Below are 144,179 nucleotides of genomic sequence, written 5' to 3'. Positions count from 1 at the left end.
TTGAGACTCTAAAGACTCTAGCCCACCAGGATCCTCTCGGATTCTCCAGGCAAGAATACTGGAGTGAGTTGCCATGCCCTCCTTCAGGGGATCTTTCCCACTTAGAATGAATATCTGAGCCTTAATCTGAGCCTTAGTTCTGGTAATATCCTTTAGCAGAATGTCAACACTGGAAGGTTTCATTGTCAGCTGACCGTGGCAAGAGAAAAGGAATCTTCAAAAAGCAAGAGGAACCTCCCCCACACCTGCCAAAAAAACAAAACACTGAAGCCCAAAGCCCTGTCTCCCAGCATGAGCAGCTGCTCGGGGCCCAGCACATGGCCTGGCAGATACTTAACCTTCCAGCAGAGCTCGTGATGGGTCCCTTCCCACCCCTGGTCTCCGAACTTATCAGGAGCAGACATCTGCAGCCTGGTCTTCGGGGACCACCCAGAGGGCAGACAGAGAGCCCTGGGGCTCCCCGAGAATTTGCAGAAAGGTCAAGAGTCACTTGCTCTGACCAGTTCATTGAAAGCATCTCAGGGAGACCCAGAGGAAAGGTCACCTTACGATAGTGACAGGGCACAGCTTGAGGGGGAAAAAGAGGAGAAGACAGAAGAATTTCTCTCTTAAGTAGCAAAAAGTCCATCTGTTTCTAGCTCAGCTTGGACTTTCGAGTCTGATTTTTATTTCAATGGCATTTCCTTGGCTTTTCCAATTCATGTCTAAATCACAAAATGTGTCCATTGTGCACTTCTGGGCTTGAGTATATGTGCCACGGAGCATAACGCTGGAAATACATTTTCTCACTTCATTAAACATTGCTTTAAAACGGCATCCAAATGTCCGCTCCCCTCCGCAAGTTGAGAGGGGATTGTGTTACTCCCCACACCCCAGTGGGAACAGAAGGAATGCCTAAGTCACAAGCTGTGATGTTTAATATTTTTCAATTTTGCACGTTAGACTTTTCAACCTAATCATGGAAACAGGCTGGCCAACCCAGCCTCTAGGTAGAAGTGCCCACATCGTGTTGGGGACATGCCATTCACTTTGCAATGCTTCCAGCCTCACTTGTAGCAGCTGAAACTGGCCTGACCCACCCCCCACCCCTCCACCCCACCCCCAGATCCCCCCCACGCCCCCACCCCACCCCCGGACCCCCCAGGAACCCTCTCTACTTCACTGAGTGAGGTGCTGACTCCATCTCCCACAGGCAGGCCAGGACGCATTCTGCTGACTTAAGAAGATGCCACGTAAATTAGAACTCATGTAACCATATGGTTCAAACCTGCAGGTCATATTTTATACATGAATGACTATGACAGGCTGTATTTTTGTGCTGACAAGTTGTATTTCATCCATGTTTACTTAGAATTCCATGCTATCATTAAAAGCTGAGCAAGAGAACTTTATCATATTTGTATGCAAAAGTTTGATTGAATTTCCTTCTTACTAAAAAGAAGAAGAAGAAATCGCCCAGGCAGCTTTTGCTTCCTCCTTAACTTACTATCCATGTGTTGGGTGGTGGGTTCAGATGTCCTGACAACAGGAATTTAAAAGGAGTCCTAGAGTCCTGCCTTACAGATTGACCAGTCTTGAAAGTGCTAAACAGTCATCTTATTTAGGTTCTTAAAATAGAAATTGCATTAGTGTACCAACCACCCAATGCTGGACAATCTCTGGATGTTTGCAGACACGGAACCTGTTGACTCAGCCTTCTTGCTTCTACTTCCTCTAAAGTGGTAAATAAGAGAATCTTCAATGCAGTGATTAGTAAACTCCAAAGCCCTTTCATTGAGAAAGGAAACAATAAAATACCAGTTGGATCATCCTACAGCCTCCGGTTCTTAGAAGACAAGCCCTAGAAAAATACCTCTCAAGTTTACTAGAATTCTGATTCAGTAATTTTCTTTCAATGGACAAATGTCCTTCCATTTGAAAGATAATATATAATTACTATCCAAAAAAGAAAGATGCAAAAAATACAAAGCAGAATTTCCTGTCATCCCCTACTCAAGGACAAGCACCATTAACATTGGGTTGTATATTCTTATAGTCTTTTCTGCATGCCTGTTTATTGTAACCTGTGTGTATGTGTGTGTGTGTGTGTGTTAAAAGGGATGATTAATAGCTGTGTTCAGTTCTAACTTAGAACAGATTCAAATACAACTTTACATATACAAATTCTCATTTAACATTTTAACCCAGGAAGCATTTTCTACATAATTATAAACTTCTCATAAAGACTCATTTTTAATGGCTGCAAAATAAGGAATGCATTTTAAAAGTACAATTTCTAACTCTATTAGATGCTGTGGGCCATAAATGTAGGAAACAAAAACTAAATGTACATTCTTTTGAGGGCAGTGATTTTTGTCTATTTTTATTTGGGGCAGTAACCCTGGTACTTAGACTAATGCCTGTTCCATGATAGGGGCCCTTTACTGAATAAGAGTAAGCATGGGTGACTTTGTGGAGTCCTGGAGCCCACACGTGGGGTCCTAGAAGTCTCTAGGACCCTCTCTCCCAGCACTGTGCCCTGCTTTGCCATTAACTCACTCTTTATGGTGATTGACAAGTAGCTACTCTGTTTGTACTTTGATTACTTCTATGATATGTTGCTAAGACACAAGTAAGAGTAAATACATGATTCATAAAAATAGCAATAGTTTTTTTTAAGCACCTTTTTCTCATTTAACTCCCTTTCAAGCATGTTTTGAAAACTACAAGGAAATCTAAGAATGCTTCAAATTATTTCTCAAGTTCTTTTAGAAATTAGGAAAAATGCAAGTTATAGTAAAGCCATCTCTGTGAGTCTCTGATCCCCAAATATCGAAATATGTTGGACACTGGGCAAACAAATAGAAATGGATTTAGTTTAACACAAAAATAAATTATAAAAGATATATTACTTTGTTTAGCTAAGTTTTGATGCCCAAGAAAGCAAGTCAAGGCCTGCCCTGGAAGTAGTTGTGTAATGTTCTGGTAAAAGTGGTGTCCAGCTAGGATCTAGGGTCTCATCCCCAATAATGAAGGCAAGATCAGTGATTCAACCCAAGGGCCAGAATGGGATTCATGGAAAATTTCAAATATCAGTTGGGCAGAGTTGAAAGGATATTTTCTGAAATGCTTATATTTAGTGGAAGGACCCCATGAGCAAAAATAGGGGTCCTTTCGCTTATCTGGGCTTCCCTGGTGGCTCAGATGGTAAAGAATCCATCTGCAAAGCAGGAGACTTGGGATTGATCCCTGGGTCTGATTCCTGGGTCAGGAAGATCCCCCGGAGAAGGGAATGGCTATCCATTCCAGTATTCTTGCCTGGAGAATTCCATGGACAGAGGAGCCTGGCTCTAGGAGCCACCATTGAACTTAGCCTTGTATTATACAGAGTAATTCTTAGTATATTGTATGAATGTACTGTCCTATGTTTTTTCTTTTTTGCTCTTCCAAAATCTAAAGATATATACCCTTATTAATGTCCACAGACCTACCTTATGAGCACAATTCGACTTTGAAACAAATACAATATGGGCAAGGAAATATAATATGTAATTTAAACACAAAAAATATAATGTGGACAAGAAAAATATTAAAATTTTAAAACATTGTCATTACCATTTAACCTCTTCCATCAGCTCTGTTCCAGGGAAAGATGCGAGGACATACATTGCCAGTCTCTCTTCTCTCCCAGCCCAGAGCTAGACTTCAGACAGCAGAGGGAGTTTCTGAGGCTACAGCAAAGGTGAACAAGAGGTTGAAAGATGGAACCCCTCCAGGAAAGCTGAAGGAAGTGGGGAGACATGATATGAAAAAGAAAAGGAGATAGAGAAATTTTTGAGTTTAAAAATTTATCTTCAATTATGTGGAAGGATGTTGATGCAAGAGAGTGACCTCTTTCTCCCATCTCTTCTGGGGCAGGTCAAAAGAAAATGGACTTAAGCTGTAGCAGAGCGGGTTTAGGTAAGACAGAAGAAGGAATTTCCTGAATGTGGAGATCGTTAAAAACTGGAATGAGTTACTAAGGGAGTCTGTGGACACTCTTCCTCTGGGGAACATTTAAAAATAAGATAAATTTTCATCTGTCAGGGAGGGTTTAGAAGTAATCCAACCAGAAGGCCTCTCAAAGCATTTTCCAGCCCTATAACCTGAAGGCCAAATTCCCTCCAATTTTATTTCTACAGTTAACTAGACGTGAGATGGATGCCTGAAGCAGAATTCAGAGTTTCAGATACAGCAACTAAAACCTATTACCTTTTGTTCTATAATAAGACACCACTTTGCAAAAAAGACTAAAGTCATAATCCTTCCTGGAAACCATATCAAGAAAAACATTCACAATTCAAAACTTGGCAAATCAGCTACTGCTTAGACACCTTCACTCTCATTCTCAAGAATACAAAATACTGTGCCCTCCTCTATGCCCTTTTGTTCCCTTTGGTCTTCTGAGCACACCTCTCCAGCTTTTAAGTTTATCTTTCCCAGACAGTCATTCCAAATATTCCATTTTACAACTAGTCAGTTTCTCCAAACAGTCTTTCGAAACCTAACCAAATATTTTCCCAGCAATTATTTGGCTAAGGTTCAATCTGAGATATACCAAGCTAAAAAACAAGCTTGTATTGTGAAAAATTCTACTCAGGCACATTCCTTTCTTTTCATTTTTCCTGAGTTTTTAATCAAGCCAGTCAGTGGATTTACACACACCCTCTGAGGATGGAATATCCTGACACTGTGGAGTGCTCATATAACACTCTCTCCTGTAATTTTCCAACTTTGATTGAGTTCCATGGTTTGCTTTTCTTTTAAATGCTTCAAGTCTCCTTTGTTTCAGGAATTTAAAGGGAATTGATCACCAAGCCTTCCTCCCGTGATCACTGGTACTCCTTCCTCTTCATTCTTAGCTTCACTTTTTTCTTCCATTCAGTTTCTCCCACCTCTTTCTTACCCCCTTATGCCAAAGCACTTATCAAAAGTTCCCTCTGAGTTCTGCAGTCCCTTTGTGCAGCATGATCTCTCTGAAATCAAGTGTAAAGAAATGGAATTCAGTTTAGGTAAGAAAAGGAGAGACTGGACAGAGAGAGGGTTTCAGCCACTCTGAACATCTAGACCAGATGCTTTCTCATAGTCGTCTCTTAAGTAGAGAGAGAAAGGTCCTCAAAGAACACATTCGGTATGTGTCATGGCAGGATTTGGTCCAAAAGAGATATATGACCTTCTAAAAAGACAACATGAATTTATTCATAGGTTGTGAATTAAAGTAGATATCATATAACTCACAATATTCATGACACCATCAAATGTCTGCTTGGCTTCTGGTTCTAAATTAAGATGACCAAATTACAATAATCAAAATAAAATCATCATTATTTTCACTTCTACAGAAGCTTGCCAGAGAACTTGGAGTCTTGGTGGTGAGTGGCATCACTTTAGTCTTTACACACCATGAGGAAAGTAAAAGAGGTGTGTTCTCTTCTTGTATATGTGGGGGGAACCAGTAACAGCCTGATGACATAATCCACCAAGGGTGGCCAAAGTCATTGCAAGGTATATAAGTATCCGTGCATAATATATTCTTCACCAGGGTCCCTGTTAGGATAAAATTTATTTGTATAGCTAAATAGGTGGTAAGTTTTTTTTTTAATGTGTTCATAAAAACATACTAAATTGAGCTGATGAATAACATCCTTCAAATAATGAAATGCATCATTAAATATTTAACACACTGAGAGAAGCTTGATCAATAGCAGCCTGTTTTCTTGGCAATAGTTGCTTTCATCAGCCTCTCCAAGTCTACAAGCCCAAGGCTCTATCCAAGTTTACCTGGAGAGCTAACCACACACCTCCTCCCCACCACCCCCACTCTCTCCCCATCACCCCACCCCCCATCCTCTTCAAACTACTCAGAGGTCAACCCTCCCTTCTCAGATGGAGATGCCAATGGGGTTAGGGATAAGAGTAGAAATGAGAAAGTCATAAAGGATCCTTGGTATTCATTCCACCTCCAGGGACCTACATGTTTCTGGACACTCTTTACTGGACACTCGGGGGGCAAATAAACTGTACTAGAATATTGCACGTTGGATGGCGAACCCAGCTCAGTTAACTGGCAGTCCAGTCCTTCATGGAACAACCCATGGACTAACTATAGCTTTGCCCCCTGAATCACTGAGAAATTAACATGAGCACAGTTCCTCCTTCTGGCACACCACTTCCTTCCTTGCCCCCATTCGTCCAACCACCACACTCACTATTTTAGACAAGAATCTTTCTTTTCACACGTGATTTGAATCTTTGCCTTAAACCTTTGCCTTATGACAGCCACCTGGTTCTGTCTTGGTCCTGCTACTCCCTGAGATGGGAAGAGTCCAGCATCCCTGCCCACAGAAGCATGTAGATAGATAGGTCAGGGAGATTCTCCCAAAGCTTGGGTACCACAGAGCATCAGGTTCTCTGCTAAAACTTCCAGCAACAGAGTGAAACAAATCACCCCTTTGAACAAAAAGCTCCAAAACTAGAGGGAAGAGAAAATGAGAGCTGCAGATCTCTAAATTATACATTATCTGTGCCTGGAATGCCCACAGGGGTCATGAATTCAGAGACCCCAACAGCAACAACAAACCAATATTTGACACCTTACGCTCCTAACTCATTACAGCTCTGAGAGTGAAAGGATAGAGAGAAAACCAGCAAACCAACCGCAAATAAATTATTCAAAAGAGGAAAAGCTTTCATTATTTTCTTGAGTTTTTCTTGAGCTTTTCCCAATAGTTTCAAAACTAGAAGAAAGAGAAGTCCTGTCTCCTAAATTATCCATTGAATTCAAATTATCTCTGGTCTGGGATTGAAAGGGTTCTTTGTGCTTTTATGAACTGGACTGAAAAGCACAGACTCTCTCAATCTTAACCTTTCTTTTCTTTCTGAAATGTTATAAAGAAAAGCAATACGAAGATTTAAATCACATAACAACTAAGAAAGGGATTAGCTGTTTTATTTTAAATAAGCCTTTCAAATTAATGAAAACTCTGTTCTTTACGTTGAATTGGGAAAATGTTTTGGGAAAAAGTGTTGGCCCTTCTCTCATACCTAAAATCTGACTATATTCTCTCACACTTTATTCAAAGACGGTTGCCATTGTGCTACATTGAACTGTATTGTGCTGTGCTTAGTCGCTCAGTAATGTCCGACTCTTTGCGACCCCATGGACTGGGGCCCGCCAGGCTCCTCTGTCCATGGGGATTCTCCAGGCAAGAATACTGGAGTGGGTTGCCATGTCCTCCTCCAAGGGATCTTCTCCACCCAGGGATCAAACCCAGGTCATTGCGGGCAGATTCTTTACTGTCTGAGCCATCAGAGAATCCTATATTGAACTGAGCTTATGCTGAACCAATTCTAGGTGTATAATGAATGTGTGATCTACCACATTAGCTATAAACTCAGTAAGATGCCATGCTCATCCTCATACCCACACCTTCTCATTCCTAGTGAGTGTTCAATAAAACCTGGTGGTCTCCGTGAGCAAATGAATGGACAATCATGTCTTAATCACTAAGGTTTTCTCCCTCCTAACCCCCTCCCCCCACTCCATATCAGTGTTCACTGAGAATTACTCCTCGTCCATTTTCTTCCCCTAAGACATGTTAGTAATCAAAGGAATGCACCGTACTTTGAGAGTCCTACACATTCTGTTTCTTATTTTATCTGATAAAGAATGTACTGAAGAGTCCTCCCCACCACATGTGGATTGAATTTCCATTCCCTTCTCCTCGTTTCCACCTTTCTTTTATTTCTGTCTCCATCAGAGCACAGCACTCAATATGCTACAGAAATAATTTTCTGCTGAATGAGGTTCGGCCATAAGTTAAGGGCAGATTTATTAAGGCCCCTGCACAGCCTGTTCCCCAGCTTACCGTCGACATGACAGTTTAAACCTTTGATCACTCTTACACGTAACCCCTTCAGTGCTGAGCAGTCCTGACCTACATAAGCAACAGCTGCTCCTGGCATGTGAGTGGTGTTGAAAATGGTTTTGAGCCCTACAGACAGGTGTCATCACCAGGACCCAGGGAGTCGGGACCTTCCACAGATGGTCAAGGTATCTCCCCTCCAATGCTCTCTAGCACCTGTCTCTGCTTCCAGAAGGTTGCTTCATTGCCACCACAGCCAGGCCCTATCATCTACTGTTTCCTAGGGAACAAGGAACACTCCACTGAGGTTCGTGTCCCCTGGATAGCAGTTATATTTATTGAGTTAGTTGGGTGTCCTACGAGAGACTCTGTTTGGCTTTGGTTTCTGCTTTTTAATCATTTTACTTTTCTGTGACTTATCAAACATCTGTCACCATATCAACAAGTTTTTTAAAAAAAGACTTTTGGATCAGTCAGGTGGTGAGGTTATATGGTGCTCCAATGGTTACTTTTGCATGTACTTGGATGTCTTCACATATTACATTTTGAGCACTTTGGTTACCAACACACACACATGCTTTCCCTTCACAAAACAGCACTGGAAGGGACCACTAAGAAACTAAGCTACTTGAACAAGTTCAAAGGCTCCTGGGAAGGGCTCCTCCATTCATGCTAACCTGAGAGTCAGGTCACCAGGTATACATACTCTTGTTTCAGATCTTTGATCTACATTTGCCCCATGGATTCCTTCCAAACAGAGGAGAGATATGGTTATTCCTCTCATGTGGGTAGCCCTTTACACATACCAACATTTTCTTCATGATTATCTCAGTAGAGTCTCCCCTTAATTTCTACAAGTGGAGGTTACTGTCCTCATTTTACACATGAGAAAATCTGAGTTATTCTGAGTGACATACAAATGTAGGTGGCAGACTAAGACCTTACACAAAGATCCTCATTGGAGGCATAATCACCTCATAAGTAACACACTAAGAAATCACCACAATGCTAAATAGCTTTGGGGGTTAGGAATAAAATGGCTTCCCTGGTAGCTCAGCTGGTAAAGAATCCACCCGCAATGGAGGAGACCCCAGTTCAATCCCTGGGTTGGGACTATCCATTGGAGAAGGGATAGGCTGCCCACTCCTGTATTCTTGGGCTGTCCTTGTAGCTCAGATGGTAAAGAATTCTGCCTGCAATGTGGGAGACATGGGTTCGATCCCTGGACTGGGAAGATTCCCCTGGCGAAGGGAATGACTACCCACTCCTGTATTCCTGCCTGGAGAATTCTGTCCCCAAAAGTTGGACACGACTGAGTGACTTTTGCTTTTATGAATAAAATACCCTATTTTAAAATATATACACAAATTCACACTATGCCAAAAGATATGAAAAGGATAGGAAAAAATGATGCAAATATCCCAAAGCTAATCATGCTGTCATTTGGGTGTATGTATCCTTTCAGCCTCTTATCTACAAAAAGATGTTGTTTTTTTTTAAGATCAGATGCTGATCCATTTTATTGAAATCATCTCACAAAGGCTCCTTGAGCATATACCAACAGGAAGGATGGATTCAACACTAAGTAAAGGGGGGTTGTTTTGGTGAATGAGTAAACTCAACCATTACGTTTCTTTCTTAAAAAGCAGTTTTATTGATGTAGTCTTGAGTTAACATTCAAGATTTCTCTTCCCTCTTTTAACTGTTAATACAGAGGGCAGAGGCTGGCAAACTCCTTTCGAATGATGCAGGAAATGTTTGCAGGCAAAACGTAAGATGTGGACTAAAGACATAAGTTAAATGTAGAAAATGTACATTATAGGTGATGGAAAGATTCAGTCAGGGCACAATGGTCTGTCAATGTTTTCACAGGGAGGGGTAGGCCCTCCAAGTCTCTTTTAAAAGGTTCCCTAACTTCCCTTGGTGGGAAATAAAGAGTGGCAGGAATTGGGGTGGGGAACAGGCAGGGAGGAAGAGATAATATCTAAAGGAAGCTTCCAGGAACGGAGAGACTCTTTCATGAAGAGAAGCAGAAAACCATGTTCAAACAGAACAAACACAATCATCATGCGCTCATCGACCACAGTTTCAGGGTCAGTTCAGTTCAGTCTCTCAGTCGTGTCCGACTCTTTGCCACCCCATGAATCGCAGCACACCAAGCCTCCCTGTCCATCACCAACTCCCAGAGCCCGCCCAAACCCACGTCCATCAAGTCAGTGATGCCACCCAGCCATCTCGTCCTCTGCCGTCCCCTTCTCCTCCTCCCTTCAATCTTTCCCAGCATCAGAGTCTTTTCCAATGAGTCAACTCTTCATATCAGGTGGCCAAAGTATTGGAGTTTCAGCTTCAACATCAGTCCTTCCAATGAACACCCAGGACTGATCTCCTTTAGGATGGACTGGTTGGATCTCCTTGCAGTCCAAGGGACTCTCAAGAGTCTTCTCCAACACCACAGTTCAAAAGCATCAATTCTTTGGCACTCAGCTTTCTTCACTGTCCAACTCTCACACCCATACATGACTACTGGAAAAACCATAGCCTTGACTAGACAGACCTTTGTTGGCAAAGTAATGTCTCTGCTTTTAAATATGCTATCTAAATTGGTCGTAATTCTCCTTCCAAGGAGTAAGCATCTTTTAATTTCATGGCTGCAATCACCATCTGCAGTGATTTTGGAGCCCCCCAAAATAAAGTCTGACACTGTTTCCACTGTTTCCCCATCTATTTCCCATGAGGTGATGGGACCAGATGCCATGATCTTAGTTTTCTGAATGTTGAGCTTTAAGCCAACTTTTTCACTCTCCTCTTTCACTTTCATCAAGAGGCTTTTTAGTTCTTCTTCACTTTCTGCCATAAGGGTGGTGTCATCTGCATATCTGAGGTTATTGATATTTCTCCTGGCAATCTTGATTCCAGCTTGTGTTTCTTCCAGCCCAGCATTTCTCATGATGTATTCTGCATATAAGTTAAATAAGCAGGGTGACAATATACAGACTTGATGTACTCCTTTTCCTATTTGGAACCAGTCTGTTGTTCCATGTCCAGTTCTAACTGTTGCTTCCTGACCTGCATACAGGTTTCTCAAGAGGCAGGTCAGGTGGTCTGGCATTCGCATCTCTTTCAGAATTTTCCAGAGTTTGTTGTGGTCCACACAGTCAAAGACTTTGGCATAGTCAATAAAGCAGAAATAGATGTTTTTCTGGACTCTCTTGCTTGTTCGATGATCCAACGGATGTTGGCAATTTGATCCCTGGTTCCTCTGCCTTTTCTAAAACCAGCTTGAACATCTGGAAGTTCATGGTTCACGTATTGTTGAAGCCTGGCTTGGAGAATTTTGAGCATTACTTTACTAGCATGTGAGATGAGTACAATTGTGTGGTAGCTTGAGCATTCTTTGGCATTGCCTTTCTTTGGGATTGGAATGAAAACTGACCTCTTCCAGTCCTGTGGCCACTGCTGAGTTTCCCAAATTTGCTGGCATATTGAGTGCAACACTTTCACAGCCTCATCTTTTAGGATTTGAAATAGCTCAACTGGAATTCCATCACCTCCACTAGCTTTGTTTGTAGTGATGCTTTCTAAGGCCCACTTGACTTCACATTCCAGGATGTCTGGCTCTAGGTGAGTGATCACACCATCGTAATTATCTGGGTCGTGAAGATCTTTTTTGTACAGTTCTTCTGTGTATTCTTGCCACCTCTTCTTATTATCTTCTGATTCTGTTGGGTCCATTCCATTTCTGTCCTTTATTGAGCCCATCTTTGCATGAAATGTTCCCTTGGTATCTCTAATTTTCTTGAAGAGATCTCTAGTCTTTCCCATTCTGTGGTTTTCCTCTGTTTCTTTGCATTGATTGCTGAGGAAGGCTTTCTTATCTCTCCTTGCTATTCTTTGGAACTCTGCATTCAGATGAGAATATCTTTCCTTTTCTCCTTTGCTTTTCGCTTCTCTTCTTTTCACAGCTATTTGTAAGGCCTCCTCGGACAGCCATTTTGCTTTTTTGCATTTTTTTTCCATGGGGATGGTCTTGATCCCTGTCTCCTGTACAATGTCATGAACCTCTGTCCATTGTTCATCAGGCACTCTGTCTATCAGATCTAGTCCCTTAAATCTATTTCTCACTTCCACTGTATAATCATAAGGGATTTGATTTCGGTCATACCTGAATGGTCTAGTGGTTTTCCCTACTTTCTTCAATTTAAGTCTGAATTTGGCAATAAGGAGTTCATGATCTGAGCCACAGTCGGCTCCCGGTCTTGTTTTTGCTGACTGTATAGAGCTTCTCCATCTTTGGCTGCAAAGAATATAATCCATCTGATTTCGGTGTTGACCATCTGGTGATGTCCATGTGTAGAGTCTTCTCTTGTGTTGTTGGAAGAGGGTGTTTGCTATGACCAGTGCGTTCTCTTGGCAAAACTCTATTAGCCTTTGCCCTGCTTCATTCTGTACTCCAAGGCCAAATTTGCCTGTTACGCCAAGTGTTTCCTGACTTCCTACTTTTTTCCTATAAAGTTGCAGTGACTTCTAGATAAATAAAAGATTCTCAGAAACCTGCCATGGAGTGGCATGATCAGAAAAGAGCTGGCCAGCAAAGCTTAATAGGTGATACATCTTCTGTTTTTGTTTAGATAAACAGAGTTCCTGCCCACACCCAGTTGTTGCCAGAGACAAGAGAAATAAGAATCCATATTTCTTTCAGCAGAAGATTAACTATGCATTCACTGACTTGAGGGTTAGTATGGTCCTTGGGGCCTCACAAACTGTGCTCCAAAGAAGAAAAAGAAAGCAATACAGAAAGTACACAAAGAGCTGAGCAGAGTGAAATCTGCAGGAACCAGCTCGGTGTGGTCAGGAGATGTAATGAAACATTTGTCAAATATCCAGAAAGTTGAGTGTTCTTGAAAGATCTTAAGTGTTTCCTCCCCAGGGTGACTCCCATAAGACAATGTGCTCCTGTTGGGATCTCATACTGACCCTGAGGAAACAGCCCCAGGCCCTGCACTCTCTCCTCACACTAACACTTAGGTGTGTCAAGGGCTGCCTTTTTCTCCTGGCAAATCCTCAGTTGTTACTAACAAGTGCAGTACAAGGCCATCCACCCAGCTCACTTATGGGAATATGGGATGTTTTCATTTTCCACTAAGTAAGCTGGGGAATCTTCCTAGCAGAGATATGTACATGCCCCCTTATTGATAACATCTATCATCTCCTTCTTGGATCATTTTACTTAGATGTAGCAATGATTTCAGTCAGGCATTTCTCTTGGAATTATGGGATATTTGGCCATATCTACTAACATAGCAAACATTTTTTAATCTACATGCTTTAATGTGTCATTATAATAGTATTGGCCTGCTGCTGCTGCTGCTGCTAAGTTGCTTCAGTCATGTCCAACTCTGTGCAACCCCATAGACGGCAGCCCACCAGGCTCCTCTGTCCCTGGGATCCTCCAGGCAAGAATACTGGAGTGGGTTGCCATTTCCTTCTCCAATGCATGCATGCATGCTAAGTCACTTCAGTCGTGTCCGACTCTGTGCGACCCTATGGACAACAGCCCACCAGGCTCCTCTGTCCACAGGATTCTCTGGGCAAGAATACTGGAGTGGGTTGCCATTTCCTTCTCCAAGTATTGGTCTACTATTCCTTAAAGTTAAGAATTTCAAAAAAATATTTGTGATTGAATTTGGTCCCATGAACTCTTATTTATGAAAAGAAATTGGCTATAAACGATATACTTGAAAAGCCACATTCTCAACATTTCCTCCAAAACACCTTAAGTGTCACAGTCAAAGTATGAGAGCCACATTGAAACAATGAGGATAACTGACAGGTTTTTGTGCACGTGTATTTTTTTCCCCAAGTCTCCAAAGACTCTGAGCCTTTGGGAGCCTCCAGGGACAATGACTCTGGTTTAATAAGTGTGAAAAGCTATTGAACTAGCAATAAAAAATATTCTCCACAATGGAACAATATGATACTTAACAACAGCCAGCATTCCTGCCAATCACAGGACATTCATGAAAAAGTGACTAGAGTTCCTTTAGCAACGGGACTGCCCCCTTGTAAAATCTGAGTGCACAAGCAAGAGGGTTTGGCAAAGCCGAAGGGCTCCACAGCCGCATACCATGATTTAGACTGCATTCAACTGCTGTATTTATGTAAGCCCAGAAGAAAAACATCTCTCCTGTTTGAAGAAGATAAGTTAAAACATTAGGGTTGCATGCTAGTAACCATGGCCTCTACCACGTGTATTTTTACTTTTAAGTCCATCAGACATAAATTAGAGCACATATTCTATAGGTCCACTAAGACATCCCCAAAGTTCTTTATGTTGATGGACAGGTTTGGCAAAATAGTCACTCTGAAAGAAGGTGATTTTTTTCTTTTAAGTAAAAGGAGGGAGCAGGACAAAAACGATGCCTCACCTTAAATAAATAAGAAAAGAAGGTAAATGCTGTTTGCTCAGAACTGGGAAGTGCTCCCTTTCCGGGAAGTCATTAGGCTCCAGTGAGTAGCCAAAGGCAGGTGAACCTAATGACAGCTCCAAGAAGGTGAAGAACCATGCTCTGTCAACAAGGAATCCTTTTTCTACATGAGATCAGCTGACAGCCTGATTTTAGCAAACTGCCAGACTCTGGTTCTGTTTTTTAAGTGCATATTACATGGAGGAGAACTGGTGAGCAAATACCCCAAAGTTGAGATATTTAGGAAAAATCACCACACCAGACTGCTGCACCACATCTAGAAACCTAAATCAAGACAAATGGACAGAAGAAGCATGTACGGTCACTTCAAATGCCACCTAATGGGAGAACCCAGTTACACGGAGGTAGAAGTCATAGCAAAACTTTGGTTATTCTTTGGCTGTGTCCCATTACTTATTCTTCAGCCTCTGCTTAATATGAGTTGGGATTTGATGAAACACAGATAAAATTTTAAGTTGGTTGTTTTCCAAACAAAGGGGATGAAAAGAGAAAATTCTCCTGGGGACAGGGTGAATTGGCATAAGATATTGAAAAGTCATACTGTATTCAATATTTTCCTTGACCTTTGACTCTTTGGGCTGAAGTGTGACAGTTCCACAAGGGTTCTGAGAAAGTTTGCCAAAGGAGGGATTCTAGGAACTGTAGTGACCGAGCTCTTCTCTGAATGTGACACTATCCAGGTTGTTCATAGGTTGTACATGGTGCGCTTCATTGATGAAGATGAAATCTTCCCCGCAAATGACTAATCTCTTCACTAATGTGTGGAGTGAGGCCCACACTCTAGCAATGGTTTCTTCGTAAGCTGTAAGTCCCTCATGAGTCTCTAGTCTCCCCAAGAAGCCTCCTGTTTCCTCCATCTTAACTTCCTCACAGCACCCTCATGCCTGCATAGAGCAGGGTCTCAATAAACAGTAACTGACAGCGCAGCTCTCCTTCTCAGTAGCTGAAGATGCTATTAGCTTAATCACATGAAATCACTTTTTTCGTAGGTTAAAATGATCAAACATTGGCAATTTAATAGCTAAACCCAATACTTTCTATCCCTATAGTATTAGCTACTTCATTTATTCCACGAACATTTCCTAAGAGGCACTGTGTACCCACCATGTAGCTAAACTTTACTTAAAAATGAGGGAAGAGCTGTGTGCATTAAAGAGATTGCCAAAGCCAACTAGTTAGTTGAAGAATAGATAAACCTAGTCGGTTAGTCAGTCACCACTTCACTGTAAGAGAAAGAAACCCAGCATAAACAACCAGAAGCATAATGTAGCTCACAAGCTGGGAAGTTAAAGAGGGAATTATTTTTAGGCATCGGGACTCAGGTAATAGCAACATTCTGTCTTTTTGTCTGTATCTCTCTTTCCACCCCCACCCCATCCTCCTCCACTTCTTCCCCCTTCCCTCCTTCTCCTTCTTCTTCTTCCTCTTCCTCCTTCTCTCCCCTTCCCATCTCTCTACCTGTCTCTCTCTTTTTATATGTTGCCCTCATTCTTTCTTATCATAGGATACCTTTATACACAAAAGCAAGAGGCCCTAAATCTGTCCCAAGGCCCACAAACTGACTATCTTGGAAGGACATGATTGACATTAGTTAGGTCACCTGCTCAAGCCTTGGCCCAATCCCAGTGGAAAGGAAGACTGGATTCAACCAGGTTTAGGTCATGGGCTTATCTCTCAGGTCCTATGTTATAGGCTGAATATTCATGTCCTTTCAAAATACATGTGTTGAAACCCTACCCCAATCTGGCACTGTTAGCAGGTGGGCCTTGGGGAGGTAATTAGGATTAGATGAGGTCATGGGGGTGGAGCCCTCATGATTGGGATTAGTGCTCTAAAAGAGTCACCAGAGAGCTTCCTCTTTCTGTTCTCCACTGTGTGAGGACACAAGGAGAAGTAAGTCAGCAGCCAGCAGCCCGCAATCTCACTGTGCTGGCACCCTCATCTCAGACTCCCTGCTTTAGAACAGTGAGAAAAAAATTTCTCCTGTTTATGAGCCACCCAGTTCTGTGCTCTTTTATTACAGTAGCCTGAATAGACTGAGATAGCCAAGGATGAGGTTCAATGATTAACAATCCACCAGAGGCATCTAGGATAAAGAAGCAATTTCCCAATGGAAAGAGAAAGGGGGCAGACAAGACCACTGACACCCAATATTACCTTTCCAGTCCATCCCCATGTGCCCACCATCCTATCTGAGAACACTAGAACAATTACTTGCTGATTCACAACTATGGCCTCACTACAAAGTTGATATTCATGAGACTGAAAGACCAAACCACTACTTACTCTAATTTGAACCCTCCCCTCCCCCACCCCCAGCAACAGGTTGTTTGGGCAGAGTGCTTCCTCTCAGGGGTGGAAGCTAGTGCTATGGGAGTTAGTGCATCCTTTGGCTGTACCAAATGGCTTTGGTCTCCACATAAGCCAGTTAGTTCTGACCTGCATCATGCCTGTGGACTATCCTGCGGCTAGGTCAAAAACAGTCAAGGTTCAAAATCAGGCATTCCTTATTTCACATTTGCCAAACAAAGGTGGGGAGGGGAGTATCCACGCAAACCCAGCACACCCAGGCAAACCTGCAAGATGTGAGAGCCAGACAGCAGGCTAGACTGATTTCTAAAACAAGACAAAAATGATAGATGCTTCAAAATCGATTTGTGGAGGACCGAAGTTATCAGAAATTGAAGTTAAAATAGTTTGATTCTGCTGGTTTTCTTGTTTCACATTAATAGGTACACAGGAGATTCTTTATAGGAAAGAAGACCAATGATTAAAGCCATATATAGATGATTAATGAATACTAACTCGATTAAACTGAATTAAATTAGGGGTTATCTGACCTATCAATAAATTGGCTAGTATGCAGAGCTGGTGGACCTTGCCAAAAGGAAAATGGCAGATCTGGCAGCAATTAGAAAGCAGTGGGCACAGCCTCCCAGCAGAATCTGACTCTGGTTGATACCCTGAGGCTATGACTGCATTCACCATATGAGATGGCCTGAGAACACCCCAGGCTGGGCCGCACGAGGGGCTCTGGGTTTTAAGAATGCCCTCACTGAGCAGTCATACTCTTCTGAGTGCCCTGCTAAGAGGCCTTCTCCAGTTTCAAGACTGTTTTCCTAACAGATGAGGCCACTTTAATATCCTGCCATGGCACTTAGCAGTGAAGATCAAGAGCAGCCTGGGGGAGACCCAAGACAGGTTTAATGAGACCAGCGTCAAACATCTTGAAAGAATACAACCCTCAAGGTTCAGGCCCAGCACTTTGGAAGCTGCAGAGCAAGCAGAATCCACAAGGGGCCTTCCCTGGCGGTCCAGTGGTTAAGAATACTCTAGTTCAATCCCTGGTCGGGGAACTAAGAACCCACATGCCTCGGAACAACTAAGCCCACAAGCCACAACTAGAGAGTCTGTGCACTTCAATGAAAGACCCTGCATGACACAATGAAGACCTGATGCAGCCAAATAAATAATAAATAAAATTTTTAAAAAAGAGAAGAAGAATGTACGGGGATTCAGCGGGTAAGGTGCCATCCTGGAATCCTCAGGAATCCTTCCCTTCCAGTTGAGTTCTCACCAGAGAGCTTTTTCTGGAAGGTTTTAAAAACCCACTCACTTACCAGAAATTCACTGCTGCCGGCCTTGTTGTTGCTGATCAGTCACTAAGTCATGTCCAACTCTTGTGACCCCATGGACTACAGCATGCCAGGCTTCCCTGTCTTTCACTATCCCCTGGAGTTTACTCAAACTCATGTCTATTGAGTCAGTGATGCCATCCAACTATCTTATGCTCTGTTGTCCCCTTCTCCTCCTGCCCCCAATCTTTCCCAGCATCGGGGTCTTTTCCAATGAGTTGGTTCTTTGCATCAGATGGCCAAAGTATTGGAGCTTCAGCTTCAGCACCAGTCCTTCCAGTGAATATTAAGGGTTGATTTCCTTTAGGATTTACTGGTTTGATCACCTTGATCTCCAAGGCACTCTCAAAACTCTTCTCCAGCACCACAATTCAAAAGCATCAATTCTTTGACACTCAGTCTTCTTTATCTCACATCCATACATGACTACTGGAAAAACCATAGCCTTGGGCCACTTTATGTACCAACAGAATAGCGAATTCGAAGATGAATGGTGCTGGGAGGAAATGTAGGATGCTACTGTTATTGATGAAGAACGCTCTTCCTAACTGACTGAAACTACTCCTTGAATTACTAACATAGGCTGCCCAGAGTAGAACAAAATAATAATAAGTCATAACCTTACATGGGACTTATGATGTGCCAGATGCACCTCTGAGGGCTTTCTGTACATGAACTTCACCCTATGAAGTGTGTACTATTATCACCCCTATTTTACAGACAAGGATCACACCTAGTAAGCGGCAGGACCAACTTTTGAAAACAGGCAGTTCATCACCAGAGGCCATACTCTTAATTGCTATAACCACTACCCCAGACAGGGGACTTTTGTGTTTTTAAACAAGCATAGGCATAGAGAGGGCTTCTCAGATGGCTCAGTGGTAAAGAATCCACCCGCTGATGCAGGAGACGTGGGTTTGATCCCTGTGTCGGGAAGATCCCCTGGAGAAGGAACTGGTAATCCAATCCAGTATTCTCACCTGGTAAATCCCATGAATAGAGGAGCCTGGTTGGCTATAGTCCATGGGGTCAGAAAGAGTTGGACATGACTTAGCAACTAAACAACAACAATGTATATAGAAGGTATGTGAAATGCACCTAGCATATACCATTCTTATTATACCAATAATATAATGTCTAGTCAGCATATTATAATTAATAATTATCATTACTGGGATTATAATTTCAAATAACTAATGGGAAAGGTGATCTGATTTGACTAAAAATCATGTAAGAACTAATGACAAAGGAATTGGACCTGCAGGTTGCCAAGGTTCTGAGCCTTGAGTGATTCACAAACTCATGCCTTGTTTCCCCCAGCCCTGCCTGTACAGACAACTCCTCTGGCTTTTTGGTAATCTTGTTTTGAGATCTTCAAATGAAACTCCAAGAGTGCTTTATTGCAGAATTGGCACTAAAGTTGCCAAATGTTAAAACACTAAAACTTTTTCAAAGGAATTTCAAATCTAAATCAGTCCAAAAAAAAAAAAAAAATAGAATGAATTTAGCATTGTTAACCAGACTTTCAAATGTGTCTTTTGGTTGTTTCCATATACAACTCTAGGAAGGAAATTGTGTCCCTTATAGCATCCATCGAAGATAAAAAGTTTAGCAGTTGTCTGAATGAAAACCCAGCTGGATATATGTTTAACAAGAAGCATTTAAGTATGAAGGCTGAGAGATGTATTACGACCAATATGTGAATGTCGTATCCACCCACCATCAAACCATAAGACTGACTGCAATTGGAACTGAGTGGACATGAGGTTTTGGTTAGATGTGGGCACAAGCAAACCAACTCTGAGGTGTCGGCACTGGGTGACGGGAGCAGGACTTATCAACAAGCTGCTATCTCCCTTTCATCACCCACCAACTAGAAAATGTGCAGGAAAGATAAAAACTGTTTGCTCCTAATTGTGCTTTAATAGACTAAATTTGGGGACTACTGGAGCAACAAATAGGATTTGATTCATTTTTGGTTTGAGTTTTGTGTATGTGTTATTTTCTTTTTTTGGCGTGCAGGATCCTAGCTCCCCAACCAGGAATTGAACCCGAACCCCCTTCACTGGAAGTGCATAGCCTTAATCACTTGACCAGTAGGGAAGAGCAACTTACTGAGTGCCACCTATGGAGAATTTGGAGAAATGGGGTCTTCCCTAAAAAATTTTCAAAAACAGTAAGCCTTTGCTTGCAAGTTTTCATGTAGCCATTAATTTAAAAAACAGAAACCATGGCCTCTTTTTTCAGTCTCAGGCATAAAGAAAAAACTGTTTCCCTTGTGTAGACGCCTCCTGTGTTCCCAGTGGTGCCCCAGACGCGATGTTTGTCTTAGGCTGAGGGAAGGGAAGCCAGGCAGAAAGTGAGCTAAGAAGTGGCTTTTTTTCTAAGTGTGGCAGATCATTAATAATCAGTGAAGGATGGACTCAGGAAGCCTCCAAGCACATATTTCTAAGATTGAAGTTGAAGACTTCATTAATATTCTAGTGGAATATTGTTCCCATGAAGTTTTCTAAGGGCCGAAAATCTCACCCAGAGTCCCCTGTCAGCAACGAGAGGAGCAGTGAGCTCTCAGGCAGCTCAGGGACCTTGATCAGTGAAGATAAGAAAACTGTGTGTTCTCTGCCCTAAAGTAGAAATGAGCTGTTTTGCTTGGTCGCTGCTAACTGGTTCTGGTTGAGTTTCCTTGACTCTCTAATCTCCCATATTGTGGCAAAATGCTGAAAATCTATTTCTTTGGAAAATGTTTAGTTTTGTGAACACAGAATGTGCCAATTTATCTTAACCATATCTGAACTTCTTCAGCTTGACAGAGTATATCAGTCTGTGCCAAAGGCCTTCCAAATTTCAGTTTAGTTTGTCTGTGTGCTTGCATGCTAAGTTGCCTCAGTTGTGTCCAACTCTTGGTAACCCTATGGACTGTAGCCCACCAGGCTCCTCTGTCCATGGGATTCTCCAGGCAAGAATGCTGGAGTGGATTGCCATTTCTTCCTTCAGGGTTCCCAACCCAGGGATCCAACATCTCCTGCATTGGCAGGCAGGTTCTTTACCACTAGCGCCACATGGGAAGCCCTTAGTTTGTCTAAAACCAGCTTATCCCTAAAGGCCCAACACACAGATAAGAGAAAACAGTGTCTGAAAGTGAAAGTAAAGGTGTTAGTTGCTCAGTCATGTTCAACTCTGCGACCCTATGGACTGTAGCCTGCCCGTCTCCTCTGTCTAAGGGATTCTTCAGGCAAGAGTACTGGAGTGGGTAGCCATTTTCTCCTTCAAGAGATCTTCCCAACCCAGGACATAGATAGGAGAAAACAAGTGTCTACATTTTGGCTAAAGAGAGAAGGAAGGAGAGAAGAGGGGGGACTTTCTTATTAACTAAAGTACCAATGTACAGACACCAAGTGTCATGAGTGGTCCCAGGAACAGTTAGGAAATGGACACCTCAATATCTAAATCTAACCTTGGGGTAAAAAGGGGGAAAAGAGGAAGACAGAATCAGTGCTAATCTCTGCCTGTCTTGGGAATAATGTGTTAGGAGGTGGAAGATAGCCCATCAAAGAAAAACAAACAAACAACAACAAAAAATATTGGGGAGGAGGCAGAAATCCCTTTATTTTATGCAAAATCTCCCAAAGAGAGGAAAGAAAGCAAGCAAGTAATAAATAACATGCCCAAGTTTAACCTGGAGCCAGAACAACCCTCAGAGTTGAGACCCCACAGAATTCCTCTCCTGCCAGCCCCGGGGCCACTAGCAGGCCACTCATTCAAGTCAGTGGGTGACTTTCCCACCTGGACCCCTAGAAGTTCAGCCCCAGGTAAAACTATCTGTTTTGTAGTGCTCTGATGAGAACAAGCCCTGCTTGTTTAAATCAATGTCTCTATGCCCTCCATCTCATTTCATCCCATTCTCATCCTTCTTGTTTTTTTTTTAAGCCCTTACAGGAAACGTCACCAAAACATAAAAGATCAATAGATCATTAGGGTGTCTAATGGTGGGCATTTTCCATGGGAAGCTCTGAATTAACAGTGAACAAAAGCAACTGTTCAGAACCCTCCAAAAAAGAAAAAAATTGCCCAGTAATTTTAAGTTAATGGGCAAGATTAATGGATTGTCATATAATATGAAGAGAAAGTATTAGGAAAAAAAAAAAACCCAAGTGGCTCTACAAAATTGGTTTGAAATTGGAGTCTACCTGAAGACCTTTCAGCCAGAGGATTACTGTCGGTGGTGCTCACAGCTAAGCCGTGTATTAATTTGAAAGCCATGCCTTGTATGGATACCCAGCACTTAGTGGTTGGTTTTATGTTAAAAATGCTTAGTATGAAACCTGTGCTGAAAGTTTGCCCAAACATATCATAGTTGATTGCAAACCCAAGTGCCTGGGGGCTGTGAGCCCACACCTCAAGAATGCTGGTGATTGGGTGACATTTTGGCTCCACACCTGGGTTTGTCAAGGCCTCTTAGCGGCTGCTGGGAATTCGCCCTGCCTGGGGCCCACCGGTCTCCCCGTCACCCCACTGACAGATGAAAACACAACGGGGTCTGTTGCCTGACTGACACATTCCTCTCCTGTCTGCCTCTGAAAGGACTTTATTTAACCGTCCTGGAGTCAGGCTTTTGAGTGACAGATTGTGAAGGGTAAAAGTCATTCAGTTCCATTAAGCTCTGTAACTGCTCTGGAACAAAACACCTTTAAAAAGTGTCGGGGGAGAGGGGGGAAATAGAGCTGTGGAGAGTAGGGGCATGAGCTTTAGGGAGAGAAAAAGGGGATTCTTTTCAGGTTCAAAAACAATTCTTCTCTTTGCCTCTGTCTATCAATTAGGGCTGCATTCCCAGAGGGAATATGGGCCTGGCCTCATTGGTGTCATTCAGCTGCCAATCTCCTGACAGGGACACCAAAGGGCCTCATGTAGCGCTGCGGAAACTGTCTGTCAGGCCATCAGCAGCTGCTATGACGACATCACCTCCGTTTTTCTGTGTCTATTATAGAGAAAGGGGGGTCGGGGTGGGGTCTCACCCAACAGAGCCTGAGAGTCTTGGCTCCAAACCTCATATTTTCCTTTTCCAACCCCCACATTGCCTCCATCCCAGGGTGAATTTCTTCACAAAAACAACGCCAGATTTCCTTGCCTGGTTGGGCAACGGGGGTAAATAATAACTCACCAGCTGAGGACATGGGCTTGGGTGTGAGAACGGGGTTCTGTTTCTGGGAAAACTGAAGTCCTGACTGAATACATTCAATGACTCTGGTTCAAATGAGTCCAAAGAAACTGGTGAAAGGTGGCTCAAGCCCCTGAAAGACCTCGGGCCGAGCTGTGCGAAAAGCCATGTGGCCACCCCAGTGGTTTCCTGCCAAGCTTTAACCTTGTTTGGGTTCCTGTGGGTTTCGCTCCCCTGTGAGTTCTGCTTGAAGCCTGAAAGCTTCACTGGAGCTCTAAACTGTAAGCCAAACTCAGCACCAAGCAACCACTTCCCACTTGTCTGTTTTTCTGCCTCATTCATTGCTTTCCCCTGAGGCCAGACTCATAGGCTGACTTGGACTGGCCCCAAAGACTCCTGGCCACAGTTGATCACTCTGAAGACCCAAGACTATAAAAGAGAGGTCCCCAAGCTTTGTGGCTTGACTGGGAAAAAATCTCCCTTTTCCCTCTGACTCTCTCCCCGCTCTCCCCTCTCCTGATTCTGCATGAGAGCAGGAAATGAATCAGAGCCTCAGTGGCGATGCCTGATGGCCTTTCTGTGGCTTGGGATGGCTGCTGTTTCCCTGGGAGCCTTTTCACATCACAGGGAGCTACTTCCAAACAGTAACAACAGAACAGCACTTCGTACCAAGCACGGCTGCCAAGCGTCACAGCCGGGCCATTGTGTTGCAATACTTCAGGAAGGAGACGACAGTATTTCACGGGTTCCACATGAACTGTACAAAATGTTTAGCCAAACCCTGTAAGAACATGTACATAAAGCTGTCTCCATGCTCCCGGGGCTGTGATGTCTCTTTTCTGTCGCTTCTTCTGTCATTCTGAAAGCTCCACTGGGGTCCTGCACTTCCTGATCATAAACTCCACTAGGGTGGCTAAAACCTGTTCACACAGCAATACACTGGTCTCTGGCATCTAGATGCTAGATCTCAGATATCGGCCACCTTCATGAGGACCATGCTTGGGGAAATTCAGAATTAGCCAGACTTTTGGCACCAAGCATATTTGCAGAGGAGCAAATGGACAGGATAATGAGAGAGAGAAGGAGACTAACTTGATCATATTCTTCCTGCTCAACAGCCTCAAGAAGACACGTTCAGGAGCCAGCCCTTTGCCATCTGCAGCAATAGAACAGCAGCAGCCAAGGGAAGCACTAACAGTTCACTAATGAGTGAATATTTCCAAATTGCTTTGCATGCCCTTCATTGTGACCGCTGCACATTTTCATTACTGAAGAAGAGAGGAAACCAAGCTAAGGGATTGGACAGGTAGGTAGAGATACACACATCCTGCAGGCATCCCCTAAAAGAAACTTCAGCTATTGGATCCAAAGATGTTGGAGCATTTTGCTCAGGATGAATTATCTTGAAAATACCACTTGGAGTAGCCTCCAGTGAGCAGATGCCTGGAGCTCCTGGGTGCTGGATGGTAGTGTGGATTCCCATCCAGCGGCTCCACCTCACAATCCAATGTCCTGAAAACCCATTCCTTCTCTTCATGATTTTTCACAAGGACCTCAGATCCAGTATTGTAAGATGCTCACATTTCTGGCTTTACCAGAGACAGTGGTTTCCAAACATTTCTCAATCAAACACCCGATTGCATAAGATCTGAATATGGAATTGTCTGTGCTGGAAAGACAGCTGTCTTTGTTCACCACCTTCTCAAGGAATTCCTGACTGTTTGCACCCACCCTGGAATCTACATAATACTCTGGGCCTCATGCTCCAACATCTATTATATTAGCCACTGTGCACTTCTTGATTTTCTGTACGTTGTGCTGCAAAAACTAAACAATCCTTTGGACCCTCAACAGCAGTGAGGCTGCCTTCTTTGCATACGATTCCTTGCATATCCATTGACTAGTACCATCTTTGAATTGTTTATTCTTATATTTTCCCATGACTAGTTATACTGGGGATAACCTTAAACTAAATCTGGTACAATTCAATTTCAATGGAATAAATATTTGGAATTCAAAGCCTATTTAGCCTTTATCTATAAGTTCAGACAATTCACTCTCACCAGTAGGAGGGGACTGCCCCAACTATGAATTAGTCTACTCCTTTTATGTCTCCTTTTATAGACATAAAAGAACAATCAAATCCATCACAAATGCCACTCTTCCACCCTTCATTTTCACTTTCACACAAACCATGAGGCTTTATATGTAGGAGGCACTTGACATATCTTTATGTAAGAAGCACTTGATATAAAAAATACCTAACTCCTTTCCCACACCCCAACTTGGGAAAATTCTAAAACAAGAAATATAAATGCATAGTATGTCACCTTGTGCTGATGGTTACTTCTTTTAGTCTCTCTCCAGAAGTGGATAGGAAGTAGGGATTTGAATGACCACCCATAATCCTCACTGATGCCAAGCTGGTGAGCATGACTTCAACACATTGCCTGGGATGTCACAAAGTTCTAAAAGATCACATAGACCCATATTCAAAGGTATATAAAACTCCATTATTGTGAAAATTATCTACCACTTTCTCAGCTACACATCCAGCTCTCCTGATACAATAGAAAACTTTGAAGGAATTAGGATACAAAAGTGTCAGAATAACCAAAAATAATTGACTGAAAAAATCCAATATATCAGCTTTAAGTAACAAACTTACATATGAGAAGTGTATTCTTAGCACTTCAAAGAAGCATTTTGGAAAAGCTCATTTGAAAAAATGAATAGAACTTCTCTATTAAAAGTACAGAGACAGCTGTCAGATCTCAAAATAGTAATAAGGCTAAATTTTTCCAAGTTGAGAACTTGCTCCTGAAAGGTTGTTGCTGGGCTGTGAAAGATGCCGGGATTCTTGGCATCCGGAGGAGAGGAATTCAATCCGGGGCCAGTGATGAGGCTCGATCGCTCAAAGCTTTTGTGTAATAAAGTTTTATTAAAGTACAAAAGAGATAGAGAGAGCTTCTGACATAGACATCAGAAAGGGGCAGAAAGAGTGTCCCCCTGCTAGCTTTTAGCAGTATGTTATATACCTATCAGCAAGCTGTTAATTAGAGAAAGGAGGTGTCTAAAAACTCAGAGTGGCACCAGGCCCCTCACCCACAACATGCATTTCAAGATAACATTGGCACAAGGTGAGTCATCCCAGGCCATAAAAAGATTTACATGAATCTTGAAGTAAGGCAGGTTTCCAAGTAAAGATCTAGTTTTGTTAACATAGATTTGGAGAACAATGTATGAGTAAAACACTGGTTTGTTAAGCCTTAACCGGCTCTGAGTCTTTTTTTTTTTTTTTTTTTTTTTGTTTTTGTTTTTGTTTTTGTTTTTAAAACTTTTTATTTTTATTTACTTATTCATTTATTTTGAGATTTATTGATGTGATTGACATATAACATTATATACATTTAAGGTGTACAACACAATTATTTGAGAGATTTATTTATTACATAATGATTACTATGATAATGTTGGTCAACACACCCAAAATCTCACATAGTTACAATGTATTTGTTTTGGTGAGAACTTTTTAATCTACTCCGTTAGCATGTCTTTAAAAATTTTTGTAATTGAGCTAATATAGTTGATATACAATATTATACAAGTTATAGGTGTACAACATAGTGATTCATAAATTTTAAAGGTTTTACTACATTTATTGTTCAGTTCAGTCGCTCAGTCGTGTCCAACTCTTTGCAACCCCATGAATTGCAGCACTCCAGGCCTCTCTGTCCATCACCAACTCCTGGAGTCTACCCAAACCCATGTCCATCAAGTCAGTGATGCCATCCAACCATCTCATCCTCTGTCCTCCCCTTCTCCTCCTGCCCCCAATCCTACCCAGCATTAGGGTCTTTTCCAATGAGTCACCTCTTCGCATGAGGTGGCCAAAGTATTGGAGTTTCAGCTTCAACATCAGTCCTTCCAATGAACACCCAGGACTGATCTCCCTTAGGATGGACTGGTTGGCTCTCCTTGCAGTCCAGGGACTCTCAAGAGTCTTCTCCAACACCACAGTTCAAAAGCATCAATTCTGCCGCACTCAGCTTTCTTGTTACTATAAAATATTGTATATATTACCTTCACTGAACACTGACTTGAAGAAAGATAGGGTCTAGAGTAAATACAGTTCATTAACATAGCTTAAGAAAAGCATTTCCATAAGAAAAACTCATGGTTAGCTCAAGGTTTGAGAAAAGTTAAGTTCTGGTGGAACCAGGTGTCATCATGGCAATACAGAATTTTAAGAGAAACCTTTTCAATTTGTATAGAGAAGGGAAAATATCTGACATTTGTAGTTTGTTTCCTCCTGCCACTTAAAGATAAAAAAAAACATCTGACACTTGCAGCCTATTTCCTCCATTTGGAGACCCCCTAGCCTTCCTGCCTGTTACCCTCTCACTCTCCAGCAGTCATCTTAGACTAAGGATTAAAGATACACAGACACACTAATTGTTTTTTTCTTTTTTTTTTTACTCTCCTAGACCCTCTGGACTATAATATAAAATGACTTAACTAGAATAACCATTATCTAGGAGAAAACTATTTTTTTAAAAAAGGAACTTAGCTAAGGAAAGTCAATCTAAAGGTAAAATTAACCCAAGTTGAGAGAACTGAGTATTGCATGGACTATAAATTTAATCAAAATATTTAGGGTTTGTCTTGTTTCTTTTATATGATAGACTACTTTAAAAAAAAGTATGCCCTTTAACTTTCAACACCTGTTTTTTCTTAGAGACAGAAGGAGAAGTAATAGAAGAAAATAGGATAGAACAAAGGAAGAAGAAAGACGGTTAAACGTGTTACTAAGTTTAATAATGACTCACCCCTGAAATGTCCACTCATCAGCTGCATTAAGAAAGCCACAGAGCCCAAAAGATGAATGGGAGCTGTAAGCAAAGCAAGCTAGTCACAGATGACTTTCTTCAATCTGTTGACATTTGATTAACATTTGAACTAAGTAACTAAGAAAAGGTTGATCTTGTTCCAAAGTGAAGTTGGGCATCATGGTGCTCCATTGCCTGAAGGAACTTGTCGCCAAACAACTCCTGTCCCATCATCTTTTTCCCTAACTTTTACCCTTTATTGCTTTTTATGTGTTTAGAAACTGAGGCACTTTGTACTAAAATGCTGTTTAATCATTTGCAAAAAGAAAGCAAATTCTCACAAAGCAAAACGCCTTTTGCTGTCCTGGGAAAGGCCTTTAATTGGAACCAAAAGTCTAGCATTATATGTATGTTGAAAATGAATGTATTTCATTCAATTTCATGCTTTTTTATTATAATTTTATAGGGAGTAATATTAAAGAATCTTTGGCAGAAGATTTTTGTTTTAAAATGTGGTTCCAAGAGCCAAAACTCAGTTTTCTTGCCCTTCACCATTTGTTTCTCTCTGATGGTGTTGACAAATTCACAGTGTGAAGCAGCCAATTCTTATTCCTTGCTGGAACCTACCTTTTTATCTTTCCAGGGAAAGGAGAACTTTTTCTTCTAAGACTGTGAAGATGAAAGAATCAAAAGAATCTGATTCATCTTGGTTTTCATTTGTTCAATATACTTGTTCAGAATATTTTAAATGCCCACTTTTCCATAAGAATTGGATCTATTTCATAGTCATATTACAGGTGAAGAGAGAACATGAAACTCAACCAAAAGGTTAAGTGAGACTGGTATAAGCCACAGACAAAATCATGATACTAAAAGATGTCATTCCTTTCTTTTTAAGGGTCTCTCTCACCAAGGGCAACATGGTTAAGCCACTGTCTCTGATTCTTAACTACACAACATAAGTAATATTTCATATCAGTCATACCATGACAGAATATACTTGTGGCCATTCTGTAAATTCCTGGTAAAGATCTTCCATCTTTGGTTTTATCTTTTGGTTTCTTCCATGACCCAGGCCACCGGGAAAATCAAAATCCAAGCTGAGAGCCAACCAAGAATCTAAAACCAATTTCTCCAACTGGAAGAGTTTGTGAACATCAAGCAAATTAAAACTTTTCTTCAATTCTTTTAGATGTACATTTCATTAAAACTGAGTTTCTTCTACTTTACATTGTTGAAATGCTTATATAATTGGCCATTTTTCAACAACAGTCACACTCATGTACTTTTGAATAGGTGTCAGAAAACACTACTGTGCTTTTAATATTGGTTTGACATTTACAATTCAGGCTTCTAATGTGCAGAAATGGCTTTCATGCTAGACTGATGCACTGCCTTTTCTAGATGAATGTACATTGTGGTATCTGAAAACAGTAACATGGTTAATCAACTGCATTCTGAGCATCAGTACTTAGGTGGTGCTTTAACAATATCTGAAATAGAGTAGGATCCCTGGTATAACAGAGTTGATCTCTTTGGTTACTGAGCCAATGTGCTCAGTCATTTCAGTCGTGCCCAACTCTTCGTGACCCTATGGACTGTAGCCCTGCCAGGCTCCTCTGTCCATGAGATTCTCCAGGCAAGAATACTGGAGTGGGTTACTATGCCCTCCTCCAGGGGGATCTTCCCCACCCAGGGATAAAATCCACATCTCTTATGTAGTACATTGGCAGGCAGGTTCTTTACCACTAGCACCACCTGGGAATCCCAGGTGGGATTTACTGAGCCAATAAAGTCTGTTTTGCTTAAAGTAGTTTGAGTTTCCTATCTGAACTGATAAAGGGAGACAGACAAATAATGTAGTAATCACAATACAATGTGATAAATCTTAAGGTGAAGAGAAAAACGAAGTGCTCAGGAAGCACTGGACAGACAGTATTGCTTCTTTTGGGGACTCTATGGGTAAAATGACTAGATCTGCATGTAATCTTTAAAGAGCCCCCACCTGGACTCCACCCCCATATTCTATGATTCAGGGACAAGTCGGTTCCTTAGGGCATCTCTCCCATTGTCCACGATGGCTCTGTCAGGCGAGTGTATGCTCCTCAGTTATGTCTCGTCACAACAAAGGTTTGGAGCGACGGACATTAAAGCCCTTGGCGCGTCACAGCTCTTGGGTCTTGCACAGACAGTCTAATAGCTCTTAGACAAATCAGTGTTACAGCTCTATTTTATTTAGAAAATAGCAGGAGAATCCATCCTCAAAGCGTGAGGACATGCCGACCCAAAGATGGGAAGAGTAGAGAGTGGGAGAGTGCGCCTGCGCGCGGGAGGGAGGGAGAGAAAGAGCCCTTTGGCTCCTCTTTTTATATGTTTTTTCCTCCCCCTAGGCCTGCCCTATGTAAATTGGGCTAGCCAGGAGTGCTGTTTGTTCTACCTGAGGTGCTCACTCAGGTCCTCGGGGACCTTCCTTTGTTCTATTTTCGTGAGCTTTTCCCTTCCTTGTCTTTTAGCCACCGCCATTTTGGACTTCTGTTTCCTATTCTAACTACCTAACAGTCCCCCCTCAAGAGATGGGAGGCCCAATTCTTTGGCAATAGGGGCATCGAGGTCTTTCTCGCTACTTCCTGCTGAACTGGGACAGCGAGGGGTATTGGGCCTCCCCCTCTTGCTAGTCTCAGGCCTCAGAGTCCTCAGGGCAGTGTCCATCTAAGGGTGAGTGATATTTTCCATGGTCGGCTGTAGTTTTATTTCTTTGTTGAACTGGCGCTGCATGTTGTAGCTTGTCGACCTGGGCAGAAACAGAACAGGTTAGACAATTGATAATGCATGGAACAATCATAAGCAGCATCAATATAGTATAACTAGTAGGGGCATTAGCCAATTCTAAATTCCCATCGCCAGGATGGCTCAAGTCCCTCCTCGTTCAGGGATCAGATTTATCTCCTGCCTGTTTTGGAGTACAATCCCTACCAAGCTGTGTTGGGTCTTTAGAGCTGTCCTGAGAAATCTTATCCCCAGAAACCAGAGTTTGGGGGTGTTCGTTAGAATGGTACTCATTTGTACTTCTGAATAGGTATCTGAGATCTCCCAGGGGCTCACAGGTGTATTGAGTGTCCTCTTCTATTTTCTTCCATGGCTTGACACGTGAGTAGTGAATCCAGGAGTCATGTCCTGGTACCTTGACTGCTGGTGGCAGGGGCTTAGCCTCTATGATGTCAAAATTGGAGACTACTGCATACCTGGCTCTTCTTTTTCCATCTAAGACAAATCTGCTCCCATCAGTGTATCAGATTTCCTCAGGATTGGTCAGAGGATCTTCCGACAGTCTCTCTCAGGGTTTTGTCCAGTGGTCCAAGGTTTCTAGACAAGAGTGAAAGGGGAGAGAGCCCTCGGGGGTAGGCAGGAGGGTGGCTGGGTTAAGAACCTCACAAGGGGATATAGTGAGGCCTGGATTTTCCATCAGCATTACTTGATATCTGAGGATTCTTTGATCAGACATCCATAAATGGCCTCTCCCATTTAGGAGTTGTTTTACTTGGTGGCTGGTAAAAATAGTTAGTTTGTCCCCCCAAAGAGAGTTTTAAAGCATCTTCTATCATGAGTGCAATAGCTGCAAGATTTCAAAGGCAGGGGGGCCAGCCTTGGGCAGTTGGATTGAGTCTCTTGGATAAGTAAGCTACAGGCTGGGCTCAGACCCCAGCCTTTGAGTTAACACTCCCAAGGCTATTCCCTCTCTTTCATGGACATAAAGTTGGAATGCTTTTTCTGAGTCTGGCAACCTCAAGGCAGGTGCCTGAGTTAAGGCTTGTTTTAATGTAGCCTCTGCCTTATTTTGAGGAGTTCCCCACATCAGTGGGATTGAATCATCCCGTCCCTTTAAGTTTTCATATAAGGGCTGGACAATTAGACCATAGTTGCGTATCAAGATTCTACAATACCTAGTTAGCCCCAGGAAAGATCGCAATTGTTTTCGAGTCCTAGGGGAGAGCAACTGGAGGATTCCTTGTACCCGATCAGAGGACAGCCTCCTAGACCGGTGTGTAATCTGAACTCCCAGGTAAGAGACTTTTGTCTCGACCATCTGTGCCTGAGCACGGGAGACTTTATATCTCCTTTCTGCCAAAAAGTTTAGAACCTGAATTGCATGTTGCTGTGCATTTTTCTCATCTGGAGAGCAGATTAATAGGTCATCTACGTATTGTAATATTTTCCCATTAGGTCTCAGGTCTAGATCTAGGAGATCTTGGCTAAGGGCCTGCCCAAACAAGTGGGGGCTATCTCTGAACCCCTGAGGTAATACTGTCCAAGTCATCTGTTGGTGTTTTTCTCCTGGGGCCTCCCACTCAAAGGCAAAAAGATATTGAAATTCTTTAGCCTGTGGTATGCAAAAAAATGCATCTTTGAGATCCAAGACTGTAAACCACTTGGCACTGGGTGGGATTTCTCCCAAGATTACATAGGGATTGGGTACTGTGGGATGGAGGGGGACTACAGCTTCATTTATGATCCAGAGATCTGGAACCATTCACCAGGTTCCATCCTTTTTCTTTACTGAGAGGATTGGGGTGTTACATGGCGAATTGGTGGGGACCAATAGCCCACAAGCAAGGAATTTATTTATCAAAGGCTGTAGTCCCTCCCGAGCCTCTCTTTTGAGGGGATATTGTTTCTGGTTAGAAAACCGAGTGGGATTTCGGTGGACAATGATGACCGGTTCAGCTTGGTGGGCTCATCCAGGAATTCCCTGGTCCCACACCTAGGGGTTTATTTTGTCCTCCCATAGTTTTTGGTCCCTGTCTTTTGGAGAAGGTATAATGGGTTCTTCAGTAGTAGCCAGAAGCTGTAGGGCCCTAGGGGCTGAAAAGCTTCCCATCATAAGGGTGGTCCCCAGTTTAGTGAGTATATCTCTTCCCAATAAGGGAGTAGGACACTCAGGGACCACCAGAAACTGGTGGGAAAATATTTGTCCATCCCAGCAACCAAGAAGTGCTTGGGTGAATCTTTTAGTAGTTGTTTTTCCCTATACCAAAATGGTACAGGTTTAGGAGGAGAAGGCTCCAGAGTAGGAGATCAAGACAGAGTAGGTAGCCCCCGCGTCAACCAAGAAATTCTCAGACCTACCTGCCACATTCAGTTGCACCCTTGGCTCCAGCCCCGTGATGGTTATCTGTGACAGGTGGGCTGGCTGGAGCAGGCCACTTCAGTCCTGTTGAACCTTCATGAGGGAAGGCTTGGCGCTTGACCTTGAGGTTCTTGGGTCCCGAGGGCAGAGCGCCGCCCAATGTCCCAGTTGATGGCATTTGTAGCAAGCCGTTTTAGGAGACTTGTCACGGTTTGGACACTCTTTGGACCAATGCCCTGCCTGTCTACAGATTAGGCATTTGCCTTGTGCCTTGTCCTTCAAGGACTCGGGGCTTGCCATAGGGCTTCCCTGGAGGGCAGCCAGCATCTGGGCATGCCTTGTCTCTTTCCTTCTCTCCCTCTCCTGGGCCTTGGCCTCCTTCTCCTGTTCTCTGTTATAAAAGGTATTGGTGGCTGTCTGGACCATCTCATCTAAAGAGGAAGCAGGGTCCTGCTGCTGTAGCTGTTGTAACTTAACTCTGATATCTGATGCACATTGGGACAGGAATTTGTCCTTTAAAATCACCTGTCCCTCGTAAGAGTTTAAGTCCAGATTGGTAAACTCTTGGAGGGCCTCTTTTAGCCTTTCCAGAAAGGCAATGGGGTTCTCTTTTGGCTCCTGAGTTATTGGTGAGACTGGGCACAGTCCCACAAGTAATAGGCTTCCTTCTGTTTCCATGGGTGGACTTCCTTAGGGGTGACTCTTTCTGAAGCTTATCCTACCCAGTACTGTTGCAACCTGAGAGCCAGGCATCCCCAGGTCAGGGTGCAGATCCCCAGGCAGGCTGAGGCGTGACAGCCTCTTGGAAATTGAATCCCCGGGCAGGTCGAGGCGTGACAGCCTCCCAAGAATTGGGTCCCTGGGCAGGTCGAGGCGTGACGACCTCCTGGAACCCCTGGGACTGGCGGATCCCCGAGCAGGTTGAGGCATGACAACTTTTCGAGGGCCAGATTCCTAGGCAGGTCAAGGCAGGTTGACCTCCTGGGACCCCCAGACTGGAGTTGGGCATCCCCAAGATCTCCAGTGTGACCAATGCTGGGTAGGATTAAGGGACTGTAATCTTAACTCATCGCTGGTTTGCCCACCGTGGATGGGAATAGATATCATGATGTAGAGCAATCCAAGCCTGTGCCCTGAGACTGGGAAACAGTCAAAGCCTTGTCTTCTTACTGTTTTAAGGGATTTAAGTCATTGATTTCTTCCCTTAGTCCTCCTTAAGAACAGGTTAGGGTGTCTCCCCTGGTAAGCATTTCATTGTCACAGACCCACTTTAGGTAATAAGAAGTAGTGACAAAGGAGTGGGTTATCTGGCCCCGTTAGGGACATGAAGGTATTTTAATAATAGGCTGGGTGGAGCAAGTTGCCTACAAGAGGACAGGGTCCTGATTATAGGAGTTAGTAATTGGCTTAAGAACAAATTTGTCAAGAGGCAACAGACAAAATGTTCCACAAAAGTGGAGTGGAGATTTGATCCAGGGGTATGTTTGTAACTTTAGGAGAAGGGTGGTAAGGGTTTGGGCCCAAACGGCCTGCGGGGCTAACTCCCAAAGTGGCAAACATTATCCCTGGAATCCCAATTGCCTTTGAAGGGATGCCAACTGATGGACTTCTAGCAGGCATTGTGTGCCTGTCGCCCACCTAGCAGGTTCACTGAGAGATGCTGATGTTGTATATGTTGTAGGAAACATGGAAGATGAAGGCCTGAATATCTAGAGGGGTTGGATATTACACAGTATTTCCCTTCCAAGTGCCAGCTATTTTCTGGTTGGCCCTCCAGAAGATTGTAGAGGCAACATTGTGGGCCTGGACAGAGCTCAGGAAAAGATCATGAAACAGGAGGGAAGGGGGCAGAGCACAACCTTTGAAAGAATGACATAGCACAAGGGCATAACGTAAACCAATTACAACCAACCAGGTCCAAGATGACAAGTCAGATTCAAGTAAACCTTAATCCCCAATCTGTAAGCCAAAAGACACACCCAGAGGTGGCAGGACAGCTCTAAGACACTGTCAAAAGATGGAGGAGTGGGTGGTTCCCCAATGGTTGGGATGATCTTTCCCCTCATCAGCATATAAATTCACCCCGCTTGCAAAACCTAGCTAGGCTGCATTCCATGGCCCGAGCCCTTGCCCTCGGCAATGGCCCACACCCTGAAGAGTGTGCTTCTCTCTGAATCCTAACAAATCCACCTCTTACCTATCGCTTTGTCTCTCACTAAATTTTTGCAATGAGACTTCAGAGCCTGAGCTTCATTAGATCGTGAAGCCAGACATTCTGGGTTTTGGCCAGGCTCAAGTCCCGGGAGAGAGCTGAAGGACAAGAGGAAAAAGCAGTGGGAAAAAAGTGCCAAGGGATCCCCGTCATAGACTGCCGGAAAATCTGCTAAATATCTGACCGATGCTCACAGTTTTCATTGGCCTGATCTTTGGCACATAGAAGAGTAAGGACAGAAGAACCCCCACAGGCTTGGATAACAGCTACTGGGGCTCAGCAGATAGTGCCTTTGGGACATACCAAAGAGTAGCCTCTCCAGAGTCCTTCAATTGCGTCCACTACCACCCGCCTGTTCGTGGGAGTGGGGAGAGGGGTTTGAGGAAACAAGAAATGAGAGATTGTAAAGGAATTAAGATTTTGTTAGGCATATGTCCCTCCAGCCATAGGAGTGAGGACCTCCTACCTTAACCGGAGGTCTTCTGGAATCTGATATTGAGCCACGTGAGCTTTCTGCTGAGTTCGTTTTTCGCTGTCCCGGTTTCCACCACGATAGGCCTCTTGTCACTTCCCTTGTGCTGGGTTTTCTTCGCAATCCGCTTCTACTGTGAGAGCTTTGGCTGAGTTGGGCTCCTGCTGTGTTTGGCTTCCTCCTTGCGGGGGCCATGCCGAGGTTGTCTCAGCCAGGTAAAACCCCAGTCACGGCACCATAGATGTCAGGCGAGTGTATGCTCCTCGGTTCTGCCAAATATTTGGAGTGACAACATTAAAGCCCTCGGAGCGTCACAGTTCTTGGGTCTTGGACAGACCATCTAATAGCTCTTAGATGAATCAGTGTTACAGCTCTATTTTATTTAGAAAATAGCAGGAGAATCCATCCTCGAAGCGTGAGGATATGCCGACCCAAAGATGGGAAGAGAAGAGAGTGGGGAGCGCGCCCGCGCGCAGGAGGGAGGGACAGAGAGAAAGAGCCCTTTGGCTCCTCTTTTTATATGTTTTTTCCTCCCCCTAGGCCTGCCCTATGTAAATTGGGATAGCCAGGGTGCTGTTTGTTCTACCTGAGGTGCTCACTCAGGTCCTCGGATCTTCCTTTGTTCTATTTTCGCGGGCTTTTCCCTTCCTTGTCTTTTAGCCACCGCCATTTTGGACTCCTGTTTCCTATTCTAACTACCTAACAGCTCCATTGGGCATTGGTGTGCTCATGGCCATCTGTTCACTGGTAAAGCCCTGTTACCTTTCTCTGCCTACTTAAAGATTCCATCATATGATTAACATGGCGGGTCATAGTTTGGAAATGCAAACCCGTAGCCAATTAGTGGAAGAGGAAGTGAGCCTGCCAATCTATAATCACACCACCTGAGACACTTCCAAAACTTACCTCAGGACATTCCCGGGTCCTTAGGTAAATCCTTAGATTTGAGGCTTCAGAAAATGAATCACATATGTGTCTTCCTCCCCGATGACATGTACATTGATCTGGGTGAAGCATCATAGCTGTTCTATGTAAATATGAAAAACATTTGAATATGTGCTGGTATGAGTATCATAGGAAGGGGAATAAGAATCAGAGAAAGTTCCAGGTATTTTCATCATTCTAACAGTAGACGACAGTCTGAATTTCCTTTCCTGTAGTGCCTACAATTAGGTCATTACATATAGGTACTGAATGAACCCAGAAAATAGCTTAGTCTTCTTCCCTCAACACACAGATCCTTCAGCCAGAGAAGTATGCAGGGCCCTCCATACATATGGACAAAAGAGGCTATTCCTTCCTCCCTCTCTCCAGGACAACTGTACATTTTAGAGGCAGTGGAAATAAAAACATATTATCCATTGCTGATGGTCTTGACACAAGCACCATCTCAACAGAGGTAACTGGCTTCTCACCATCCATATACTCTGTCTTTCAGTGCACTGTCACTCGTATTAGATAGTGTGTCTAATATTAGTGTCACTAGATGCTTTTGAACTGTGGTGTTGGAGAAGACTCTTGAGAGTCCCTTGGACTGCAAGGAGATCCAACCAGTCCATCCTAAAGGAGATCGGGAAGTCCTGGGTGTTCACTGGAAGGACTGATGTTGAAGCTGAAATTCCAATCCTTTGGCCACCTGATGCAAAGAGCTGACTCATTTGAAAAGCCCCTGATGCTGGGAAAGATTGAGGGCAGGAGGAGAAGGGGACGACAGAGGATGAGATGGTTGGATGGCATCACCGACTCAATGGACATGAGTTTGGGTAAATTCCGGGAGTTTGTGATGGACAGGGAGGCCTGGTGTGCTGCGGTTCATGGGGTCGCAAAGAGTTGGACACGACTGAGCAACTGAACTGAACTGAACTGAACTGAATATTAGTTAGTGACAATATTAGCCAGGGAACTACAAACTGCAAAAGCATTCTTTAATGCATCCCAGTATTGACCCACTCAATATGACTGGCCATTCTGAAGAAAAACCATGCCCTTATTTATGTCACAGCCTCTGTGACTCTGTTGAGAGATGGCAAAGTGGGTGGGTGGCTGTGTGGGAGGATGGGGTATACCTATTAGAAGTCGGTACTATGTTAGGTTCTTTGCATCCATCGTGTTTTGTTTCCATGGCCGTCCTACCATGAGAAAACTGTTCTCTCTGTTTTGCAAGGGAACCGAGGCTCAGAGACATTTGTTAACTTGCCGGAGATCACACATCTAAGAAGCAGTGGAACCTGACTTCAAATGTGGAGGCTGTATTCTTACACATTATGCTCAACTACCTCCCCCAGCTTTTGCTCTCTTCCCAGACAGGAGGCAATTCAGTCCCACAGTCCACCCCTTTGTTTTGCTTGACAGATTTTTCTTCAGGTCATCAGATAACACACACAATGTGCTTGTAACTAAGCTAACAATATCATTCCCAAAGTGTTGCTGGAAATTTACAAAAGTCTTGTATGTCTATTTTTAGCAGATATTACATACATGATTGGGGTAAATCCCTGTACATACCATCCTCTCCAAAAAAAAAAAAAAACCTTGAGAGAACATTTACCTGTCCAACAAATGTTTCTTGCATATCTCCTACATGATACTGGAAGAATAATAAATGGTTAGGTTAATCTTTGCATTACTTGGGCAGAAACATTAACAAGTAACTCCAAACAGAGGGGAGAATAAACAAACTTCTATGACAGTACTATCAGCCAAATCCTTTGAGTGTAAAGGGGAAGAATCAGAAGTATAAGAAAGAGTTTGAAAGGAAGTAGCATTTTAATTAAGGTTTGGAGATTAAGAAGAATGTTGACGACTGCAGGGGAAGAAGAAAATTCCAGGAACAGTGAACATAAAGAAAACAAGGTGTTAGGGTGAAGGCAAGTTTTCAGGAAGGTGATAGTCCAATGTGATTGGTAGATAAGAGAAAAGAGCCTATAGAAAACTCTTGGGAGGAGCTGACATGTGGAAGGGCCAAACCATAGAAGACCTCAGAGAGGATACCTGGTGTTTTTTTCTGTCCACTACTCCTGCTGCCTTTAGACAGCAGCTTCTCCACCACTGCGTGTGGTCCTGATGAGGCTGTCATCACTGAGTTCAGGCATACACATTCATGGGGGTAGGCACAGCGTTCAGGAGGTGCTAGTCAGGGCCAGCAGTAATGACTGACCCGGGGGTGAACACGAGATCCCAGCAGGATTTATGTAACTATATCAGAAGAAAGAAATGCCTGTCTCCTCCATTTCTGGATGTGGGCAGTCATCTTCCCCATTACCTGGAAAGAGAGTGTCTGTAAAAGGAAGCCACAATAATGAGAGACCAGGAGCAAGGAGGTGACAGAGGGAGACAGAGCCTACAAGGCACTGATTGAGCATCTGGATTCACCCATGCCTGAAGCTCTAGATCTACGTCTGAATGAGCTGCTCAGTTATCTGACTCTAATGTCCTTTTTTGCTTGAGTTAGTTTGAGCTAAGAGTCCTGACTAGTACAGCTGTGAGTGTCATGCTAAAGAATTTGGGTTTACTGAGATAGGAAAACCACTGAAAACCTCTACTTTTAAATGCTTGGAGAACAGAGACTTATACTACAGACAAAAGACTGTGGAGAGGGCTTCCCTGGTGGCTCAGTGGCAAAGAATCTGCCTGACAATGCAGAAGACACGGGTTTGATCCCTGGACCAGGAAGATCCCACAAACTGTGAGGAAACTAAGCCCGTGCTCCACAACTACCGAGCCTATACTTAGAACCCAGGAGTCCCAACTACTGAGCCCAAACTCAGTAGTGCCGAAACTACTGAAGCATGAACATTTTAGAGCGCATGCTCCGCAGTAAGAGAAGCCAGCACAATGAGAAGCCCATGCACTGCAAATAGAGAAAAGCCCTCAAAGAAACAAAGACCCAGAACAGCCAAATAAGTAAATAATTATTAAAAAAAAAAAAAAAAAAGACTGTGGAGGGATTAAATAATCTTTCAGGAGTCAGGGGCAATAATCCACAGAACCTTCTAATTCACTATGGGAATGGAAGAAGTGAAACCAATACTATAGCCATAACAGGATGATAAACTTTGCTATCCAAAGTGATCCAAAGATCCACACTAACTGATGACATGAGTTTGAACTATACATTTTCCCCAATATTATTAGTAAATCTGGATAGTAGCTATCTCAGCCCACAGGGTAACAATATCTCAAAGGGAACAGGTGACTTGTAAGGTCAAGGAATAGGGCCTGGAACGGCATTAGTGTAGCAAATGTGAAGCGTCTGGTTACCTCTCTGTCTGAAACCCAAGACGTCTGAAGGAAAAGAGGTGCTGAAATATCTGCAGTTGGCACTGACATCTGAGTAAGTGGTGCCCACCCCCTACCCCACGTATGAGCACAGGGATCGTGACTTTTCTGTAAATAGCTTTGAACCTTCTTCTCACCTCCAGCACTGACTTCTCTCTTGGAGAAAGAAGAAAGCCACTTTAGTCTTGGGCCTAGGCCTGCAGCTTCTTGTCCCCAAAAAGTGATGTTTGGCAGGTCCACATCACAAGATGAACCCTCACCAAATAGGAGCTACTCAGGGCTAGGGGAAAACCCCAAGTGGGCACTTGATCTTCTACAGCTTCTGGCTAAGAGAACATATAAGCCCAGCAACGTGCCTCCTCAGAGCTAGGAAGGTCTGCCTCTGGGGCAACTCCTTACCATGCTGATTTAACATAGCAGCAAGAGATTTGAGGAGGTGGCACTGCCAAGTCAAAGCAAGAAGCTTCCCAGGATCCTGGGCTTTGCACTCACCTCTCCTTAGCCTCCTCAGGCTCCTCCTCCCACTGCTGGAGGAGTAGCAGAAGGCGGGCCAATTGTAACTCACATAGGGGAACTTTGCAGTGGAGGTCTGCAAAGGAGGCTGTGGCAGAGAAGGGTGCAGGCAGACCTCTGGACCCACCACATGGCTGAGGCTCAGAGACTCCAAGCTGCCTCTTGCTGCAACAGCCCCACTGTATCTGACTAATTCCCAGACACTCATGTCTCACATTTGCACAACACTAAAGTAGGGGTGCATCGTATAATCAATGATATGTCATACTTTAAAATGGATGTCACTTTTTCCTTTCTTGATGATTTTTTTAAATAATGGTGTATTTTATAATTCATGGTGTTTTAAGTTCAATAAAATGCTGTATGGGGAATTCCCTGGTGTTCCAGTGGTTAGGACCCAACACTCTCACTGCCAGAGCCCTAGGTTCTATCCACGGTCAGGGAACTAAGATTTTGCAAACAGCATGGCGCAGTCATAAAAAAAGAAAATGTTGTATATCAGGACCACCTACTCACCATGTAAACTAAGATTTCCTGCCCATTCCCCAAAGACATTTTATATTCCATTACAGCAGTGGGAACAGGAGTCACAAAAACCAGAAGTGTTCCCAATATAGCAAGAGAGAGAAATGATCTAGGCATTCAGTTCCTCAGAAGTTACAACACACAAAAGAAGGATGACCTGTGAACTATACACATTTGGCAAATGGCATACTGCTGCCTCCTACAAGAAGCCCCCAGCTCCATGTGGTGCTTCTCATCTTTTTTTTTTGGGGGGGGTGCAAAAACACAGGTGCAAAGTTTATTATTAGAGGCACAGCAAAGCAAGTGCAAGAGCACAAAGACAAACAGTTTGTTAAGACAGAAGCAAGGTAGAGATGCACACTTGGGAAGAAAGGGTGGCCACCCCCACCCCACCTAGTGAAGAGGAGCTGGGTGTTTCTTATCTTGACACCTGGTTTGAGAGCAGATGGTGGCAAAGGTGGTAAAGTGATGGAGATGATAAAATGATGGTGACAATGATGAGCCCTAACATTGAGATAGAACTGTACAGCATTCAGAGCATTTTTTCAAACATCACATAATCTCAGACCCTGCTGGTATTGTTGTCTGTCTTTATAGGTGCTGACATTGAAGTACACACCTGAGTGCCTTCCCCAAGTTTGCACAGTCAATGGTAGAGAAATGACTAGATTCCTGAGACATATGTTCTTTCCTATGACACTTAACCTATTCCATGAGGGGAAGGGGAAGATTTGGCCATAGTAAGACCTTTCTTCAACCCTTTCAAACTCAAGAAGTAGAATAATGATCATGATAAATCTATTTTTTACCAACATTCCAGAAAAAAAATTGTTAATAAAGACAATGAAAAGGGGCAAATGCCTGTTTTAAATCATGGTGTTTAAAATGATGTTTACATTAATATTGATCATTGAAATTTAATATGATAATTTGTGCCTCAAAGGCACATTTTTCTAATTGTTAAAGTGATATAAATTTAGAAAATAATAATAAGTCCAAAACTTTGAAAGTATTTGCACCCCCAATTAGCCCAACATTGATGAGTGCCTTCAGCAAGCAATCAACATGCACACATGAACAGAAAGGCTGTGACAGAATTCTTCCCTCCTGGGAACAGACAACGCAATTACAATGGAATTAGGGTGATGAGATCAGCATTTTAAAATATATCAATACTGAATAGCACAGGGAATTGTATTCAATATCCTGGGATAAACCATAGCAGAAAAGAGTATTAAAAATAATACATACATATATATGTACAATATAACTAAGTCACTTTGCTATACAGCAGAAATTAACACAGCATTATAACTCAACTATACTTCAATAAAAAATAAAATTATATCAATACAAAATCATAGATGATTAGCTCAAATTAAGGGCGGAGAGAACTATGACTGGGGTTGTCAAGGCAGGTGATTTGGAGAAAGAAGGGGTTGAGATGGGCCTTAAAGGCTGATTAAGACAAATGGCAACCCACTCCAGTATTCTTGCCTGGAAAATTCTATGGACAGAGGAGCCTGGAGGGCTATAGTACACGAGATGGAAAAGAGTTGGCCATGACTGAGTGACTGAGCACAAGATCGAGCTCAGCTGGGAGGAGGAAGGGCACATTCCTCTGTCTGGTAAACAGGTGAAGAAACAGATGAAACCTTATCTGGGGCTCAGAACTTAGCAGGGTGTTCGGTGAAGGTCACAAGGGGAAATGGAGACCAACAGCAGTCTGTCCTGATTAAGTGAGTACAAGCCTGGCTAGAGCAGAGGGTCTTATAAACAGAGATCTTCGGGCATGTTGTGAAGTTCCTTGACAAGAAACTAAGGTATTTTAATTTTAACCTAGAAATAATGAGGAGCCACCGAAACTTGTTGAGCAGGAACTGGTGTGCAACATGTCAGTGGAGGATCCCATGGAAAATTTCTTCATGTAACCATGGGAGAGGATCATTGAGATAGACAAGACTTCATCTAAAGTGGTGGATCTGGAGATGGAGACAGTCAACTTCAATGATGGATCAATGATGGACCAACCAATGTTAGAGTTTTGCCTATGAGTGTATATACAAGTAGAAATGTCCAACAGCAGGTGAACTGTGGGTCTTAAACCCAGGAGAAATGTGAAAAGCCGACAGATAATAGATAGACAGTGCATGCTAAGTCGCTTCACTCACATCTGACTCTTTATGACCCCATGGATGGTAGCCGGCCAAGCTCCTTGGTCCATGGGACTCCAGGCAAGAATACTGGAGTGGGTTGCCATGCCATCTTCCCAACCCAGGGATGGAACCCACGTGTCTTATATCTTGTGCATCAGCAGGTGGGTTCTTTACCACTAGCACCATCTGGGAAGCCCAGGTAGATAGTAGATAGAAAGAAATGAAAATTTTAAAGTTTTCCACATTGATTAATAAATTTCAACAGCTAGTTTTATGTGTGTATAGATATGAATAGATTAGACAGATAGATGGATGGATAGATGATAGATGGATAAATAAATGGACAGACAGATATGTTTGGTGTCTATATTTTGTATTCTCTCCTTTCTCACTCTACTCATCTATCTTTCCTCTCTCGTCTATAGTCCAGAACCTTATCTCATTAAGTTACGACACTGATTTTCCAAACAATGACAATATGCCAATCTAGCAACCAAAAAGATTCCAATGTTACCTGGCTTCTGGTATGCAGGAGAGGAGTACTGAAGTTAGAAACACCTGGGGAAACTGTGATCTGCACCACTCGTTTATTTATTCATCCCACTAGTATGTACTGAGTACTTCCCACGTGCTGTCACGAGACTCAGAGCTGGATAGACGCAGTGAGCAGGACAGTCCTCATTTCATGTAACAAATGTTTGCCCAACACTTTCTACCTATAAAGCTCTGTGCAAAGAACTATGTAACTCGTGGTTCCTGACTTCAAAGGATCACAGCCTCACAAGAAGGAAAATAAACCCCTACTGGCAATATCAATATACATGAAGTCATCACCTTGCAGGGAGTACATTCACGACTCCAGTCTCAAATAAAGTGCTCCACTCCACACGCCCGGGGGGAAGCAAGGTCTGGGGAGGAAATGAAACCTTTATAACTGTCCGGAGCTTGTGGGATTAACAAGTGCTCTTGTAAAAGTAAATGCCAGTGGCGGAACTGCCTATTGGCCAGCTACCTCCTCAAAGGCACGCATGTTTATTTATTTATTTGTTTATTTATTTGCTAGATTTATCACATTTGCAGCCTCTGCCATTTGGCCTCAGGGTCAAATAAATCTCTTTTAAAACTTTACCATCATTCTTAAGCATTGTGTGCCCCTGTGTGCCGCTGACATTCCTTTCTAAAGGCTTTACAAGGACGAAATTAAATCCATTTTACACATAAATACACTGGGAACAATAGAGTTTAAATGCACCACCGAAGGGAAAGATAAATTCCAGGAAAAACCGGGAGACAGGATGAAAGCATTCTGCAGTCCCTTTCAGAATCTTCAAAATTCCTTAAAAAAAAAAAAAAAAAGAAAGGTAGAGGGTGGAATTCTGTCTCTCTTCTTGGCACCTGTCCCTGTGTAGAAGGTATTTGCTCCATGAGGATTTGTCACAAGGTGCAGAGAGACAGCCAAGGATCATAACAAAGTGCGTAATGGAATGGACTAGAAATACATTTTTAAGAAAGCTGGCCACATCATTTGGAAATTCAGCCCATGCAGAGTCTCTCATCTCCCAAGGCCTAGGGCTGTCTCTGGGAGACAGTTAAGCATGTAGAAAGGAGAGCTGACTCTTCAGGTCTCAGATTTAGGCTATTATTCAGCTAGCATCACTAAAACTGTGTTACATTATCCTTTCATTCATTTGTCAAATATTTATCCAGCACTATGTACTCAGTGCGGGATTAGCTGCCAGGGAGTACAAAAAATACGGCAGTGCCCCTCGGCTTTTATGTATATAATATTATATGTATATATTATATATTTTAAATGTATAATTTTATTTATTTATTTTGGCTGTGCTGGGTCTCCATTGCTGTTCGGACTTTTCTCTAGTTGCAGCAAGTGGGGGCTACTCTTCATTGTGTTGCTCAGGCTTCTCATTGAGGTGGCTTCTCTTGTTGTGAAGCATGGATTCTAGAGTGCATGAGCTGAAATAGGTCCCATTACCAGGCTCTAGAGTTGTGGAGCACCAGCTTAGTTGCTCCATGGCATGTGGGATCTTCTCAGACGTGGGATCTTCCCAGACCAGGAATCGAAACCGTGTCTCCTGCACTGGCAAGCGGATTCTTTACCACCAAGCCACCAGCAAGGCCCTATTTATGCAAATTAAAAATTAGAGGAAAATAAATCCTACAGAAGTTGCTATTACAGAAGGTGTTCAATTTTAGCAGATGATTGTTTCATTGTCACCTCAGTCTAGAAATTCCTCATTTTTCGTCCAATGCCTTCTGAAAATAGTAAGATACATTTATCCTACTATAAAATAACTTGCTTTTTTTTCTTCTATCTCCCAAAGGCACTGACTTATTTTGGTTAAATTAGTTTACTTAGACATTGTGATATTTGATATTTAAGACATGCATTTTTTTTGTTCTAGTTATTACATTAAACCATGATCTTGGATTAATCAATAGATTTCCAGGCCCAGCTGCATTAGATAAGGGACCTTCTACTCTATAATTTTTACCACTTCAACAATTAATAAAGACCAGAAGCCATGCTTTAAATAGCTATGATTCTCTATACCCCCCACCCCAAGAAAACACAGGTATGAATAGTAAGAGTTCAATAAATATTTAATGGTCTAGACAAGTCCTTGCAAGATCCTGTCACCTTATAACCTACCTCTCCTCCCAAAACTCTATCAAAATCTGGCAACATTTCTATGCTCTAGACATTGTAAAGATAACTCTAGTTTATCAATAATCCATTCATTTATATTGTACCTTTATTTAAAAACAAAAAAAAAGTTTTGACAAGTACTGTGTGTTCTTGGACAAGTCAGTTTGCTTCTCTGAGCAGCAATTTCCCCATGGGCACTGACCTCACAGGATGGTTTTGAGGCTCCAATCAGATAATGGATCCCAAAGTTCCTTATAAACTGTCAAGGATGTTGGAGACCAGGAATCTAGCAAGGCTGATACAAGTTTTAAATAGAGTCAAAATTTAAACTTTCTAGTCAATGTTACTGTTTTCCTATTTTTTTCAAACCAAAAAGTACTAGTATTATAATTGCATTGTTAATTTAATAAATATTAGCTCTATTCAGCTACAGTTTGTGTTACCTAAGTCTTGAAGGACTTGGCTAGAGACCCAAAAACAACCCAATTAGACTGTTATTTCTAGGGAATTATACAATCTGTGGTCCAAACAACTGACTTAAAAATGAATTTCTAGAACATGATGCATTTACAAGTAGGGGTATGCAGCAAATAGGATAGTGAAGCTGATAAATGAAAATACTTATGAGAATAATTCCAATACCAAAATGGTACATTCTGCCAAAGTCAAAACCCACATACCCCACGGACATACTAAACAGTGATTTTAACAATTTAGCAAGTTTAGGAATAACAAACTGCAGTTATTCTCTTTCTCATCTTCACAAAGTATTCTGTTAAACAGAACAGTTAATCCTTCAATGGTGGGGGTTGGGGAGGTAGGATCAACAGAGTAGCCACCAATGAAAGACCCAATGTCAACTCCAAGATTAACTATTTAGCTATGGAATAAGCTTGCTCCAAAAATGCCTGAAGTCCTCTGTACATGGAAAGACCTGGACAAGATTACTGAATTCTATAAAGCTCACAGAAGTGCTAATTTAACAGAACCATCTTGTCTCCCCAAAATGAACGGTCCTGCTCACTGCCTGCCCCTAGTGACCTTCCAGCCTCAGATGTCACCAGTCCATGAGGCCAAGGATTCAAGGTCTGGTAAATGCTCACAAGTCCCTGGACACCCTACAGCCTTGTAAGACCTGGTTTTGGACATGCTATTCCTGTCTGGCACGTCTTCTCCATTCGCTTGTTATGCAGCCTCCTATTTATCTATCAAAATCCAGGTTCACCTTCTCTGTGAAGCCTTCCCTTTATCTTCCAGAAACAATCACTTCTTCCTCAGTAGGCCATGTCAGAGCACTGACCACTTGTGTGCTGACTCTCTTCTGTGACATGTTTACAGATCCTAAGACTTGAGGAGTAGAAATCTTGCCCGATCACCCCTATAGCTTCAGCTCCATGCATGAAGTCATGCACACAGCAATAATAACACAAACATTTGATCGAGTGTGCCAGGCACACTTCTAAATGCTCTGTGTGTGTGTGTGTGTGTGTGTTAGTTGCTCAGTTGTGTCTGACCCTTTGCAACACCATGGACTGTAGCTTGCCAGGCTTCTCTGTCCATAGAATTTTCCAGGCAAGAATACTAGAGTGGGTTGCATTTTCTCCTCCAGAGGATCTTCCCAATTCAGGAATCAAACCTGAGTCTCCTGCATTGTACACAGATTCTTTACTATCTGAGCCACTGCAGAAGCCCTCTAAATGCTTTACTATATATTAACTAAGTTAATACTCATAAGAGTCTCATGACTATGATGATACTTTCATTATCCCCACTGTAGAGATGAGGAAACTGAGGCTCATAAAGATTAAGTGACTTGCTTAAGGTTACACACCCATTAAAATGGCAGAGCTGAGATCTGAAAGCAAGAAAGCAGACTTTAAGAAGACTAAAAGGTCTATGCTTTTGTTCCTGATACCATTCTCACTACCAATGATTTTCCAGAGGAGAGAAGTAAAGGCTCAGAGGCCGGCCTGCCATTTGACCAGCACTGTCTTTCTTCAGGAGGAAGGTGAGATCCAAAGGGAGCCCAGGCATTTCCTAGGGTGCAAGTCTGTCTTCAGAACTGCTTCTAACAGAAGGGGTAGGAAAATTCTCATTTTGTGGCTAATTATATTAATGCCTCCATCTCAAATGTAATGAAATCCAAAGCCATTTTATTAGTCCCCTTGGGACTCTTGAAACATTTGTTTTCTCTGCTATATTACATTAGCCCCACCATGATTGCCCTGTTTATAAAATAAGGTCAGGCTCTTTTGGGGTATTTCTTTGTCACTCGTACCTACACCAGGGCACATGAAGGTCACTTTGTTGTCTTTAGTTTCCCTTCCAAACACACCAGGAAGAGCAAACACCTCACATAATTTACCAAATTGATCCTCCATCTACTACAAGCTCTCAGTGGCTAGCTCTGTGTACTTTCAAACGTGTCATGAAAGCACTACTTAACACACCTCAGAATGACAGAAGTGACCTGTTTTAGAGGAAACTGTCTTTGCCTCTAACCAGTGCCACCCCAGATATACACACAAACTTTGAAAAACAGGGCTGTGCTCTAAAAGTTCTTCTCAGGACACTATGGTACCCCATTTCTTAAGCATGTGACTTAGAATAAAGTCACAAAGCTTCCTTCCCTTCCTCGGACTTGCTACAAGTCCTCAGGCTGCGGAGAACATCAAGGAGGGGCTTTTTGTGATTGCAAATCAATCTTTCCAGGGTAATATTCTCGCTGACAGCTACAGTTTATGGAGTGCTTGCTCTGTGTGCCCGGCACTGTGCTAAGCACTTATATCCAGGGAGTGAACATTGACCAGTAACTCCCTGTGTTGCATAGTAAAAACATGGGTTCCAGAACCAGGCTCCAAGATCTTGAACCTAGCTCCACCTCTGCTAACTGTGTGACCTTGTCTAAGTTACTTAACTTCTCTACCACAGTTTTCTCTTCTAGACAATGGGGTTAATAATAAAGATGTCTAACTCATACAGTTACTGTGAAAGTCACCATGTGTTAATACATGTAAAGTTTATAAACCAATGCTTGGCCCCTGATAAACCTTATAGAAGGGCTTGCAATCTGTATTTCTCCTCAACATTGATGTCTCCTCTCTCCCAAAGCCCTAGTTAAAGGAATGGCCTGTCTCCAACATTTATCCTGATTAGCCCAAGTTAATGTCCCTCAACTTTTTTATTTTCATGAACCAAGTTCATGAAATAAGTTTCTTTTTATCACAACCAAGTACATTCACAAATACATATAAAATTTAAACAAAAGTTTCATGAAACATTATTTACCTCTACCATAGCAACATGCTCTGGGATTCTTGATTCACTATGGTTCTATTTAGTTTCTTTTCTTTGTGTTTTCAAGGTAGCCACAATTCACTAAATTTATTTCATAATTTACCAATAGGTTGCTACAGATGGTCTGAAAATATACATACTGATCTCAAGTAATCATCATTTGTTAACTCCTAACACCACCTCTATTAAGTAGGTACCACCATGAAGTCCATGACAGATAAGAAAACTTAGACACAGAGAGGTTAAGCTACTTATAAAAGGTCACACAGCTTTTTAGCAGCTCATACAGGAAACCATGATAATTGTCCCTGGCTCAGAAGCAGGCACTGGCCTATGTTAGCCCAACTAAAGTGAAAATGAATGAGGACATATGGACACTGACATGCATGCTACAAACATGAGTGGAATAGGTCTGGGAAAGCTCCCACTGTGGACAATATAACAGAGAAGGATAGAGCTGCTCCTCCACAAGATGGTTCAACCCTGAAGCTACTCCCCTCTTAAGTGCCCTTTCACAAGCTAGCAGGTTTCCCTGTTTGGCCAGTTTGGTTTGGGCTTTCTGTTACTTGTAGACAAAAGTATCTGCATATCCCAGCGGCTGCTGGGATTTTGTACCCCAATAACAATTATGTGAGGGAAGTAATATAATCGCCATTTGTAGACAAGCAAGCTCAGAAAATTAACCAGAGGAATCCTAGCCAGTAAAAGGTGAAGCCAAGATTCAGACTGAGGTCTCTCTGACTTCTCTATACCGAAGAGCCCACGGTAGATGATGTATTAAAGTATAAAGGGCAAAGAGGAGGGGGGCAGTATATGCTGTCCTGCTGTCCTCCAATGAAAAGCCTTCACTAACATGACACCCCTTCTCCCACCCAAGCACAGATGCTCTTACCCTCTTTTCACTTTATCTTAGTTATTTATGAGTCATCATGAGTTATTTACACTCGTCCTAGGTTCTCTGCTAGATTCTAAGCTCTTAGAGGATGGGGCCATGTGACATGGCTTTACAGCTCTGTGTCTTGCACAGAAAGCACATAAGGAATACACAAGGCATTGATTATCCTTGAATCACTTTTTGTCCCACTTAGAAGTTAGCGGGTGGAGCGGGAGTGGGGGGGTGGGGGGGGTGGGAAATGCTACAACATTTAGTGGCGAGTTTAATACAGACGTCACCCAGCATGGCTCTGTCTCAGGTGTGAGCTGTGTGCAGGCGCTCCTTTGTCTCCATCACACAGACAAAAAGGCAAGAGCAGGACAGGTGGGATCACTTTAAAAACAGATAAAATATTGGCACTGCCCTTGATGCAGGGACCAGACCAGCTAAACTGGGCCCCTGTGAGTGTGTAGGTCTGATCTAACCCCCATTCTTTACGCCAAATTCACATCCACTTTGGACTGTGTCCTGGCTCTGAGTTCATTTTAAATCCCAGGATCGAGGGCCTTGCCAATATTTCATGTGTTCCCCAGGTAACTCTTGGAGCACCACTACACTCAAGAAACAAACGACATTAACCATGGCATTCACCACTTACACTCCTCCTTTGGTTTCCTTGCCTACCAGATGCAGCCTGAACTCTTTGAAGACACTTGAGGTGCTACCCAATAGGACCCACATCATTCTCAGTCTTGACTTAGATGTTTCCTCCACCCTTAGCCAACTGACCTCATCACAGTTGTCCCCAGCAGGCCCCACACTCTCCTGCTCTCATGTCCCAGCCCCTGTCCTGGTCCCATCCTTGCTGCCGACTGTGCTTGCATACATTTGAGCCACACATCCTCTCTGGAAGGCCCAGCTCCTAAATGTACTCTCTCCCCTTTTTGAACCCTCATAACCTTTTGCTTATATCTCTCTTGGAGCAGCTATTAAACTCCCTCGGGGAACTGGCTTCTAGCAACCAATTAAAATGTAATATTTATTACAATTGCTGCTAACATTTACTGAGGTCTCCAATTGTCAGACATTGTATTAAGCACTTTATATTCATTTACTCCTCAAGGAAATGGCAATCCACTCCAGTGTTCTTGCCTGGGAAATTCCATGGTGGGCTACAGTCCATTGGGTCACAAAGCAGCTGGACACGACTCAACACAACATATCCTATGAAGGAAGTAAAAGTGCAGATAACAGAGATAATAGCTACCTACCTTATTATCGTGTTATTGTGAGGACTGGGTAAGGAATACACGAAAAGCTCTAACGATTGAGCTCACTGGGAGCTGGGCACATGGTAAGTGCTCAATACATGTCTGTCATCACCACATCATCACCATTATCATCATCTTCATCAAATCCATTTTACAGATGAGGAAACAGAGTCTTAAAGTAATTTGTGTATACTAAACTAGTAACACGTGGAACCTGTGTACTGAATTAATCACTGCCTTGTACAGCACTTTAAAACAAATCCTTTTAAGGTTGACATTAGATAAACACATCTTTAAACCTGGTCAGAGTTTAGCAGAGTCCTACCCAGAGACAGGCAATGAGAATACAATGAAAATGAATGATTCCATCTGAAACCATCAAGAGTTTCATGATCTTGCAGGTGGTTTCCACTGGCGGCCATTGAAGTTTTATTTTCCTGGATGAAATACTACTTGCATTTCCGGTATTAGCTTTTCTGAATGCAGGCTTGTTTCCTATTCTTACCCTGTCCAATGAAGCACTTCCCTTAAGCTATTAAAAATGCCCTCTTACAATGCATGATGTAAACAAAGCCAACGCTTTTTTCACAATTTTAATGTGAGCAGAGCCTGTCGCTAATGAACCAAACAGTGAAGTCATGCTGACCAGGCTCACTCCACGTGAAGGGAAGGGATGTTAACCACATTATCCACGCCCATGCTTCTCTCCCATCACCCTCCTCTTTGTAGTTTTGGTCCAAGCAGCTCAGGTTTGTTTATGTTGCCATAAATTAAAGGACACGCTTTTTACATGTTCTGAATCCATTTCACTCAGGATGATGGAGTAAGGGAAAAGTGGTTTCCCATAACCCTCTCGAATGTCGCAGTATGAAATGCATGCGGGCAGAAGGGCATGCTTCCCAGTCCGAAGGGGCGCATGGCCACCGGAAACAGCACCATCACCGCAAGCTGCCGACTGCTAGCTGCCCGCTGCGCCATAGCTGGAGGGGGATAGTTTTCACCAGCGCATGAGCTGAAGCCTCTCACTCCAGGTTAACTGTGGGCCTCTCAGCTAACCATGAAAATCGCTCACATATGTTTCCTGGACTCTTCCACAGGGCCTGATTTGACCACAGTATTTCTAATTTGTTTCACCAACACTTACAAAGTGACCTACGACTTCATCCAAAGTCCCAGATCGTCCCCATGTGTGGAGCCCCCACGCAGAGATCCCAAGTCAATGAGGACTGCTGAACCTTGAACATTCAGGTTCCTACCCATCCTGATTTAGCCCCTGCTGTATGGCCAGATACAGGCCAGAAACAGGGCTCTCAGACACACTAGGCAAACTGCAAAGACTGAGCAAACTGTCAGGGAAATGGGCCAAAGGTTAGTGTCTGAGAATGTAAAAGAAAAAAAAGGAAAAAAAAATCCAACTTACAGAGGTACATATTTGGTTCAATACAGTAATTACAAAAGTCACAGGCATACAATACACTCATTCACTCCTACCTAATGAAAAGGAAAATATTGTACCTTTTCATGTCTCATTTCACTTGATATCTCACCATCTTCACAACAACCTGATGGCCCTGGTGTTATTTTCTCTTCTTTATAGTGAAGAATCCTGAGCCTCAGAAACTTTGAGTTATGTGCCTAAGGTTATTCACCAATTAATGGCAAAGTGAGGACTCCAATGACACTGATGTGATTGGACCAGAGCCTGTGTTATCTGGGAGGGAAAGAGAGTGGTTTTGGCAGTAGCCCTCAATGCTGGTCACCTGAGAATCACCTGGAGATCCTTCTAAAATAACACTCTCCTGGCCCACTGCAGGCCAACTGCATTAGGATGACTGGGGTAAAGGACTCAGACGTGGGAGCTGTACTAGTGAGGGTTCTTCAGAGAAGCTGAGCCATCAAAATGTGTACATATAAAGAGAAAAAATTAACTTTAAGGAACTAGTTCATGTCATTATGAAGTTTGGCAATTGCAATATCTACAGTCATCAGACAGGAGACCCAGGAAGAGCCAGTGTTGCGTTTGATGTTCAAAGGCCATCTGCTGGCAGAATTTCCTCTTGCTAGTGGGAAGGTCAGTCTTTTGTTCTCTTGGGGCCTTCAGCTGATTTGATGAGGTCCACCCACATTATGGAGGGCAATCTGCTTTACTCTCAAAATCTACCAATTTAAATATCAAACTCATCCAGAAAGGCCTTCACAGAAACATTCAGAATAATATTTAACCAAATGGCTGGGCATAATGGCCCAGTCAAGCTGACACATAAAATTAACCATCACAGGTCATTTTAAAGCCCCACAGTTAATTCCACTGTGTAGCCAGGGTGGAGAACCACTAATCTGTCATTTCACATACTCACAACAGCCTACAACTGCTTCAAAACCAAAAACTGCCTACCTATTATCAAATTGTCCAGGATATAGACAGATAAGGTGCTTGTCCAAACCAAGTACTGCTTCTTTCAGGGAAAGAAAGTTTCTGTAGGTACAGAAATAGGTGGAGCCAAAAGGTGCATTTATAGATTTTATAGAATGTATGTAAGGCAATCACATTCTGCATAAATCTTTCTGACTGCAGGTTCCAAATCATTTCCAGTGAATAGCCAATGTTTTTTCTATTTATTCTATTCATTTTTTCCCAAGCCCTCTCAAATTAGAATCCTCTTAGAGAGAAGGTTTAATTTTTAAAACTTGGGAAAATCCAGAATGAAATGGTTCATTTGCACAGACCTATAGTTTGACATGAGATACTGGAGGCTTGTGTTGAGAGCCAATAAATCTCACCAAGATGGCAGGAAAATTTGTAGCCAGAGCTGGGCAGAGCATTTTCTATAGCAGGTAATTCAGGAAAGTTGATAGTACTAGCTGATAATATATTTGCAAAATTTCTCTGCTTGTTGGCTGAGAAAATTTGAAAACACAAAGAAATCTGAAGCAGAAGCAGCAAGAGGCAGTATGCCTGTGTTGTTTGGTTTAGTTTTAAGTATCAAAACTTTGGTGTTTTTGTGGTGTGTTGACTTGAAAACATTTAGATGCATTTTATACATGTTTAATTAACAAACTCAGAATTAGATGAGTGTTTATCTTTGTAGTTCAGGCCAAAAAAAATCATTGGCCAGAGGATGGAACTTAGGGACAGGATCCCTGGGAAGTACAGGAATGCCTCCCAGGAATTTGAGTCCTCCTTCTTGGGGCCACAGCCCTCCCAACCAGCCCCCAGGACTGCCAGTGCTGCCACTAAGTCCAGGCTCAGGGACAACAGCTGAGTGGGCAGAGGTGGTCTTTGACCCCTCCCCTCCCTGCAGATTTCCCTGTCTTCTTCTCCCTTCTTATGGCTCAGTCATCTTTTTCTTCACTTTAGCTTTTAACCAAGATATTAGCTAATAATAATTTATATCCTGGCCTCAACATCCCAAGGGGACATTTATGAGGGGACTTTTTCCCCTGTGGGAAAATGACAGACCATAGGAATAATACAAGCGGGTTAGGAGGAGGGATCTGGGAAGGAGATGTATTAAAAGGCTGCCAATAAGTCACACCAGATAAATGACTCTCATGCCTGTCCATGGTAACTTGAGATGATTTTCCCACCTGTTCTGGTTGACTTGTGTCCCCCTCCACCCCCCAAAAAAAAGATACATTGAAATCCTAACCCTCAGTATGTCAGAATGTGACCCTATTTGGAAACAAGGTCTTTAGGGATGTAATGAAGTTGAAATGAAGCCATTAGGATGGGGCCCTAATCCAATACAACTGGTGCCCTTATAAAAAGGGCAAATTGGAACATAGGTAGAGCCACACACAGAAGGAAGATGATGTGAAGACAGCAGGAGAACACCATGTTAGGACAAGGCGGTGAAGTGGGGCAGCTACAAGCTCAGGAATGCTTAAGGCTACTTACCAGAAGCCCAGAGAGAGGCATGGAACACCTCCATTGCACCTTCAGAGGGAGCATGGCCCTGCCAACACCTTGATTTCAGACTTATAGAACTGGCAGAAAATAAATTTCTGTTGTTCAGAGCCACTTACGGTGCTTTGTTACAGCAATGCTTGGAAACTAATAAATCACTTTTTTTAACCTGTTAGCCTAAAGGCTCTTGTATCAGTTATCTCGTGGCTAATAAAGCTGGTCTTCTTCCAGCAACATCTGGTCCCCTCTGAGTAACAGGAGCTCGGGGGCTGCTGCCAGGCAGTCATTTCTTCTGAGTTCTCAATTCCTCTCCAGGGCTCGCCCCAGAATCAAGGTCCCCCTGCTCTCAGGGCACCCGAACCAGGTCCGGACTTCCTGTTGTCCCCCAAAGAGCAAGAGGGACAATAGATACCACCTATATTAAGAAGCAGAAAGTTATGTAGGTTGGGAGCTCTGAGGGAGGTGGGGCTGAGCTGAAGACAGGGAAGGATTCCAAGGAGAACAAGCAAGGAGAAAGGCATTGCAAGGGGGGAAGACACACGGACAGAGGGTAATAATGAGCAGAGTGTGTAGCATGGGAACTAGGAAATTGAGTGCTTCAAGATGAGGGTAAGAGGGGCGGGGACTGACCTTTGGTGCTGGAGAAGCTAAGACCTACACTCTTTATTTGATAGGCCCGTGCTTCTCAGCTTTGCACCCCAGGAAACAACTTTTGGCAAAGCCTGGACACATTTTTGATGGTCATGCTGAGAGTGGCTGCTAGTGGGTAGAGGGCACAGATGCTGTTAAACATCTCCCAATGCCCAGGATAGCATCCCACAACAAAGGATTATCGTTGTATCAGAATACGAGGTTGAGAAACCTTGCAGGAGACACTGGAGGTTTTTGAGCAGGAACGTGAAAAACTAATGTTGGTGCAGATGCCTTCATACACCTGAGAGGAAGTCAGCCAGCACAGGATATCTCACTTTGTGCAAGAGAAAGATTCCTAAAAAAACTTTGCAGCAATCTTGTTTCAGAAATTAAATGCTATTTTAAATGTACTGAAGCAACTTAGTAAATTAAATCCGGAGATGAATACTCTTCCAAAGTGAAGAATGTCTTTCCTAATGCAAGCATCATTCCTACCCAGCATCCATTCTAATATATACAAATAGTTGTGCTTTCAAGTTTCTTAATCTGATTTTCTCTTCCAGACACAGGAGGGCAATACAGGCTCCCCATCCCAAGAAATGGAAGATGAGAAGTCAAAGATGAGAAGCCAGGTCCCTGACTCTTGCCCACTGTCTGACCCCAAAGCAACTCCATATTAGATCACTGATTGGTTCCAGGTCCCCAGTTTCTTTCTTTCCATGATTCATCAACTCTTAAATGCAACTATTCTTCACCCTGTCATTGTGGGACACTTAATCCAAAATTTTATTAAAATCAAGAGATATTTTCCTTGCTCTTGTGTTGGAAGTAGAATATGGTTCCTTTGAAAACTTCAGCAGTTCATTTTTGTTTCTTGGTGACTGCTTTCAAGTCTTCAAACAATGAAATAAAGAATTTCATTTTCTTCTGGATAAATCCTTGTTTTTACCCAGTCTTGATTTTCTTTCCTTTCCTTTAAAACCTCTTAACACATTGAAGTACGCTAAATATTTATGAATGTAATTTATGAGCCTTGGATGTTTACTTCTTGCCAAAACTAAAAAGTGTGTCTGTGTGTGGCCTAAAAAATCCCAACTATGATAAAACCAAAACAGATAAATGAGCAACTACTTCATATTTTTAAGAGGAGGGGAAAAAGAAAGTCAAACTTCAAAAAATCCTGATGTTCCTCATTCAGCATATTCAGACAGAAAATAAACAGGTAAATAAATGATCTTCTCTAAAGGCACCCTCCTGTTCTTCCTCAGATGGTTGGTTATTGGTGGGCATCTATTGAGAGCATCAGGAGAAAAAATAGTCCAGGCATCTGAAGGTTGGAGAATGGTTGCTTGCTTAGCAGATAGTGCTTAAGGTGCCCACCAGTTCCCAAAGCCCTCCTCAGCTGCCTGCCTTGAACTCCTAATTGCCCTAGGAGGGAAGTCAGCAAATCTCTGATGAATTCCCAATCCTGCTGCCAGCCCTCCCTGCCTTGCACACACTGCTTTGGAGACTCAAAATCCAACATCTGGAATTTGGCTTTTCACTGTCACAGGATATCTCAAATGCTGTCTGTTCTTTCTAGAATTACATAATTTCTCCTAAGGAGCTTTTTTTTTTTCACTTCAACAAAAGAATTAGAAAGATTGCAAAGGAAATGCCTGTGATATTAAAAAGTCATAAGTACTCATCTGTGATAACGAAAAGGCAGTGGCACTGGGTGTCCATAGATTCTGAGTGTTAACTAAGAACTTGAAGGAACAGGTCCTGGGGGAACCGACCAAAAATGAGCAGAAATAAAGAATGTGAGGAAAAGAGGCAAATGCCTCATGGTGTGTGAGCACTGGAGTGATGATTTGAACGCCTCCGGGAAGAATTAGAGAATTGGTGGCTTGAGGTGTATCTAGTTAACTCGGAACATCTCGCCCAGATAATCTTACCAACCTTTTATCAATTGTTGGCTTGAAGTCTTGCTTTGACACCTCAGTCCTACCACAGAAGCGCCACCTTGGAAGCATACACTATGCCTTCAAGGAAGAATCCAAGGGAACCCAAGGGCTTGTCTTCAGTGACCAGACCCCAGGCTGGCCCACAGCAACCCTCTGGGCAGACTCTGGCTCTTTACCCAAGGTTCTACCAGCCCTGTTGAGTGGAAGTGAGCTTTGAAAACCACTGCTTGGCCTCTTGAAAGAGGCAATTGACCTAATGGCTGATTACTTTCTTGAAATGACCCATTGAACTGGATTCCCATTCTCCCTGTTTAAGGAGAACAGGGATAAATACAATCCAAGAATTTTCATAAACAGGAGTTTCACTCTCCCTCCTGCCAAAATCTTTACCACCACTCTTAAGAGTCTGAGTACAGAAGATTCCAGGAAAACTAGGCGATCCTTAAATTCTTAAATATTTTAATCTCAAAAGAAATATAGGTCCTCCACCCAACCCAAGAATCAGACCTGAGAACTGCTGTGTATACATGTATGTGTGTGTGGCGTTGCGTAGGTGTGGTGGCACTGTCTCATTGGGGTGGACAACCATTGAGGATTTCACCCCATTCAAGGGGACCAGTGCAGGGAAGCAGATTAGGCTGACTTTCTCTGGAATGGCAAAATCTTTTTCCATCCCAGGTGCTTAAAAATAAAATAAGGTGCCTAAAGTTGTCATGAAATTATCAAATTTAAAACTGAATATTATATGCCTAGTGCTTGGAATTCGATAGTTAACAGATACAGTCCCTACCCTTAAGAAGTCAGAACACACACACACACACACAAAAAAAAGAAGTCAGAACAAACTTGTGGTTGCCAAGGCAGAAAGGAGGTGGGGGAGGGAAAGATTGGGAGTTGGGATTAGCAGATGCAAATGATTATATACAAAAGGAATAAGTAACAAGGTCTTACTGTATAGCACAGGGAACTATATTCAATATTCTATTATAAACCATAATGGAGAAGAAGATGAAAAAGAATATATGTATGTATAACTGGATCACTTTGCCGTATAGGAGAAATTAATGCAATGCTGTTCATCAACTACACTTCAATAAAACAAGTTTTTTAGAAATCTACGATGGAATGGGAGATCCAGATGAAGAAATAGGCAATTACACTTCAGAGTAATTAGTGTCCCAGTGGGAAGTTTCAGACTCTCTGGGTGAAATGAGTCACCTAGCTCAGTTTGGGAAGGTCAAGCAAGGCATAATAGAAGAAATGACCTCTGAGCTGAGATGAGATGACAAGGTAAGAGATAATGAAAAGAAGGGATAGAACATCAAAGGATAGCTCACATCATTTGCAAAGCCCTAGAAATTTAAGTCTGTGGCATTTGGCTGAAATGTGAGTGATGAGAAACAGAAACAGGATTCTATAAACCAGGGCTCACCAAACTTTTCTATCAAGGACAGATAGTAAATATTTTAGGCTTCGCGGTCCACACAACCTTTGTCAAAGCTGTTCAACTCTTCTACTGCATCCAGGAAAATGCCTGCAGACAATATATAAATGAATGTGTTGTAATAAAACTCTGCTTATGGGGCTTCCCTGGTGGTCCAGTGGTTAAGAATCCACCTGCCAATGCAGGGCACGTGAGTTCGATCCCTGGTCTGGGAAGATCCCACATGCTGCTGGACAACTAAGCTCATGTACCACAATTATTGAGCCCATGCTCTAGAGTCTGAGAGCCACAACTACTGAAGCCCACATGCCCTAGAGCTGGTGTTCCACAACAAGAGAAGCCACGTGGTGAGAAGCCCGTGCACTACAATGAAAAAAAGTCCCTGCTTGCCACAACTAGAGAAAACCTGCAGCAATGAAGACCCAGAGCAGCCAAAAATAAATACATGAAAATGTTTTTTAAAAACCCAACTCTATTTACAAGAATGGACAGACAGGTGGCAGATCAGATATGGCTCACAGCCTTGCATTCCTGGTACCTGAACCCTCACTGCTCTAAGTATGGCTCCCAGATCAGTAGTCCCTGCATCACTGGGGAGTTTGTTAGAAATGCAGAATTTTGGGACCCATCTATGAGGTACTATACCTAGAGTCCGCATCCGATGCTCAAGAGCTCCCCAGGTGGTTTGCAGGCACATGGAAGCACTGCTGGAAGTCTTATGAAGACCTTTGGATTCCATCTTTAGGCCACTTACATGTGCATAATTGGCAGATTCCTTTGGCTGTAGAACTGCAAGTATCAAAGAGTGAATCTCCTTAAATTTTGTCCCCTAAGTACCTCATCTGCCTCCCTGTAATCCTGATCTCAGTGAGGAAAACAGACAACAGAGGTAAGAGTGTGGGACGATCTTTCTCTTCTCCCAGCCTGGGCTAACCCACTTCTACCCTACCTCCCAACACAACAAAGGCTAGTCTTCAAAAACTATAGGGAGTTTACTTCCATTAAACTTCCTAAGGTTAACCCCTTGGGTATACTTTCAAGTCTCAGTTGAAGCCATGTTTCTAGGGATCATTTTTCCAGACCAGAGCTGGGCATCGTGTTCCTCTGCTGTCTATTATACCACCATTTGTTTCTATATAGATTCTGTAACACCCCAGGGGTTCAGCCTTCTGTGCTCACTCCGCCTCTCAAGGCATTTCTGGCCACATGGGTTTGATGTCAGCTTGTAGACCAGCACACAGGCAGCAATTCTGAGTGAGAGCTGAATAAGGCCCCTTAATTAGGAAAGAGAAAGTCTCTGGACCAGCTATGCACATTCTGAAGGAAGACATCAATCAAAGAGTGCATCTCCCTTCCGTCCTTTTATTTATACTTTAGGAAATCCAATTAAAGAAGAAATTGGGCCCTCTCCTAATTTTTCAGCCATTTAACACATACGACAGAGTTTCTGGCCATGAATTTAAACACACACACTCACACTCATGCATGTACACAAAATGAACACACACATATCCAGTTTCTTCTTTATCAGCTTCAAGGACTTTGGGATGTGAGGTGTGCCTGTGGACCTTGTAGCCAAAAGGATGACAAAAAGTTGGTCAGACACTGTCCTTTAGCAAGCTTTGAGATTTCTCTCATCTTTTCCCCTGCCTCTGATTATATTTCATCCACATGCCTCTCCTGCTTGTTATAGCTTGTCCTTGCAGATGGTTCACTCAGATTATGCTGATGTGAGCAAACCCAGTGAATAATTTTGCCTTGCAGTTTCACTGGTTTAAGGTTAGACTGATGCTTTATAGTCGAACCTTCACTATCTTAGCAGAGCCTTGATAATGTATGGCCTCAGGAAAGACACCTGTGAAAATTCTGTAATGACTGCCTTGGGTGAAATGGAGCCAGGGTATTTCCTGGTTTCATACTCACTAAGCTCCTCATGTCCGTAAATCCGTCTTGAGAGGTCAACTGCAAGGCCCTTGTGTAAGGTGATGGACAGCACATCCACGCGTACACTGGGATCCCTGAGGGTATCACAGTCTAAAATCCAATGAACGCTTTGTCAGCCCTACGAGTGTACTGGAGACGTAATAAAGTTCAACATTTTTTAGGTGGAATCTTTTTTAATGAGATATGTCTAAGTGTATAGTGATTGGAAACTTGGGTTCTGGAGTCAGTCAACTTTGGCAGGAATCTAGTTCTAATTAGTAGCTGTGTGAACTTGAATGCATTTCCTAACCTCTGTAACTCAATTTCCTCATATTTTAAAATGAGGAGAATGATAATACCTAGGTCACAGAGCTGTCATGTGCAAATGCTATTGGAGACGTCATATGACATGGTTAGCCAATGTCCTGGTATGGGGTCACACACAGAGACATCAGCCATCATGCCTACTGTTTATCATTATAAAGGGTTTCCCTTGAGTTTTTGCTAATCCATGAGTGTTTCCTCCCTTACAGCTCAACTTTTGTCACAAAGCTTCCCTAGCTAAACCCAGACAGCCCTAGGCATGACTTCAGTCCCTGTTTCCCAGCAAGTAAGAATAAGGCTTCCAGGGGGCTTTGATTTTACTGTTTTTTGTTTCCTGTTTGCATGTTTTATCTCCTCAAATAGAATTATAAATTCCTCTCAAGAAAGAACCAGGTCTTCCTATGTTGCCAACAACCCAGCCAACCTTAAGACACCTACCATAACACTAAGTACATCTAAGTACTAAGAGACATCTTAATCTTTGATGAATTAACTTTATTTCAGAATAAAGAGTGTCACATGTGTTACAAGTAACATGGACTTCACTGAGTGGTCATCTGTGGCACTGTGACACAAACTGAGTTGAAATTTCCTTTTGTCATTAGATACTCAGAGTGCAAGCTCTGCAGCCAGACTGTCCAGGTTTGATCTGAGTTCTTCTAATTACTAGCTGTGTGGTTGGGGAAAGTTACTTAACTTCCCCAGCCTCAGGTTATGCCTCTGTAAAATGGAGGTAATAAGAGTTCCTATCTCATACGCATTGGGTGAAGATTAAATGGGTTAAGGTATGTTATGTGCTTAGACTAGTGTTTGACACATAATAATTGCTTAAGAACATTTTTATTTCTTATTGTCTGTAACTGAATTATCTTGGTATGAAATTAATTAGAATAAAGACATTTGCAGAGAAGAATGTTCACTCTAACTGAAAAAATATAATAAAAATTATAAAATGTTGATTGTGCTAGTATAGCAAATAATCATTTGTCAAGTAAGTTATGTAAATGATACAATTGCTTGTTTCCTAAACAGTATCCTTTTTTGATATCAACTCTTGACTTTTCTAGAGAATCACCCTTTCCTTCCTCATGGTCACGGTAAGACTGCCTATCTCAGCAAGCACCCAATCCCCGTGCTGTGCTCTCACCATATGTGTGAGCACATGACCAAAGTGAGTCAATCAGAGCCTTCCTTGAATGTGATTTATGGATCCTGGGAAAGAAAAGTTCCTCTTCCCTAGGGACTGAGAGCTGTAAGGACAGCACAAGCTAGAGATGCTAAGTGGCTATTTTGAACACCTTTGAAAACTGGAAGAAACTACAAATGGAAGCCTGTGCAGAGCTGAGTGATGGCAAGAGAAAGAGAAAAATCTAAAAATATTTTATAAGGTCCTGGATCATAACTTTGTGGAGACAACTCAACTTCTGTGAGCCAGTAAAATTCCTCTTTGCCTAAGCTAGTTTGTGGTATCTTTCCGTCCCTTGCGACTAGAGGAGCCCAGATTGAAACACTTCTAAGTGTCAGTCATGTGTCTGTTAAAGCAAATCCAACCAAGAGAGAAGAGCTTACTTTCAATTAGCATTATATGAAACTAAGAAAAGGGTTTTTTTTTTTTAATAAAATTCTATAATTTGAATTTTTAATTTGGAAGGAAATTTTACTAAAAGGAATTGCTTTTACTGTTTTGAATTTTAATTTTAGGTAGGTATAAGTAGCAGTTTAAATAGAAAGGCTAGATAATTCTTAGATAAACACAGTAGTGAATATGCCAAATGGAAGTCAATTTATTGTCCATTTGTCAATAAAATGTAAAATATTATATTTGGACATATATACACACATACATGGGCTTCCCTGGTGGCTCAGTGGTGAAGAACCTGCCTCCCAATGCAGGAGACTTAAGAGACCCAGGTTCGATCCCTGGGTCAGGCAGATCCCCTGGAGGAGGGCATGCCAACTCACTCCAGTATTCCTGCCTAGAGAATGCCATGGACAGAGGATCCTGACAGGCTAGAGTCCATAGGGTCACAAAGAGTCAGACATGACTGTAGCAACTTATCACACACGCACACACAAACATATACAAATACAGTGTGTACATATGTATAACTGAGAGAGATCATGTGAATTTATTGTGTCCCTACTATGTGCCAGGTGTTTCAGTGTGTTCTGCTTGTATGTTATCGCATTGAGTCTTTATAACAACTTCCCTTCCAGACAGGCATGGTTATCCCTGCACTGCATGAAAACAGACCCAAAGAGGTTATGTAATATCCCCAAGGTCACACAGCTGCCAGAGGCAGAGCCTGGATTAAAACCTGAGCTCTCTAGTTTCAACAACTGCCATGTCTTTCCATTATGCCACACTGGCTACCTTAGAAACAACTGGCACTGTCACGCGTTTTCCCAGTGTCAGGAATGAATCCAAGAGTGATTGAATAAGTGCATTCCAGGTACATTTGTATGGAACAAGTATCTCCAGCACTGTGCTCACATCCACAAAGTGAAAACACAAAGTCCCACATCACCAAACCAGAGAATGCAGCTGCTTAGAATGTCAGCATCTGCAAAGGAACCCCAGCTGGAAGACCATCGCATCTCACCCACAGGATCCTCTCTGCCTCTAGGTGACTTACAGACTTGCTATAAAATAGATGGGGATGCCTGGAATAAAGTAACTGTGCTATTGGATCTGAACATAAATAACTCAGATCTAAGCATGTTATTTAGAAATATTAAGATAAAATATTTTTTTAATGATAAGATAACTGATGATTTGGAACATGGATATATGATGATACTAAGGAGACCATGGTATATGGTTATGCTAAAAACAAGATTCCTTATATATTTGGAGTCACACTAAATTATTTACAGGTGAAGTGTTTCAGGGACTTGAATTTGCTTTGAAATAATCTGAGAATGGGAACTTCCCAGGTGGGTCAGTGGATAAATAATCTGACTGGAATGCAGGAGATGCAGGAGATGAGGGTTCAATCCCTGGGTCAGGAATGTCCCCTGGAGGAGGACATGGCAACCCACTCCAGTATTCTTGCCTGGAGACTCCCATGGACAGAGGAGCCTGGCGGGCTGCAGCCCATAGGGTCACAAAGAGTCAGACATGACTGGAGCAACTTAGTACACACGCAATCTGAGAGTGGTGAGAGAGAAATGAAACAAGACTTGCTGGGTGAGGATTGTGATTGAAGGCGGGTGACGGAGTATGGGGTTTCTCACACTATTCTCCTAACTTTTGTGTAGGTTTGAAATTATCACTCATAAAAGAAAAAGAGAACTATGAACATAGGTATCTATAGCTTCTAAAAATGGAGAGAGCTTGCCTTTTGGGTATTGGGAGAGGTGAGATCAAGAGCTGCCATTTTCACGAAAGCTCTGTAGTATCACAGCTTTTCCCCATTATGTAAATATATTCCTTTGAGGAAAAATTAAAATTAAATTTTAAGAAAAGTCAAAAAAGAAAGAGCCTATGGGTCAACCAGTCCTTATCGGCTCCAGGGCAGACATCACTAATCAACTTCAGTGTGATCTCCCACTGAGCCAAGAGGAGCTTCTGGATCCTCAAGACAGCCTGCTGGAGATGAAGCCCATCCTGGGAGAAAATCTATGACTTGTTCTCACAGTTTAGATAGGCTCTGCCCAGATGCAGGTCTTCCATTATTCCAGGTCCACTTGAATATCCTCCCAGAACCTCCCATGGAGCCCTGGGAGTTAGGTCATCTCTCCTGACCCGCCCTCTGCCAGCCTGGCTGATGCTTCCCCTTCTGGTGGATTCCCTGCTGAGCCCAGACTACCAACGTTCCTTCAGTGGCTGGCAGTAACATTTTCCTCTGATGTGTTTTAATGCAAATCTCAGAAAGTGATGAGTACTAACAGATCCCAGTCCTGTGCAAAATGAACATGTTAGCATTATATTTGGGCCAGCTTCTGATGTGTGACAGGCTTTCCCACATTTAGACAGAAGTTGAAATGCCTGTCATGTCTTTCCTGGCTGGTTTGCAATTCTCCTGGGATGCATAACTGCGTCAGAATGCAGCTATGAACTGCATTCCTTGTGTGAGAAAACTTTGCTGTTGTTCAGTAGACCCTGGGACCTGTAGACCCCAATTCTCCCTATTCCCAGTCTTATTCCAGTGCTAGGCTCCTCAGCCAACCCCACTCTCAGTCTCTGACACTAAACCCAAAAGGAGAGTTTGATTCTTTCACTTGAGAGACTGGGAAAGAAGGAGGAGGGATTAGCATCTGTTGACTGTCTGTAGAGCCAGGCACAGTGCCAGGAGCTTCCTACCTATTTCATCCAAACTACAAATTCCATGAATCAGGTTTTACAGATAAAAACTCTGAGGCTCAGACAGGTTGTGATTTTGCCCTTGCCACATAGCTACAAAGTGCAAGAATAGGATTCTATTCTAGGTTTCTGAATTCAAAAACATTTGTTCTCCAATCCAATACTCGTAAGAAGTTGATGCTCATCTATAAATCCCTCACTAGTGCCAAGCCCAGATCCATAGATAATTTAGAGTCAGCATATATTCCCATCTGGAAAAAGTTTACTACTTAGATATGGGTTTGAGGGCATGTTTGAACCTATATATCTGGCAATGTCAAATGGACTCCTCAGAAATCGCTGAGAAGGCAAATCTTAGAGGTAAAGGGTACTTACCATGCACCACTCCCCACCCCCAGCACTTGTGTTATCCTTTTTCACATTCAAATTCCTCAGAGTCTTCACAGAGAGCTTGGCTGAGACCTTAGGGTATGCTCTATAGGCTGGAAAAAGAGAACATTTTTCTGATCTCATTTGAAGAACTAGCAGATCAGAGAAATTAAAATTTGTACCAGAAGTCAATTATGTAACTGACAACTTAATTTTGTCATTCAAATATAATACTAAGTTTTCAGCACAGCCCTCTGGCTCATCTTACGGTTGCATAGTCTATTTAGGCCCAAGTCCTAGGGTTGACTGGCTTCCCTGATGACTCAACGGTAAAGAACCCACCTGCAATGCAGGAGACATGGGTTCAATCCCTGGGTCAGGAAGATCCCCTGGAAGAGAAAATAGCAATCCTCTCCAGTATTCTTGCCTAAAAGATACCACACACAGAGGAACCTGGTAGGCTACAGTCCAAAGGGTCGCAAAGAGTTGGACACCACTGAGCACGAATGCACCCAGGGTTGTCATTCATTTTCAGCATAAGTTCCCACTCCAGAAAGTGCCATTCACACATTCTGTAATAACAGGATTGGCCTCTGCAGCTGTACAGGGAAGCCCTGTCCATATTCTCCAGCCAGACTAGTACTAACTGTAACAAACCTCTCCCAGGAACTGACAGAACATGCAGATAAAAAGATCAATAAAAAACAATCTGAAACAACATGAGTAACCAACTTGACCTAATTCTCATATTTAGAATACTTTACCCCGTATCTGTAGAATATACATTCTTTCTAAATAAATGCGAAGCATTTACCAAAATAAACCATAAATTCAACCATGAAATAAGTCTCAACATTTTTTGTTGTTTTGTTTTTGGCTGTGCTGGGTCTTCATCGCTGCTTGGGCTTTTCTCTACTTGCTCCAAGTGGAGGCTACTCTCTAGTTGTGGCGCACGGACTTCTCATTGGGATGATTTCTCTCGTTGTGGAGCACAGGCTCTAGGGCATGAGGGCTTCAGTAGTTGCAGTATGTGGGCTCAGTAGTTGTAGCTCCTGGGCTCTAGAGCACAGGCTCTAATAGTTGTGGCATATGGGCTTAGTTACTCCACGGCATGTGGGATCTTCCCAGAGCAGGGATTAAACCCATGTCTCCTGCATTGGCAGTCGAATTCTTTATCACTGAGCCATCATGGAAGCCCTCAACAACTTTTAAAAAGCAAAAATCAAAATAGTTTCTTTGATCAGAGTAGCATTGAAATGAGAAACAAATACCAGAAACATAAATAGAAAACCATCAAATGTTTAGAAATTAAGCAGAACATGTTTAAATAACCCACAGATCATAGAAGAAATCAAATGGAAACTAAATATTTTGAACCAAGTGAAAATACGATGTATCAAAATTTGTAGAATGCAGCTATAGCAATGCTAAAAGGGATAGCTGTGGAACTAAATGCACATATTAAAATATAAATGAATATAATAAGTAATGACATGTATTTTAAGAACAGAAAGGTTGAAAATCAATGACATGCTTCCATCTCAAGAAGCTTGAGAAAAAAACAAGTTAAGCCCAAGAAAAATAAAAGGAAAGCTATATTAATGATCAACACAGAAAACAGTGACATATAAAATAGACGTACAATGGAGAAAAATCAACAAACCCAAAAGTTGGCAGTTTGAAAGGATTAATAAAATTCATCAGCACTTAAAATTGGTTTATGAAAAAAGAGATGAAACACAAGTAACCCATTCCAAGCATTAAAAAGAGAACATCACTACAAATTCTACAGATATTAAAAAAATAATGACTGTATTTATTGCGTGACAACAAATGTGAAAATTCAGTGAAATAAACAAACTCCAGAGAAAATAAAACAACAGGTTACCAAAACTGACATAAGAATAGAAAATCTGAGTACTCTTATGTCCATTATAGAAATTAAATCTAAAATTTAAAACTTCCCACAATGAAAATCACATACATGACTTCAATCATGATTTCTTACACAAACATTTTCAGAGAGCAGAAAAAGAAGAAATTCTTTTCTCATCTTTTCTATGAAGACGTTAGCATTGATATCAGAACCTGGTATAAGAATATTACAGATGCAAAAATCCTAAGCAAGATATTAACGAATCAAATCTAATAATAGAGCAAAAAGATAATATATCATGACCAAGTGGGATTTTCTTCAGGAATGTAAAATTGGGTTATTCTAAAATCAAGTAATTCATCACATTAACAGAATAAAGGAGAAGGAAGTATGTGCATCGCAAATAAACTCTATATCTCAAGTATGCTCACAAACAAAGCATTCGACCAAAAAAAAGGCCCTGGACAAATTCAATTGTTCATGATCTTAAAAAAAGAAGAAAACTATCAGCAAACAAGGAATAGCAGAGAAAGTCCTTAATCTGCTAAAGGATATAAACAAAACTCTACATTTAAGAGTCGCCTTTCTATTCATTTTCTATTCATTTTAATACTAGAGCATGTACAAGTGATAAAGAATCCACCTGCCACTGCAGGAGACATGAGTTCAATCCCTGGGTCAGGAAGATCCCCTGAAGGAAGGCATGGCAACCCACTCTAGTATTCTTGCCTGGAGAATTCCATGGACAGAGGAGCCTGGTGGGCTACAGTCCATGAAGTCACAAAAGAGTTGGACACAACTGAGCTACTGAACAACAATGTAAAAGTACAATAAGGCGAGAGAAAGAAAAGGTGACGACTAGAAAGAAAAAAGTAAAACATCAGTGTTCATGGAGGACATGATTAAGTGTACAAAGAGAATCAAATGAAACTTCAGTTTATTAACTTAGCAAGATTGTTGGATATAAAAAATGATTATATAGTTACGTAATATTGAAAAAACTTTAAATGTCAAGTACAGTAGCACCAAAAATCATAAAAATACCTAGGAATAAGTATAACAAAAAAATTGCAATATCTATACACCAAAACAACAAAACACTGCAAAGGGAACATTTTGAAAGGCTTAGATTAAGAGATAGACAGTTTTCATGGATTAGAAGGCTCAATATTGTTAGAATGGTTATTCTCCCTAATTAACTTGTAAAATTGATGCAAACCATATCAAAACCTCAGCAGGCTTTCTGTGGCAACTAAATTTCTGAATTCAAAGTTTAAGGAATTACCTGAAACAATGAAAACAATCTTTAATGGTTGGATATTTCTAGAGTGGCTTAAACCTCTGTGAAACTTTATTGTTTGTTCTTTTTGTGAAAGGTAACTTTTACACACTCACACACAAAATAGCAACCTTTCCTGCAGAGAAAGAGAGAAGTGTGGGTGTAATTGTGTATGTGTGTCCCATGAATGTGTATATATAAACTCATAAAGTTCTGGATATACATATACATTTCTTCCTAAAAAGACATTGAAAGGTATCTTTTACTTCTCTTAGGAACATAATGAATGTAAGAGGACTATAGCAGCATCAGTTTTGTCTAAAAGAAACAGATTTTCTAGGAAAATATAGATTATATATGCAGCTTGACGTTTGAAGACAGACACTTTTACCGATGAGATGAAAAAAAAACTGAAATGAGAAGCCTGCGTACCGTAACTAAAGGGAACCCCCCACTCACTGAAACTAAAGAAAAAGCCCACGCAGTAAAAAAAAACCCAGCACAGCCAAAAATAAATAAATACATAAATTATTTTTAGAACTATAATATAAAATAAAAATTGAATTAAAAATTTTAAAATAGAAAATAAAGTTTTATTGGCACACAGCAATGCCTACCCTTTTAAGTATTTTCTATGTCTGCTTCCATCTTCAAAGCAGAGCTGAGTGGTTGTAAGAGAATATATGGTCTATAACATCTGAAGCATTTACTGTCTGACCCTTTACAGAAGTTTCAGACCCTGATCCAAAGTCCTCACAAATCCATTTTTCCCTTGAAATACTTTCAAGTAAGTAGTTTTTTGCCACAACTCTAGTTTCTTGGCTAGTACTATTGCTGTTTACCCAAGCCACATGGACCTATGTCTACAGAGGCAGAGACTAGCAGGAAATTTATCAATTGCCTTTAGTCAGAACAAGTAGCCTACCACAACTCATATTTTCTCTCCAGCAATTGCAGCTGTAATACAAAATGTTCAAACCTCCATCTCGCATCTCTCCACTCATTTATTTCTTGTCAATAGACAAGAAAGGTTTTTAAGAAGCTTCCATGTCTACTCAGGTCAATGTGAAGTGAAACTGTGAACATCACTGAGTTCCTCATAGATGGTAATAACTGGTAAAAACAAACAAACAAGGAAATCTAATTGGGGGTTGAATTTCCTATTTTGTTGAATAACCAAATCATTACCGAAATGTCACTTGATTTTTTTATTGGATAAAATAGCAATAAAAAGAAAAAATGGCACTAATAAAACACTCTACCCACATTTTTCAGTTTTCTTCTTTGTTAGTGCATCAAAATTTGGAAAACACCATGCATCCTGTGAAGACTATACCTCTCAAAAATTTTCTGTGTAATATTACACTGACATAGTGGGAAAAACCAGAAGAGAGTGAACAGGAGACCTCTTACACACACACACACACACACACACACACACACACACACACACACGTATACCTCTAACCAAAAAAAAACCCAGGAATTCAAAAGCAGTAACCAATCCCAAAATGCCAGGAAGCAGGGTTATAAATTTAACACAAACAGCTCCCTCTTTAAATTCCCAGTCCATTTATCAAATTTTAAAAACTAAATGACAAGTTAAGATTATTAGTCAAAATATACAAATAAATCACCTTACATATGTTATTTCCAAGGTTTGTGAATGATTTCACAGTGGTTAGTTGCAATAAGTGAATACACAGGCAACCTGGGCTCAGGAGTGAAGCTAGTCCAGGTAAAACTGGAAATCCACCAATTCCCAGACAGCACAATTAGCTCTGAGAGCAGATGCCAATGCTGGGCTGCACACAGGGACCTTTAAGAAGTCATTTGGTGAGATTTCACTCACAAGGCAGCACTGACATCTTACCCGTTGCTTGGTCCACGATGCCCTATACACAATCCCATTGTTTATAGAAAGAACTTTTTTTCAACATCTCCAAAAAGCATGGATTAAGTCAACTCATCATAAATTCCTCCTGTGAGAAACCAACTTACGGAAAAACTTTTCTGAAATATAGTTTGTCAAATGTGTTGGGTTTTAACGAAATGCCAAGATCTGGGAGTCATAAATTTTCTGGTGGAATGGAAGTCCTCTCAGAGAATGAGGAATGCTGGAGTTCTGTGTTCAAGATGAATTGCTGGAAAATTCTCCATCTTAAAAATCAGTCCTGTTCTTTACCTGCTTAGGTTTACACAACAGCCAATGTTACAGCTCTCATGTGGTTGCTGATTGCCAAATATAAACAGAAAAACAAGAAAAAAAAAAATTATTTGCGCGTGTTCCCCTCAGTTGGCCCAGAGCCAGATCTGCCATGCAGGGCGTTGCTGCCCTCCTGGCATCATTCTGTAGCTGCCGTTAACAGCATTATTGGTGTTGGAACAAAGCCAGCTGTCTTCCTTTTCAAACCAATTTGTCTGATAGCATGGATTATTGTGTTAGGTAATCTGTCACTTCTCAAAAACACCCAGCTTTAATGTCCTTTCCACATATACTGCTCTTTGAGTATTTGAAGGCATTTTGGTGGCAGCAGCCCACGTCCAAGTTATTCGTCTCAAAATAAGCCACCATCATTTGGCACCTTCTCAGCTAAACAACAAAAGCCCTTTTAAATATAGACCTATGGACATCTGACTTTCTTGACGTTACTTAATGCAGCACATGTAAACATTCAAGGCAAATCTACACCAGCCCAAGAAAGTGATCCCCTCATGTACCGAAAAATCATCTGTGACTCAATTATATGAGGAGTTCCTGTGAAGGATACAAGAAGGCAGGCAATTTCCTTAGTTCTCTGCTCCACTTTGTGAGCATAGACTGGAAATGGGAATCTTTATTTTTTTTTTCTTTTGGGGGGAATGCTTCAACCGTGCCCTCCAAAAGAAATACAGGCTATTTTCAAGAAAGACATTCACTACTTAGAGGTCTGAGTCCTGGTCTCACGTTTCTCTGAGAAAGTTTCCCTAATTCAAGAGGTGCTACCTGAAATTGGGTTAAAAAACAACACTTTCTTTTATACCATGCATGTGTCTGTTTGAAATCGCATTTCTGTGCAGGCCAGAGAACTGACTTCAGTCGCTTAATCAAGCATGATTTATTTCTCAAACTTAACAAGTTCCTCAAAAGGTTTCTCCAAGCCAGTGTAGAAGCTTCACCAAGAGCCAGGTCCCAGTCTTACTGGGTTCATCCTTATGCTTCTTACCTCAGGTCACGAGATGGCAGTCGACCTCCAGCCCCTCATCCCAGCAGAAAGAAAAGCAGAGAAGAAGGTGACATCTGCCTGTACCAGAAAAGCAGAATCTTTGCTTCAAATCCCCAGTGAATTTCTACTAACATCTCATAGGGGAAACTGGGACCTTAGGGGCTGGTACACTTACCAGCAAGGTAGAAGGGGAAGACTGGCTACTGGAAAGGTTTCTAGCAGAGCTCACCACAGTGCATCCTTAGTTACATGCCTCTACCCAGAGGGGAAGGCCATACTCAGACTTCATCGAGACAGGCTATCTTTTCCAAGACTCCAGGAGCACCAGAGACATTCACCTCCTGAGAGAGAGGATTTTGAACTCAGTTCCTAGGGGGTGAGATCCTGAGTTATATCATGACTTACACAAAGTGGGCAATTATGGAATCAATGTTTATTGTTTTTCAGTCCCTCAGTCACATCTGACTCTGCGACCCCACGGACTGCAGCACGCCAGCCTTCCCTGTCCTTCCCCATCTTCCGGAGCTTGCTCAAACTCATGTCCATTGAGTCAGTGATGCCATCCAACCATCTCATCCTGTCATCCCCTTCTCCTCCTGCCTCCTATCTTTCCCAGCATCAGAGTGTTTTCCAATGAGTTGACTCTTTGCATCAGGTGGCCAAAGTATGGATACGATCACTATGATATCAGTATAATCACTAGTAATTTTAGAAGCAAGTAGCTTCAGGATTTTCTCACACAAGATTGACATAAAACAGGAATCAAAGACATCGTTATTTAAAAAAAAAATCAATTTTCTAAAACTCTTCACTTTCTCATTGAAACTATCAAATTACCTGGTGGTGGTAGTTTAGTCACTAAGTCATGCCTGACTCTCTGCGACTCCACAACTGTAGGCTGCCAGTCTCCTCTGTCAGTGAGGTTTCCCTGGAGAGAATACTGGAGTAGGTTGCCTTTCCTTCTCCAGATGATCTTCCCAACTTAGGGATCGAACCCATGTCTCCTGCTTGGCAGGTGGGTTCTTTACCACTGAGCCACCTGGAAAGTCCATCAAATTACATAGTCCTGTGGAAAAGAACAACTTCCTGGTTCAATATATTACAAAAAGTACTTCCTACTGAATCAAAAAGAAAAGGAGTGGACTTATTTGGTGGTCCAATGGTTAAGACTCTGTGCTTCTGATACAGGGGCCACAGGTTCGATCCCTAGTCGGGGAACTATGACCCCACATGCCATACAGCATGGCTTGAAAAAATAAATAACTTAAAAAAAAAAAAAAGAAAGGAGGGAAGGAGAAAGAGAAGATAGAAGATATTTATTCTATTTATAAAACAGAAGAATAAGAGGGTGATTATTCACTTTAACAAATGGATTTCCCTTAATGATTTGAATGAGATGATTCCCCAATGTCTTTACAGTACTCAATGCATATGCCTCTTTATAGGAATGCTTGTGCTTCATAAGGGCTTCCCTGGTGGCTCAGTAGGTAAAGAATCCGCCTGCAATGCAGGAGAGCTGGGTTCAATCCCCAGGTCAGGAAGATCCCCTGGAGAAGGGAATGACAACCCAGTCCAGTATTCTTACCTGGAGAATTCCATGGACAGAGGAGCCTGGTGAGCTACAGCCCATGGGGTCACAAAGAGTCAGACGTGACTAACAGACCAACACTCGGTACAAGACTGGTGACTCATAAAGCTGATAATGGATACACAGGGGTTTGTTATGGTTTGTTCTCTCCTTTCGTTTTTGGTTAGAAATTTTACATGACACTTTCTTTAAAAGATTTTCCTCTAGAAAAGTTTTGATTTCCTCTTTAAAAAATGTTTAATTCCCCCTCTTCTAACTTAAAGGGGAGCCTGCTGTGTAAAGACCACATCCAGCTCAGTAGGAAAATGCAGAATGGGAACTGATTAATTCATAAAACCTGTTTTCAAATACAGCAAAATGGTTTCCATTGTGCAAAATGAGCACTCTTTCAAGAATATTTAAAAGCATAGGAACATGTTATTGTGGTCAGAGATGTTATCTGATGTGGGAAAAGAATCTCTTTGGAAATTACATCCCCAGAGAGCCTGTCTCTTCCTCTCAGTGGGACTAGAGCACTTGATGCTCAAAGCATGTGACAAACACTGTGCTCCTCTTCCCAACATCCTTTATCAACAGTAAGTTGAATAAATTTTTTCCTCTTTCCTAGAACAAAATTCTTAGAAGGCTGTGACTTGTGCAAACCATATTTTGTATCTAATAGACTCAACCATGACTTTTATTTTTTTAAACAATTAGCCACACCCAAATTTATTTCCTTTTACCTTACCATCCACACTACCATTCCTCAGTTATATCTATCACTGTTTGAATTCCTGAGACGAAATTATTTCCATACTGTTTGCCTTGAGATTTCTCTTGTTTTACAAGAGTTCATTTACTCACCTCCCAACCTTCCCAAACCCTCAAGACAAGTGTTTCCTTAAGTTCAGTTACTCCTTCAGAGGCACATTAAGCACTTCTGTATTCATTTGCTATTCGGTTGCAATGCAAACCAACTTGCCCTTTTCCTGACCACTGATAGAAAGGTCTTCTTCCAAATGATAACAGACTTCAAGCACAAACCATTCCTATTTCCAACCTATTAATGTATGGCCAAGAAACCTAACCAACTGTTTCTGTGATGAAAAACAAGTTCAGTTCAGTTCAGTTCAGTCTCTCAGTCGAGTCCGACTCTTTGTGACCCCATGAATCGCAGCACGCCAGGCCTCCCTGTCCATCACCAACTCCCGGAGTCTACCCAAACCCACGTCCATTGTGTCGGTGGTGCCATCCAACCATCTCATCCTTTGTCATCCCCTTCTCCTCCTGCCCTCAATCTTTCCCAGCATCAGGGTCTTTTCAAATGAGTCAGCGCTGGAAATTACATCAGGTTGCCAAAGTATTGGAGTTTCAGCTTCAGGTGGCCAAAGTATTGGAGTTTCAGCTTCAGGTGGCCAAAGTATTAGAGTTTCAGCTTCAACCTCAGTCCCTCCAATGAACACCCAGGACTGGTCTTCTTTAGGATGGACTGGTTGGATCTCCTTGCAGTCCAAGGGACTCTCAAGAGTCTTCTCCAACACCACAGTTCAAAAACATTAGTTCTTCGATGCTCAGCTTTCTTTATAGTCCAACTCTGACATCCATACATGACCACTGGAAAAACCATAGCCTTGACTTGACGGACTTTTGTTGGCAAAGTAATGTCTCTGCTTTTTAATATGCTGTCTAGGTTGGTCATAACTTTCCTTAGTAACATTAATTAATGAAATTCATTAATATTGGAACTGAAGGCCCAAGACAGTCACAATTTTTTTTTTCTTGATAGTTCTATTTGGAACACTATAAAAACACTTCAACTTTAATATTATAAGACCAGAATTGGATTGACAAGTGAAAATAAAGCGTTAGCTTAAAAATAGAAATTTGTCCATCAAGATAGCTTGCAAAGCAAAACAGACCTATGGACAGCTACTACAGTCTTTGTATATATTATCAAATTTGTGGTGGGAAATGTTAGAAGCCTTAGTTCTGGTTAATAATTCTTGCCTATATCTGTATGAGATGTAAATAAAATACACATGGATAGGGCCATTTCTGCCTTTTGAAGATAAAAGCACCAAAAAAGAAAATATTGGCAGTTCTCTGTACTCAACCAGGGCAGCTTAATTTGCACCATACTTTGCCACATCAGCAGAAATGAGGTCCCTGGGAGCAGTTGTGACCCATAAAGAAGCTGCTAATATTGGGAGAATCGAGGAGCAAAGTCTCACCAAACAGCATGACGTCTTGATCACCAGACTGGTGTGGCATTGTAAACCCATTAAAAAAAAAGAAAAAACTGTGTCAAAAACAAATTTTCACAACTATAAATCTGAACAGCTCTTACTGCTACCAAAGCTTCTTCTCTGACAGTCCTGCCACTTGAAATATAAATCCTCCCAGGCCCCTGGTGAGCGGTAGCCCTGGTTTAAGGAATGTCTCCAGTATTAACAGCCTGCTTTTATGCTTTAAAAAAATCATTAGATGGCCACCAAAGTGGATTTTGGAGCAAATACTCTTTAAGAACGTCAGACTTTATTAAAAGCTTATGAAGAAAAAAAGGAGAAGTCTACAGCAAGGCACATGTAATAGGTACAAAATGCAGAAATACCCCAGAGAAAGACCCACACGTGACAACATTCTTGGAAGGAGGGCTTGTCTTCAAGAGATGCTAACTAGGGTAATGTTAGTATCTCCAATTTATTCCCATCAGGGCACTCTGGCAAAGAACTAAGTGCTAGGACTTGCCTTGTACCCTAGAGAAAGCTCAGTGTTGTTATGTTTATGAACTAAACACATGCAGTCTGTGTAGAGCAGTGCCAAATTGGAAGCCAAAATGGCATTGACACCTATTTGATGGGTAGCAATGCTAAGCACAACTTGGGCCCATTGGAGTGATGTGCTGGAAAACTGGTAGAATGTAATCCAAAGAATTTCTTTAGGAAATTCTATGGAGGTGGGAATGGAAATGCTAAGATGGAAAGATTTTATGGAAACACTTTGGGGAAGCTATACCCCTGGCAGCACTTACAGACAGACACCATGGCCAAGTCGTTGATCCAACAAACAATAAGCATCCCACAAAATCCAGCAGCTGTCAGACTCACAAGACTGCAAGGAGCTAAAGAAAGTCTCGAAGCCCAACTCATGCCTCCTCCTCATGTCTCCCCTGACATCTTGAGAGTTGGCACCATCTTAACATCATCTATTACTCACTACAGAACTGTGAGTAGGTTAGTTGCTTTGTTTTGTTGTTTTTTCTCTTTCATGTTTACCTCAACCCTAGCTTAAAATTTGTAAGAGATAAGACACTGTAAGTATGGTTCCACAAAGCTATCTCTGGAAGGAACCCTAAAGAGATTTCAGAGCATGGTCTGAAAATACTTACAGGAGGCAACAGAGCATTGTAGAGAAGACATGGATTTTGGAGTTAGAAATGGATTCGAATTCTGAATCTGCTCAAGTCATAAAGAATTGCAGTCACTAAATTCTTTTATCCAAAACCTGCCTTAGTTCTTCCTTATCACATCACATTAGTGTATATCTCTGGTTGCCATTCGAAATATCATTGGGCTGAGAAATACATTGCTCTCCAGAAGTGAACTATAATATTAATACATAGGATGAATCACTGACTTAATGGACATGAATTTGAGCAAACTCCAGGAGATAGTGAAGGACAGGGAAGCCTGACATGCTGCAGTCTATGAGGTTGCAAAGAGTCAGACATGACTTAGCAACTGAACAACAACAATAATACAGGATGAATAAACAACAAGGCCCTACTGTAAAGCACAGGGAACAATATTCAATATCCTGTGATAAGCCATAATGGAAAAGAATATGAAAAAGAACAAACATATATATACATATATATATAATTGAATCACTTTGCTGTACAGCAAAAATTAACACAACATTGTAAATCAACTATACTTCAATAGAATAAATTTTTTTAAAAAAGACACACATTGTTCTCATAACTTGCAGACTATAGGCACAAGAGAAAGCATTTGCTAGTCTCTCAGTTTGAGAATTGGCTATAAATCAGTAACAGAAAATCAACTCATAAAAACTAATTTGTTGAAAATCAACTGCTAAATAATCCATTTTGCTAAATGCTCAGTTCACTAAATTTTCGAAGCTTACTGATTTATTAAAAACTTTTTCTTTCAACTATTTGTTGAGTTTGCAGAAATTTGTATTGGGCAAAATGACTTTCAAAAGCTATTGAAATAAGATTTATTCAAAGTTATAATAACTGTGTTTCATTTTCTCTTCATAGCATAGTAAGGAATATTCTATTAGTCAAAAGGAAAGACTCACAGGATAATTTGGTCTCCTTATGATTATATTTAAAATTAAGAAAATATATTTCATTGTTAACCAAGATTTCATTTTTCAAGGTAATCTTTCGGTTTATAATGATCTCTTTCTCATTTTCTTTTCTATAACTTTGTCTTATTCCAAGTCCTAGTCAAGAACTGCCACTTAAGGGAATTAAGAGGTACGAACTACTATGTATAAAATAAATAAGCTATAAGGATATATTAGATGACACTGGGAATATAGTCAATATTTTATGATAACTATAAGCAGAATATAACCTTTAAAGTTGTAAATCACTGTTTTACATCCAAAACTTATATAATATTGTACATTAATTATACTTCAATAAAAACTTAAATAAAATTTCTTTAAAAAAGAATTTGTCACTTAGTCTCTGGTTAGCCCTGGCCAAGTTAATTCATCTTTCTGTGCTTTAATTTCCTCAGTTGAAAAATAGGAATAGTAATAGCCTCTACTTCATAGAGTTTTAAAGAAGAATAAGCTAGTATATTAGCATATGTAAAGAGTTTAGAGAAGCTTCCCAGGTGGCACTAGTGGTAAAGAACCCACCTGCAAATGCAGGAGACATAAGAGATGTGGGTTTGAACCCTGGATTGGGAAGATCCTCTGTAGGAGGTCACGGCAACCCACTCAAGTATCTTTGTCTGGAAAATCCCATGGACAGAGGAGCCTGTGATACTACAGTCAATAGGGCTGCACAGAGTCAGACACAACTGAAGCAACTTAGCACACGTGCACAGAGTTTAGAACAGCAATTGATATATAGTGAGGCTCAAATGAATGTAAACTATTTTGGCTTTTTTAAAAATACTGTATTAGAGCATTATTCTCAACACTTGGGTCACCTTACGTGAGTTTTGCAAACTCTCAACTTTGTTTCACTCTATACCCACTACCCTCCAGAAAATATCCCTTTCTGTCTCTTCTGTAGTGTGATAGAATCTTGAACCAGTCTCTACAAAAGCCTGTGTTTACATCCTCATCCCCACTAGACTGTGAGCCAAGGCCAGTGTCCATTCATCACTGCATGCCTGCTTGCACAGGGCTCAGTGCTTGGTGAACTTCCCATAAGCCTTTGCCAAATGAACAGGTAAATGATATGAATGGACCCAGCATATCTTAGGATGGGTCCCATGACTAGTGTCCAGGCTCATCTCTTTGTTGTTGCCTCTTACTGGCTTCTGTTTCTAAGCATAGTCTTTTTGTGAACTCCTGCCCTCATTCTGGTATATACTGTTCTATGTGCAAGCAATTCTATCTGCACTTAACACTAGCCCCCTTCCCTCCAAGCCAAGGACCAATATTACCTTCCTAGGCACTCTCATTCCCAGAGGTGCTTTCCTGGGATGAGGTGTAAATTAATGCCAGCCTGACCACTCTGGGTCATTAAAGACCAGATGGTCATTTTTGCAAAAGAAGCAACTGAACCCTACTGGCCTGGCCCAAATCCAACCTGGAAAATTGCCTCCCGCCTACACAATATCCCCCCTCTCGTTTTCAGACACAGAAATGATTTTCACTTCATCCTCTAAAAGCTAGCCAGGCAAGACTGTGCTGGCTTTCACCTGACTGCTGTTGCTAGGGTGTGGTATAACAAAGCAACATTCCTCAGGGCATGGGAGGAGGGGGGGTCAGGAGTAGGGGGGCGGGTGGGGCTGTAAAGTGCTCTGGGGAAAGGGGGATGAGCAACAGAAATCTAAGCACTTTAATAATACACTTGGAAAAATGAGACTTAGTCATGTTAAGTCAATACACTTCATCTCCCATTACATTTTTAAAGTGACAGGAGTCATCAGAAGACCACTGTTTGTGCCTTTTTAAAAGTTTTAATTTGGAAATGAATGATCTTTTATTAGAATCATAGAAGTATGGCTGATTGCCGGTCTAGGTAGCCCCTGGAGTAGGTCCACTTTTGACATTAAAACAACTGATACATAAAGCAGTCATGGATGGTCTTTTGCTGGAAGAAATTCCACTTACTTCTTATTACTGTGAGGGAAAGCTGAGGGGGCTGCTTGCTGAGCATGTAACTAACTGCCTGCACAGGAGAAGTCCTGCTTAGCAAGATGAATGCAGGTCAGGCAGTCTGACCATGAAACATTCAGGGCCAAGTGCCAAGGTCAAGAGCACCCAGGGTTGACTGATTGGCACAAAAATAAACAGACCAAGCACGAGGCATAAGTGAGCAAGAACTGGTTAGGAACACCATCCTCAGAAGGCCTGCAGGTCCTGACCCTTTTGCATGAGATTATCCAGAGCACGCTGGATTCATTTGAAGAGGGAGAAATGCTCCTGAAGTGGTTTATGGTTATGTATTGGCTTGCCACTCTTGAAAACACCAGAGGCTCAGAATTCTCTACACCTCCTTTTGTGTCCCTGGCCAGACGTATGGTTTGTATGGAATGGGCTGAAGCACATTTTCTCCACTCCAGAAAATGTCATGAGGCCTCAGAAGACCACTGCCTAGCTTATTGCAGTATCATAGGGGAGCCCTGACTTGCCCACAAACACATTCTCTTCACCCGTGGCCTTGGCTCAAAGCTGTCTTGGACAAGCTATGTCTTGATACTTAGTAATAAAGCTTCCTGGGAAAGCAGGACTGCCAAAGTTTAAGTGGTGGGTTTTTATGACCAGGATTATGGTCCATTAAGGGACAAGGATGAAAATACCACCTCATTTCATTTTGATCTCTGGTCTAAGCTAAACCACCATTCTATTTCCAATTAAAGTTCCACAGAAAAAATGCTGATGTTTCTCCTCCAGAAACAACCTTCCTGGCATTTTCCCAAAAATCCTCCACCAGAATCTGAAGCCACATGCTCACAGCATTGAGATTCTGTGGCTTTCTTTTCTCCAAGAACATAAATGACTTGTAAATAAAGTGAGTTTTTGACTGAGATTTTTTTGCGTTCAAAAAGAGAAAATGTGAGACATAGTCAAACCATATCAGATATGGGAACAGGATTCCATTTGATAACAGGGAAACGGGGTTTGTCCCTTTGAGGATCTTCCTGGCTTTGTGTCACATGAAGTGGGGCAAGGTTGTCATAGTGAAGCCACCATGACTATGAAATGCAGTTCAGCTTCTACCTTTAATTTGCACCATGGCTCAGGGAATGGGCATCAATAACCTAGTTCTTCCATTCTTTTCATACCGGTAAATTCCACTTACCGGACTTTTCTTGGCTAGAGAAGAGTCCCCTCCCTTCTAGACATGATGTTGTCTTTTTTGAGAGCAAGATACACAGGCATCTTAAGGGTATTCTAGACAAATCCTAATGAGTATGACCACTGGCAAGGAGCAAATTAAGACTTCCTATTAAACAGCTGAGGAAAGCCTGGGTCTGCCCCAACCTCTGGGGAAATAAGGAGTCAATGTCATAAGCTAGTCTTTGGATTTTTTCCAATGGTAAATAAAAAGTACTTGTGTAGCATACACTGAAATAAATTTTCATCTAACCAAAGAACTCTCTTATCTATGCAAAAATCTCTCAAAGACTTTTTGAAATGAATTAAATAAAAGAACTATTAAGCTATTTTTTCAAGAAATATTGAAGAACCATACCAATAAAGTAATCGAATAGATTGTCAAATAAAGTCATCTTAATATAAACATGAGAAAGCCCAATGTTTCCCAAGAAAGCAAAGAAATTTCTTCTTGAGAACATTTTTGTCAAGCCAAGAGATTTCAAATAAACTAAAAATAAAAACAAAGCAAAAGTTCCAAGGGTTGTCAGATTTACGTGTGTCCTGTTATGTCAGTGTATATTAGAAAACACAGTCACCTTTCTAAAAACATAGAGAAAAAAATATCCTTCATGAACAACAAGGACCAAATGTTTTAATAAATAATTAAGGACAAATACAAATTCCAGCAACAACTATGATTTGAATCAAATTGCTTTCTTGTTTCTCTGCTTCTCTACCCATGGCCACTCCAGAATACACTTGTCCCAAATGATGGCTTGGCTTATCTCTGGACAAGTGAGTGTGTGAGAAACTGTATTTCCATGGGGAAGATTTTCTTCTTATCTTTACTCAAGCTTTAAGATTTTGAGGTTGGAGGAAAAGGAAAGATGAGTGTAGGCTGTGAGTGTAGGTCATCACTTAGCTGGGAATTTGGTGAGGAGATCCTCCTGAGTAGGACAATATTCTTCCAGATGGTGTTTAAAAGAGAAGAGATAGTGCCCTAAATACAGTGAACCTAGAAAGCTGATGCTATTGAAACTTGAACTTGAAATCTGCTTTCATGTAATTGCATATAGACATATAACTACGAATGGTCACCCAAACCCATAAATCTTCTTTTCAGCTATTATAACCTCAAGGTAACTAAATGACCTGCCTGAATTTCCAGGGAGAATCAGTATTTGTTAGGAGGATATGTTAGTCTGCTCAGGTTGCCATAAAAAAGATACCACAGACTGAGTGGCTTACACAACAGAAATTTATTTCTCACATTTCCAGAGACTGGAAGTCTGAGATCAAGGTGCCAGCAGCATCAGTGTCTGGTAAGAGTGCTTTCCTTGGATTGCAGACAGCTGTGTCCTAGCTGTGCTCTCACATGATGGGGAGCAAAAGTGAGAGAGAGAGAGAGAGAAATAACCGGTGTCTCTTCTGAAAAGGACATTAATCTCATTGGATCAGGACCCCACCTTCACAACCTCATTTAACCTCAATTACTTCTGTAAAGACTCTGTGTCTGAATACAGCCACACTGGAGGATCAGGACTTCAACATATGAATGGAGAGGGAGGGGCATAATTCAGTCCATAGCAGAGGGCTAATATACAAAATATTTAACTATTGGCCCCAGGCACCAGCCAATCAGAACAGATACTTGCTGTCAGATGCCAGCTGGACCGGTGCATACCAGAAGAATATCCTGGATGAAACAAAAGAGGCAAAATCCTCTCTTTGGCCTCCTCCTGGAAAAATCTCCACTGTGCTTGTAAGAGATAGCTTCTGTCACATAGTATACTACTCAAAAATGCAAAAATAGGTCTTATCCATTCATGTACAGAAGTAAACACATTGCTTGACCAATAGAAACATTTTTTTGGCTGAGACACTAAGCATATAGGGTCTTAGTTTCCCTACCAGGGATTGTACCTGGGCCTCCTGCATTCCTGCACTGGAAGAGCAGGATTTTTTTTTTTAATGTATTTACTTTTATTGACGGATAATTGCTTTACAGAATTTTGCTGTTTTCTGTTAAACCTCAACATGAATCAGCTATAGGTATGCATATATCCCCTCCCTTTTGAATCTCCCTCCTATCTCCCTCCCCATCCCATTCTTTTAAGTTGATACAGAGTCCCTGTTTGAGTTTCCTGAGCCATACAGCAAATTCCCATTGGCTATCTATTTTACATATGGCAATGTAAGTTTCCATGTTACTCTTTCCATACATCTCACCCTCTCCTCCCCTCTCCGCATGTCCATAGGTCTATTCTCTATGTCTGTTTCTCCATTGTTGCCTTGTAAATAAATTCTTCAGTACCGTTTTTCTAGATTCCATATATATGTGTTACAATACGATATTTATCTTTCTCTTTCTGACTCACTTCACTCTGTATAATAGGTTCTAGGTTCATCCACCTCATTAGAACTGACTCAGATGTGATCCTTTTTATGGCTGAGTAATATTCCATCATGTATGACAACTTCTTTATCCATTCATCTGTCAATGGATATCTAAGTTGCTTCTGTGTTCTAGCTATTGTAAATAGTGCTGCAATGAACAATGGGATACATGTTTCTCTTTCACTTTTGGTTTCTTCAGGCTATATGCCTAGGAGTCAGATTGCTGGGTCATATGGTGGTTTTATTTCCAGTTTTCTAAGGAATCTCCATACCATCTTCCATAGTGGCTGTATCAATTTACATTCCCATCAACAGTGCAAGAACATTCCCTTTTATCCACACCCTCTCCAGCATTTACTGTTTGTAGACATTTTGATGAGGGCCATTCTGACCAATGTGAGGTGATATCTCATAGTATTTTTTTATTTTTTTTAATTGAAGGCTAATTACTTTACAATCTTGTGGTGGTTTTTGCCATACATTGACATGAATCAGCCATGAATGAACATGTGTTCCCCCATTCTGAACCCCCCACCCACCTCCCTCCCCATCCCATCCCTCAGGGTTGTCCCAGTGCACTGGCTTTGAGTGCCCTGTTTCATGCATCGAACTTGGACTAGTGATCTGTTTTACATATGGTAATATACCTGCTTCAGTGCTATTCTCTCAAATCATCCCACCCTCGCCTTTTCCCACAGAATCCAAAAGTCTGTTCTTTATATCTGTGTTGGAAGAGCAGGATCTTAACCAATGAACCACCAGGGAAGTCCCAATAGAAACATATTTTAATTCATCAATCTATTAATAGTGTTTAACTGGAAGAAAGGAAGGAAATTGTAGGAAACTTTTACTTTATAGACTGTGGCTTTATCATGTGCACATAATATTTTGTAGTCAAAAAATAAACAAAAATTTTCCTCCTTGTCTTATATTTGTAAATATCCGGACTCTTTAGTTCTTAAAATCCTAAACTATGCTAGCTGCACAGTTTTGCCTAAAAGTTTTCCTATCATAATTAGTAAATTGTGCAAAGAGTTTGATCTGTTCAAAACATAAAAACAAACTTTCATTCAGGTGGATAGTTTATTCTTTGTTCTTAGGTTGTTGCTGTTGTTGGGGTTGTTTATGACAAGAATGACAAATTTCTGAATAAGAAATTGAAGTGTTTAGGAAGACAATTCTAATGATATTTAAATGAGTAACTGTCAGGAGGGCCCTAGTCACCCTTTAAACATGGTTACAATTTTTCTCCCCTAAGATATGAAATCACCCCTTCTCTTCCTCAGAATTTAAAGAAAAGAGGACTTCTTGCCCCCAAGTGAGTGTGAGTTGCTCAGTCATGTCCAACTCTTTGGGATCCCATGGACTGGAGTGGGTAGCCTTTCCCTTCTCCAGGGGATCTTCCCAACCCAGGGATCGAACTCAGGTCTCCCGCATTGCAGGAAGATTCTTTACCAGCTGAGCCACAAGGGAAGCCCAAGAACACAGGAGTGGGTAGCCTATCCCTTCTCCAGCAGATCTTCGCAACCCAGAAATCAAACCAAGTCAAACCCAGGGTCTCCTGCATTGCAGGCAAATTCTTTACCAACTGAGCTATCAGGGAAGCCCCCAAAGGAGATGCTATATAGACAAGGAAGGTATGCTGTTTCCATGTGGATTTCCTGCTTCATATTTGTGTTAGTTCCACAACTCTCACACTGCTGGACAGTTCATATAACCATCCGTTATACCCTAGATTCACCCCCAGGGCATTGTGACATTTCCAAACTTTCCCTGAGATTATCCTCTTGAGAGCCACTCTATTTAACTATGTTAGACCTCTCACAGCCTCTAAAATACTCCATACAATACTGCTCCTGTGGATGACTGCATATTCTGTTCCTTATACCTGAAAGGTTCCTCTGAGCTTTCTTCCTTGCCAACTGAATTACTATCCACCCTTTCTAATTCTGAAGAGGCTTCCTCTCTTCTCCCCAGTCACCGTTCCCATGTTCCACTTTGAATATTGCAATATAGTAGCCAATGGGTTCTTGTACAAATAACTGAAAACCTAACATTAGTTTTGAACCAAAAAAACAAATACAAGGCCTGAAAGTGAGTGAACTTAACTCTGTTTCAGCAGCTCAATTTTATTATTGAAATTTCATGCTTTTTCTTCCCTTCAGTTCAACCAGCCTCTGCATTTTAGTTTTTCATCCTCTTGCCAATTGTTTCATGGTTTCAAGATGGCTGCTAAAGCTCTAGCATCATGCCCTCACATAACTGTAGCAATTAACAGAAGAAGGGGTGGTCAGAAGGCTCTCTCCCAAACACATTCTACCTTTTCATGTAGGAACTAAACCTATCTAAGACATCCTCCATATCTCGTTAGCCAGAACTGTTTCACATTAGCATGTCCCAAAAGAAGCTGATAGAAAGATAGATTTCTCTCAAGAGATAACATGTGCCATGTATTGTATCCATCATACTTTAACAATGCTGTTAAAATTTCCACAAGTAAGGTATCATAACTATTATTAATATTAGCAACATAGTTTATGGTAGACCAAGATAGCATTGTTTAAAAAATAAAACTGCTCCTTAGTATATAGAGAACATTTAATTAATATATTTCACATTAAAAGTACCTTGGGATGGGTGACCAAATGTACTGAAACCATCAAATTCCTATCATCCAAAGTTCGGTTCCTGTCATTTGTCTCTCAGGATGCTGGACCACTTTATAACTAGATGATGATAATAAGATAACAATATTTTACAGACCACTTTGCAATGTCTTTCATTTAACCTTAACATCTACTTTGAGGGGAATAGTGGTGATTTAGTTGCTAAGTCATGTCCGATTCTTGTGACCTTATGGACTTGTAGCCACCAGGCTCTTCTGTTCATGGGATTTCTCAGGCAAAAATGCTGGAGTGGGATGTCATTTCCTTCTCCAGGGGATCTTCCCAACCCAGAGATCTTCCCAACCCAGAGATCAAACCCAAGTCTCCTGCCTTGCAAGCGGATTCTTTACCAACTGAGCCACAGGGAAGCAGAGGGGAATAGAATTATTCCCAATGTACAAGGGAGCACAGAGGCTCAGAGAGGGTAGTCACTTGCCAGAGTCCACATAGCTTAGGTAGCTCAAATGATGCTGCATCCCAGACCTACATGACTACACCTACTCCCATCCTGTCCTGCTCCTGTTCACTCTGGGGTCACTCTGAGCTAGAAATACCCAAAATCTTGGGTAAGACTCCATAAGTTCTTCCAGCCCTACCACCCCAAAAAGATAAGTAAGCTCCCCCACTTCCCTTCAAGCAATTACAGCATCCCAACATCTAGACTGCAAAAATGAACTAGGAAATAAATAGTCTTTCTAGCCTCATTGTAAACTCTAGACTCACACATTGCAAGAAAACAATTCAGGATTTCACATGGACTAAGAGGACCCAACTTCTCTTAAAAGCAGAGCAATTATAAGTACTAGGTTAGTATAATGAAATCCAGTGAGTATTAAAGAAAAGTGTTTATTGAGGGTCTAAAATGGGTTGGCTCTAAAACACACACACACACACACACACACACACACACACACACACACAAATCAGACCTGGATGTCTACAGAAACCAGGTTTCTGTATGCTTCATTGACTCAGTCATGAAATAAACATTAAAAATAGACTCATACATTATTCCAAGTAAAGTTAACAAGGCAGGCCCTTTTTAGACTTAAATTCACATGCCCGATTATGAAGAGCATTAATAGAAATGTTCCCTGAATGTTTACAAGGTGTTTACTTAATTTCTATACTGAAAATCAGGATATCTTGGTACTGAAAAAATTTCATGCCGAACAGTTATACAAAACCACTATTTCTTCGGTTTATAGCCTCTCTTAATCTCTTTGTGGAAATCTCCAGACCTCAACTACATTCCTTGAAATTTTACAAGGCACAGGAGGAACAGAAATCAGCTCAAAATGAATATGTGTATTCAGAAATGCATTGAGATTTTTTTTCAACTTTTTGGGTACCTTATACAAATTAATCTTCTGAAGGGCCCTGGTGGTCTCTGAATCACTGCTTCACTCCCCCTGCTTCTCAGCACCCCCATTGTATTCTCTTGATAGGAATAACTGCCAGATGATTAGGGAAGAAAAAGTTTATTGAGTCAAATCTGGGAGGGCCCGCACAAGGTCAGGAGCAGGTACTACTGGTTTTACATAATTTTTGCATCTGCACCAATTTGATTTAAGTTATAAGTGGGATATATTGGTGAGCGTTGCATTCTAAAAAGTGGTTTATACCAGATTGTCTCATATTTATTATGATTCAGTCAAAAGTGAATTGTACACATGCCATCTGCAATGAGCTGATACAATGGAGAGAAAAAAAAAATAGCTCTTGAAAAGCACATTTCTTCTCCTTTCCATTGTCCTTAATGGTTTACTTGAGTGGAAGAAAAATTGCTTTAATGTGAAAACTCTATCATTTCCTGTGGCACCGATTACCAAATGGAAATTATTCAGGAAAAAAAAAGTAAAAGGAAGTTGAACTCAATATATTAGGATCGTGGTAACAGGGAAAAATAAAATTATCCAACAAAGTGTGTAAAATAAAAGATATTATTGTGCATCTCCAGAAAGGAAATAGATGTAGATGCAGGATAAAACGTGCCGGAATTTCAGATTCCTAACAAAAACAAAACCAAAAAAAAAGGAGTTATTTGCTTAGCATTTCTTATAGATGTATATGTCAGGTGGTGGCAACCTTTCCAAAATGATCCAAGTGGCTTGTCCGTATGCAACTGGCTTGCTTAGGGAAGGAGGGAAATAGATACATAGGACCCTCTTAAGCAAGACGACAACCAAAAGCAATTTAAAGGCCACTGAGAACTTCTCCAGGATTTTAAAAGCAAATTGGGCATTATTATTTTTTTCTATACCAATCTTGCCATTTTTCACTAGAAATTTTAAAAATCCTTGATTTACACAGCTGAATAACTGATTCCACCATTCCAAGAGTCAATAACCTGCTCTCTAAGCTGATAGGACGATCAGAATCCCTTCTCAGGCTCTAACCAGCTTCCCAGATTCTAACGTATTCCTCCATTAATAAATTCTTTGTCGTGGTTATAACTGTACTGAAGTGCAATAGAATGCTGAAAACAGAAAATTTACTTCTTAATTGATTGATGCTATAAATGAGCTGAAGCCTCATAACCAGATGTGTCCCCAGTAGGTGCCTCAGAGTTGGGAGAGTGCGCATAGTTTGGCCGTGTCTTCACCCAGTTTTTTTACAGAGGGCCCTCATGAGCACAGAGGCACAGTGGATGCTGTTAGTTACGTTACGTTTTTGTTTTCTCTGCCTTTTACCATTCACCATGTGGTTCAACATCCAAAATGGTCTTTTTAAACATGTATAAATAAAATAATATGATGTCTGAGATTTTCCTCAAAAGATCCCAGGGAATAGGGGAGATTGGGGAGCTATAAAGGAAATATGATGGGCCGCAAGTTGGTAATTTTCTAATGTGGATGATGGATACAAAGCGAGTTTGTTAAGACTTTTCTCTCTGTTTTATATTATGTTTAAAATTTTCCATAATAAAAGTTACTTAAACATTGTTAGGAATTGGTGTTGTTTGGGATTTCATTTTGGTTTGATTCTGTTATTTGAGAATGTACATGCAGCTTCCTACTGGACAGCCAGGCTGATGGTCTGGTCTATTCTGGACGGCTGTGGCAGGGTGGCCCTTGGCAGACAAAGTCAGAGCACAGACACTTCATTTTTATTATGAACAGATGCCGCTACTGATCCATGAGCCAGGGCCAAGGCTGAGTCCTATAAAACCCACGCTGTGGGATTCCCTTCGAGGCAGAATTGTATCCATTGGTCGGAGAAGACTGCTTGGAGAGAGTCCTGGGCACCTCCACCCCACACCTGCGAGTGACTCACAGGGGATTAACTGGGGGAGGAGGAGAGGCTGTTCTAGTCCCTGGAGAGAAGGGGAGAAGGAGGAGGAACAAAAAGTGGCAGGAGCGATGTCTAGCTCCCAAGAGAACTCTTCTTCTCAGCTCCAAGTTGGAAAGTAAGTCCTCACTAAGTCTGTCACCAGCCCAGCAAATACTGGGTTAACTAGGGCTGTTTAAACTTGAAACATTGAGAATCCGAGATCCAAGCAAAAGAAACTATCTGGCAAATATACCTTGAATTAAAATGAATCTCACTTTACTTCTTTTCTCTTCCCCCCATACTTCAAAACGAAAATTCCTTAGTTGAAGGGTCTCCAAGGTCGTCTTGATTTTCAAAATTAATCTCTCTCTGGATCAGTTACTAGAGTGTGGAAAGTGCAATGATTCCAGAATAATTTGTTTTTCCAAGAATCTTAAGACTGGCTCATCCTTGTGTTCTCAACACAGCTCAGCTCTTTGTAGATGAGCCTCAGAAAATATATCTATAATGGGAAAGGCACTGAGTGCCCTTGGAGGCTTTGTTCCTTTCTGAGAATGTTTTCTCTCTGGCGTTGTTATGAAAACCTGCTCTATTCATATAAAAGTACAGCCACCAGCAACCTACGCCCTTAAAAAAGGTTAATGTCATAGTGGTTAGATGAAGAATGATTTTCATCACCTCAAAGAGTGATCTCCAAATTGTTTCAATCATCCACCCATCAGTGAAAAAATGTAGGGCACATACATCTAATATTTTCATATTTATTTACTTATAAGTTATGATGCTATTGTAATAACAGGAAATTAGTGACAAAAAGTATATAACAGTGTGCCAGGCTCCCTTCCAAGCACTTTACAGACATGAAAGCAATATGGTCATCAAAAATGCTTCTGTAAACAAAACTGGGAGAGGTGTGGATGGACCTAGAGAGTGTCACACAGAGTGAAGTAAATTAGAAAGAGAAAAATGAGTATCGCATATTAATGCCTATATGTGGAGTCCAGAAAAATGGTACAGATGATCTTATTTGCAAAGCAGAAACAGAGACACAGATGTAAAGAACAAACGTATGGATGCCAAGGGGGTTGGGGGGGGAAGGAATAGGGTGGGAGGAATTGGGAGACTGGGATTGACGTAAATACACTATTGATATTATGTGTAAAATAGACAACTGTTTGGAACTTACTATATGATGATTGCAGCCATGAAATTAAAAGACGCTTACTCCTTGGAAGGAAGGTTATGACCAACCTAGATAGCATATTGAAAAGCAGAGACATTACCTTGCCAACAAAGGTCCATCCAGTCAAGGCTATGGTTTTTCCAGTGGTCATGTATGGATGTGAGAGTTGGACTAGAAAGAAAGCTGAGCGCCGAAGAATTGATGTTTTTGAACTGTGGTGTTGGAGAAGACTCTTGAGAGTCACTTGGACTGCAAGAAGATCCAACCAGTCCATCCTGGGGGAGATCAGTCCTTGTTGTTCATTGGAAGGACTGATATTGAAGCTGAAACTCCAATACTTTGGCCACCTCATGCGAAGAGTTGACTCATTGGAAAAGACCCTGATGCTGGGAAGGATTAGGGGCAGTAGGAGAAGGGGACGACAGAGGATGAGATGGCTGGATGGCATCACCAACTCGATGGACATGGGTTTGGGTGGACTCCGGGAGTTGGTGATGGACAGGGAGGCCTGGAGTGCTGCGATTCATGGGGTCGTAAAGAGTCGGACACGACTGAGCACCTGAAGTGATATAGCACAGGGAGTCCACTTAATGCACATTGGTGTCCTAACTGGGAGGGATATCTCAAAGGGAAAGATGATATGTATATGCATGACTGATTCATTTTGCTGTGCAGTAGAAGCTAACAACATTGTAAAGCAACTGTACTGCAATAAAAATTAATAGAAAAAAATAACATTTCTGTTTCCATCTCTAAGGAGAGAAGAAAGATAACTAGTGTTTCTTAAAGGCCTCCTACACCCTGGATAGTTCACATTCTTCATATTCCATAATACCACAACTGCATAAAATAAGGAAACTGAGGCACAGACCCAGACCTCACACCAAGTTTTATACTCCCTGTGAGGCCCTATATGATGGGGCCTCTGGCTGCCCTGTGATCCACTCCCTACCGCTCCTGTTGGTTACTTCGTGCCACTGACACTGTCCCATTTGCTCCTGCATGCCAAACCAGCACCTTCCTCAGGGCCTTTGCCCATGCTGCCTCCACAGCCTGGAATATACACCCCGGGAACTCATCAGCTTGCTCTCTTACTTCACCATCCCCTACCAGCTATAAACATTGTTCCCTGACCTCTATGATAGCACCTCATTCGACATCCCTTACTTAGATTTTTTTTTTTTATTCAAAAGCCTCCATAATATCATATCATACATAGACATTTGACATATGGATTCCTCCCTCAAAAAAAGAAAACTCTGTAAGGATAAAAAATATCATCTAGTTTGTCCTGAAATACAATCTCAGTGCCTTGACTATTGCCTAGAACAGAGCTAGCCCCCAAGAAATATCTACTGAATAAATTCAGTAAGTCATGTATTCCCAACACAGACCCTAATGATGACGAATGCCCTCCTAGATTCCAGTTTCATGGGAACCACCCACACGACTTATTCTCAGAACCTGCTGCTTGAGAAAGCCCCACCCGTTCTGCAAGATCTGGGCATGCACATCCAGGAAGCCCAGGCCTGGGAATGCCATCTGAGGCATCAGGGTGAGGCAAGAGAAATCACTGAGCCTGCATAGCATTCCGTCCCAGGTACCTGTCACTGTGAGAACTCCAGGGGTTCCTTCTGAGAAGCACTGCTTCCTGTCTGCCCTGGAATTGGGGCATTGCTTCTCTTCTCTGATTCTGTCACACTGACCCTCAGCTTAGCAAACACCCAAGGGAAATGCCGGGAAAATTTCAGACATGACAAGGCAGACACATCCATGCCTTTGTGAAAGTCACAAAAAAGGCCAAGAAAACGAACAACTTCACAGCTTCAATAACCCAGAAAATTCCAGAAATCAGGTCAAGCCAAAAGTGGCTTTTCAGTGAACACTAAATCAAATCCTCCATTTAGTGCTGCAAGGTCCTGGGAGGGCAGGACTGTACCCACTGTCTTCCATCTGGGGAGGTGTACATGTATCTCTTCTGTTTTCATTTAAAAGCATGAAAGGAGATGTTTAAAAAAATAACAACACTGACCCTAAAAGAGGTTCAAGTTAAGGCTTAGTAGTTTGTGAGCCCAAGGAACCTTAAAAGAGGACATTTAAAGAACTAGAGGTGATCAAATTCCATTGGGACTAACTTCCTTCTGCAGAAGGGTTTTCTCTGAAATCACAGTGGGTGGGTATAGGTCTCCTTGCTTTCAGGTGGCTCTGCACTGTGAGCTGGTCTGAGGACAGAGCAGGATTTTCAGGGACCCTGACAAGTGGATCCATACATTCAATGCTCCTACAATTGTCCATGTTTCCCAACTGTGGCTGCCTGCCAAGAAGGAATTGGGGGTGCCTCTGTGGCCCTCATTTCCATCAGAACCAGTCCTGTGTTGTAAATGAAGATGCAACGCACACAGGGATGGATAAAGATAATATGGTATTTCCCTGGTAGTAGAATAGTATTCAGTCCTAAAAAGGAATGAAGCACTGATATGTGCTACAACATGAATGAATCTTGCAAACATTATGCTAAGTGAAAGAAGCCAGTCATGAAAGGCCACATATTCTATGATTCCATTATGTGAAATGTCCAGAACAGACAAATCTACAGAGACAGAAAGTAGGCTAGTGGTTTCTGGGGGCTGGGAACCCGGCAGAGTGGAGGAATTGTGGGTGGCAGGCGAATGATGAGGAGTTTCTTTTTCTTTTTTTTTTTGAGCATGACAGCTCTTATCCTTTTTTTTTTTTTTTGGCCGTGCTGTGGGGCATGTGGGATCTTAGTTTTCTGACCAGGGACCGAACCTGCACCCCCCCGCACTGGAAATGCAGTCTTAACCACTGGACCACCAGAAAGGTCCCACAGGATTTCTTTTTGAGGTGAGGGTGAGGAAAATGTTCTAAAACTGACTGTAAGAGCAGTTGCACATATCTGTGAATATGCTAAAAAACCACTGAATTGTATAACTTAAATGGGTGAATTGTATGCTATACAAACTATACCTCAATAAGGCTATTTTTTTTAATTGAAGTATAATTAATTTATAATGTTGTGTTAGTGCCAAGTGTACTCAGTAAAGCTATTTTCAATCAAAATAAAAAAGATGAAATGCCTAATCCACATATGCTACAAGCAGCCCACCTTAAAACATAACTTTGAGTATTTCACTTAGTGCATTGTATTGACTATTTTTAAACAATAAAACAAAAACAAAATAGAACAGAAAATATCAGAGAATATTGCACAGAGTACAGGTAAGTATTATCTCCTAAAGGTTTCATTTTCACTTGGTCTGCTTGCACCAGGTCAAAACGTGCTAATTCAAAAACTTGTGATGTATTTTATGAAGAGTCTTCAAGTGACCCCCATTCCTCTTGTATCTGATCAGCCTACGTGACTCTGTTATGCAACTCTAGACAGCTTGAGGTTGGTCACTTTACCCGTCAGTGTCTAGAGTCAAAACCATCACGCACTTTCCTTAGAAGGCTTCCCAAACTTCACTAGTGGGTCTGTGAAAGAGCAATCCCAATTTTGCCATCAGAATTAATGACAGATGGGCTTCCCATGTGGCTCAGATGGTAAAGAATCCACCTGCAATGCAGGAAAACTGGGTTCGATCCCTGGGTGGAGAAGATCCCCTGGGGAAGGGAATGGCTGCCCACTCCATTATTCTTGCCCGGAGAATTCCATGGACAGAAGAGTCTGGCGGGCTACAGTCCAAGGGGTTGCAGAGTCAGACACAAGTGAGCAACTTACTCTTTCACTTTCTTTTTCTTTCATTAATGACAGATGGAAATATTTTATTCTCACAAACACTCATTCTGTCCTTCCCCCTCCCAGAGTGCTCAGGTGTCTGCCCTCCTCTGCCTGAAATTCCTGCTTGCTGGTGGCATGAGGTTCCCTGCCACAGAACTCAACTAGCCCTACTCCTAAAATGCAGTTGCTCCCAGGAAGTCCCATGTTTCTCTTCATCCTTTCATTTATTGATGGGGTAAATATCTTATGACTGCCTGCTATGTGCCAGGCACACTGGACATACAATGATGAGCAAGACAGGCATGGCCATCACCTTCCCAAAGTCCACAGCCCCATCAGAAGAGAGGGATGGTCTCAAGTTCTTTTTATAACTGACAATCAGTTTCCCAAACTATTCCACTGTGCCACTCTGAGATGTGTTTGCTCAAAATCTGGGTTTTCTAGTCCACTAAGACTCATGGGGGCTTAGAGCTGGAAAGGCCCTTGCTGAACAGCTCCTTCTTTTACTGATGCACCCAAGAAGTGACATCCTTTGCCCCCTGACACATGACCAGCTAGAAGCATACCATCCAGCACCCCATCCCACATCCCTACCCTATAATGAAGCTGAACATGGCCTTCTCTTTATGAAGAATTGAGAGATCTTCAAAGGGAGTACCTTACATCCTGAACTTGCCAGAGAGGCTGTAGTTCAAAATGTTCAAGCTGCAGCTAATGTGAAAAGAACCAAAGCCTTATTTGGACCTTACAGAAGGGTTTTCAACAATATAAAGGTTGGGGAATGAGAACAGCAGGAGCCCCAGTTACCAGGAACATTCCCCTCCAGCCTCCTAATAAATCTCTTTCTCCTTTTTGAAGTTTAAGTGCTCCCTTCTTGAGTGGTCCTCTGATAGCCAGGACCCCCTTTGGCAAAAATAGCTGTGTTCTGTTCCCAGACCTGGACCCTCAGTATTTATTTGTCTGGTTGGTTGATGGTTGTTTGTTTGGTTGATTTGTTGATTGGTTGGATGGATGAATGGGTGGGTGTGTGGGTGGTTTTCTTCCTTCTCCCCATCCTCTTAAAAATCTAGCCTGCATGCTATGAGCTCTTGGTTTAACATCCCCAAATCCTAGCAGTTTCCCTAAAAGTCTCTCCCATTAAACATAAAATCTACAGAACACACACCAAGCTACTTTTTCTCTCCCCTAATAAATCAGGTAAATTACTTCCTTTGTTTTTAAGACCATTTCAAGTTCACTCTTAGCATTCTTAGTTAAGGTATTATTTATGTTGTCATTTAATAGAGATTTAATCCACTTTTCAGCACACAATCGTATCACAATATCCCAGAATTTTTCACCCATATTATTAAAGTTGAGGAGAAAGGTAGTTTTCCTCAGACACAACACTGATCATTTCCAGATTGCATGTGTTTCTCTGGCATTTTAACCCACCTGAGTTTATAAGGCCCCCTAAAATAAATAACAGTTTGGTCTGCAAAGACTTGGACTGAGTTAATATATGCATAGAGAAATCTATGTTTATCTCCACTTTCTAGAAACATGAAGAGTCTTCTACAAATATGTGTATACACAGCAGAAACCATGTGAATCTCCTGATAAATGTTTGCCTTCATACTCCTGGGGCATGCTGTCACCAGATAGTTTGGTCAAAACAAAATCATACACACACACACACCACATATTTGAGCATCATGCCTCCCCATTTTTTTTTTTTTGAAATTTTTTGAAAATTTTTTTTCCTTTCATGCATGAGAAAGAACGTAGAAACACTTAGAATAATGACCAGTATGTTCTGTGTTTACTGCTGCTTTCCCTCACTAGAGACTAACTCATAAAACTTTACTCCAAATTAAACAAACCCAGGCTCTCCTTGCAACCAGTCAAAAGCTTCCACTTATACCGAAGGAAATTACGACTTCCATCTCTGAGAGGCTATATGGACACCCCAATGGAAAGATAACGGGTCTTGCTTTTTCTCCCTATGTTCTGCCAATCCTTGGAGGTGCCAAAGTTCTCACCTGGACTCTGGTACTCACAGCCCTTTCTTTGGAATTAGAATGGAAGCTGCAAGAACCATAGATAAAAGATATTTTAGAACATTAACATCTTTCCTCCTGTTTTAAAAAATTATCTGATTGTTCCAATGATGGTTATTCAGAGAATTTGAACAATCAAGGATCTCACCAACAGATAAGCAAGAAAGCATCTTTGACTGTGGCAGAGAACGTTCAAAGAAAACCAGGTCTGTAATAGATTGAGGAACTTTCTCACCATCCTATCTTTTCAGCTATGACTTCTCTGGGGATAATTAGATGTTGTCTTTGAAGAATCCAAATGAAAGAATGTCTATAAAGCCATCTAGTTCTGTGCCTAGGGTATATTCTCAGTGGATATGAATTCTGCTGGAATCCCAGACTTGAGACTGTACTCTAGTGATGCATATAAGACCTTGAGAAAGAAAACAAAAAGTCTCAAGGTCATGTCATTCCAGCCCTGACCTCGGCAGTCTGATTGTCTTCCTCTCAGCAACACTTGGGTTTCACAGCCTCCAGCCACATCAGACAACTACCTGGAAGAAGCTTAGAGAGGATTTTAATTTTAGAAAGACATCTACAAAGATCATTTGATGCAACCCCCCTTCTTCCTACTCTCAACAGCCTGCTTATTTTCAAACATGCCTGCCTGGAGCCAAGGGGGTGTTTTTGTGTGGTCCAGTGCCCATTTTTTTATGGATTGTTCCTGCACTCTGGAATCCCTGGAATATTTCAATTACAAAAATTACCATGTGCTGGGTCCTTTCGGGTTGACAAGACTGCCTTCCTTTCTATTTAAGCTGGGTTGTGTTTGTTTACATAGGAAATGTACTCTTTCTGAACATTCAGGCTAGTTCAGCATCCACCGAGATAGCCCCATTAAAAATAGGAGGTTAAAATATATATTGAGATATATATATACATATACATATATATAGTAGGAGGTAAAAAAAAAAAAAAAAGAAGAAAGGCAAGAGGAGGAGAAAGAAAGTACACCCATAGATTCTAACCATGAATTTTATTCAGAACAAACTCAGAAAATCAGGGGGTGCTTTTTCCCTCCATCCTTGAGACAAAGCCTTGCTTGTTCTCAGAGGATGGGGAGGCTTACCCCACTTTACATCACTGGTCATGCTGTGCAGAGCGATTTTCCTGTTTAAACTCTGTGCTTTCTTAAATGTTATCTTTTCAAAGAAAAATTAGATAACCCTGTGTCCCCAGACTGTATCGTATTCGTTTGAATAGGAAACGCTAATATTTTTCTACATGTTTGGTATCAGTGTCAGTAGTAACTCAGGTTGGTAGTTAAGACAGGCCCCTTTAATCTCTGGGAATCTCCCTGGCCATCTTCCAGGAGTCAGCAAGTTCACAGTGATTTTGAATAATGATCTCCATAGCTATATGAATTATCTGTATTATTTAGCAAGAGGGAAAGAAAGTTAGAGTTTACCTTTTTGGTATGTAATTAATGTATCTTTAAGTATGTCATTTCCTGGGTTTCCCTGGAAGCTCAGTGGTAAAGAATCCGCCTGCCAATGCAGGAGATGCTGTTCAGTCCTTGATCTGGTAAAATCCTACATGGTGCGAAGCAGCTAAGCTTGTGTACCACAGCTCTTGAGCCTGTGCTCTACAGTTCGGAAACCACAACTATTGAGCCCAAGTGCAGCAACTGCTGAAGCCTGCATGCCCTAGAGCCTACGCTCTGCAACAAGAGAAGCCACCGCACTGAGAAGCCCTCCCACTGCAACTAGAGAGTAGCCCACGGTCTTAGCACTAGAGAAAAGCCTGTGCAGCAACGAAGACCCACACTGCCAAAAATAAATGAATAAATAAATAAATAAAATTATTTTTTAAAAACTGATTTATTTATTAAAAAAAAACATGTTCTTTCACAAGAGTTTTTCTTCCTAATTTCTCTTCTTTATCTCTGTGCCCATGTTCTTTTTGCCTTTCACCCAGCCCACTGGCAAACCAACTTTCCAACTCCTTTGAACCTCTAAAGACCCTTATTTCATTAATCTCTGCCTTGGTCATCTGTTTCTACATTCTCATTGGTCTAAAGCAATGTCTGTCCCTTCAGAGTTCCACCCCTTCCCATGAGTCCCAAGTTGTGTTCAGGCCCCTGTGTCTGACAGGGAGGGAACCAGAAATAGCAGCAAACACACATTTCTAAAACAACAGATTCTCCATGTGAACAAGCTCTCCACCAGGACAAAACCAACATGTCCTCTGTAGCCAGCACTGGCCCATTCAAAGTTTTTAAGAGTAAAAGCTTATTATTAGCACCCCAAACTTTATTTTTCAGTACCTTCACTTCAAATACACACAATGAAGAATTCAATGCCACCTTGCTTCCCAGTATGATAACCTATCCTTTGACAACCTAGCATCAGGCAATTGGTGTGCTTCCTCTCCCAAGGGAAAGTAGCTTCATTCTACCTAAGAATGAAGACCTATTTCCTCCTAGTCATGTTTCAGCCATCAGTGCTCAGATGACAGCAGTAATACTTAAGGTAATAAAACATTTCTCTGGTCACCAAAAGCACCAGACAAGTGGTTTGCTGCTCCACTGGAGCGAGTAAGCCCTCTGCTAAAAACCTTATGTGTCTCTTGAAACCCAAAGCTTCAAACCTGTGTTAAATGATAACACTCTTTGCCTGCCTCTCTTTACTCAAAAACAATATCCTTAGCTGCTGCTAAGTTGCTTTAGTCATGTCAGACTCTTTTTGACCCTGTGGACTGTAGCCCACCAGGCTCCTCTGTCCATGGGATTCTCCAGGCAAGAAAACTGGAGTGGGTTGCCATTTCCTCCTCCAAGGATCTTCCCGACCCAGGGATCAAACATGTCTCTCCTGTGGCTCCTGCATTGCAGGCAGATTCTTTACCACTGAGCCACCAGGGAGGTCCCAAATGAGTATCCATCAAATACAAGTAAGTAGCACTCATTCTCACTATTTACTAAAGTGCAGAAAAACAATGAGCAGAGGCAGGCTCACTGTTATGCAATCAAGGAAGGCTAAGTCTCAGGGCCCTTCCAAGACCCTGGGAGAGAACCTGGAAATTTTATATTCGTGGTTTTATATTTTATTAAAGAATGCTCCCAAATTATATAATCTTCAGGCTCCACAAAACCTAGATCTACTCTGTTATGAACTGAACTTTAGTCTTTCAAAATGAATATATAGAAGCCTTAGCCTCCAGTGTGACTGTATTTGGACACACAGCTTTTAAAGCGGTAATTAAGGTTAAATGAAGCCTTAAAAACTGGGCCCTAATTCAATGTGACTGCTGCCCTTATAAGAAAACAGACATCTAAGTTGCACGCACACAGAAAAAAGGCCACGTGAGGACACAGTGAGAAGATGGCCGTCTGCAAGTCAAGGGAAAGAGGCCTCAGGAGAAACCAAACCTGCCAACACCTTGATCTTGGAGTTTGAGCTGCTAGAACTGTGAGAAAATGAATTTCTGTTGTCTAAGCCACCCACATGGTTGTATTTTATATGGCAGCCCTAGAAGACTAATAAACACCCCTAGAAATTAGGAACCATTTTTTAACTTTTCCACTACCAAATTTTGTTAATGATAACATTCGGTGCTAACTGAAGTGCAGTTAAACAGGTAATCTCATCCATAATCAAAACTACATTGCTGACAGCACATGATTCACCACGACTTTTTGGAAAGCAAGTTTGAAACACGTATAAGACATAAAAATGTTCATTCTCATCGCCCCAGTAATTCCTCTTCTGGGAATCTATCTTTAAAAAATCACTCAAAATATTTTTTAAAACATATTCACAAAGAAGCTCATTAAAGTATTATTTATAAAACTTGCCCACGACTACAAGTGATTCCCCCACCCACCATGAGTCGCAAGCTGTGTGGCCCTTGGATTTCTGGTAGAATCTTCCAGAGATATTTGCAGATTCCCAAAGTTAACCATATATCTATATACAAAATTGTGTTTATTTGCAAAGAATAATTGTTTCCATTTCAGTATGCATGCTCCTTGGCAATATGATATTGCTTCTCCACCCTTTAAGAGGTAAAATCTGTTTATCCATCCTTTGGCCTAGGCTTGGTCATAGACCTTACTTTGGCCGATGGAAGCACATTGAAAAATGATTGAGAAATATTTGCAGGTGGATTTTGCTTTCTCTTTCTGTACTTGAACCTTGAGGTCTCTGTGAGTCCAGTTTAGCCTGCTGAAAGGTTCTATGCTAGAAAACTGAGGCACACTCACTAACAGCATGCAAACCCCAGGTATGTGCTTGAGCCCTTCCAAGGCTATCCAGCCCTAGCCAAGCCATCCCAGGCCAAAATTCTCCTAGCCATCTCAGCTAACCACAAAATCACGAACTAAATAATAAATGTATATTGTTTTAAACTTCTAAGTTTTTGGTCATTTGTTATACAGCAAAAACTAATAAATAATTTCTTTCATAAAATTCAAATGGGACAAATAGACAAATGCTAATATCCTGATATTGGGCAGTCAGTTCAAAGGCTGTTTGTCTAGCTCCTGGACTCTAATCTTATGATTCAAATCCCCCAGTGCTTCACTAAGATTACTACTTATCACATGCCCTGGGCCTTTGGAATTACTTGAGCTGAAATCTCAAAGACAAATATGCAAATGCACGTGGTCTGGTTTACTATAAAATTGAAAGTGAGGTGAATCCTCTACATTACATGCTCTCCCTCAAGTAGGCCACTTAAAGTTACAGCTATGAAGAAGATATGGAGGGACTTCCCTGGTAGTCCTGTGATAAAGATTCCATCTGCCAATGCAGGGGACACAGGTTCAATCCCTGGTCCAGGAAGATTTCACACACCAAGGGGCAAATAAGCCTGCACACTGAGACTACTAAACCCAAGTGCTGCAACTACTGAAGCCAGCGTGTCTAAAGCCTATGTTCCACAACAAGGGAAGCCACCTCAATGAGAAGCCTACCCACCACAACAAAGAGTAGCCCCCACTGACTGCAACTAGAGAAAGTCTGCACCCAACAAAGAAGATGCACGGCAGTCAAAAATAAATAAATAACAATTTTCAAAAAAGAAACTATGGAAACTTGAGAAATGTTTTGATAGAACATTAAATTAAAAGACTAAGAATCAAATTTGTCTTTAACTTATGATGACAAATATGTAAAGAAAAATAGATTAAAAAATAGATAAATAGTTACACTGAGGGAAAAGATGGTAAAGAATTTTACCAAAGTTCACAGTAGCTGCTTTAGGATGCTGAGTTATGAGTAATTTTTTTCTTTTCTGTATTTTCTGTAAGATAATTTTATTACCTTCATCAGTTAAAAAATTTATATAGAATCCTTTTTTAAAATTGTAACCTGATTAGGGGTAGAATTCTTTATCATTTTTTGCTTTAAATGTTTGCTTTATTACTTTTAACCTGCTAGTCTACAAATTTAAACCCATGGCTTAAACCATGCTATCCCAGAAGATGAAAAAGATTATGGTTTTCTGATTTATTTGGATCTTGCTCTGATAGCTCAGTTGGTAAAGAATCTGCCTGCAATGCAGGAGACCTCAGTTAGATCCCTGGGTTGGGAAGATCCCCTGGAGAAGGGAAAGACTACCCACTCCAGTATTCTGGCCTGGAGAATTCCATGGACACTATAGAGTCCATGGGGTCACAAAGAGTCAGACATGATTGAGCAACTTTCACTTCCACTTTCAATACTGAACTAAAGTTTTGCAAAATCGATTTAAACTCAATTTAAACCACTTTTTGAGACCAGGGCAAGTCTAACTTCACTAAATTATAAACTGTTGAAGCCTCCTGGCTGAGTCCCAGTTCGATTCAGCTCTAAGCTGAGTGCAGAAGCAAAAACCAGGCTGCCACATTTTTAGACCACAGCTGCCCCGAGAGATGGCTCCAAACCCAGCTATCTAGCTTGGAATGAGTAGACATTAGCTATCTTCCAGAAAAAATACAGGCCTGAAGCTTCTGCTAACTCCTAACAATTATACCCACAGTCAGTAAAGCATTCAGAAAGAAAAAGATAATAAAATCAGACTCTTTAAGTGTTTTCCTGTGCCCCCGCCCCTGCCTCGGGCAATCTCTTTACAGAGTAATTCCTTTGACTTTTGGCCTCTGTAAATTCTTATTCTGAGCCAGTCTTCCCTCATCTCATATCCAATCATCGCAGAATGTGTCCAAATGAGTGAAAACATATATTTCATCTCCAAGAAATTTTCTTGTGAAACTTAAACAGAAAAGGCTCTGGTCAGTTTGTGCTCCAGCCTTCCTGAAACACTCACCATGGATTTCCCACATCTCTCAGTCAATTTAACATAAATTCTTACTAGAACTGTGTCAGTCCCCATTAATAAACATGGCTCCTACATACAAATTCAGTCATTTTATGAAATCTAATATGTCAAATGGCAAAACCATAAAATAGAAAGTTTATGTAATTAGAATATTAAACAACTGTCACTCAGTTGTAATACAGCAAATTCCACAGCAGCAAATGGCCTCATTAATATGGAAAGGAACAGGATTCAGTCAGCTTTATTGCTTGGTCCATCAGTCACCCGTGAGGGTGGTTCTAAGAGCTGAACTTGATTCTAGGAAAAGTTCTGCCCTAAGGGAAAAAAAAAGAAGGGGTAACCAAGTTTATAAAATGTCAAGCCAGAATTTTAACTATTTGCTTGCTGCCACTTGGACTTTATTTGTCAGATGCTGTACCTCCTCCACTCAGGCTTTCCAGGTGGCGCTAATGGTAAAGAACCCACCTACCAATGCAGGACAAATAAGAAGCAAGGGTTTGATCCCTGGGGTCAGGAAGATCCCCTGGAGTAGGAAATGGCAACCTGCTCCAGTGTTCCTACCTGGAGAATCTCATGGAAAGAGGAACCTGGCAGGCTATAGGTTGCAAAGAGTCAGATACAACCGAAGCAACTTAGCGTACACCTACCTCCACCCAGAGCTGAGTTTCAGGACTTCAAAATTGCAGTTGGACTGGAATTTTCCAGAAAAGGGTAAACTTACATATCAATGTTCATAGCAGCATTATTCCCAGTAGCAAAAGGTGGAAACAATTCAAGTATCCATCACTAGATGAATGATGAACAAAATGTGGTAGATACTTCCAAGGGAATGTCATTTGGCCGTAAAAACAAATGAAAGCAGACACAATAGGACAAATATTATATGATTTCACTCATATAAGACACCTAGAATAGGCAAATTCATAGAGACAGAAGGTTGACTAGAGATTACCAGAGGCTGAGGGTGGGGAGGAGGCAGAGGTTTTGCCTAAGGGGTAGAGTTTCTGCTTAGGATGATGAAAGAGTTCTGAAAGTGGACGGTGGTGATGGCTGCACAACAGTCATACATATACTTAAAAGCTATTGAATTCTACACTTAGAAACTATTAAAATGATCAATTTTGTTTTATGTATATATATATATATAGTTTATCATAATAAATACCTTAGCAAACAAAAGCTTGAAAGATCACGTATTTGGATAAAAAGAAAATGAACACAACTTAAACAATTCTGTACAGCACATTTCTATCCCTCTGCAACACTTTTCTCATCTTTTCAGTTTTCCTTAGCAGAATTTCAAGACTCTATGTAGAATCTCCTATTTTGAAGGTAAGAAGACTAAAGAATAATAAATTGCCCAATAAGTTGACCCCAAATAGGGTAGTCAAATGAGGACACCCTTATTTCCACTTTATCTTTCAGCCCAATGACCTGTATCTCATAACTTCAAGGTTATGAAACACTTACCTTATGCTATAAAGAAAGAATGTGTGTTCCTAATTTCAGTTTTGTTTCTCTGCTTTGCATATAGCCAAAGCCCACAGAAGGACGATAGTCAGCCATGTGCTCATCACGTGCTCAATAAGCAATTTTTCATCATTAAAAGCAATTTATTATTCATATATCAGATATCAAGCTAGGTGATACAATTAGTGAGTTAAACAGTTCAGTTCTGACTGATGTTAGAATCTGAGAAAAATAAAACTCATACAGAAAAGAGACATAAAACAACCAAATGGATATGCTTGATTTTATTATTTGAAGAAATATAAATGATAATTCCTTACCAACAGATTATTTGAGGGAAAAAAAAACGGTGGTTGGGAGAGGGCTGGTTTCTAAAGAGATTACTGATGATCCATAAGGATCAGAAAGCATGAGAACTCAAAAGATTCTTTCCAAATCTATTTTTTTACAGCTCTTCAGGCCTGAAGACGTGTTAGCTAATAAAGAGGCATTGGACTTGCTGACATGGGAAGGTTTTCATGTCTGGTTCTCACTCACTGAAACATGACTTTCAAAACTCTATATACTCCTTTCACTCAGACTTTCAAAGCAATGTTTTTTTTAAGGTCGGTTCTAACACCTCACAATGAATCAGGGCAACATTTCCCAAAGTGTTCTCTGGGGAATTTGAGATGGACCTCAAGCAAAGGGTTCTGTGGTCAATTAGTTTGGGAAATTCTGCTTAAAAAAAAAAAACACACCTCCCACTGGAAGATTTACTGTGCACTTGAGCATTTAAACATCCCCTTCCCTATAAGAGTAGAAGCCATGCTTCACCTTTGCTGTGCTTGCCTGTGGGCAAAATCTACTTTCTGGCCACACTGGGAGTCTTGGCCATGGGACTTGCCTTTGCTAGTAGAATACCAGCAAATATTTTGTGAAAGTGTTAGTTGTTAAGTCATGTCCAACTCTTTGCCATCCCGTGGACTGCAGCACGTCAGGCTTCCCTGTCCATCACCAACTCCTGGAGCTTGCTCAAACTCGTATCCGTCGAGTCAGTGATGCCATCCAACCATGTCATCCTCTGTCGTCCACTTCTCCTGCCTTCAATATTTCCCAGCATCAGGGTCTTTTCCAATGAGTCAGTTCTTCTTATCAGGTGGCCAAAATATTGGAGATTCAGCTTCAGCATCAGTCCTTCCAATGAATATTCAGGACTGATTTCCTTTAGGATTGACTGGTTTGATCTCCTTCAGTCTAAGGGACTCTCAAGAGTCTCCTCCAACACCAAAGCTCAAAAGTATCAATTTTTCAGCACTCAGCTTTCTTTTCTTTTTTTTTATTCATTTATTTTTTAATTAAAGGATAATTGCTTTACAGAATTTTGTTGTTTTCTGTGAAACCTCAACATGATGGTCCAATTCTCACATCCATACACAACTACTGGAAAACCATAGCTTTGACTATATGGACCTTTGCTGGCAAAGTAATGTCTCTACTTTTTGATATGCTGTCTATGGTTGTCATAGCATTTCTTCCAAGGAGCAAGCATCTTAATTTCATGGCTGCAGTCACCATTTGTCCTGGAGTGAGTAGAGCCATTCCCTTCTCCAGGAGATCTTCCTGACCCAGGGAGCAAGCCTGGGTGTCCCGCATTGCAGGCAGATTCCTTGCAGTCTGAGCCACCAGGGAAGCCCCAAATATTATGTAGACCATATCTAAGCAGAAGCTTTGGATGTGCTTGAATAATTTGGGTCAATTTCTTTGTTCCTCCCCTCCGCCATGAGAAGAATGTGTCCCAGATACGGACAGCTGCTTTAACCTAAGTCCTAGAATGAAAAGAAAAGTGGAACTCAGCAGAGCCAAATCAAGTCAGAGCTGACCTACAGACCTAGAAGCAAAAAAGTAACATTAGGAGACGATTTCTAGTCTGAAGACAAATGAGAAAGTCTCAGAAAGGGCAAGTCTAACCCTAACTGCCAAAATATTAAACAGTGATCAGGCACTTGGTAGTTCAGGGAACTGCTTCTGGAAGAGATTTGAAAGTGAACAAGACCGAGGTGGCAGCCTTGAAGAATCTTTCTTTCTAGGAAAGAATCAGAAACATAGAAAAGGAGCTATGTGCCTTGGAGATGCAGCAATGGGGGATAGGAAGACTATAAGAAGGTAAAAATTAAGAAATTTTTAGAATTTCTATAGAAACAAAAAGAATTATGGCATCTCGGCTGATTCCAGTCGACCCCACTGCTATCACCACCAATATTATCCTTTATGGATACTGAACTTTATTACCAAAAACAAGATGCAGAATAGTTTCTTATGGAGAGAAAATTTGTCCACAGAATGCCTGGGAATCAAAAAAATGCAACCCACTGTATGTAATACCACTGTAAAAAGAAAACAAAACTGTAAAAGATATTTCAGTTAATAAAAACTCTCCCTGAAAAATCCAACCATGGAGCAGAGACACATATAACACAATACTGATTGAGTATTGAGATTATACTGATTGAGACTGAGTTACTTTCAAATAAACACACACGTACATATATTCAAAAACTAAAACTAAAAATGGACAAGAAATAGGAAGAAATAGAGTTCATTTTACTAAGGAAAGAAAGAAACAGAAAAGACAAAACTATCTCAGTAACTGCATGATGTCCAAGGGAGAATAGATTCAAATATAAATTAAACACATTATAAAACAGAACAAATGAGTAAATGGGTTAGTGATGCTGACAGTCAAGGTTCTAACTATAAAGACATAGAAAAATGGAATGGGGAACACAAGGAAGAATCTTTGGGTTTGGATTGGAATCGACAGTATCAACATCAACTCATAATATCATTAATAACTTCCTAAATGTTTTAAATTCTAAAATCAGAGGACTTCCCTGGTGGTTCAGTGGCTAAGTCTCTGCGCTCCCAATGCAGGGGGCCCGGGTTTGACCCTTGGTCAGGGAACTAGATTCTGCTGCAAATAAGAGTTTGCGTGCAGCAACTAAAGATTCCACATGACACAACGAAGACCCAGTGCAGCCAAATAAGTAAATAAATAAAAATAAATTTAAAAAAATACATAAAATCAATTACACTCCAGTTAGCTGTGAGCACATCTGGCACCAAAGTCTTGGTATCTAAGTATCATTCACAACTAAAAGGAACCAGGGATTTCTGGAGAAATGACTGATTCCAAGACTGGGGCAGAGAAGGTAAAGATGAGTCTGGAATATTTTATCGCGCAGAAAGAAGGAAAGCTCTCACCAAAATGATAGAGATCTGTCAAAAGCACACAGGAGCCCCCTTGAAAGTGTTCCCACTGGCCAGATCTAAGGCAATTTGAGCATCAAAACAAATGGATGATAATCCACTTAATAAAATAGGAATCTGTGAGTAATGGATAAAAAAGAGAAAGAAAAATAAATAAATTTAAAAAAAAAGAGAGAGAGAGAAGAGAAAGGAAGGTCCTTCCATTAAATAGAAATGTGAAAGGAGTAGGGTGCACTCTGGATTTAAGCTTCCACCCCCTCCCTTTACTCAGGCAACCTTGTCTGATCACAATTCGCACACCTGTATGCAGTGGCCCCAGGGAGCAGAAAGAAGCACCTCAATGACCACATGGGTCAAAAAGACAGACTTCTCCAGGGAAGTCATTACAGTCAAGAGGAGCCAGGGAAAATAAATCTGGAAAGGAGGTGAAAAAGTGAAGTAACCAGAGGTTACAGACTATGAGGTACTGATAAGACCTGGTGACGGGAGTATGGAGTCTCAGTCCTGCTGACAACAGAAAAGAGAAAGAGTTCTGATAAAGAAACAAAAGACTGCGCATCAACTGAGAAACCCTTGAAGCCACAGAGCAGGGTTAGAATTACATAGCATAAGCTACGTAACTTCCCCTCTTGAATTATCACAGACATCAATCGTCCGTCATGGATCTTTTTCCTACTGCTCCTGAATGCATCCTCAAAATCTTTCTCAACAGTTACCCGTTGGCTTTTTATCCAAGGCAAAGGACATCTGTTCTATGTGTATGAGAGCTTTACAAAGTTGGTAGTAGAAAGGGGAAGGGAAAGGAAGAGGAGCCTGAGTGCTGGGTCTCAATTCAGCACCCATGTTGGTGACAGACCTAAATCAGGGACATGCTGAGTATAAGTACATTGTAGAGTTTACAACCCAGACAACTACTAAAATTTTAACATTATAACAGTTTGGTGCTTTAAAGGTCAATTCCTTTCCAGTTATAAAGAAGAATTATTTCTCTAAGCAGTCCAGAAAGTATGAACTTAACCATGGAATGTCAGAAAAAGCACACCAAACTTTTACTAACTCTACCTGTGGTGCTGGGAATGTTTATAGTCATCTAAACAAAAGGCCAATCAAAATCTTATGTTGAGCTTCTACACCTCCATTTAAGAAATCAGGAGTTTAAGACTCACACACATAGAGAACAGACTTGTGGCTGCCAAAGGGGAGAGAAGCAGTGGGGAAGGGATAGATCGGGAGTTTGGGACAAGCAGATGCAAACTAGTATATACAGGATGGACAAACAACAAGATCCTACTGTAGATCACAGGGAACCATATTCAATACCCTGTCATAAATCATAACATAAAAGAATACATAAAAGAATATGTATATGTGTATAACTGAATCACTTTGCTGTACAACAGAAATTAACATAACAGTGTAAATCAACTATACGGTACTTCGATAAAATAAATTTTTAAATAAGTAAATAAATAAGAAATAAGCAGTGAAGACCATGGGGGCTCCAAGGGACTTAAGATTCCACCAGTTGTCCCACATTCCCTAAAATCATGGAAGGCTGGACTTGTTAGCTACAAGCACTAGTATCTTAGAGTAATAGAATCAGAATAATGCAAACAAATTTTAAAGTTTTCATAATAAGAAAAGACCAGACTGGGCCCCATCTCTCTCAAGCCCAGTTTTCTAATCCTCAAAGCCCATAACGAATCACACAGCTTCTCTAAGATTACAGACCTTCCTACTGAAAATTGGGTTCAATGACTTAGTATGAAAATTGTCAGCAGACCTCACACATTAGAGCAGGAGTCAGCCAATTTTTCTGTAAAGGCCTGGATAGGAAATATTTTCATCTTTGTAGGTCATGCAGTCTCCACCTCAACTATTCACCTCTGCCCTACAAAGCAAAAGCAGCCCTAAATAAACAAATGGGTGTAACTGTGTTCTAGTAAAACTTTATTGACAACTGGCATTGGGCTAGATTTGGTCCAAGGCCAGTTTGCTGAGCCCTCATGACTGTTTGCTCAGTGTCGAGTCCAGATGAATGGCTGCCACCATTCCACCCCAAGTCCTGGAATGAGACTTTTCCTTCTAGTGAAGGACTAGAAAGCCAGGCTTGAGAGAGAAGGGGCTACAGTCTGGTCTTTTCTTATTATGAAAACTTCAAAATTCTTTTACATTATTCTGATTCTACTGCCTTAAGATACTAGCATGTATAACTAACAAGTCCAGCCTCCCATGACTTTAGGAAGCATGGGCCAACTGGTGGAATCTTACTCCCCTTGGAGCTTCCATGGTCTTATCTGCTTATTTCTTACTTACCTAGTTATTTAAAATTTTATTTTATTGAAGTACTGTAGAGTTGATTTACAATGTTGTGTTGATTTCTATTGTACAGCAAAGTGATTCAAAGTGGTTCCTTTGTTTAATCTTCAAGGGGATGTTTACGAGCTATTGGCTACACCACTGCCTCCTGAGCTCTCATTTACAAAATGTTATGGGGACCACTGAACATGAGCTAACCAGCAACCTGTTGGCACAAAGAGGATCTGGAGGCTCCACTGAAAACACTCCTAGTACACAGTTAAAATGTCATCACTGGAGATGCATTTTTGCACTCAACCTTCCAACTTGAGTTTGCTGGAAAAGTTCACGTTTGCCTTTTCATTCCTCACCCTGTGTTGCGATGGCTTCGGGCCTTTCACAAGGGCCGTATTTAAATTGTCAGGAGATGTCAACAAGTTGTGAGGGACAACCTCACACTGGCAGCAATTATTAGAGGGCAGTGATCAATGGGGGTCTTTTGTTAGCATTGCGGGATCACCATCGACTCAGGAAGTAAGTGTCCTGGCGGTTTAGGCGAAAGCTGAAATGGACAAGCAGTTTCACCCTGGCTGCTCATAAGCCACAAACCTACACTTAGGCCATTAATTATTCCTGCCCAAATAACTGGGAGAGGGGGCGTGTTACCCTCCACCGTCTGCAGTCTACAAGAAGAGGGGGTGGCCAGGCTCACAGAGGTTCTATTTATGGGGCCAGGAAATGCATCCTTCTTGCTTTCTGGGAAAGGGTGATAGACTTACTCTGCTGAGATTTCTTCTGTAAACAAGGCAAGATCACATGATAGCCACTTGGAAATGAAGGACTGAAAGCTTGGTCATGTTTTTTAACTCCAGAGATTATATTTAACTGGTATGATGACCTGACAAATTACTCTGATGTGAAGAGACACCCTTTATGATCCATAATGCCCATGTTGAGTTGCTCTTTTTTCTTGTCTTTTTAATTTTTTTTCCACTTTCTTGCTTTCTAATCACACAGTTTGTGCAGAAGTATGTCAAGTTGGAAGTTGAGAGCAAGGTCCATTGTGATCATCATCCAACCCTAATCATCATAAAGAATATAAGTACTTAGAATGATGTTTTTCAGGAACAAACAGTCAAAAATCTCATTTCCACATTAATTTATTGTTTCTGGATCTGCCCATAATATTCACCTAGTTCAATGCCACCTCCTCAAGAAGATTTGCCCCATCTAAAAGCTGGAAGCAATCTCTCTTGCCTCTGAGCTTCTGTAGGAATTCTTCTGCATCTCCCCAATAGGTCCTGTGCAGGCTCTCCTTATGCTTCGATGTGAACATGCCCATCCTCCCCACCTCATCTGCCTCCTCTGGGGCAGGAACCAAATCCCATCTACCCTTGCAGTCTCCACAGCACCCAGAATGGTTCTTCAAATGAAGTCGGGGCCAGACAAACATGTCATGAATGAGCAAAGTAGCTACTGCCTCTGTTTCTGGAACTCAGGGGACCAACATCAGCATGAGTATTTGGCTTTATAAGTCATGATGTTGTTGCATGGGACTTCCCTCTGATTAAGATTCAAAGAATACGAAAGACCTCTGCTTCCTTGATACCAAGAAAATTTCAGGCAAAATCAACATCAAAAAAATTAAAAAAAAAAAAAAATCAACATCAACTGACTTTTCTGTAGGGCTAATTGAAGAGCTATGGAAACAAGGCAGGCTTGATGAATCCAATTCCAGAGAGAAATGGTGTCACTGCAGATAGGAAAGCAGAATATCATTTGTGAAATGATCCTAAATTACATTCTCACTGGTACACCATAGAGTCCTGCCTTCAGAACAACACTGGGCTCTAAAGTCACCTAGAGGATGTGGGGGAAGCAAAGTGAGTTGACTAAACAGGGATCCCTCTGGTCTCCTTGGCAACTGCACCAGAAACCCCTCTGCATATAGGGCAGTTTCTCAGCCCCCAGAAGAGCCATCTCAGAGAATTCCCTCCAAATTCCATAGGATGGAAAGCTGGTGTGCTGCCTCTAGATGAGAACAGATAATGATGAATGAGGCCCTTTTCCTGCGAGGCTCTCACTGTGGAAGTACGCTTCTGAGCGCTGACACCATCTCCCCGGATCACTGAGTAGCACTATTCCACAGGGGCCCCAAGCAATGGAAAGAACATCCAGCCAGAGGAATGTTTCCCATTTAAAAATTGGCTTCATGGAGAGGTAATTATGTCCTAAGGTAAATTTTAAGTATAAGAAAGGACAGCCATTTCCATACATGAAATTACACCATCTAACTTTATAATCATATCTTTCCTCAAGCAGTTAAGTTAATTTTTAGATGAAGGGCTTAACCATCTGTTTTCACTACGTGGAATTTCGTATTCTGTAACTTTCACAGCTATTGATTTTCGTTTCTATGTGAAAAATCATAGAGATTATCAGGAGTGTAGTTTCAACCATTCAGTCATATCTACAGGGTTTGCAGATTTATGACAGAAGGGAGACACTTCCCCAAAAGAGTTTGTGGTCAATAGATTCCTTGGGCCACTGGACTGTAGCAAGTCCCCTTTGTGATGTTTTTCTTGGCACTTGGGTTTGGCATAACCTGAATTGAAAGTAACAATTTCTGACTTAGTACATACAAAGAAAATGTGCCCATCTCTGGCTCAGTTTGCAAACCTGTAAAGTAGGAATAGCAACATTTACTTATGCCACAAGAAAAGCTGCAGTTTAGAGTTGAAATGTATATTTTATAATTATGAAATGAAACTAAATGATAAAAAATTATTACTGCTGTTACAGGTAAAACGCCAAAAGAATGCAAGATGTGGGAAAACAGGCTTTATTTATGTACAAAACAGATGACTATGCCCTGTGGACTTTATTCAGAGAAAAAACATGGGGAGATTAAGAAAAAATTATTTTAACTAGTAGAAGGTGGAAGAAAAACAGTGGTGACATAAAACTTTGGCTGAGTCTTCCTGCTTTGGGAGGATCATAGGAATTTCCTCAGATTGGTCAACACGACAAATCACACATCTTTATCTTCTATTTCTGACAAAATGAGCTGGACTCTAGTAAAGATTCATTCTCAATGGCTGTAGCAGGGACAGTGGTTCTTGACCTGTTTGATCCAAAGGTCCCTCTGAACATCTGATAAAAAACTTACATCCCTTTCAAATTCATATTGTTGTTGTTGTTCAGTCGCTTGGTTGTGTCCAACTCTTGCAATCCCATCATCTGTGGCACACCAGGCTTCCTTGTCTTTCACCATCTCCCAGAGCTTGCTCAAACTCACGTCCATTGTGTCAGTGACGTCATCCAACCATCTCGTCCTCTGTCATCCCCTTCTCCTCCTGCCTTCAATCGTTCCCAGAAGCAGGATCTTTTCTAAGGGGTCAGCTCTTCACACCAGGGGGCCAAAGTATTAGAGCTTCAGCATCCATCCTTCCAATGAATATTCAGGATTGATTTCCTTAAGGATTGACTGGTTTGATTTCCTTGCAATCCAAGGGACTCTCAAGAGTCTTCTCTAGCACCACAGTTCAAAAGCATAAATTCTTTGGTGCTCAGCCTTCTTTACGGTCCAACTCTCACATCCATACATGATTACTGGAAAAACGATAGCTTTGACTATACAGACCTTTGTTGGCAAATTAATGTCTCTGCTTTTCAATATGCTGTCTAAGTTTGTCATAGCTTTTCTTCCAAGGAGCAAGCGTCTTTTAATTTCATGGCTGCAGTCACCATCTGCAGTGATTTTGGAGCCCAAGAAAATAAAGTCTCTCACTGTTTCCATTGTTTCCCCATCTATTTGCCATGAAGTGATGGGACCAGACGCCATGATCTTTTGTGTTCTGAATGTTGAGTTTTAAACCAGCTTTTTCACTCTCCTCTTTCACTTTCATTAAGAGGCTCTTTAGTTCCTCTTTGCTTTTTGCCATAAGGGTGGTGTCATCTGCCTACTTGAGGTTATTGATATTTCTCCCAGCAATCTTGATTTCAGCTTGTGCTTCATCCAGCCTGGCATTTTGCATGATGTACTCTGCATATAAGTTAAATAAATGGGTGACAATATACAGCCTCAACGTACTCCTTTCCCAATTTGGAACCAGTCCATTGTTCCAGGTCCAGTTCTAAAGTTCACATAGGCACATCCTAATAACCTCAATTATTATAATGGTATCATCTAGTATTTAGAGAATACTTCAGGGGCTGGCATGGTGTTAAGTGCATTTTTCTGTTTAATCTTCACACTAACCCAAGAGGTGGATATCATTTCCCCCATCTTATGGGTGACTTTAGAAGCTTGGAGAGGTTGAGTTTCTTAGCCTCCCATGAAAAAGTTTGCTTATGATTGTAGGGATTCCCAGACCTTACTAAAGTCCACCAAGCAGGACCCCAGGTTAAGAACCTGCCCCCCAGAGACAGAACAGGTGCACACAAGGACTCTTCAACATGTGACTGAGGATGTCGTAAATCAAAGCTCATTCTAAAACATCAAAAACACCGCCATAGATGTGTCTACATACAAGCACACATATATGTTTATATGTATGTATGAATTATTATGTCTAGGACTCACCGATTATTGTTTTGGATGCTCTCTCTAAAGTTGATTGAAACTGATGACCTGTCTCACCTCTCTCCAGCTCTGTTACCTGATAAGATACTATTATGAGGTGTTTACACCCCTCCCCCAACACACACACACACACACTCATCAAACAAAAACTACATTTCAGCCGCCAGAAGCTCCAGCATTGACCCTGGGGAGGTGTCAGATAAAGGGCTCCCAACCAACAGACAGATTCACAGTTCCTCCACTGACATTGATAATGAATAAAATATTACCCTGGGCCTTGAAGCCTCTCTCAGACCCATTACTGATGACCCTTCCTGTCACTGGGCTCCTCGAGGAGCTGGCGTTTAATCACAGGCGTACAATGACATCAGGGGACTGACGCTGGTTCCAGGGAAGGGGTGGTTAATGTTAAGTGCCACTGAGGAATCCGGTGAGCCATCTCCAAGGGACCTGACAGCCGGCATCTTTCAGCAGCCAGTATCCAGGTGAGCCAGAACCTATAGCAGAGACTGGCCCTGGACCCCACAGCCACACACGCTTGCTAAACAGCCCTCCAGCCTTCCATCAGTCTTCCAAAAGGAGGTTCAGCCTGAAAGTCAGCACTACCTGCAGGCTTCCAGGACATCTGCTCAAAGGCAGAGCAGCTTCAGGAAGAGAGTGCTGGCCATTGGGGTGTGTTTTCCCCTCTTCCTTCCCAACAAGACACTTTGAAGTTCAGGTGGTAAGCCAAGAATCCTCTCCAAACATCAGGAGTTGTCAAAAGAAGTTATCCAGTCCTCCTATTGTGGGAATCAGTAAAGAGCTGACTGCTACCCTGAAGAGTGAGTTTTCTAATTAGCGTGGAACTGAACTGTGTCATAACCATGTGCTGATCCCCTACCCAAATTTGGTGGCCTGACCCCTGGCCAAGGAAAAAAAGTGAATGTTAAAAAAAAAAAAATCTCCATTAGGAAATATCAGAGCGGGAGCATTGTGGAGTGTCTTTAAACTACAGTGAATGAAAAGTGCTTTGGTGCCATTTCATCCAGCATGAAAAAGAAAATATCGATCTAAAGCCAAGATACTTTTTTAAAACACCATCCGGGAGTTATTTACCACCCTCCAACTTTCCAAACAAATCAGTTGTTGATTTGTTTATTCATTACAGAACCAGACACATCTGGCCACTGAAAGCCATCATATGGTGGGGGGGTGAAAAAAGAATTCAAAAATAAATCAAGCTGAAGACCAAAACACGCTGCAAAAAAGTTCAGGGCTCAGACACACCTTCCAAGTCATGTTATTCTATGCTATTCATACCACTTTCCTTATTTATGTAAAACAATTTTTGTTTTCTTTTCCAGAAAGAATGCTGCCAATCGCCAGAGGCAGACATGTTTATCAAGCTGTGCATCTCGCAGTCTGACATAAAATCTGTGGCCTTTGGTACAGCTGAAAAACACTCTGTCAACACCATGGAGAGAGCAAGCCCGTGGCTCTGGCCTCGACCCAAGGAGTGCAGGGGAAATGGACAAAAACTTGACTCACAGCCAAAAATTACAAGATGAGGGAAAGGCAAACTTGAGGCAAACAAACCTTTTCCATCGAGTCTGTTTAACATCTCATGTAAGCATCCAAACCACAAATCGGTCAGTGCTTAGGTGAAAAGACAAGTTTTTCTCCCTTTTGGAAAGCTATTTTGCTTAAGCTTCTATGAATACATCAATTATATTAGCCCTGAAAGTGTCTGTCAGTATGATGTTAAAAGGTCCACTATTTTACAGACTGCCCACTTCAGAAACAAAATACCCTTCAAACTCCTTGCCCTGAGTTGCTTGGGCCAAAAAAGAGCTCCAGGGGAAAAAAAGCGTAAACTCGGCCAGACTGAGAGAGAGAAGAGCCACTGATTTTAAGTAAACTTGTATTAATATTTGCCAACTTAATAAAACCCCACCAGCACTTGCGTGCCTTCATGTTCTTCAACAAGTCAGGAAAAGCTCTTTTGTGACAGAAAGTGTGAGACCAAAGAGAAAGTTGTCAAAGATCCCCCACCCCCTCCAGCCCAACTGTGCTTGGAAGTTTGGGGAGCCAGGCTTAACAGAAGAAAAGACCAGCCCCAGGAAGACAGTCCTGAGCTTTCCTTCAAGGCGAGTGTTTGGATCCCCAAAGACGGCATCTACCAGAGCCAGATACCACACCCAAAAAGCATTGTGTCAAGAGAAGCAGCTCACAGACCTTTGCATAGAGATAGAAAATACATATATAATGACAGCTCATAATTGTGCGACTTCCAATGGACTGTATTATTACCTGGTGCTCATCGGTCAATTGCAATCACCCCTGGCTAAACTATCAGAAGTGCAGCCATCTCAGAGCTGTCGTTTTCATCGTCATGTGTTCTTTCCAAGGTCCTTCTATCCCGGCCTCTTCCAGCCGTATCTACCCCCGATCTCCACCACCCTCTGTTGCTTTCGTTGGCTAACTCGCCTGAAATGGGAGAGTTTGAATCCTTCATGCTATGTGCATAGCCAACATTCCACAAGATTTATGTCATGAAAGCCTGCAAAAATGACAAATGGTGGGAAAGAGGGCCAAAGGGGGAAGTAAAAATAAATCCAACTATGATTTAACCAAAGGTGGCCCCGTACCTACACCCAGTGGGTCCCATGAGATCCTAAGGGGCACGGATTCAGCAAGACAGAAAGAAAACGCTTCATGAGTATCTCCATAATGTTCCTGTTTCCCATTCAAAATCTTTTTGGAAAAGTTTACTTTTCATCCTTAAGTCATAATCCACTTGTGGCAAAATAGTAACCACACACCTAGATTGATCAAGTGGATGACTAGGCATGAGGAGGGGCAATTACTTTCTAAGATATTTACATCTATTCTCTAAAAAATAAGCAGAGGTGGTTGCCAGCTGTGACTACAGTCATGGAAGGCAAGTTCCCCGCCTGAGGGCTGAGGATGACCACACTGGAGGGCAACTTTTCCATAAAGTAGTCTATTTGTCTTGGTCACCATTTAATAAGCATACTGCAACATTCACCCTACCAAAGGTCACCAACTTCAGTAAACTATGGCCACCATGTGATGGAATACCATCCCAACACTAAAACTCATTCTTACAAAGAGCTTTAAACATATTAAAATGCTCTGAAATTACATTAAAAGGATAGAAGCAAGATGGACAAGTGCATTTGCCATATAGTCACATAGGAACAATCTGCCTATGAGAATTGCAATATCCCAAATTCTGAATGGTGGTCATCTCTGTGTGCTGATATTATAGATGGTTTTTATTATTTTCTATACTTTATATCATCTAGGTGCTCTATAACAAGTAGGGATTCTTTTTGTAACTTTTTTTAAATGTAATAGAATAAAATCCCTAAAAGGCATCATCTACTTCTTTCAAACACCAGATTTTCCTTAATTCATGGTATGGGATCTAGGATTCTCCTTTCTAAAGCTTTTTAAAATAGCAGTGTTAAAAATACATTTCTGCTTTACAAACTATTTTCTTCAGTCTTTTCTCTGATATTGAAAAGTTCTGTTGAGCTTAACAAAAATTTGGGAGGAAATCTGCTATTGACTTTACACATGCATGTCTACTTTCTAGAGCTGGAACTCTCTAGAACCGCATCCGTGCATGCTAAGTCACTTCAGTCTTGTCCAACTCTTTGCAACCCTGGCCCGAACCGTAACCCACCAGGCTCCTCTGTCCATGGGATTCTCCAGGCAAGAATACTAGAATCGGTTGCATACCCTCCTCCAGGCAATCTTCCCAATCCAGGGATCGAACCTCCATCTCTTATGTCTCCTGCATTGGCAGGTGGGTTCTTTACCACTAGCGCCACCTGGCAAGTCCCTCTAGAACCACACTAGTAGACCCTCGCCACTTAGGGCTCTTGAAATGTGAATCGAAATGTTCTGTGAATATAAAGTACCCACCAGATAGTTGAAGATGTGGGGAGAAAAAAAGAGAGTATGTAAAATATGTCATCAATAACTTGATACTGAATATACATTAAAAAGATATTTTGGAGATAATGAGTGAAATTAAAAATATGAAATCATTTCATGTTTCTTTTAACTTTTATGTGGCCTCTAGGAAATGAAACATTACCTACGGAGCTCACATCATATTTCTATTAGACTTAAATGATCTAAAACAAGAAAATTCTGAAGAAGTTTGATCAATTATCCATCATCTTTCTAAGATACAGGATGTACATATAGACTGCTTGCCCAAACCCCATCTATATAGTCCTCATAAAATGTGTTCTCCTGCCCCTGGTTTAAGTTGCGCTACACTTTCAGTGGTCAGATAACTACAATTATTTCCAAGCACAGATGAGTTGAGGCCAATTCCAGGGCAACCGCACTCACCAGCTGCACCTAAAGGAAATCTTGCCTGTCTTCAAACTGACACATATCTCAGAGTTCTCTAACTCCCTAACATCTGCAGTGGACAGCCTCTGTTCTCATGGATTCACTCACACATCTGTGTAACACTTCATTCAAAGGGTGCAGTCCCCATCTGGGACAGCCTCAAATCTCGCCAAGTCCTAAAAAGCCAAGCCAAAGAGACTTCCTCCATGGGGTTCAAGGCCATCTCTCAAAGTGCCCCTCATATAAGGAGACTGAAAATGATTACTCTTCAAAAGAGCAGGGAAAAATATGAAAGGAAGGATTATATCTGCCTGAACTGCCAAACCAAACTCTGAGGAACAGGTCCTCCAGAGAATGACTCAGACCCACATGATGTTTTCCAGGGACGGTGTTTTCACCGGAGGGGGAGCTGTGTATTTGGCTCTGGCCAGAGGCTACGCTAACTTTAACCGCTAACCCACCTCACCACAATGTGGACCAAGAGGACCTTGTTCTCTCTGCTCAGAGCTGCATGCTCTCATTGAAGCAGTCATTAGAATAAATAAAACCCTGACTGTCAGTATAAGGAGCAGAGTACACACTATCTTTTCAGTGCTGGGGGGCAAGAGGCTGAAGAAAAGAAAAAAGAGAAACAAACAGTTCCCAGCCCCATCAGCCAGAAGTAATCAGTTACATTCTTCCACAGCAGGGCGCTCTCAGAAATGGCAAGTCTGTGATCCCAGTCCCATCCAGGACAGAGGAAGGGAAGAGCATACACATGAGCACACGAACACACAACTCTGAAATTTCCACTTGTGATCGCTTTCTCCTTGTGGCTTCTGTTGTTTAAAAGAAAAACAAAAGGAAAGGAAGAAAGAGAGAATGGCTTTTGGATAGGCGTAGACTTCAGCAATGGGGGCTGGGGGGCAGCGTGGAGGGGAGAGGCAGACCCCAGAATCCACAGACTACAATCACTGTAGCCAGGTTCATGAGGCTGAACCGAGTTAATAACTCCTGATTATTCCCTCCAAGATGACTAACACACAGCCCTAGCTCATCTACTGTGTGCGTATTTTAAAATAATTTTCCGTAGAGTTTTCTTTCATCAACCTCAGCAGACTCAACACCTTCATAAAACTAAAGCCCCTTTCTTTACAGAGGAAGAGCTTCAGTTCAAATTTTCCTCCAGGGATGAGACCCCAAAATTCTAACTCCATCTGTGCCATACTGTTGAGCTGTCTTCATTTTTCCCCCTGACATTTTTGGGCACGGCTTACAGATTAAAACGTTATAAGAAGTAAAACTATAAACATGAAAAGAACAATAAAGATCATGATTTGATTTTTTTTAACATTCTAATTATTAAGGCAGACTTTAAGAAGCAAAAACAACATTTAACTGCTTTAAAATATACCTTCCAAATCACTACATTAAAGGGTGTCATGAAGGGTGACACTGTAAGAACATTTAATTGACGTGATTAGAGGAAAGAGGGCTGGCAGCACACAAGGAAGAATCGAATTTGAAGGAGAATTTGTCAATTTTTAAATGTCATCCAAGTAATTACAGTCATTATACCTCCCCATGTGCAGCAAAGAAGTAAAAATACCAAGCTCTCCCACAAATTTTCCAATATATATACATACGTTGTTCAAACATACACGCGTGCACACAGTGAAACCAGATTTTAGACTTGCTCTTGCTTGCCACGATTCACCTTAGAGCAAATATTTACTGCGGAGCTACAAAGTTTCCCTAGAGGAGGACCAAAATGGAAGCGTTTGCATACGCTAAGAGTACTTTATATGCGCAGGGGCCACGAGAAAGATACAGTTTAATAAAAACATTTATGGACTTTGAAAGCAAACACAATCCAAGAGGGTTCCATGTGTGGGGAAAGATGTTATTTCGAACACGTTTTCTCTTGAAGATACGTTGGCTGTTTCTAGTGAACAAGTCTCAGTTTCCTCTGAGGCCCCGGTAATCCGTATTGTAAAACATTCGCAGGAAACAAATGAAAGAACTATCCGACAACGCCGTTAGAGGCAGGGGCAGAGATGTGGCTCTTATCTTTTTCACGCAGACAGAAACTTTACAGAATTTACGAACGTCGCTGCACTAGGGCTGTCTAACCTAAACCATCCCCACCTCCTCCCCCAACCCGAGAATGTCTCTCTCTTAAATGCTTTCTTCTGCATTCTTCCACTCCATCAGCCTACCCCCTGTTCATGATTCCCAAAATGAACTGGATGTTTGCAAAAAAAAAAAAAGTAAAAGGAGGCGGGGGGGAGGAACATCCACTACTGTGTGTCCTCGCTGTTTCAGTGCCTTTTGGCCTTTGCCTCCATTGCTTTCTCCGGGCCTGCGAGCCCACTAAGTATGCAAAGAAAGTTTTTAAAGTTAGCACTTCGCACTTCATTTTGGTGGGCCACTGGGTGTTGGGGGGTGTGCAAGCCTGTTCCGAATTAATGCTTTTGTACTTGATTTCTCATGAATCTCAGACTGCATCCAGAGCTGATGACCAAATGGAATCTTAAAAGAAATAAGTTTACGCCATGTATAAGTCACACAAATAGAAAAAGGAATCAACTCCGACTTTGAAAAACTTTCGGAAAGACCTTAGGGAGCCTTGCTGCTCTATCCTTGGGCTCTATCGCCCCCTGGTGGCATCTCCGAAACATATATGGCCAAATGTTCAGCGGGAAGGCTGACGGGTCCTGCCCTCCGCCTGGAGCAGCTCTCCGGTGCCAGCTGGGGTGTCCAGAAGGAGGGGAAACAGGAGGAATAATAAACGTGAGGGTAAGGAACTTCTGGAAATACACCCAGTCAAAAGAGTTAAGGCTTCTCCACCCCCAAACAAAAATTCATTAGAGCTGGGCAAACAATGCAGATCCTAACAGCCGCTTCATTTTGCAGACAAGAAACTGAGGCCCAGAAAGACTGTGACTTGCTCGGGTCGTCCGGTTGCTGTGGACTGATCTCCATAACTCGGGCCACTCTGGTCTTTGGGGATGACAGGCTTGGGGGTTCAAGCTGCCAGGAAAGATTGAGGAGAGTGGGCCTTACTCTGTTGGAAGCCACGAGGGAGTGATCAAATGAGGGGGCAAGCGGAGCAACAGAGTTGTCATAGGCCTGAATTGTCCCCGTTACCGGGTGGGACTGGGTGGAGCGGCTCTCAGGCCACCTTGGCCCCTGGTAGGAACGCGCCGCGCCCCTGGGGCCCCGCCGCGGCCTGGCCCGGCTTCCTAGGCCCCGGGCCGGCAGGCTGGCGAGACACAAAGCAGGCCGGGCGGGCGGCGCTCCGGGTTTCAGGGAGGGCGGCGTGGGCTGATTGATTGATTCACGGCATTTAACCCCCGCCGCCTCGCTGGAGGAGGCCGATCCAGCTGCGGCCGCGGGCCTCGGGTGGCCGCGAGCCCAGCCCTGCGCCTCCTGGCGTCCCCGCGCCCCCGCCCCGGCTCCAGAGAGCGGCCGGGGGGGTGGGGGTGCGATGCGGGATGTGGGGGAGGGGGGTGATTTACAGCCGCGCCGGGCGGACTCGAGCGAAATCACTTCGACCGGGGAAACCGACTCCCAAGGCTCAGACCGGAAGAGGCCCTGAAAGGGGAGAGAGGAACGGGGGCAGGGGGAGGCCAGCCTCCACTGCCCGCGCGGGCTGGGCTCCGAAGACAGCGACCATGCTGCTTCCCGCTCTCTGCCCACCTTTGTGCCGGGAATTGAGCTCCTGGGAGAGCTGGGTATCCCTCGCCCCGGCCGCGCAGGCCCCAGGCCTTTTCCACGCGGACCAGCCTAGCCGGAGAAGGCTGCTGTCCCACCGCACGCGGGGCGCCAAATTCGCACCTTTGGGCCTGCTTTTACGCGGTTGGAAGCAAAAGAAACTTAGACACTAGCTCCCAGAGGTCCCCAGAGAAGCCTAGGAACCCCTAAGTCTCACCTCTATTTAAACACAATTTGCTTCTCTTTTATTTGCAGCTCAGAAAATAAACATTAAGAGAGCAGCGAGACTGTGCTTAGAAACTTAAGATTTTCTTCCAAATGACCTGAGAGTTTCGTTGCTGTGTTCTCTGCCTCTCCTCATCATTCTTAATACCTAAAAGAAATAAGCCCTCCCTAAAATTTTGGCTTTTCCATTAGCTTCTGTATGATGCTTTCTGATCAAACATCACTTGGGGGAGGGGGTGTGCAAATAGTGAAATAAAATAAACGTATGGTTTCAACTTGAACTAAGAAATCAGAAGTGGTAGTTCTAAAGTAAAACGTAATTTTATTCAAATCTTGGACGTATACTTGGCTGGCTGTGATGAGTTTTCCTACCTACAGCTTTATCACTAGAAATGGGAGTTGGTGAAAACGCGCACAAGGAATATGGTATTAGGTTAGACAACTACTCACAGCTAGGATGCCCAGGGAGACGTGAGCTCACTTGAGCACCCTAACCTTTACTTTCTGCCCCAAACAAAAGTCGACAAAGCCAAGCAACAAACTTAATGGAGCCCCCTTTTTATAAGGTGAAGGCTATTTTCAGAAAGATTTTCTACAATAAATATGCCAACTTAAAATCTATTTTTAATGGCTGATTGCAATTCTAAAATGCAAGATTATGGGGTAAAATGGTCAAAAGTAAATGTACAACTGTCCTGCTTGTATAAAGGAGTGAAGAAAACACAGTTTCCCAGGAAGAGAGAATCAACTTGTAAATGGGTTTACTTGTTACTTTACTTGGATATTTTCTTCTATCCTCCCTTCTCCCCTGTGTCAGTACCATTAGTTCTAAGGCTGGTCTTGAAGTATGGGCAGCACGAACATCTCTATTCCTGATAAACAGAAAAACATATATACTCATAAAGTCAAAGGCATGAGAAGTGGACGTCAGTACTTTCCAGGGTCCACTCCCCAAAACCACTGTGCAGGTTGGCAAAGGCGCTGCCTCTGATTACAGAGACTTGTGGATGGAAAGTCTTTTCTATCTGTAATTGAGACTCCAGAAAGAATTGTTTTAAAAAGCCACGCTGCTCTAAAAGCAGCTTGATCCGACCTCGGCCCCACTAGTCCAGACAAGCTCACTGAGAAGTTTAGGTTCACCCTCAATCTCATTTTAATCCCTAGGAAGCCGAACACAACACTTCTTAACCTTCTTTTTACCCCTTTTATTCTTAACCTTTTCATCTCGCGTGGTGTTGTGCTTATGGTGCACACTTTAAGGAAATGTTTTTGCAAAAAATTTAACTGGATGAGTATTTTAATCGAAGAAAAACTCTCCTTGGACAAAAATCTCAAGAGGAAGTTTCACATCAAAGCAATGACCAACAAAGCTTATTTTCGTAATATGGAGCTCCTTAAGAGTGCTAGTACCTTCTCACTTCATTTAGCTACGAAATAGAAAAGTGTTTGGTTTTCAATTTTTCTAAATTACTTGAGGGGTACAGGAATCGGCGGAATACGGAGATTAATTAGAAGGCGATCCTTGTGCCATCTGGCGGTGCCACGCGGAATTTCGCTGAAGAAGCTCAATTTATCGACCATCTGTGCCTGGAAAGGCTTTGTAAATCTTGTCCTTTTGAAACCAAGGAGGGAAACAGCCTCCCTCTCCAAGGATTAATTTGAAGACAGAGATTCCTTGTGTCGGTAAAAATGAGAGGAAAATTGTGTGCGACAGAAGTCCACCGTTACACGATATGGATTTCTAAGCTAAACCATCATATATGTGCACGGCCTAACTCTTAGGTTTTTAAGATGGATAATTATAGTCCAGTGACATAAAAGTTTGGGAACGGTGAAGGCAAACTGCGGGGTTGAACATTTTGCTGCATTTATTTACTGTGCAGGCGTCTGTGCAATATCCACCACTGAACACGTGAGGGCGCACTCAAGTCTATCCAGCCGCTGGTAATCTGATTCCTTCCTTTATTTGCATGTATTGCCTTGATTGGCTGTTAGGCTTTTTAAAACGTCAATTTTACGTCAAACATTTGTCAACCAATCAGCAACCTACTCCAGCGTGATTGGTTTCTACCCTATGTGTCAATCATCTGAAATTTGCATACCAGTCCGCTGGTCCCTAGGAGCTCCTCAGTTGCTTGTGGCTGCTGAAGAGAAAGAATCGGACGGAGAAGAATGAAAAATCACTTTGCTCTAGCAAAGCAAAATAAAAGAATTATTTTGCTGTTTATTTTTAAATAAATTTAAGTGTATGTTTATCTAATAAAATATACTCGATTAAGCAAAAATAAGCAGCTATCAAAACCTGGTTTACTAATTTTATTTCATGTTTGCTGCTTTAAATATATAAATTGTAAAAAGCGTATTGAAATGCAGAGAATGGTTGCGAAATGCAGAGAATGGTTGCTAATAATTCATGTCATAAACAGTAATTTTAAAATTAAAGGTGAACATGGGGTTTCTAAACAAAATTACTGTGAGGGTTTAAAAACATGACTTTAAATACTTAGGCAGGCTGAAAGCACTTATTCAAAAGAAAAAATACACCACGGGGATTTAAAAGAACGTTATTTTGTTTTTAACAGTCCCATATTTCCATCACTCTGCTCTTTTTATTTACTGTGCACACACAGGATTGTACTTGGAGATTTTGTAATGATTGTATTTGTGCATTTCTTCCCACACAGAAACACCTCAAAATAAGAAAAAAAGAAAAAATCTCAGGGCCCGCGAAGAGGTAATTACAAGTTTTAAATTTCAGAATTCGTAAGACCGAAGCTTTTATTTACCAGCTACAAAATTCATCTAGGGCTATTGTAACTTAAAATATGTACACAGCTGTAAGATTTTTATTATCTTCCTAAAATCCGTGCAAACACAAACCAACGACCTAACACCTTAAAATAGGAGAAAACTCTCCAGCCTCCTGCCCAGCTCCAGCACTCCGAAGAAACTTCTCCGAAACGAGAACTTGGATGCAACAGGGCAACGGAGAAATGTTTCTGCTCTCCAGTAAGCCAGCTCTCGTCTCTGGAGAATTTTGTACCAGGCGTTAACAAGCACTGGAATAAACTGGAACTGCTCCTACGGCATTGCCCTGATTGGGGAATTAATTTCAAATTTTACACTAAATAGCCAGTGGGTTTTTTCTTCGGTATCTCTAACACTGTTGTTTTATTGGTTGCTACAAGTTTTCTTTTCCTTTTCTTCTTCCTTCCTTTATTCCTTTTACTCCTTTTTCCTTCCAGTTAAGGATTATCACTGTGTTCCGAGTCTTGAAAGTTCGCCCTGAGTTGCTGGTTTGCATAACTACAGGAGGCTAAGATATGTGTGTACCTGTGTGCTGGGGGACCGAACCGGCTGTGTCAATCTGAGAGGAAGTGAGGTGTGAGGTGCTCAGCTTTGATACGAAGCATGACTTACTGTGTGCTTTACAAGAAACGCACAAAGTAGTAGAATTAAATCTCTTCCTGAGAGTTTTTGACTATCTCATTCAGACCCAGGAAAACATGCATGCCTTTCTACTTCTCTTTACTCCCTCCCCAATCAACCTGCTGCTAGAGACCCTCCTCAGTAAATCGCTTCCAGACGGTCTTGCCAGCCAGCGAGTGCCGGGTCTCTAACTGTCAGCCCTTCTGACTCAGCGGAAAATGCCCGCAGAGAGGACTACAGCCACCGAACCAGAAGAAGCAGCTTCAATTCGAGCACTCATCGCCACCACTATCACCACCATCACCCTCCCACCACACACACTCACGCGCACATACCCGCGCACGCGCGCACACCCCTGCTGTCAATCACACACTCACGCCACAAGGCGCATGCGCGTTGATGGACTCTGGCCCGTACCGACCCCACGCCCTCTCCGTGCGTCACCCCGCCTGATGGACCAATAAGAGGGCGGATTTGGGGGCTGGGCTACAAGAAAGCAGCCAATGAGAGCGCGGTTGAAAGTCAAGGATTGAGGGGAGTAAATCCTTCCGTGGTCCACGTTCAGCCGCCCCCGCGATGATTTATGCGTCTCTTTTATTATTTGTAACACTTTGGGAAGTTATTAAAAGGAAGATCTACTGCTTCCTCTTTTTGGGGTGGAATTGGATGGCAATATTTGTCACTGGCCCTTATTAAGGACGAGTGAGGCGCAGTGGAAGGTGGTTGGATGCCGGGTTTGTTTGTGTGGGTCCTGTTTTTTATTACAAGACAGATTATCCTTTTCATTACAAGCTGTAGACAGGGCCAACTTCGAAGGTGCTCGTGGCCGAATGATCTTCGATCACTCAGGGAGCTGAAACCTGATGCCTTCCACTTTCGTGCCTGTATTCTTGGCGTTGGGAAGAGCCTCTCGAGAAGGTGTTGCAACCTTTGGTTGCCAGAGAAAGAAATAAACAAAGTACCCCCTTCCCTCTCCCGCCTTAACATGGAGTAAACCTCGGCCTTTTTCCGCTTGGATGCTCATTAAGAGTTAGTTGACTTTGTAGCGGATGCAATAAAACTTGGATGGTTTCAGGCCCCAAACAATCCTGGTTTCTGTTTTTCTCTCTCCCCGACCACACCCCTAAGGAAATTGCCTTTTCAGCAGGCGCCTGCGGGAAAGAGCCGAAGGAGACGGATTCCCCTTGGAGACCTGCAGTTGAAGGGGAGGCAGTCTGGGGGTATAGAAATAAAGGGGGCCAAGGTAAGAGTGCAGGGTGGCAAGGCAGGTCTTTCATGTTTGTATTTGAATTTTCGGCCCAAACCCACAGGGCTTAGAGAACACGCTAAATTAGCGGTCACCCACAGAGCCGCTGACCGTGCTACAATGGCTGCACTTCTGCGGGATAATACCAGTCTCCAAGGGTGGAATAAGCGAGAAAAAGCAAAGGAAAAAAAAAAGGATACAAGTTTGCTACTTTTGACCTCCAAATATAAATAGAAGTTTCAAACGTGAGACACGATTCCAAGAAGTCAGGGGTGTGGAATGTCTTTGATAGCTAGGTCACAGTCAGGAACTTAAGTCGCTGGTCTGGAGATATTTCTACCTGAAATTATGAAAATCTGTACAGGAAGGGTTGCTGGGGGATACGAATGGGGTGATGAGAGACCCAAGAAAGAGGAGGTGGGTAAAAGGAAATAAGAACTGTTTGATCGAAGGGCTGAGTTGAAGAAAAACAAAACCGTGAACTTCAAAGCTCGCCTAATCCCCCTCAGGTTAATTTCTGCTTCCTAAAAAGTTGATCAGTGTCATAAATCATGCGCCCCACCCCCGCCGGTCCTAAAAGTTTCCCGAGAGTTTCTCTCCCCGCCGCCCGCCGCCCGCCGCAGGGGCGCGGGGTGATCCTTCAGCCACAGGTTGTCTGCGGCCTCCTGGGGCAGAAGGGCTGGGTGGGCGGGAATCGGTTTACTGGGCGAGGTGATGGTCTCAGGAAGACGCTGCTGGAAGCGGGAGTGGGGGGGGGAAGGGGGCGGGGGCTAGACCACTGAGGAGCCCCTAAAGTGGCCACTTCCATTCCGCCGGGCCCTAAAATAAAAACCCAACCCTCAAGTGTGTCTAGAGCAGTTAGACGATTACAGCATGTTTAGAGATTTGCGATTCTCTGCCGAGCAGTAAAGGTTAGAAGGGCCTGCTTGAGATTTATCAAATGACTTCCGGTAGTAGAGCCCCGGTGAAAGCAGAGCAAGTCCTGCAGCCTCTGATCTTGGCTGGTTCAGGGCCTGTAACGCGGCGCTAGACAGCGCGCTGGTGGCACCGCTGGGCCAGGAGCGCCCAGGAAGCCGTGAAGGGTCCGCCTCCAGTCCCGATGGGGCCATCTGGGTGTGATGGTAAAAATCAAGTCAAGGTTTTTCCGCGCGAAAAACCCCAGGCGTGAACCAAGCGCCTTGCAGCTGACTCTTAGATTAAGGGAAATGTTACCTGAATCCAGAGGCTAGCACTCCCTAAATGAAAGCCATCGCAGTGGGGGCTAGGGAGCAGACCTGCCCAAGGGTAGGAAGGTCTTCATTACAAGGGCCCACGTTCCCAGCAGTAACAATAACTAAACAAAATTTTAAAATAAAGTCAAACAACATGTTGTCAAAACAAATCTAAGCGACAGCGATCCTTGAAGCCCGGTGCGCTTAGTGGGCTGCCGCTCATAGAAGTTCTTCTCTCACGGATTCTTTCCAGGCGGGCACTGACGCGGGATTTCTTTTCTCTCAGAATGACATTCTGTGTTCCGAACACCCCAGAACTGCGTGTCACATCCCGAGTGGGACGTGACTGCCTCAGAGCCAACCACAGGGTCCTGGTTTATGTGGAGTTTACAGCTCGGGCTCACCAGGTTAAAGTAAACAACTGAAAGAGACTGTTGACCAAGGGCGGGGGGCGGGGTGGGGGGAGCAGAGAAAAAATAAGAAAAGGCATCTGTTGTTGTACCTCAGCCAGGTCCCACCAGTACACGGGAAAATCTTTTCTAAAAATTTTTAACACTAAATTTTGTTAGTGTCCCTGCATATTAGATACCCTCCCCCTCAAAAAGTATATCCGAAAACGAAATATCAAGCTGATAGAATTCGTGATCAAGGATGAATAATTACTTGGATTCACACATGTAAATATTCTTTTTTCCGTGGGAGGGAGATTAACAGGATCTGTCTTTAATAAGGTACACACACACCCCCACACACACCGGGATTATATTTCCATTTTAAAAAGCATAAAATAACTCTGAAGTTGTTCAGTGATGGATACATTTTTGACGGTTTAAATATTTTATGATCCATGAGTAAAAGCGGGATTAAATTTCAGGAAATAACAGATTGGAGATTTGATCATTTTCCCCATTGGTGGGGGTGGAGGGAGGAATAATAGTTTCCCAGAATAAAGTTAAGGGCATAGAGAACCTCAAGAGAGAGAAAAACAAAAAGACTGCGATATGTTGAGATAGGTTTAAAGATCACGCGCCAAAATAAAAAATTCAAAGGCAGATTTTCAAAAAGACCTTGAGGGTTTATATGAAGGGCCGTCATGGCCAAGGGTGGAGTAGCCACATCTGTCCCAGATGTCAGACTTTCTTGTAACGTGTTCCACGCTGTTACACTTTGGTTTCGGAACCGGGAATGGAGCGCCTGCAATCCTAGCGAGCAATGCGAACTTCGCTCTCCGCATGTTTGTGAACTCTTCCCAGAACCTACGAATGCCGAACCCAGGACTCAATGACACCGTTTTCTAATAAAAGGATGATAAGAACAGCTTTCTCTCTTAGCAACCTCAACCCCGCGTAGCCAAGGGAAAGCCGATGTTCTGGTCAGCTTCGGAATTAAAATGATTGGCTAATAACTACTGCTCGCACTTTCAGGGGCCCCAGCCTGTCTAAACTCGCTGTATTTACATTCCTAGAGGCCCCGCTGAGGACCTCGCAGAGGTGCTTGGTCCTCAGCGCCTAGAGCCCCGCACCCGCCCTCCAAACACAGGGCAAAATACTTTCAAGACCTGCCCCCCCAACCTTCGTGAAGAACTTGGGAGCATTCATCAAGTCTGCAATGCGTTTATTCATTGCTGTACTTCAGAGCATTCTAATCGAATAGGAACCTATTATTTACATCCGTTCCTTGCACAGATATTTATTATCTGTAGGAATATTTAAGGGTCTGTATTCAGCCGGGCACCTTTGACAGGCGCCATCACCTCACACTCCCGGGTAATGGACCACACTGTGGCTGCATTTAATTTATTGGGGTGAGAAGTTACTGCGGGGGATTTCCAAAGGGGGCCTTTGCACGAAGAGAGAAGCCGCGGCCCAACCCCATAGGTGCTTGGAATATTATATTTTTGCCTCGGAAAAACACACTCAAACACAACCCAAAATATGAAAAATATTTCCTTAAGACATGAATTGTTAACTAGGATCCACGGGTGCTTATGGGGTCTGTGAACTGGCCTTGGAACTCCCTCAAATGGAAAGTTAAAATTTGAGTAGCAGTTATGGGGTTCTTTAACTTTTTGAAAATCAAACTTGGAAAAAAAATTTGTGACCACCATGCACAGATAAAGAAAAAAAAATCATCAAGAAGCCGTAAGTTGAAATTTACACTAAGAGCTCCGAAGCCTTACGTCGGGCCTGGACAGACGAAATCTGAGAAGCTGGCATAATTAGCAGCGAACTAGGCACGATTTTTCGCTAGATTTAACGCAATAGATCAAAACAAGCAATTCTGAAATCCTTTAATAGCCATGCCATTGTGATAAACTCAAGAGAATTTGTGGAACTGGCAAACGGCTACCTGGTGTTAATATTAATGCGTTTTTAAGCCAGAATATTTCAATGACTCCTTTTTCCCTCTAAACTTCAAGGCAATCCAAGATCTCTTAATATTGTCATTACCATGGCCAACAGAGGGAATCCGATCCGATGTGGTTCTAAAACAAAATGGGATATTAACCGTGTTTGTTTTCACTTTGATCCATAGGAAATAGGTCCTGCGCCCTGTGACCCATTAAACTAATAACATTATACATATCAGCAGAGCGGAGGTTCTAATTGTTTCCATCTGTACTACATCTTTGCATTTTAAAAACTGATGAAAATGGGACTTGAGTTACAAAAAAGAAAATATATTGACAGCGAAAGAGTGACAAAGCTGAGCCAGTCGGACCACACATGAAATCAATTACCGAGAAAAAAAGATAGGTGTATATGGTGTTGCGCTTTGGAGGACGAGAAAATGCAGCAATCATTTAATTGATCGGTGAAGTGCAAGCCTGTTTCCTGACGCTAACACTAGCTTGAGAAAACAAGCCAATCCGATGAGTTTCCGGGGGACACGCTACACTTTCCCGCCTCTTCATGAATATTTAAGTAGCTAGAGTTCTAGATTTCTTATTTAAATATTCAAGACCCTGTGTCTCACAAGCTCTTCTTTCATTGGGTTGTTCCAAACAAGGTGGGGCAAGAGGGAGGAGATGCGTTTGTTCTGGGTTCTCATTTGCTCAGACGGCCCTCTTTTACGTCATCGTACTGTTAAGCCAATCCGTGAAGCTCACTTTGACAAGCTCCTCCGCCCCTCCAGCCTCCGCTCGTGGCCAGTCTTAACCAATAGAATGGCTGCATGTAAATAAAAGAAAGCGAGCGTTCCTGGCTCCGCCTGCATCCCCGCCTCTTCCCGGGGCGTGGATGGGAGGAGCCGAATGAGGGCGGGGCGGAGGGTGGAGATGAGGAAGAGGCGGAGAGAGCCGTAACACGTGGGATTGCGTTTACCTCCTAGCTTCCTCCCCCGCGGCTCCACCTCCCGCCGGGAGGATACCGTTTGGTCATTGGCTGGGTTAATGAAAGCCGGGCGGGGCTTATTTTGTATAAGGAGTGGGCGGGAGGGCGGTGTTCTAGCTGTAACTGGAGAACTAGAGTCTCGCCCCTCTTCCCGGGGGGTGTGGGCGGGAGAGGGGTGTATCCCGACCAGCCTCGCCCAGTTTTCCGCAAAGAGCTTAAGGAAACAAACGGTTTTCTGAAAAGATTCGTTTAATTTCACTCTTTAAAGGGAATTACATATTTCTACATGGGTCTTTTCGTTTATTTTTACAAGTCTGTGAGGGGTGTGCCATGAAATAAGTAGACATTACTAACACATCCAAAAAGAAAATTAATTTCCTTTCAATCTGCGTAAGGTCCGCGGCTCCTTCCTGGCCTTTTGTGAGGAGGAAAAAAAACTTTTGTAATAAATTAAGCTTTCATGAGAATTCATTTATGTCTTTACTATGAATTTCCTGTCTCCCTAATTTTCCACTAGCGGAACTAGGGAAAGCCAAGTCGAAGGGTGTAAAAAGCCAAGGAAGGGTGGAAAATTCTTGCAGGCTAAGCGTCGTGAATTGCTTATAAATGATGCAAGTGTTAAATTGTTTCCAACAGTAATATGCCCAAGGGATACTCAGTTGACATTCTTTAAATAAGAGAATTATTCTTGTGATTTATTTGTTTGGGGTTTGGGTTTGGTTGGGTTTTTTTAAGAAAATTTCTCTTCTGTTTTATGTCCAACTGAACATAGACTTAACTTTTCAGGACTCTTGAAATAAGATGTCAGGTGGCAAATAATTTGGAAAAGCCAAGGATGAACATGCATTCCGGGAACCTGAGTTTTTAAATACCGTCTGTGCGTTTATATTGGATAACATTTCAATAGCTTTCAGAAAACTTAATTACTGTAGTTTGCTCCAAACAAAAATTTGGGACTTTGGTTCCTTAATTTAGATTATTCTCAGGCCCATTTGATAAAAGAACGGTGCAAGAAGCAGCTGCTTTCTTTTAGCGGGCTTGCAGGGCTTTATTTTAACAGAAGTTAAAATCTATAGCATTAACGAATATGTAGGATCCCATACTAGAAGACAAATGACATCTTTCCTTTCTTCAGTTCCTTTGTTCCTCCAGCGCAACAATAAAGAAGTTTCCAAGTACTACATTAGTAAAATCCTGAGGGATCTCTCAGTGGAGAAGACCGGTTCCAGGAAAATTAAGATCAAGGGGAAAGGAAAGGTTTCCTTGATAAGTCAGTGTGGTCTAATTTTTTTCTCTGAAACACTTTTTGACATATGCAGTGAAAGTAGACAACTTTGCTTACTTACTACCTTCGTTGAGTTTTATCACTGTGTTGATTACATTTAACTCAATGCATGTTTAACTTTGTAGTCTTAAAAGTAAATGGCTTGAAACATTTCAATAATGAAATAATTATAATAATAATAACTGAAATTATATTCAGAAATATTATTCCATTTCTAACAAGTGATTTAAAGTTAAAATGCATGTTAATGAATATGATAGTCCAAGCAATAAAATAATGCAAATCCAACTTTAAGCCAAGAAACATTATGTCAGTTGATAATTTGTTAAAATTGTTACTTGAATTCCAGGTAAGACAGACCAATTAAACATCAGCAGTTGTATACACTCAATTCTTAGTAATTATAAATGCCTAATTTTACAATATAATAGCGAAAAGTTATATGTTCAGGTTTATCAGTTTAAGGAGTTAGCTCTCTATGACTGTGTTGGTTCTGTTTTAATTAGCCTTGGGATGATAAATAAAATACCAGTTTAACAAATCTAAATGAAAATTTCTTTAATGCAAGCCATCAAATTGTTTTTTCTTTGCTTTTTTTTTTTTTAGATGAATATGGCTTTTCTAGTTCTAAGTAATGTATGTTCCTGAAAAGAATCTGAGAAATAGTGAAAGGCATAAGGGCGGGAAAAAAAACCCTCAAAATGTACACATATTCTCACTGTCAAGAATTAAACGTTAAACATTTTCCTATATTTCCTTTCTAACTTTTCCTATGTATAAGGATTGTTCCTTCCTCTTATTACAAAATTCAATTTTGGCTGTATAGTAAGAACTCACTGTTCAAAGCTCAGATTTACACTGCTCTTAGTTTCTGCTTGAACTGTAATTTAACTTTGTAAGAATTTACAGTTTCATTACATTCATATTTTTAAACTTTGTTCTATTATAAAGAAATATGTTAATAAAATAACCATTTGAATCTACCGTGAAATAGAAATAAAGTCTGATGATCTGTTCATAAGTAATCCCACTGTCACTTGTTTGCATTTTTTTAAAAAAACACAGTATTATAATTTTAAAACATAATTAATGGGACTGTTGGGTTAAAAGCAAAAGAGTATGCCCCAAATTAGTTTACCATTTTGTATACTTTAAACATGATTTATTAAAAGTTGCATTTTCATACTCTAATCTAGCAAAGACTAATGAGAGTTTTCTTTATGTTCCGCTTATCTTCTACAACATAACCACCAATTCCAATATGTTCATATAAACATTTTCTCTGAGTTTTACAAATAGCCTTCTTCCTACGCTTTCTACTCCTCTTAAGATGTATTTGTTGATTATTCCTCTTTCAAATTCTATAAGCATACATAATCACAGCAAACCAACATATTAAAGACAGTGGTCTGTTTTCAAATTGCAAAAATTTTCCTTTAGCCCAATTATGTTTTACTAACAGCATCTGCTTCCAATCTATTTGCACTTTTAGAAATACTGATTTTTATTAATAGCACCTGAAAATACCAGCAAGCCACAAAGGACATGTAATTAAGAATATCATCAAGCAAGTACTTAACCAAATACATGATTGGCTATGTTTGTGGCCTCTAAATTAAGCCAAAGTACCTATCCCACCATTTCATGTTACAGTCTCTAACCCTATTTACCTCTTACCCATCTTGATGTTATGATTCCAGTAACAAAGCCAATAACCCTGTTAATCATTAAATCATAAATTCATAGCAATGCAGTCTTTATAATATATCACACATCCTGTAAATTTCTAAGCCAAATTATTTCATAGTGACAGCAGACAGTTGCAAAGAAAAACTCGTTTTTACATCTTGGCTCCCTTCATCTTAGAGTACTAACAAGTTCAAGCAAGAATTCTAATGGCAAATTTGAACCTTTGAATCTTTTTCTAAACTAAGTTGCCAACCACGAGGATGTCTCAATCTGTGTTCTATGCTCTTTTGTTTTATTTAAATGCACAATGTGCATGAAGTGGATGATTTCACCAATTTTCCAGGATGATTTAGTAAGAAAAAGACATGGAAATGGGTATGCTTCATGAAAGAGCAACAGTTAAGGCCACTTTTTTTATGGATGCAAGAATCTAAGAACTGAATAAGAATATACATTTTAAAATCTCCCTAAATAAGAACTGACTGACCAGTTACATGCTCACAGCTGGGAAGGTGCTTGCTTCATATACATTTGAAAAGACTGCATTTGCCCTTGTGGGTATACACCACCCATAAGAAAGAAAATTAAGAACATAGTGGAGGTGTTTGTTTTGTTTCAGGTTTCTTTCATCATGAAAGTTTTAAAATATTTGAACAGCATGAATTCAGCATAGAAAACGGATGTGTGTGTATTTGTGTGTGTGTGAAAATTTTTATTTCGTGGAAACAAGAAGCATTTTGTGTCCAGAGTCCCATAATTAAGTAATGAAAACAGACTCTTAAAAAAATGAGTAGCTTTACAAATAGTTACCTTATTTAAGGATCCTGTATTCTATGGCCTTTTCTAAAAAGTGGTGAAGCAATTATAAAATAATTTAATGTTCATTGGCTATAAAAATGCAATATATGGAACAAAAACAAACAGTGCCAGAATACCAGCTTTCTATCCAAAGACAAAATTTATCTGGAGAAAGGAACAGAGTCTATTTCCAAAATGTAAAATGAACATTTTTGCTGTTTCCTTTTAAGCTTGGGTTATGTTGAAAAGTGCCTCAGTTTTCTCCCTTCACATCATAGACAGAGGAGTTCAAGTGAGGTTTCAAAGTGATATTCAGCCTCCCCAAACTAACCAATCTTATTTATTTAAACTTGATTGTAATATGAATTTTGTATAGAAAAAAACTCCAAGATCCATGTTGGATCAACTTTTGGTTACAGTGTTATTTGCACATTCTCATGATAGTGAACAACAGAATGCCAGGCAAAATTATACTTGTTTTTAAAATTGTAAAATAGTATTGTAACTTCCAGAGGTGGTAATGCTACATATTCTGAGAGGAAAACTCCTGGAAAAAAGTAATGTATTTCATTACTACAGTTTTCTCCCTCTCAGTTTATTTTCTGCAACATATACAAAATGTCACTATTATTCATAAGAATATTTGAAAGGATATTCAAGGCATATGAATGTACCTTGCTGACCAAATTAAAGTATGAGGTTGGCAGATGATAATATCTCTGGGGTCTCTTTGCCTTGATTCTAGAAAGAGTCATCAAGCACTGAAAATGACCATGTACGGGCTTATGCCCTTTCAAAACTGTATATATGTAACATACGTACATTGTAGAAGATTTTAAAAGCACAAAGAGGCAAGAAAGTTTACCCCCAACTGTAGAAAATCACAGCTCAGATTGTGACAAGTATCCTTGAAATCTTCTTTTCTGTGTATATATTTTCATTCAAAAAATTAAACATTGCACATGCTATTTTGTAAACTGTTGAGTGTTTTATGACACTTAATAGATAATGGAAGTCTTCCCCTGGGCTAGGATTCTTCTACAACATTATTTGGATTAGCTGACAGGTCTACTTTCAATGATCATAACTGGGTTTATTTAACACATTCCACATCATGAGCCATTTAAGTCGTGTCAGATTTTCCGGCATCATGAAGAGAGCTGCAGCACACATCTTTGTCAGCAGCTGTAGCTATTTTTGTAGGGTAAATTCCTATGAGAGACATGGCATACTTTCAAAGCTCTGTTTCTTTTGCATTTTTCTTTCTTTTTTCTTTTCTTCCTCTTTTTTTTTTTTGTGGGGGTGGGTGGTATGAATGTGTTTTGGTCTTCAGATTTTTTGCTTGGTTTGGATTTATTTTTAAAATGACCGATAAATACTCTCTTCTTGCTTTGAAAAATCAAAATATTAAAAGCTTAAAAGGCTAAAGTTCCCATAGACCAGCTTTCTCCTCCTCAGTTTGGTGTGGAGCTTTTTATTTCTTTTTGTATGCATTTACAGATAACATATATGTACATATAGAAAATATATCATACTCTGTATAGTCTTAAATACGATTGCAATAATTCAAATTGCACTCATTCTCAGTGAGGATCATACATCACTTAAGAGAAAAGGAAGAGAAATTAAAAGCATTGTAATCAGGTAAAATAAAAATAAATGCTAAGTTAAAGAAGGTAATGATTTCCTTATTTCCTTTCCATGACTGGAAAAGGCAGCTTAGAGCTTAAAAAAAAAAAAAAAGTGATCCTTTCTTTACCTAGTGCTGAGTCAGCCCACAGTTTATTCAATCCATAGAGGTGATGAGAAGCCCCCTGGACTGCCAAACAGAGTCATTCCCAGTATAGAATCTAATCCTAACAGTCCTGGCGTGCAGTTGTGTATTCTGGTTGGTACCAACCAATATTACCTTAGGAAATGCCCAGTAGATTTGTTGACAATGAACACCAAGCCTGGACGTTTTCTGTCTTTATAACCAATTTTAGAACTAGGTAGAACTGAATTCCCTCCATAAGTACCAATAGTGCTCAGACAATAGGAGCGACAGAACTGAATTATGAATCTTCCACGCCCCTTTTAACCAGTTTCGGGGAAGGTAGAGGGAGACCCGTGAACGTGTGGCTTCTAGCGGAATGGGGTTGGGGCGGGGAGGCGGGAGGGTGCCTCGTTACCTTCTTGGTGAGGCGGATGCTGCTGTGGAAGGGCTCAGGAAGGAGGGCTTAGCACGTTGAAGTGCTTCCTGCAGGTATAAAGTGATCCCAGAGCAAGGCCTCCTTCCCGGCGCTCCCTCCCCCACCAACCTGCACATTCCCGATGCGAAGCCCAGGGAGGCAGAAGAGTATGAGGGTAGTACAGGATACAGCTGTGTCGTCGCGGGGCCACCTCATTCCCCTTCCTCCTGACCCTTACGCAAAGATGAGTCTCCAACTTCCTTTCTTCCATTCAGAGATTCCCCCATTATCTGTCTCCCCAGTGGGATCACCGTTTCCTACCATAAAGGACAAGTGTAGCCGAGACAGAGGGTTGGCCATGAGGTACAGAAGAGGGGAGAGGAAGAGCTATGTAAATAATAAGAATAATCTGTAACTCCATTCACTTTTATTTCTCCTCGAAATTTCTCCCAGTATGCAAATCAACGAAACTGAATTGAGTTAAACCCAGTGGAACTTAGAAATTGACCAATTAACTCCTTTCTCATTTCTGAGCATCAAACTGATGCTAAAACGCCATGAATACAAACTTCCTGTCAGTAAAGACACAGGCTTCAAACTTATGGAAAATACTTTAGAGGCATACAAGACATCAAATAACTGCTACAAAACATTCTGATACATCCAGCCTGAAAGTATCAGAAACAGATGGGCTCACTTCCTCTCGTTATTTCACACCAACTCCAAAATAGTTAAGGAAGAGACTAAAAACAAAAAAAAGAGAAAAAGAAAGCTTTTCCATTTGCTCATCCCATATTGGAAAATTTTGAAAAACCCCAACCCATGCTAATTATATGGTTTTATTGCACTGGGAAATTAATTATTATTGCTCCATTAGAGGTGCTGACAAATATTTGATCTTTCAGAAATGTCTGGCTTTTCTTTATGTAGTCTCTTTTACAAAGGCATCAAGTCTTTCAGGAAAAAAAAAATCGCATAGACCTCCTAGGTTCTGGCATCAGAACTGATGCCATATTGTCCACAAGCAAACTAAATCTTTGCACATGCATCCTTCTTGAAGTTTACCTTCAGAGCACAGAATGGAGATATTCATTCTCTCTAATTAATATGAGCAAAAGTAGTCTCTCAACTTAAGCCACCCAGATTTCTCTAATTTTTTTCAATTTTATTCATTAACTAAATATTTTCTGAACTTTCATTTCTTTCTGAATTATAGAAAAATCTAGGAACTATGAGTATCTCTCCACTGTGTCTATTTAAATATCTACAAGTGTGTGAGTGTATGGATTGCTAACATCCAAGTGCCTGGAGTAATAAAGTAGTTCCTACTTCTATGTGCAAATATAGTGAAATTCTAGACCAAGGAGATTGTAGTTGTGAGAAATATTTATTCTTAAAGACCTCTCCCTGTCATTGTTAGCCTTTTTAATTGATCATTCTGTTCTTTTTTCTGGAAAAATCCATCAAGAGTTAGGATCAAAGATGGAGACCCCAAACTTAAACCAGCTTCTTCCTTCCATCTTCTGTTTATTAAATCAAGAGTTAAGACCGGGTGAATTCAATTATTCCTTTGAAGACCACATCTTTGTTTTGAAACGCAGATCCCTAAAAGCAGCATAACTCAAGCATCTGTTCATCTGAACAGTACAGAAATGTGCCCAGCTTGTGCCAACTCTTAGTTTCAAACACAATCTGGAGTGTAGACTGTGGGGCCAGACTGATTCTCTACTGAGTCGGCCACTGGCCACCTGTGTGACCCTGGGTCAGTTTTATAGCTTTTTATGTCTCTATCTCCTTCATCAGTACAAAGAGAATAAGAGAGCATCCACAACCTCAAGGAATTGGGGTGAAAATTACATTAACGTCTGTAAAACTGTTAGCACCTGACACATAGCAAGCAATCAAAAGATTATTTTCTCCAAAGACTACAAGTGTTAGGTAGCCTATTCAACTGAAAAACTAGAAATTCCCTTTGCCTAGAAAACAGGATATTTAGGCCTTTTCAGGAATTCTCACAAAGGAAATTTGGTCCCATATATTGTGGTTAAGTTAGTGTCCCATGGGGAAAATGAGGGCTGCTTATGCTACCATCTTGCTGATGTCACTTGTTATACTTAGGGCTCTTTACATGCTTTCTTTTCTCTTTGTTTCATTTTTTTTTTTCTTCTTTTTTTGCATAGGATGAGTGCCATGCCCATAACAAGCACCCAATAAATAATTTTATTGTGAATAAATGCAGAAAGAGTGGACTATGACTTCATTTTTTAATAATGGAGGGGATGGAAAGGGGTCATGTATGTGAAGAGTTGAGGCATAAATAAGTCCCTCCCTTAGCACCTGCAGGAAGTTGGGATCATCGCCAAGAACAGAAACTGAGAACTCTGAGTCCAGTGACCAAGAAGTTAGGTTCTAATAACAGAGCCAGAGCAGCTGACAGAAGCAGAGACAGTTGACCTGAGCGGAAGCAACCCAAGAGTCAGGCAAGCTGTTTCCAAGCTTTGACTCCCTCGCAAACTGTGTAACACCTGGGAAGCCTAGTACCCCCTCTGCTGACAATGGGGATAAGAGAGAGTAGAACTGTCCTTTTGGGGTCCCAGCGACCACCATCTACTCTGTTGGGCAAGTCTTGTACCACCTGAACCTCAGTTACTTCTTTCTAAAAGGAGGATGCTAAGGTAGCAGCAAGTGACTATATCTGTGAAAGTGCTGTGTAATCTACATAAAACAGAATAAAAAAGTTAAAGGCATAATCATAGCTGAATTAGAAGAGAAATTAGGGTTAACCCTAAGGAAGATGTTCTTAAGAATCTATGACATCAAGTGTGTGCTCAGTCGCTCAGTCGTGTCCGACTTTGTGGCCCCATGGACTGTAGCCCACCAGGCTCCTCTGTCCATGGGGATTCTCAAGGCAAGAATACTGGAGTGGGTTGCCATGCTCTCCTCCAGGGATCTTCCTGACCTATAACATCATACCAGACCAGATTTTTGAAAGGAGACTGTGGGATCTCTATATGAGAGGAACTGGAAGGGAAGGAGAGGAAGGAACATCTGTGGGGAGGGGGAGTGTAAAGTGTCCCCAGCAATGCTTTTTGGCTCTCAGATTCCATAATTATGCAACTGCTAAGAACATGCACCATGATGCCCAGTGGCTCTCAGGATTAAGGCAGTGTCACCTTGCCGGTGGCATCCAGAGGAGCAAGCCAGCATGGCCCACAGGTGTGCTGGGACGTGAAAGAGGCTGGCATCTGGAAGAAATAGAAGAGCTGCAGACCTGCCGGCTTGGCAAGATCTTGTTTGATGGGTGATGTCTTTTTAGAGAGAGCAGCCTACGTGGTGCCATCTCATATTTAGTACTGCCAACCAGGTTTTGTAGGGCCTGAAGCTCAAACAATTTGGGGGCCCCTCTTTGAGAAAAGATCAGGAAGCTACAACAAAAAGTCAAAATGAAGCCCAGGGTCTTGAAAGGGCGCCGTGCAGATGAGGGCCCTGAGGTCTGAGCTTCATTAGCTGCCTGGTATACCAGCCTGCCTACACTCATGTTATTGTCTTTGCTCTACAGATGGGGAACCGAGGTTCAGAGAAAGAACACGTCCTGGGGCGTGCGGCTTACGAATGGCCGAGCAGGAACCAGCTCCCAGTCATCCTCGTTTGTGTGACACCATGGCTGTACTTGGAAGTAGGGTGGAGTCTCTGTTCTCACCTGTGTAAATGCAGATTGCTGGAGCCTCTATTCTGGGAAATGTGTTTGCTTCTAACTCTGAAAGAATAGCTAAATTATAAACATCCTCATATGTGAGGATTCCAGAAAATCTAGAGGTTTGCCAGGCCTTGACACTTGGAGGTTTGATTATGGGAACCGTAAGTGGGAGCAACTGACAACACTGATGATCTATAAGTGTTAATAAGAAACAATGTTCATGGCTATGATAACAGATATAAGCTCTAGTGTCTGTAGCAGAAGTCAGAAACACAGTCACAAAAGTGATCCCAGAAAGATAAAGATATCATGGATCCAGTTCAGTGCCATCTTTCTCCAACTTAAGATGAAAACTAAGGCCCAGAGAGGGTAAGTCACTTGCTGAAGCTCACACAGCTTCTAGTGGCATAGGTGGAGCTAAGAATCTGCTCCTGCAGTTTCACTTCTTCATTGCCAACATTGTCATTAGGGTTTTAATTCCACAAAGCATTCATTATTTACTTTCTAAACAAGGACAGTAATGGTGCCTTCAAGGGTTTAACAATTAACCACACATTTTGATTTTTACCTAACCTCAAAGATAAATAAAACAGTATCCATGTATAAGATGCTTGGAAAAAATCTTCAATCATGATCCTTGCAAAAATAAAGAACTTTCCACATCTTTTACATTTGGCTTTTTAATTTTATTTTCTGGTGCTTTCTATAGTCGACTTAAGAATTAGCCCATTCGGGGGTAGTAGGGAAAAGAAATTTACCATGTCCTTTTGCTTTGGTGTCAGTGAAGGCATATTTTTATCATGAAGTAAAGGACATATTCTTTTTATTTTATAAGATCACCACCAATTTAAGACTTAAGATGATCTGTCTCCAGTAAGCTGGCTACATCATTCCCATGATCCCAAACCAAGAGGTAAAGTATAGTGGTGAGAAAGGCAATTATCCCTCCCATTTTCTACCCTCCTGCTCCTTTTCCTACCCTGTCTATGTTCTGGGATACTGAGAAGATAGTCAAGATAACCCTCTATGGCTGTGGTGTACCATAGAACTTTTCACAATGATGGAATGTCCTATATACTGTCCAATATGGCAGCTATAAGTCACATGTGTTGTGAAATTTGAAGTGTGGTTATTGGGACTTCAGTTCAGTTCAATTCAGTTCAGTCGCTCAGTCATGTCCAACTCTTTGAGACCCCATGAACCGCAGCATGCCAGGCCTCCCTGTCCATCACCAACTCCCGGAGTCCACCCAAACCCATATCCATTGAGTCGATGATGCCATCCAACCATCTCATCCTCTGTCGTTCCGTTCTCCTGCCCTCAATCTTTCCCAGCATCAGGGTCTTTTCAAATGAGTCAGCTCTTCGCAGTCAGGTGGCCAAAGTATTGGAGTTTCAGCTTCATCATCAGTCAGGAACTAAATTTTAAATTTCATGTTATTTTAATTAAATTTACATAGTCACGTGTGGTTAGTGGCCATAATATTGGACATGTCCAACATAGAACATGTCCATCATCACAGGAAAATTTATGAGACAACATTTATTTAAAGGATTTACCCCTGAGCAAGAGCCTAAAGACTGTGGCTCCTGTCTGACCCTGAGCTGGGCTTCATCCTTTGGGCTGAGCTGAAAGAGAGGCCTCCAAGTGGGCCTGGTGAAGACTTCTGGGGCATCAGTAGGAAAGGAGTTGGAACAGAGTGGACTCACTCCATTGACTCCTACACAATAAAACCCTAGAATGTGTAACAGAGAGGGACCTTAGCCCCTGCCCCTCTTTACAGTTGAGAAAACTGGAGAGCAATGAATTAATGACTTGGTAAAAGTTAAAACAATCAGTGAGTAATGGAGTCAGTCTCCTAGTTCCCTTCCTGATTAGGTGACAGACCTGTTCCAAGAGCCAGAAAAAAAGTCATTCGTTCTTTCATTCTTTCAGCAGAGGCGCATTTTGTGTTTCCTCTGCATAAGGATTCTAGTGTGTAGGGTGAACACACAAGGGAGATGTGAGTTGGTAAAAGAGGAGAAGGTGCCATCAATGCAAATCAAAGGGCTCTCCAGAGGATCTGATAGGGTGATGGAGCAATCCAGGTGCCTGGGACTGACCCAGTCTTAGCACTGAAAATCCCTCATCCCAAGA

Source organism: Giraffa tippelskirchi, chromosome 10 (genome assembly GCF_054371585.1).
Source record: "Giraffa tippelskirchi isolate mGirTip1 chromosome 10, T2T-mGirTip1v1.2.pri, whole genome shotgun sequence".
Lineage (NCBI taxonomy): Eukaryota > Metazoa > Chordata > Mammalia > Artiodactyla > Giraffidae > Giraffa > Giraffa tippelskirchi.
The sequence above is the reverse complement of the archived record's forward strand: the minus strand, read 5'-3'. Positions refer to the sequence as shown.